The sequence below is a fragment of the Apium graveolens genome, chromosome 3, assembly GCF_009905375.1.
Source record: "Apium graveolens cultivar Ventura chromosome 3, ASM990537v1, whole genome shotgun sequence".
Taxonomy (NCBI): Eukaryota; Viridiplantae; Streptophyta; class Magnoliopsida; order Apiales; family Apiaceae; genus Apium; species Apium graveolens.
In genome coordinates this window covers 277,366,184-277,510,362 of record NC_133649.1, presented here as the reverse complement: position 1 = coordinate 277,510,362, position 144,179 = coordinate 277,366,184, and the positions used below count along the sequence as shown (strand labels likewise).

At 36.2% G+C, this 144,179-nt stretch overlaps 1 non-coding gene across 1 annotated transcript; it reads right to left on the bottom strand.

Annotated features, from left to right (window-relative positions):
• Window positions 1-62,613: 62,613 nt before the first annotated feature.
• Window positions 62,614-62,720, bottom strand: LOC141715721 (small nucleolar RNA R71). The gene has a single exon (XR_012572473.1). It is a non-coding gene; the product is annotated as a small nucleolar RNA R71 (small nucleolar RNA).
• Between the last annotated feature and the right edge of the window lie 81,459 nt (window positions 62,721-144,179).

Here is a 144,179-nt window from a genome sequence, read left to right as displayed (position 1 = left end):
TCTTTATATTTCAATTATAGAATGTCACTGGAATATCTTATTCAAACTTTGTTTCTTTCTCTTCACTCCGTTAACTTTGTGCAACTTTGTTAACTTTATAGTTCTAATTTCCAACTTTGTGCAAAGTAAGTTTTATCTGTTAACTGTATCTTATTATTATCGTATTATTAAATACAAATATATGCTTCTGCTTAAAAACCTTTTTTAGCAACAGGTTCTCAAAACACACAATCTTATGTTGATCTAAATAAACATTTTTGAAGTAATAAATCAAGCAAAAAACAACCTTTACACATACTAAGAAATTCACGTTTACATCATTGTTGATTGGCTGAAACAAATGTTGCATTAGTTAACATGAACTCAAATGGTTCTTTTGATGTAACGAGAGCTAGCCAATATACACACAAGATGAATCAACATACTCAATTTCCACTCCCTGTTGAACAAAATATTGGGACCTAAAAAAACTGAAAAAAATCCAAACTTTATCATCTTGGATAGTAGCACTTACAGGTATGCACCACTCGCACAAAAATTATTATCTACATGAAACAATAATTTTTTTTTGACAAACAAGAGGTTATCAAACTAATCTAAACGCAATGTTTAATCAAGCTCAAGAACCACTTTTTGTTGTTGATCAAAAGTCTATTTTTCAAATAAATTAGAGAAAAAATAGAGTTCCAGTATCTTGAGAAATACAAATACAGGTAATCTACATTCTTTAAGAAAAATCAAAATTTTAATCTAAGAAGAGTCTAATATTACTCTACTGTTTGTTGGTTAGTATAAATAATTGTGAATTTAAGTTAATGATACACATGTTTGTTAGGTTCAGGAAGCAATAAAATACCACCATTCATCTATAACAGTAATTACAATTTACCATTGAGGATATAACCAAATTCAGGTATCATCCACTCGCACTCAACTTTCTAATTACATATATGAAAAAGATACTAACAGAGAATTTATTTATTAAGAAACTGGTGGTAGTCAAACTAAATTGAATACAATCTTTCAATCTACGCATAAACTACTCTTTGATGTTGATCAAAATTCTCCAATGCATAGTAGAAAAAAGTAGAGACTCAAGTGTATTGAGGTATACATGTATGCAACACTCTTGAATCAATCAGCACACTAAGAAAATAGTAATGTCTCTTATGTCTCTACTAATTTCTATTTAATTTAAATTTAGATGAATTTAAATTTAGATGAATTTGAATTTACATATTATTGACAGTGTTTATTAGGTTTAAGTAATCAAATATCATTACTCATCCATTTGGGGGACCATATATTAACAATTCTCTCCCGTAGGTATTAAAACAAGTTAGGGATATTTTTGATAAAGATTTTGGAGAAAACTCTACCATTTAGCAACATCATTGTATATCATTAAGCGGCAAGGTCTACTCCAAGGGAACGATATTCCATAGGTACAACTGGCATTTTATTGGTGTTAGTGATATTGACGTTGAAGCCGTTCCCATGAAAAGACAAGTTATAATATGTTGATTATCTTGGAAAGTGTTTTAATATATTTACTATGATTTATGATATCATTATTATATGATTTTATGTGCTAAAACTCACAAGTGACAATGTCTTATGATGATCATAATACATAGGTTGTATTAAGGGGAAATGTTATCATAAATTCTTGATTCCTTTGAACCACAGTGATTATTGAATTCTCAGTTTATGTGTTGAAATGTATATGATCCTAATCTGGAGTCTTATATAATATTATATATAAAAACATGAAGGCATGTTGGTTATCTGGTTGCCTATGTCATGAGAGCCAAAAAAGTGAAAAAAAACTGAACACGAGATTGTGTATTCATGCATTTTATGAACTCAGTTATCACTATAAATCGACACAATTCAAATAAAAAAAGATAAAGGTAAGACCATTTAAACTGAAACATTTTCTTTTTTATTGGCATGTTTTTAGGTAAATATCATCAAATTTGGTTGAGTATTCATAGGTCGGATTGTATGTAATAACCAGGGAAAATTCTATACATATTTTGTGATATATATAATAAATATTCTCTATTTAATTAAACTTAAAATGTGTTGCCATGATTTATTATATAGTAGGTTTTAATATTAGTCCTGCACGGACCAGGGCATTTTTCCAATAATTCTTATGTATTCAAAATGCATTTATATGAATCGATCTGCAATCTGGACGCGTGTCAGATTACGTTTCTTCCGTGTTACGTGTTAAAACTTGTTTTATGTATGTTTATACGTATTATCTTTGTTTTTGGGGTTTATATTAAATTTAGAAAGTAAAATGGTTTCCCAAAAGTTATCGTACCGGGACATAAAATCCCACAAAATCTGTACTTGTATTTTTATAAAATCAATGACTCCTCGAATAGTCCGTGTTTTCGTATTTTTGAAACGTACATAATTTTCGAGGAATTTTGACATAAATATTGTATTTATCTTTAAGTTATCTTTTTACAGCTTTTCCCCGTAAATTATTATTTTCAGGGCTTGTGATTTAAATTATACGAGAAAGAGGTACCGCTTTGTGATTTATCGGGACCGTTTGTGTAAATATAAATACGCCTCATATTTATCTGATTTCAGTCAGTACATATCTTGATCAAATAGTAATATATTAGTTTTCTTTATATTTTTAGTTTATTTTTATTTTTGGAATTCCGAATTCGAAGATTCAAGCTTCCTGATCAATCTAACTATTCGTCGATTGTGTTCTTGATACCGTTGCGAAGCTTGCATCTAGACGATCAATTCCATATCCAAATCTTCGAATAAGGTTGATTATTTAATAATTTTGATTTTTCATTTTTTCTTTTAATTCGGTTCTTGATTTCAAGCAATTGTCTCAATGATTTGATGTTAGATTATGATTATAAAGTTCTCGATGATCATTTTCATATGTAGCTTGTTTGATTTGGTTCAGTTTTTAAATTTTGTAAAAATTTTAATTCAATTTTTCAGTTTAATTTTGAGTTTTTGATTGTTCTTGATGCCATGAAAAGATTGTAGATGATGTTAGCTTTATTTTAGTACCAAGAACACTGATTTTGGTTAAGAAATGAAGCAAAACGACCTATGGCCGAAAATTTCTTGAGTTTGCCGGCGTCGATGATGGTTTTTGGCCTGAGATTGTGATTGGGGGATGATTTTTTGTAGTTATGATCATTTTTGGTTCACTGGAATGATGTAGAACTAGTTTAGGATCAAAAACCAGGACAAACGATACTCTTATGGACTGGAATTGGATTGGCCAGAAACTAGGTTCTCGTCACTCCTTTATGTTCTTGGTGACCCGGATTTTGACCCGGTTGCAACCAGGTTTGATCTTCCTAAATCCTAATTCAAATTCTGGAGTTCTTTTCTGTTTAAAATTTAAATCAAAAATCTATTTTTAATTTCAAAAATCATTTTTATTTCTTAAATTAATTTCGTTAATTATTTTAATAATTAACTGAAATATTTTAAATTCCAAAAATTATTTTCTTTTATTATTTTTGAAAATTCAAATATTGATTTAATTACTTATAATTTATTTTGATTAATTACTTGTTGAGAATTGGCTAAGTCGAGAATCAGGATCTATCTAATAATCAGGATATGATCAACTGTTGTGATATGATTATCCGTTGAAAGCTTCATTTTCATCCGTTGATAATCTTTAGTCATCCGTTGATATATACAAATGATTATCAGTTGAAGCTACAACATAAATCCGCTGATCAGGTTATCGTTGAGAATGACTTGGATGATAAGTCAGGACTGCGAGATAAATCAGAAGGTGTTGATTTATAGGATCGTAGTTGATTTAGATATGTATGAAAAGTGTTAGAATTATTATGTAACATATCTTGTAATTGATAAAGGATTGATTGTAGCTGTGTAGTATATAAACACATAATAGGTTATCACAATGTATGTGGTAAGAGTTGAACTCGAGTATTCGCATCACCTAGGAGCTCTTAAAAATATTGTTCTTGAGAGAGTTTTGTAATACTTTATTAAAGATCAATATAAACTGTTATTTGATTCATCTATTCTTACTTTAATTTCATAATACATCGATTTGTTTAGTAATTGTATCCAACCCCCCTTAAACAATTACTTTACTGGGCAACAAGTGGTATCAGAGCGGTCAAATTAACTGTTAATTTACAAAGGTCAAGATGTCTGGAAGTAATTATGAAAGCATAAAAATTCTCATCCTGAAGAAATCTGATTACTCCACATGGAGAGTAAAGATGTTGATGTTCCTTGAAGCTATTGATGATGCATATGTTGATATCATCAAAACAGGACCTCCATACCCCATGGAAATTGTGGCTATGACTGCAGATGCTCCTGAACACTATGTTAAGAAGGAAAGATCAAAGTGGTCAAATCCTGGAAAAGCTGTAATGCTTAAGAATGCTAAAGTCATGAATATTATGCACAATAGTTTGGACAATGTGATGTCAAACAGAGTGATTGCCTGCAATACTGCAAAGGAGGTATAGGATGCCTTGGAGATACTGTGCCAAGGTACAATGGCAATAAAGAAGAACAGAAGAGCTGTTCTTGTGCAAGAATATGAGCAATTTGATGCCAAGGCTGATAAGTCAATTATTGATATATATGATAGATTTCTGACACTATTGAATGATCCATCATTGGTTGGAAAAGAATATGATAGAGAAGACTCAAACACCAAGTTTCTGAGAGCTCTTCCAGAAGATTGGGATACTCAGGCCTCAATAATCAGGAATCAATATGATCTTGCTTCTCTGACTTTGGATGGAGTGTATGGAATGCTGAAAACTCATGACTTGGAGAGCTAGAAAAGGAAAAACGGAAAGGGTCAAAAATGAAAATTGTAGCTCTTAATGCTGAGACTCATAAGGGTAAGAAAAAGATGAGTGAGAGGTCTAGGAGAAGGAACATTGTGGAAGAGTCAAATACTGATGATGTATCAGATCCTGACACAGATACTAGCGAGGATTCTGAGATTGCTCTGGATGATCCTCAAGTGGTTGAAATGGCTGAAATGCTTGTGAAAAGTTTCAGAAGGATGAGGTTTGCAAAACCACAGAGAAAAGGTAGTTTCAACAGAAGGTTCTCTGGTGATGGCAAAGACAGGTTCAGAAAGAGTGATGGTCAATACACCAAGGGAAGGAAGTTTGACAAGACCAAGGTGACATGTTACAACTGTAATGAAAGGGGACATCTGGCTACTGAGTGCCCCAAGACAACTGGAAAGGCTTTGATCACAACAAGCTCCACACTACGCCATAAGTGGGCTACTGTAATGCAAGTGTTACAGGCAGCGTTACATTAGGTAAAAAAAATTGTCCTATTGTAACACCTCTCCGTTAGTGTTACAAAAGATATAAAACTAGTGTTGCACAGTGTAACACCGACACCTGGTGTTACATTAGTTGCTATCTTAATTTTTAAAAATATTTAAATGAAAATATTATCATAAGTTAATGTTAAAATTATATTCTGATTTATTGGTGGATGAAAAATATAATATATGATATCCTAAAAATTAATACAAATAAATTGTACATAAATACATAAGTTACTTAACTTGTTTTTTTATTTAATAAATAATATTTTAATAATTAAAATTAAAACTAAAACTAAAAAAAATTAAAAATGATACACAGTTTACTAGGTAAATTATTAGGCGACATCTTTCCCCCCAAATGAATTATTGGACAAAACTTACATTTTTGAAAAATACACTCCGCCTCACTTTCTTTCACGGCGTTTTCTCTCTCAAACCTCGCCCCTCTCGAATCTCACCGACCACCGACCACCGAACTCTGCTCCTCTGCAACCTCACCCTACTGTATCAACAATCTCATCATATGTTTAAGCCTATATTAATTAATGGGTTGAGGCTTGTTTTTAAAATTAGGGCTTTGATTTTGAGTTCAGAATAGGGGTTTGTTCAATTTTGAGTTCAGTTGGGATTTTTATTTACTTGAAATTCAACTAATCGGTTTCTATTTTTGTTTGCAGGGCTTCCTTAGATCTTTGATTTCAGTTATTTTAGCTCTCTTTCTTTATTTCAATTAATTAGATTATTTAGTTATTTGTTTTCATTTTGTACAGTCTAACAAATTGTCCTTTTTGCAGCTTGTGGCCATGTTTCCTATTTCTGGTGTGTTCATAGGTGCATGAATGTTGTTAAGGAGTTTCATTGTGTAGGCATCCATATCAATTTTGCAACTGGAGAAATCGGTTGAAAATTGTAAGTTTTGTTTTTAATATTAATAGCTAACTGTGCTAAGTATGCTATGCTAAATATATGAAGCTCAAGTATGGTGTATATACTTTATCAAATTTAGTCGTGCATAGTGTTTTTGCTTCAACATTCAGCATGTGTACTAATCAGCCTGTAATACTACATTTATATATCATGTTTAACTGTTTGTAAATGTCCTGAATTACTAACATTTTTGTAACTAAAATACAGAGGATTGAGATGCGTCTGTTTTACATTCCATGTTCCTTTATATATTATATATAGGAAGTTGAAAATAACTATTTGATGATGTCTTTAAGGTCAATTTATGCACTTTGACGTAGGATAGGAACATTGACCTAGGATAGGACCTCTGTGCCGGAATGCTTACGACTTTTGATATTAGATGTTTGACTTTTATTATTTGGCAGGTAAAGAAGACTTTACGGAGCAGAATCAGCAGTTCTACAAGGCACTTTGGGCCTTCAGCTCAACTACGCAGCAGCAAGCTCAGCCTGCTACAGTTCAGTGAACAGTTTCCATGGATCAGTCTCGTTATGCATTCAGTCACCAGTCAGCTGATCTCCCAAGTGATCCTAGTGATCAACGAGTGCAAAAGTCAGGTCCTCTGTTGCATCTGTCTCCACGCCAATGTTTTTTGCATGTGGTTAGGTGATTAGATGACCTCTTGTCATGAGAACACCATTATTTTTTATTCATTTCGTCATTATTTTCGGTACAGTTAACAATTTACCCATGGGATACCCCATTCTACAGCAACATGTAGTTCCTGCTACAGGTCAGCCTTATCTTGACTCTATGGGAATGTCTACCTCTCATGTGGTTAATGGGGTACCCGCACCTGGAAACTTCCATCCGATGCGGATGAATTCTGGTAACGAGTGAGTGCCTTTTTTCCATCATTTTCTTTGGTTCTCTAGTTTTCTCTTCAGTTTTACTAATGGAATATTGATGCATTTATACTTGAATATCATATCAACCTCATATGACTAATAATATTTTAGGTAGTTTATATGAAACCACATATATCAATTAACCTGGTGTAATATATAATTCTTGGATATTGAAGTGTGTAAGATATTTATGTCAGTCTTAAAACATAAATGAAATAATGATTAACTCTAGTCATAAGAGTTCGGTTTCTTAGCAAAAACATCCTGAAACTTACCTTTATGTAATCTACACCTTCTCTATAGACATTAGAAACAGACAAACATGAAGTTCTAAAGACGCATAAGCGGGATTCCTAAGTAGATAGAGTACTATCCTGATACTACTATTTGTTGTAGCTTTATCCCTAGGCTCCTTATAAAGAAATTCGTGAAGTTATTGTTACTAGGAAAAATATTAGTTAGTGTTTTTGTGTTACTGTAATCTTGAAAAGTTATTAATTATTGCTTTCGTTTTATGACTATCTTTGAATATATTCAATTTGCTGAATTCAGAAGTTAATAATACTAAAGATGTCACCTTTAACTTCACAAATGAATGAATATGCCTTTCATACGCAACCTCCACATATTTTTATGTTTAACATAGTTAATGAGACACCAAAAGTAAAATTACGATACAAAAGTTTGAAAAAGAATTTTCTTGTGAACTCTCCAAGCTCCTGGTCTGGTCAATGCTTTTTGTCATTCTGAATATTCATTGATATACCTTGGTTAAGTAGATTTTTAGGTTTTCTTGATATTATATTACTTCAGTCTTGGTAAGTGTGTTTATGGTCCTATGGTTGGAGTCTTGTAGGAGTTAGATCCCACTATGGAGCATGAAGACACAACGGGTATGGATGTGCTGGACCCTGGTTGGCATTGCTTACCTTGGTGTTTAGGTTACCAAGTTGCAGGTGAACTGTCCTTGCGTGTGCAGTAACTTAATGTTCATTGTGAAACCAAGACCAAGGTCTGATCCTTACTTAATTTTTCTTGCCTCTTTATTCAAGTGTGTTGTGTACATTTTCCTTGCTCCATTCAGTAAATATTCTACAATTCTGAATATTACTAGTATTTATTCAATTTCTTGCATCTATTTGAATGTTTCCTGTTTTTTATATGTTCCGATCATAATCTTAATTGACCTCACAATTTTTTTTTAAATTTTCTTCCCACTTGTATATCATATTACGTTGGCTTCATCTGTCAACATCTTTACAGGATAATGTCTTTTTCACTGTGGTTGCTTCTATTCAATATCGTGCTTTGGCAAAGAAAGCATCTGATGCCTACTATAAGCTTTCAAACACCACATCACCGATCCAAGCTTATGTGTTTGACGGTATGATGTTTATGTTACCATAAATATCAATTTTTGCTCAAGGGAAACTGATTTTTTTAATGTGTGAAGTTAGTCGAATTCATACATTATTTATATAAGAACTCAAAGCCCTGGAAATATTTAACACTGGAATTTATGTATAGTACAAAAATCTTGTATTGAGCCACGTGCTACTGTGTTATTAGTTGATATTTTTTATTGTTAATTTATTATCGCTGAAACTACGGAATATAGTTGTTTGCTCTAAAATTCTAAGGTGAACATTGTAGTAATAAATATTGCTGAGAGATAAGAACATAAGATGAACTCCTGAACTTGAACTAGATTCTTAGCAGAGCGTTATGTATTAAAATCATCAACAAAAGAACTCTTTTACCTTTTTATGTATTATTAGTTTTCAAATCTATGAGAGCAGTAACAGCAATTTACTAAATCAAATAAGGTTGATTCTCACGTAGTCAAACGTAAGCCCGTCAGTGGAGGCTATGGTGTTTTAAATTTAAAAGTGACTGATTCCTCATGTCATATCCTAAATTAACTTCCAACTATGCCATTTTAATACCAAGTCAACTTCTATTGATTCTTATGAAATTTGGTGTGACTTGTATACAGGAGAAAGGAATGGTGAATGAGGGAGAACAAGTATCTCTCTGCCTGATTATTTTATATCCAGATCAGGAAAGTGTGGAAGGACAAAAAGTGATTCTCTCCCTGCTTATTTTGTATAATTTCATATCCAATAATAGTCGAAGAGTAGTTTTTCCTAGATGTTATGTTATAGTACTTTGGTTGGCGTTGAGGATGGTTTGGAGAATTTACTGTTATGTAGTTTGGTTTGCAGAGGCTGAGACTCTTATGTATGCAACTTTGATGTTTTTGTTGATTATGGATTGTTCTCAAAACAGACCTTATACTTCAAACATTTTATAATAACTGTTACATTTACTTGTTTAGGTGTAATATTTGTCTACATATAATGTTATATTATATATGTTACTAGTGTTATAATACATAAAAAGACTGTTACAATACATATATTCCAGTGTTGCCTAACTAAAAACTGGTGTTATAATAGATAAAATCTACTGTTACAATAGGCAATGTGGGACCCATAGGTGGGGTCCACATGGCACCAGTGGTCCTACTTATGTAATCTTGATCAAGCTATTATATCACTCATTTTGCATTACATTTGGGCATGTTAGTGTTACACTAGGTATCTATTGTAACATTTTTCTCTCTGTTACAATAGATCAGTGAAGTGTTATATTAGGGTGTCTATTGTAATGCTCGTATATGTAATGCCCCTTGGTGTTACAATAGACCTATTGTAACGCTTTTGGGGCCTATTGTAACACCATTTAGGCATTACAATAGCCCACTTATGGCGTAGTGTCCAATAGAGAATGGATGGATTCATCGGGAACTGACAATGAAGATGAATGATATGCACTCATGGCAACTCATGGAAAGGATGCCTCAGGAAATGATAAGGTACCTTCAGTTATATTTCCTGTTGATACTGATAATTTATCTGAACTGAAAACTTTCTTATACTCTTTGCATGTTACTTTCAAAAGTAAGATTATTGAATGTGATAGTTTGATTGCTGATAATAAGAGGCTTAGAGAAAGAAATGATTTTTTAGAAGCTGAGTTAGTTTGCATGCATGAAAATGAAAAAGCATGTAAGAAGGCACAATATAATGAAACTCAAATAAACATCAAGTATGCAAGACTAGAGAAAGTTCTAGAAAAAGATAGAGATTTGTTTAAAACATGGATGACTTAGGAAAGAAAGTTCATAATTTCATCAGTGATAAAAAATGGAAATAATGTCTAGGTTATAATAAATTTACTGATAGAAATATCAATAAAACCATTAATAACACTACTCCAGTTAATTTTGTTGGAACTGATGAAAGAGGAGTGGAGTCTGTCTATGAAGTTGGTTCTACCTCTAAGAATACTGTTGAAGAGAAAGCTGAACCTAGAGTCCCTGCTAAAAGGAAAGAAGATCCTAAAGTGCAAGAAAAGAAAAGTAAAAATATAGGACTTCTCTCTAAGAGTACGTTAGACAAGAAAATTTGTAAGATTACTGTTAAGACCCCCAAACCTAGGTCTAAAAGAGGTAGAAATGGAAAACAAGGAATAAACAAGGCAAACAACTATAAGTACATTCCTGATGCTCATAGGAAAGCTTGTTTTAACTGTGGTAATACTAATCATATTGCTATTAATTGCAGAAATCCTACAAAAAAGTGTCTAAGATTCCCGAGTCTGATATAAGTGGTCGATTAGTACTATACATAACACAAAATCCTTGTTCTCATTGTGGTAGCAGTTGGCATTCTATTTATACTTGTAAATATTATCATAGTTTGTATCACAATAGTTATGATCCTTTAAAAAAATTCAATAAAATTGGTGTTTTAAATAGAACTGTTAAATTGAATTTGCATACATCTTATAGAGTCAAAAATGTCAAGACAAATCTTGATGGAGTAATTCCTTATGGATCAAATCCTGACAAAAAGTCTGCTAATGTAAAATTACATAAGATGTCTAAAAGGACCCAACAAGTGTGGGTTCTTAAAAATTATGATTGATTTCCATATTTCTGATTACAGGATAATAAGAAGAATGTGCTTGTCTTGGATAGTGGTTGTTCAACACATATGACTGGAACTAAATCCCTGTTGTCAGAATATGAGGAGAAGGTTGGCCCAATAGGTTTCCTATGGAGATGGAAATGTAGAAAAAATACTGGGTTATGGAGATATAATCATTGGAAATGTCATCATCTCAAACGTAGCTCTGGTAGATGGGATGAAGCACAACTTATTGAGCATTAGTCAAATTACTGACAGAGGTTTCTATGTCGTGTTCTATGGTATGCACTGTGAAGTAGTTCATAAGATCACAAATTGTTTTCAAAGCTTACAGACATAGAAACAGTTACGAATCCAAACTTCATGCAAATACTGATGGTCCTGAAACTTATTTGGTAACTTAGGACATCAGTAGATGAAAGTTGGAATTGGCACAAGAAGCTTTCTCATCTCAACTTCAATAATCTCAATGATTCGGTGAGAGAAGAACATAAACATGAAAATGTTGTACTTGTGGACAAAAATCTTAAATCAGGAAAGAAGGCAAATCCTGATGATAATGCACAAGTTGAGGGGGAGAAATGTAAAACTATTAGGAACTGACAGCACAGTTACAGGGGGAGCTTCAGCATGGAACTAATTCTGTAATACACATTACTAATGATTTGTCAGTTTCTGACAGACTGGTCAGTGGAGAAGAGATTCTTGATTTTGATAATAATTTCATCAATGCAAATGCTGAGGGGGAGAAATCATGATTAAATTCTTGATTTTGATTACAAGTTTTATCTCAGCAAGTGATGGACAAGACATTATTTTTTCTTAAAAAGAACGGTAACATTATTTTTTCATGATTTTAATTGTTACAAATTTATTTTATTCTCTTTGCGTAATCATGTTAAACTTGTCATCATTATTTATTTTATAAAGGGAATAGGAGCATGTAAAGAGACCTTGCTTTATTTGCCTAAATACGTGTAATATTATGCATGCAGTATTCATTATTACACGGTTATTCAAAGGTGTCTCTTTAAATTCCCAGTAGGATTTAACTATAAAATCACTCTTCATATCTCTTATAAACATCAAACACTACTCAAAGGTTTCGCTCTCACAACACCAAAGCTCTAAATCTCCAAATCTTCACTCATTATCTCAATGGCTCACTTCTTTACTCGAAAATATGGAGTATATTTGCCGATTCTTAATCTTGAAGAAGGAAGACTTTATTTTGACCCTTTCGGATTGAGAGCCCTAATTAATGGTCAATTTTTTCACATGCTGAAGTTCCACAGACCATTTTTTATCATCTCTACTGGGATGATCAGCTTGAGTTGCATCTTTTTAAATTGGATGTTCATTACGAAGAGATGCGACGGGCTGATGAGGCAGAGGAACGTCGACTCGAACTCTTGGCGCTTCAAGAGAATATTATTTTCTTGTATCATCCATCTCTCACATATACCGTAGACGAGAGATGAAAAATAAGGAGGAAAGCAAGAAGACGAAGGAAGAATATTTCTAGTTCTTAGGAATTAGGATTAAATTCATGTGTAGTCTTTCTTGTATTTAAATCTTTTTATTAATGAAAATTCTTCGTTGTTTACTATCCAGTTTCACCATCATGACTGTTCATATTCTCTTGATGTTTGCATGTGTGAATATTGTTGAATTTATATTTGTCTGCTTAATATTCATAATTCACATGTGTATAACTAACTATTCTCAAGCTACTTCAGTATTAATGAACAGATCAAGAACACAGGTTTATGACAGGATTTAGATGATATTACACAGTGTTTGATGGTGGTGTTGGTTACACTAGTTTTATACAACTGATTTTTACTTATCTTTTACCTGGTGAAAGTTTTGAAAAAGATGAACTTTTAATGATTTTTCAAATTAATTTTAAATCTCTAACTGATTTAGCAAAAGGGAAAGATACTTTCAGGAGAGGAACAGTTTTACCACGAGAATTATGGGTGTTTTTGTCTAACAAAATGCCTAACAAATATAATTTTCCAAATCCTGACACCGTGGAACAGGGTACATCCAACCCAATTCCTGACCAAAGTGTCTATTTTTCTTCCCTTAAATCGAAACACTCTATCACCTCTGGTTCTTCTCAAAAGGAATCAGTTACAAGATCAAAGAAAATAGCTAAGATTGATGTGTCTCAGAGACAATCGGGTCTAAAGGTTGTTTCACATTCACCTAAATTTTTGGAGCAACACGGTGGAGCAAGGAAGAAAAGTGTTTCATCAAGAACAAAAATCAAGGAGAATGCATGTAGAAAGAAAAGGAAAATTAGAGCTGATGTTAAGCTGGTTGATGAATCGTCAGACACTGAGTGTGACAGTGATGATCCAATTGTATTCAAGAAGCATGCTAGACCAGTGGAGGTTACTGGGAATGCAGAAGAAGACCAAAGTTTGATTGCAACTGCTAAGCCTAAGAAAAGAAGACGGATGAAGGTAGCAGAAAAGGTTCAAAAGAAATCAGATGGTCTTACAGTGTTGGCTGATATTGATCTGGATCAGGAATCTACACATCCTGAAAAATCATTGTCAAATCCTAATAAGTCTCAAGCAATTTTTGACAAGATAGTGACAATTCTTGATCAGACAGTTACTAAATCTCACACACCCAAGATAGTTGAAATTGCTAAAGAAGTTGGTATGTAGAAGTCTATCAAGATAAAAGCACAGACTTCAACAGTTTATCAAAGCAAGAAGATCAAACTTCAATCACCACAAAAGGGGTACAATATACAAGAACCATCTTCTCAAAGTGAAGATGCACATGTTAATGCCCCAGCTACACAAGAACCACCTACTCAAAGTGTAGGTGCAAGCATAACATCACATTTGACTATTCCTCACATTGCTCAAGAAAGTCATATTTTTGTGGCCGATGACATTCTGAAGACAGTACACGTCAGGGAAGCTCATCAAAAGCACATTGATGGATTGGATGTTGTTATCAATGATCCTATATTTGAGGGAAGCACAAAAGAACTTTCATTTTAAAGGATTGAAGAAGCTTCTACACCTCAAGTCACATTAGAACCAATATTTCAAAGTACTATTGCAGACTTAGTATCAAATCCTAAAATGGGGTCAATTTCTAATAAGCAGCACATTCTTGACAAAAGGAAAATTCATGATGAAGTTGTTCCTGATTCTACAAATCCAGATTTACTGATCACTTCTCAAAAAAAATTGAAGCCATCTTGGTACAACCACTCACGACTATACCAATGGTTTATAGTGATGATTTGTTGGCTCACTTGCCCTTTCTTTCTGAAACTACTGAGAAATCTGTGCATAATATCAAATCAATCACCAAAGATTCAATAGTAGTTTCAACTCCTGACCTTGTCATTTCTACACTCTCAGCGAATATTTTTCATCCGTCGACATTCACAACTGCTATTTCGACGGATATCTCTCAAGCGTTGAAAATCTCTACACAACCTGAAATTTCTAAACTTGTTACTAATGTAGATGACTTAGTAGTTGTTAAATCACTCTTAGGATTGAGGGAAGGGAGTGAATTGAGTGAGAGGTTGAGTTGCTCTTAGACAAAAGAAGAGGAAAAAAGTGAACATATGCATGCGATTTCTTCCAGCATGGCAAAAGTGAGTGAGAGGAGTCCCACCTTAGATGGTGAATGTGAGAGTGTGAGGGTGGGTAGCCAAGGGGAGCCCTTGATGGAAAAACAGAGAGAAAAGCAGGTATAAAAGAATGGGAAGATCCCATTGCTAGTGAGTTAATGGATGTCAATGATGCAGATAAGAGAAACTATTTTAGCAAGAATATCAAGTTGTTCTAGATTCTGTCTCTTTTGATGCTGAGGCATTTACTCACCACGTTCCAGCATATCAGACTCTAGCTGAACAGGGCAATGAGGATGCTGAGAAGATTCTAAATTTGGTGCACACTACAGCTTCTATGCTAAGGGCTAAGTATGCAATCAATTCTCTTCCACCTATAGTTGGTGATGATTTTGATTATCCTTCTGATGCTTTTGGTGATTCAATTGGGGATGACTCTCTTGGAGATGATGCTGTAGAGGTAGGCAGGAACATAAGGGGAGATGTAAAAACTCCAGCATGGATGTTCACAAAAGGCTGCAACTATCATCATCTCAAATCCACCTTGTTCAAGCTCATCCATGACACTCAGTATTCCATTCAAGCCACCAACAATGCCAGCACCAAAAGTCTTCTACAGGCCCATCTTGAGTCTCTTCAGTTGCATAAAATTTAGGCTCTCCAACATAATCAAATTGTGGATGAACTCAAGCATTCTATTGGGCAAGTCAAGGAGCATCTCAATAAGAGACTGGATGCCAAACTTCCTCAGTCAACCATGACAGACATACACCAGAAGCTCAGGAAGGAATCTGACTTGAATAGAAAGGTTGAGGATTTGAGTTCAAGAATGTCAAAAGTGGAGAACTCAATTGCTGAAATCCTTACCAATCAACAAACTCGGACTCTTCTACTATAGCAACTGGTGGCAGCTCAAACTTCAACTCCTGCTCTACTTGATGATAACAAATAGGGGGAGAAGGATGTGCATGTCAAAGTCAGTAAGGTAATTATTCCAGCCATTACCTTCTCCAAACCACCAGTGTGAGATAGTATTGATTTAATCAACATAGCAGCGGATGAATTCAAGATGAAAGAGCAAATGAAGAAACTTGATGAAAAAATTGAGAAGGAATTTGGTCCAATTGCCAATCAAGACAAATCTGTAAAGCACTCCACTCAATTGAGACCAATTCCAATAGATGAAATGAAGTTGGGAAACATGGAAAGAGATCAAACCTCATCTAGAAGACATCAACAGGCCATTGTGACTTTGAAGCCTAAGATACATTCATCAAAACATTCAAGCAAAAATCCAATGGACCTAGTCTATTCAACTCGTAAACCTGATGAAAAGAAGTTGTTTGGTCACTCTATTGCAAAACACAAATATCCAAGAGACTCGGTTTTGAAGAAATGGATAGCAAAGATCTACATGCATGGAAAATTGATTTGTGTGATGGTTGGACATCCTCAATTTGGAGAAGCTAAAAGAGAGGAGAGATTTAGGCTCAAATCTCATAAAAGGCAGGTTTACTTAGAAGCAAAGAAACAAGCTGGAAATCTAGCTATCAAGTAAGAAACTGAGAAGTTGATAAGTGGATTTTAAATCTACTGGAACGCTTCATATCAGCTTAAGTTGGTGTTTTGGAATCAAGTATTTGGTGTTTTTGATGTATTTTGTGTTGAGTTATTGCAGGGCACTAGTCAGAGGTGGAAATGAGATTTTGAATGATTATATGGTGATAAGAGATCAGGGAAGGAGCCGTGGAAGTTTGTACGAAGGACGAAGCACAAAAAGAAGAAAGCTACAAAATTTTTACAGAAAGCAGGAGCGCTCGCGCCCAAAGGAGCGCGCTCGCGCCCAAAGGAGCGCGCCCGCTCCCCATTTGTCAGACACAGAGCGCGCCCGCGCCCATATCAAGCGCTCCCGCGCCAGCCAGATTCTGCAGACTCCTGATTTGATTATAATTTGTTTATTGCGAGAGTCCAGATCAACCAGGGCTATATATATAAAGATAAGAAAACGTTTTCAAGAAGAAGGAAGCCAGGGAGAACATAGAGAAGACCTAAAGCACACAAGATGGCTAAGGAGAAGAAGATTTAATTTTCACTTTTGTATTCTTCGATTTAGATGATACTTTTGGATGCTTGTTTTTGATTTGTTCTAAACCCTAGTACTTTTATATTATCTCGTAGTATTCTGAACTTATTTATTATCATGTTTTCATTGGAACCTATGGTGATGATATGTTCGATCATGAACTAATCGTTGTCATGGGGTTCTAGCTGGTTTATTTATGGATTTCAATGGTTGACTGTTCTAATCGTTAGTGTGTGGTGATTTATGATTTCCTAGTATGGTTGTACTTATTCTTCTTAGGTGCGTAGCTAACATCTAAGTCATTTGTTAATCTTTATTGAAGCGAAAGTGGATATAGAGGTTTAGAACTTGCCATGCTAGTATAGGTTTATGTATGTTGTTATGCATGATTCATAGTGTAATTTTAACCATCTTACGATGCCCTATGTAATCTCAATAGATAACTTGCTCATTAAACCGTTATATTTTTAAATCTTTTATACATATAGGGTTTAAGTATAATTGGTGTCTGCTCAACTTCTATCTTAATTGTGGATGTTTAGTAGTAGGGTATACGTATATCGAAAGATAGCGTATACTAATTTCGTGTTATCTGATTAGTTGTCATCACCATCACATGCTAAGATTAAAGGCATAAACTCTGAATGAAGTATTTAATGAAGTTAGTTACCCATGTTTTATCTCATATAAGTAAATTAGTTTTATTCTATTAGTTAATGCATGCTAGTATAATCACTTTAATTAGTTAGTCAACTCAAAATTGATACTTGTCTTAGCAGTGAATAATAACCATACATTGTTGCATAAGTGCATATTCTGTTTAAACCAGTCTCTGTGGGAATGAACTTAACTTAATCTTATACTACTTGTGATCGCGTACGCTTGCGTGGTTTTATGCGAACAAGTTTTTGGCGCCGCTGCCGGGAATCGGTGTTAAGTTTAGTTTATGTGTTTGTCATCAGTGGTCGTTAAAGTTCACTGACTCGGATTATTCTCTTACAAAGTTTACTTTGTTCGTGTATTTCAGGTACTCTAGAGAGTGTGTATGCGAACACGTTCTCAATCTCATAAGGAAACACTAGACGAAGTTGAAGAACAGGAAAAATAAGTTTTTGAAGAAGTTGAAAATGTTGAAGAAGAAGTTTTTGTTGCAATGGGAGAACCAGCAGCAGAAACGAAAATGTTGAAGGATTATTCTCAACCGAAAATCAATGACATTCAGTCTAACATTGTCAGACCAGCTATTGTAGCTAATACCTTTGAAATCAAGCCTGGCACGATTCAAATGGTACAGAATTCAGTCCAGTTTGGGAATTCTCCAATGGAAGATCCCAATATGCACATTAGGGATTTCATCGAGATCTGCGACACCTTCAAGTTCAATGGTGTTTCGGAAGATGCTTGTGAAACTGAGACTTTTCCCATTTTCTCTGAGGGATAAAGCTAAGAGCTAGTTGCACTCTCTACCACCAGGTTTTATTGCAAAGACAGCTGCAATCAGGAATGCTCTTATTCAATTTGCGCAGCAATCATGTGAAGCCTGAGAGCGCTAAAAGGAGATGCTTAGGAAGTGTCCTCATCATGGAATGCATGACTGGATGGTGATAAATTTCTTTTATAATGGTTTGGGAACACAGTCAAGACCTCTGCTCGATGCAGCAACAGGTGGAGTTTTATGGGCTAAGAGCTATGAGGAAGCTTATGAGCTAATTGAGATGATGGCCGCTAATGAATATCAGAATCCAACTCAGAGACTACCACAAAGCTAGGTAGCAGGAATTCTGGAGGTGGATACAGCTACGGCTATAGCTGCTTAGCTAAAAGCGTTGACTATGAAGGTCAATTCTCTGACCAACTATGGTGTTCATTAGATAACTAGTGTTTGTGAGCGTTGTGCAGGTGCACATGCAACGGAGTAATGTGCTATATCTAGTGAATCAGCTCAGTTTGTGAGCAACTTTCAGAGGTCGCAGCAACCAGTTCTTGCCTCTTATCATCCTAACAATCGCAACCATCCTAACTTCAGCTGGAGCAATAATCAGGGTGGTATGCAACAGCCTTACCAGCAGTTTGGAAACAAGCCTTTCAATCCTCCTGGTTTTCAGCAACAGTTTGCACCAAGGCAACAATTTCAGCCACAGGGAATGCAACAACAATCTCGTGGAGGTGCAGGTCCATCTTCGAATAAAAAATCTGAATTGGAGGAGTTGAGGCTGGTGTGCAAAAGCCAAGCGGTTTCAATCAAAACTCTGGAGAATCAAATAGGGCAAATTGCCAATACTTTATTGAACCGACCACAAGGAGCTCTTCCTAGTGATACAGAAGCTAATCCACGAAAGAGGGAAGTCAAGGAACAGTTGAAGGCAATCACCTTGAGGTCTGGAAAGGTTGCTAGCCCTAAAAATCATCAAAATGAAGAATCTGAAAAATTTATCCAGAAAGCAAGCACGCCCACACCCATATCAAGCGCGCCTGCGCCCTTACCAGCTTTAGAAAATTCAATTATTGAGGAAATAGCTGATCAGAAGGGGGTCGAAGCGGAAACGAAGAAGGCTTCTACTGAAAACACTACTCCTGAGCAAAATACAGGAGATAAACAAGTCTATCCACCTCTTTCATATCCTAAAAGACTTCAGAATCAGAAGTTCGATAAATAATTTGCCAAGTTTCTGGAGGTTTTCAAGAAATTGCATATTAACATACCTTTTACGGAAGCTCTAGAACAAATGCCGAGCTATGCTAAGTTCATGAAGGGTATTCTTTCTTGGAAGCTTAAACTTGAGGAGTTGGAAACCGTTGCTCTAATGGAAGAGTGCAGTGTTGTGCTGCAACAGAAACTACCTCCCAAACTTAAAGATCCAGGAAGCTTCATGATACCATGCACTATTGGAAACTTATCTTTTGACAAGTGCTTGTGTGACTTGGGAGCTAGCATCAATTTGATGCCATTGTTTGTCTTCAAGAAACTTGGTCTGCCTGATCCAAAACTTGTAAACATGTCCTTACAACTAGCTTATCGGTCCATCACTTATCCGCGAGGTGTAGTGGAGGATGTATTGGTTAAGATGGACAAACTCATCTTTCCTGCTGATTTTGTCATTCTGGACTTTGAGGAAGATAAGAAGATTCCCATTATATTAGGGAGACCATTCTTAGCTACTGGCAGAACTCTGATCGATGTGCTGAAGGGTGAGCTTACTATGAGGGTTCAGGATCAGGACATTACCTTTAATGTCTTCGATGTAATGAAATTCCCTACTGATGAAGAGGAGGGTTGTGGCACCCTCCAAACCCGGGTCAGAAGTTTGAGGTCCACAACACATACACAATATATAAACCTGTATAAAAATATTATTTGCAATGACCCTGCTTTACACAACCACAGATCGCAACAGGTTAAAGTATGAAAACAAGCCACAATCTTAACCTTTACTACAACGTACCAAATCCCAACTAAGTTAACTTACAACTGATAATAAAATCATTCTTACAATTTGACTATCTCTCTACCGCATGAAACTTCTGCTAGCTCGATCCAACTCAGCTGGAACCTTGGCCCGTACTTTGGACTAAGGAACTTTACTATCATCCATATTCTTTTCAACTGTAAAATATATAAAAGAATCGCAAGGGTGAGCTAACTAGCTCAGCAAGTCTTAATAGGGATAACTGAGGTTAAGCAATAATCAAATGAAATGATTCAGAGGAATCAAATTTCTTCTTAACTAATCATTAGAATTGGATATATATTTTAGATTTTTAAAAACCAAGGTTAGGCTGCTGATCAGTCACGCACTAACCCCGAGCAAAGCCACATCACTACTCTAATTACTGGATCCAAGGCACACATTGGCCTATAATTGACCACGAATCTAGTCTGACCATGAATCTGGTCTACATTTAGAAAACTATCCAATCCTAAAACAATTCAGTGTAATAAACAATGTAATTCAATAAGCAAGATCATAATCAACATTGATAAAGCACTTGTACAAAAGCGTAATGCAGTTCGTGAGTATCACAAGGTTATATCAAGGTATGTATAAGAAACAATTTCCAGTTTGTAAAAGCATCAGGTATTAGATCAGTAATGATTTTTCAAGGTATAGTTCTTTGATGTTATAAGGAATGGTTGGGGTATAAAAGTTTGTGTGTTTTCAAACAATTTTCTTCCAGTGTTTGGTGTTTGGTAGTTAAACATTTGGGGAGCAGTATCATATTTGGGTGGTTTGGTATCTGAAAGTCAATAAAGGATGGTTTACAAAGAATAAGGCTTACGGCTCAAGATCAAGAAAATCAGGGTTCAATGGTAAATAGTTTAAAGCACATGCAATATGAAACAGGAGTTATTTTGAATATTAACAACATGGTATGAAGCCGTTTGAAAATATTTGCAATATATCTTGAAAAAAATTTCGGAAGTACTTGCCTTACAGGGCTTTACAACTATTATTGATCAACTCTGAGCCGACTCTGCCGCTCAGGCTCTAACGTCCAATCACTAGATCCCATTGGATTCGACTTTGATACTCAAGTTTTTCTGTTGAAACTCTATTGAGCTCGTCGACTGACTACCAGGTCATCTCTACTCCATCGTCCACTTACAGGTTCCCGATCATAACCTACAGGGTCGAAATACCCTACGTTAGATGTCTAGGTATGCTTGACATATCCTCGATACTAATTCTTACCCAACGATATTCAAACCCGACTCGTAATTATATGGATTATTATAATATAACAACACACCCAACAGTCAGGGGTCACATTATCGAGAAATCGGTTTGGTGTTCGTTTTCCAAAAATACATATACTTGTAATTTTACAAAATCGGGGTTATGGATTTTAGCAAATTATTTTATCACATCGTGCAACCAAGTTTCATATAGAACACATATATATCTGTATAACCATTCGACGTCCCGATAATCGTTGGATACGCTCCCGTATTTTGGTAGGTAAATTTCCCTGAAATCGGGCAGCGTCTCCTCTGTTTATCGGACTACCCGTCGATACATTAATCGACGTCAAACCAACCACAATCAAGTTCACAACAATCTCCACTTCAACCCAACAATCAATTTAATTACAAATTCATTCACTAAATTACGTACTCGACTTTTATATAAAATCAAATTCTTGTTTCAAGGATAATTTCATGAATTAATTTATTCATTTTAAAATATTAGGACTCAGGATAAACATCACAGTCCACCGTCCACTCGTAATTAGTCATCGTGGACGGCGGCAAAATTCCGTGGATACCAATCAATTCCCCGGGTTTCCAACGCGTAACTTCGCCGATTAACTTTAATAATTTCCCACACAAAAATTCTTTATATCACGAAATTGCTCAGACAAATTCTCTGCAGAAAGTATAGAAGAAACCAAATCAATACGCGAATAACAGGGAGTAAAATATACAGCCGAATAAAAACACCACAACACCGCACCCCAACTGCACGTGCACACGCGCAAAATACACAACAACACACACTTAATCACACACATATATACTGAATATATATATATGTATATATACAAAACGGGAGTAACAGGATGCCAAGCCGGAGGTAATTAACCGGAATTCAAAGGAACAAGGCGGCAACGCGATGCCGACGGACAGCCGGACTGAAGAAGCGGCGGAATTGCCGGAAAGCGGAGCACCGGAAAAGGAAAAATCGCCGGAAAGTGAAAAACAGAGGGGAGGGGATGTGAGAGATTAACCGGTGAGAGAGAGAGAAGTGAGGTCGAGCGAGAGAGATGAGACGAGAGGAAAGTGAGGAAGAGGATTGTTCGTGTTGTCCGGTTTCTTTTTTTTTTATTTCTCAGCTGTACAAAGCAATGCAGTACACATGATAGTACAATTGGTAGTACAATTCCTGTGATTCAAATGCGTATTATTGGATAATTACGAAGATTCTGAGACCCGGTTTATCCCGAAATTCGAAACTAACGGACAAAGGTGCATGCGAAACAATTTTAGAAAATTATGAAAATAATCTTAAAACGTCATAAATATCCCGAAGTTTATAAAAACGTAATTTTCAAAATTTTAGAACAATTTTTGAAGTACACTTTATACCCGCTTTTTAACAATTAAACGAAACAACGCACGGATGAAATTAATCCTGAAAATTTTCAAAATAATTTTAAAATTCTCAGAATATTATAAACTTAGAAGAATATAAATTTTGTGATTTTTGAGAAACTCTGGAATTAATTACGGATTGTACGAGTAAAAGAAATCAAAAAATCATTTAAAAATAAATAATCAATAAATATTGATTTCTCAATTTTATAAAATCCTAAAAATAATTATAATAATTATAAAATCATAAAAACCATTTTAGAGACACTTCAAGTATTTATGCAAATAAATTTGCATTAAATTCACTTTAAAAGTGAAACAATTCAATACAATTCCTTAATTAATCACGCGGACAATCAAGTACATTATAAATCACACATCAATAATCAAACAACACATAGCGGTCAAAACCAATTCACATATTTTATTTTATTTATTTAATAATTTTCTATAATTACATAATTAAATAATTTAAGAATACACGAGTCGTTATATCCTTCCCCCTTAAAAAGATTTTGTCCTCAGAATCTAGTCTAACTAGACGAGTGTGGATATTTGTCAAGTATATATGATCCTAATTTCCAAGTAGACTTTTCTACTCGGGGGTTTCAAACGTACTTACTATTGATATATTCTCTTTTCCAAGAACTCGCTTTTAACGATCAAGAACTTGGATCGATCATTATATGCAGAACAATTTGGACAAGAGCCTATTGGCTCTTAATCAATCACTTAATTCAAATCAGATACTTATCGCTTTAACCATAACAGGCCAAACATATTACATGTACACATTGTTGTGACGGTAACATTAACTCATGAACAACTTTATCTCTATTTATCGATACCTCGAATGGTTTACTAATTTAGGGCTTAACTTCTCCCTTCTACTCAGGCTTATCCAATCTCTTTCAATACGAAACTTTACCAACACTACTGGTCCTATTCATACTCTCTCTCGATATACTTTCACCCTCTTTCTTTGTCTACTCTGAGCTGCTTCAATCAATATCACTACGCTTTTGGTCTGCTGAATTATCTTAGAATTTGACACTTTCTTTCTCCCATTTTATCTCAATAAAAATGGGGACCTACACTTGCGTTCACATGAAGCTTGTTAAAATGGCATTCTAAAGCTGACATCGCTGATAAATGATCATTCCAGTTTTTCCATAAAACTCAACCTCTCAACATATCTTACATTTTCTGAATTACTTCCTCGCTCTGACCCTTTGTTTAAGGATGATAGGCGGTGTTTGTCTTCAACTTGGTTTCTAAACATTCAAGCATTTCTTATTCTTTTTTATCAGTTATGTAACACCCCCAAATCCGGGGTCGGGGATCCGGGTTGTCACGAGTTCCATTTCCCTTAATAATACCCAATCTTAATAATTAATCAACTACTCTGTACTGTGACCCCACAATAAACACACACACCACACGTTATAGTCTCAGAGATGAACATCCAAAAATAATCACAAGTCATTTTATTCCACAATTATCTGTCAATACACCTTAAAAGGTTTTCTGAATAAATTTACATTTTCTTTGCCATTATTACAATTCATAAGTATACATAAATCTGGTACATCAAAAGTTGAAGCCTAGTCTATTGGTAGTTCCCACCTTAGCTACAGCGACTTCAATGCCTATAGGAAGCTGCAGAACGTTTCCTATCCGCTCGCGAATTGGGAGCTTGGTCCTGTTCATCTTGTCTATCTGATGTTGTGTGATGAAAGAAGAAAGCAAGGGTGAGCAGCAAGCCCACCAAAATAATATGTATAATAATTTACAATATATGAGCCTTCTCATAGTACTCATGAAAGTCTTGGTCAAAAGAAATGAACCAAGTTTGATATCTTAATGCGATGAAGTCGCAAAATATTCAGTATATATACATATATACTTTTCAAAATCTTGGAAGTCCTCTTCCATGCATAATATACACAGAGTTCCAGTGTATAACTGTATAAAAATATCATTGCAAGGTGATCTCATATATCTAACCTTGTCTCAACATTTTTCTGAAAATCTTTGTCATGCATAAGATAAGCATTTACTAGATATAAGTTTAAAAGATGAAGTTACAAGATACTCCAATATACTTATATCTTTTCCAAATACTACTTGAACTACCACCGTTCAAGTTATAATTAGTTTCAAAAGTTCATCACGTAGATGAGACTACAAGACTAGATTTGAATAGATTAAATCTTTAAAATATCATCAAAATAAAATGAAGTTACGAGATACTTCATTTGATGCAAATATCATTTTGAAAACTTGACCCTGCCAACACTCAACAATCGCCCAACCGTAGCCTTTCTATCGAAGTGCTCTGGGTAGTGTTGCAGAAATATCCAATTGGATGATGAACTCATTACGGGAGTTTGCCGCGCCAGGAAGACCACTTATGATGATCAGTCGTAGTAGTGCAACCCCACCATTTTCTACATGTAGAGGAGAACCTGTCGGATTTACTTGTCAACCGAACACTGAACTCCTAAGGAATGGACTGCCTTAGCGGAACTTCCAGGCCATTTGGGCCAATATAATAAGGCTGGGCTGGCGCCACTCGACCACTTACGCCACTCCTAGTTCAGATGAAATCCATGACTCTGAAACGTAAAGCTCGTTCCCCCTTTCCCCAAGTAGAAACTTGTTGATACGGCTCCACCAAGAAGTCGTATCTAGTTGGAAAGGAGAACTCACCGATATTTCCCAGGCGATGCCTGTTAATGGATTAACTTGTTCCAAGAATTTTACTTCTCGAGTGTTGGGTAAGTAATCGATTCATTTAACAAAACAACAACCTTGTTGCGAATATAAAACACACCACAGAGCCGGATCCCTCAGGTTTTGAGCGAGTATTTAAATCCCCTTCGAAAGGAGGATCTTAAATATAAAAATGAGTTTTGGGATCCGCTCTAACTTTTAAAAATCATTTTGAAGACTCGCAAAACATTTTTAAGAATGTTTGGAGTGATGCTGATTTAACAAAATAAATCAGTCCCAATATATTAGAAAATATCTGAATATTATTATTTAAATAATATTTCCATAAAGAATAATCTTTATAAAAATAATTGAAGTAGAAGTTTTGAAACTTATACTTGAAATGAATATTAAATATCCAAAGATATACCTATACGAAAGTACTATCTTTATTTGAATAATCAAAAGTGAGTTTGATTATCGACACCTTATTCTTTAATAAAATAAAGAATATATCTCAGCAAATAATCGGAGTCATAGATCCTCAAATGAATATTCAAATAATATTCAATGAATAAAATAAGCTGAGTCATAAGCCCTCGAATGAATATTCGAAATAATATTCAATAAATAAATAAGCTGAGTCATAAGCCCTCGAATGAATATTCGAAATAATATTCATTAAATAATAAGCTGAGTCATAATACCTCGAATGAATATTATAAATAATATTCATTAAATAAAATAAAGGAGTCATACATCCTCAAATGAATATCCAAGTAATATTCAATAAATAATATAAAGGAGTCGTAAGTCCTCGAATGAATATTCAAGATAATATTCATTAATAAAATAAAGTTATCAAATAAACCTTATTCGATTAATAGTTTTGAAAACTATAACCATATATATATATATATATATATATATATATATATATATATATATATAAAATCTACTCGGGATCCTCGACTCCCGGGTTTAGAAAATGTTTTCACATTTGGGTCCCTATACTAAGGGTATATGCAAATTACCGCTATTCTCTAGCATAGGTATTATCAACTGAAACAACAGATATATATTGCAAGAATACGAAACAGGCATGCATATATATACCATATCAGCATGCTTCAATATATCGCAAAATTTGCTAATTAACCAACATGCATCTATCACAAGATAATGCATATACATATATACATCACAATAACAGTATAACGGGTAGAAAACTTTCCTGAGCGACTGGGGGTGATAAAAGGCTCGGGACGAGTCTGATAACCTATAAACAACAAGTAAGTTGGAATTAAACCAAAGTCACTTGTAAATCTATACTCTAACTACCTTAGACTCTAACGCTCGCTTTGCACTTACTGATTCTCTTAAGTCACTCGAGTACCCTCGGCTCCACCATTTTTTATAGTTTAACCATTATAAGTTTTAAGGCGATTCCTTCGCGAGTGTCTTACCAACTGCCTAACACTCTTACCATAATTGTTTCATACACTAATTAACCCTTTTTGGTCTTTAACCTATATTTCAAAGTAAGGCGAGGGGAAAAGTTTCGTTCGCGAAACGCCGTTACTTAAAACGGTCGTTTCTCCTAAACCGTATATCGGAATCAAACGAACTACATATCAAAACGAAGCTCGTAACATAAACTATCTAAACATGGCAATGGTCATAATCTAGCAGGGAGTTCTCGGGTCCAAATTTTATGAACAAAAGCAGTCTAAAGTAAATCGGACATTACGACGGCTATGTTTACGCGATTACCAATGTTTAAACTACTCCAATTAACCACCAACCAACTCATAACCATCAATACAACAAAATTTCACCTAAACCATACCACATCAGTCCATAATCTCCAAGGTTTTCAACTCAAACAACCACAATCAAGACCTATGAACTATAATCAAGCTTCAATTACCAAAACACTTCCAAATCAAACCAAACTACTAATAATCACAATCCATGCTTCTCATTTCACAAAACCAACCATTAAACTTAGTAACAAATAAAGTAAAGGCTAGGGTTTGAAGTTTATACCTTCCTTGGGAGGTGTTAAGTTGCTAGGAAGCCTTAGGGAGCCTCCTACAAGCTTGATCTTTCCAAAGAAATCAAGAACACAAAGTTAGGCTTTGAAGTTTCTAAAAGTCCGATTTAAAGAACTGTAAAAATGAGGGTCTTACCATGATTATTTGGACGAGACTTGTGAACAAGAGTTGTAGACTATCTCAATACCTTTCCAATGAGCTATAGAACACAATATTTGAGTGAGAAATGAAGGAGATACAGCAGTTTTAGTATGCTGGTTCTGTTTTGGCCGAGAGCAATGGAAATGGGGGAGGAAATGCTTTTGCTTTCTTGTGTTGGTGGAATAATGTGGTGGATAATGATGGGTTGTCTTGATATTTTGCTAGGTTAATAATAAACAAAGGAGTTAGTAGAAGATGATCTCACCATTTGCCATGTGTTGGTGATTTGTGGTGAGATGAGATCATCCCTAGTTAACTATATAATTAACTAGCCATTCCTTCCTAACTATCACTTGGTTTCTTGTTTGATCAACCATCCACTTGTCTTGCCACTTGCAAAGGTATTTACAAGAGTCGTTATTCATTTCTTTATACGGTTATCACTCAATCTCGTTGATCGTTTGGTTAAATACCTTAATGGTTTTATTGATAAAATCTTCTTGGTATTTTTAATACCTAAATTAATTCTCCTTTATAATCCTTGAATTTAAAATCCTTCATCTTAATATTAATTCCTTAAATCCCTTAATGTCTGGTGGAAATCTCGGGGAAAAATAAAAGTGCTCGTTTTCAAAATCCGACAGCTTTTACATACACTTATTTTCTTTATGGAATACTAATACGATCTTAGAATTTCCATAACAGTACTCCTATATATCGTGGTCTGATAATTTTTCTTAATCAGCATTGTCAGCAAAAGTTACTATTCATCCGGGTTTCAAAAATCTCCAAAAATTGGGGTTATTATAAGTTAAGGCTGAAAAGTAATCTCATATATTCACGTATTATCACCTTTAAGTATTTGGACTTCAGATTCCATTTTTTTTTCTCAATTTGTCTATTAACTCCTCGGGGGTCTTAATTACATCCAATCTTTTCTGTCGGCATAAGGCATATGTTACCATACAGCTTTGCTTAGGTAGTTGTAAATGGATTAATTTAGAATCTTTTGTTAACCTTGGTCAAAATTTCATTCTTGAAGACTCAACGTATAGTTGCTTTCCTTCTGATCTTTGAAGAAAAGTCTTTGAGCATTCCATGCAGGCTTTCTGATTCTTTAAGTAGCTGAGGATGTTATCAATAAATACAGTTTGCTTATTTGGGTACTCCTTATACACCATGTTCCTTAATTCTTTATAGTCAACTGATACACTTGTTATTTCACATAATATCCCCAGGGCTTGTAATGCTCATAACTCATTTTAAACCGTAATCTCTAATATGTTCTCAAGTCAGATCTTAAGTTAATTCCCAAGACATAACACACTTCTTGAATTAGGTCTTGTAAGTAATCAATTCTTTATAGGGGTCACTTATTCTTAGTCGTTGTTTTATTAAACTCCCGCTAATCAGTACACATTCTTATAATTTTATCCCTTTTCTCCAACAACATCACTGGCATATTTTACGATTCGCTTTTTGTAAAACCACTCCTTGGTCTATCTTGTCCACTAGACCTCCGATACTTCGCCTTAATTCTTTGACATGTCCAATACTTCTTAATTCCATTTCAAAATTTCCTTCTTATACCTGGTTATCACTATTTTTCTTTGAAATTCCCGTATATCTTGGCATTTCTTCAGTAAATCAAATACTTTATATTGTGAATTCTCTGTAGGATCTCATTTCTTAGTTCGTTTACTTGTAGGATCCAAGTGCTGGAAGAAAACCTAAGAATATCATGATTATTCTCCTGAGCGCATAGATTTCCTCTTACTAACTGCTAACATCGTGATTCATTATCTTCTCTTGACATCTCCTTATCTTTCCCTCAACAACTTCGACTGAAAGGTCATACAATCCATCCTTGCTCTTTTTGGATTATGAACTCTGACTTCCAATTCCAACTTCTAAAATTCTATAGATAATTTTTCTAGTGCAGTTTCTATGTTCGTTCTCTCCATTTTACTTCTCGCTTGCCATTACATTTGCTTTTCCTCGTAAATACGTACTTCAAACTCTTATAGTTCGTATAGATCTTACACCTTTCTCCATACCTATCATGTTTCTCAATATTTCAAAGCGAATATTATTATTGCTAGCCCCAAATTATGAGTAGGATACTTCTGCTCATAAGGTTTCAGTTGTCTGGGTGCATATATAATAACTTTATTGTGCTGCATCAACACACATCCTACTCCCTTATGAGAAGCATCACTATAAACTACCAAACCTCCTTGGTACTTTCGAAATGATAACGCAGGTGCTGTAACCATTCTCTCCTTTAACTCCGCAAAACTTCCTTTACCTTTCTCCATTTCATATAAACTTCTTGCTTTTCCTGGTTAGCTTCGTCGAAGGTATTGCAACTTCCAAGAAATTTTACACAAATTTTCAATAATAACCGGTCCATGGTAAAACTCCTTACTTTTATTGGTACTTTTTGGCCTTTCTTTATTCATAGTAACTTTGATTTCTACTGGATCTCCTTTGGTCTCCTCTTCACTAATTACTTATGTTTTCTACCATTAAAACTTGCACCTTGTAAACTTTACATACAATTTCTTTCTTCTCCGACTCCCCAGTTGTCATTAAATGCTTCACATGGTCCTCCGTTGACTTTAAGTAACGCAATTACAACTCATCCAGATATTCCTTAAAGATTCTGTCCATCAAGTTCAAATATTACTGGTATATTGGTTAATCTAAATGACAATACGAGAACGGTACTTAGTTATGAAAATTATCTTTGATATGTCCATAGGTTTAATCTTCAAATGGGTAACACCCCAAATCTTAAATCAATTTTAGTAAATACTTTACTTCTTCTGTTTGACCAAACAAGTCAGTAATTCGAGGTAATAGATACTTGCTCTTGATAGTAAAGTTGTTGATCTTTCACAAATCGACACACAATCTCATACTTCCATCTTTCTTGTTAACAATTAATATCGGTGCATCTCATGGGATACACTGGGTCTAATCGCTTCTTCTTCTAGCATCCCTTGCTCTGCTTCGCTAACTTCCTCATTTTAACTGGTGCCATTTTGTGTAAGGCCTTGGTCACTGGCTTCGTCTCAGGTGTTAAATCCATCGCGAGCTTCATTTCTCTATCTGGAGGAAATATTGATAACTCATCTAGAAACATATCTTAAAACTCCTTAATTGCTATAAAATCTTTAAATTTTGTTTGCTCCTGGCTTTTATTTATCTCATAATCACCATAATGCTCACATCTTGATCACTGTAATCATCGTTAACAAATTCTTTACCTTCCTTCTTCCTTCATACCTCATCATATTCTCATTCGACGTCTTCAAGACTATCTCTTCATCACGACGGTTCATCTGGGCATCATACTTAAATAGTTAATCCATTCCTTAGAATAATATCAAATTCTCTTATCTTCCATGATATCAATCCTTCACAACTTATTGCCAGAAATCTCAATTCCACCATTGGTACTTACTTATTCAACAATTTTACGTTCTTGACTTGTTAGTCCTTTGATCCTAATCTTATCAATTCAACAGGGTAATTCATCTTATCAACAAAATCTTGAGAGATAAACAATTAAGTCTCTCTCACATCTTTTAATACTTTAACGCATAAGGTATTCACCATAATCATCCGTGTCATCACGTCCGTATTCTGAATAATGCATTTCACAGGAAAATCGCATATTCTCGTCCTTGAAAATGTATTCCTTATTGGAGTAGATTCCCTTGACTCTTAGTGGATCCTTCAATGGGGCGAGTGATTTACAATTCTCATCATATGCCCTTGTTTGTTTTTCATACGTGAGAGGTAGATGTGACTTTGCCCGCTTGGTCCATAATACATTGATTTCTGTTTGAAAAAAAACTCTTGCAAAGAATGACAGTATAATGAAACAACTAGAAGGATTCGCAATTCAACAAAAATTAGAGTTGAAAAGAAAGAAGAAACAAGTATTTGAATATGAATGAGACAACCACACTGGTACTTAAGATGGCCAGTCTTTCATACCATATGGCATACAGCATATGATTAGGTGGCGTCCCACCCGACTCTTTGTTATTCCGACAAAGCGTCTCACCATAATACTGTTTGTCCCAATCAGAAAGCAAACTTGAGGGGAACAATTAAATTTGAAAGGAATACAACATCCTCCTTTTTGGATATCATCATAAGGAGTTTATTAAGAAAAGAAGTTCATATATTTTTAGGAATTAAAAAGGAATATACACTGTACTACCGAAGACAAGAATGACACCATTGGTCACCACCCATATTTCACTTGTATTCATCTTTTGAGCTTAATCGATCATATTCCCATTGCTCCATATAACAACTTTAGAAAGTACAGTTAAAATGCCTTCGCAAATTAAACATTATGGTTGATTCTTACTTGTTACGTCTTGCGTCTTTAACATCGCACTTACACGTATAATACTTTAACAATTCGATCATAATGGCAGTTCCCACCAGATAACTTCGAGTTTCCTCTTTTTAATTAGAATAACCAAGAATCATTCAACATAATGATCCTTTTGTTAATAATATTCTTCTTTTGGAAAGATCTGGAAATCTTCCCAATCTTCTTTGGTCATGCCCCGGCTTCTGTTACATCAATGAATTCTTCGAACTATGACCCCGGCTTCTGTTAAATCAATGAATTCTTCGAACTCTGATAGTCCTAGTAATTGGATGAATAGTTACTCCGTACGCCGATTCTGTTGTTAACCTTGTCAAACTATTAAGAATAATCAACTTCTTCATAATCGTGGGTTACTTGGTTCTCTGAATTAACAATACTAAGTTTGAAACCAACATCCTTCCAAGTAATCCAGGGTCTTTTAACAAACAAGAAAACTCAAGTAGTAACTTGACAACCAAGGTTTAAAACTTATTTTATTGAAACAACCTTTGAAAATTTGTTAATAAAATCTCTTTCGAGAGTTTGTTTAAGAAAATTTTGAAAAGCGCACACTTGGTTGTCCTTACTATATGAGTTGGTTGTTATCCTTCTTACCTATAACAAGGTACCAATTTAAAGAAACAATCACATAAAAGTTCGTTCACTTCAATCTACCTCTTCTCCTTTATCGTGTCAATTTGCCTTCCTTAATCAACGAAAACTTCAGTTGTCGTTGCATGTTATCTTATTCGTAGCTTCACATCAAAGCTTCTATACTGGTAATACTCCCGACATTATCGTTGCAGTAGCTAAGTAGAACTGTTGATGTCACATCACCTTGTTACTGTAAATATATCACATTGTCATAACACCACTAATTATCTTCAAGAAAGCTCCAGAACCATAATCTTCTTTAACTCTCTTTTCAATACTTATCTAATCCATTCCACAAGCTAGTTATGGGTGGCCTAATCACTAAGGGCTTCTTTAAATCTGGTAACAACTATCCTCCGAAACACTTGAATCTTCTTTCTAAACTTCTTCTCACCTTTATTTGTATCTCAATACTCACCATTTACTGCGACTCCCGCATCCATCCTCATAGGTACAATTGCTTCTTAGGACAAGTTTTAAACTGAGGGTATAGAACAGGGTGTAGGGTAAACTAAAGAGATACACTCACAGCCGAATGTCCAGTAAAACAAAATTAAACAGATGGAGGTTCTTGAATAGGTAGTCTCATATCAAAAGGTAGTAGAATAGCGTAGAATAGCTTGAAGAGGTGCAACTGTCATAACGGAAGGTAGTACCATTAATACTGATGGAAGAACTATTGGATTTTTAACGCAGCGGGGCATGGCAAAACTCTTTTACACATACAAAATCCAAATAAAAGCATATAAATCGTGAATAAAAATTCGAGGGATCGAATCTAACCTTTAAAAATAATTCGGAGACAACGATCAGAGATCCTTAGCAGTTGTTCCTCAAGTGTGAAGCACTCCACCGGTATCCACCAAGAAAACGATGTTAAGGAGGAGGAAGGAGGTGGAGAGAATTGGGTTTTCCAAACTTTTTGGGTTTTCGGGTTCGATGTTGGTTAGAATAAAATTAGGGTCTATAATAGTGTATTTATAGGTAAAATTTTCAGCTGAAATTTTCCCATAAATATTATTATTATTATCCCATTTATTATTCTCATTAATAATTAAAACACCTTTTAATCATTAATCCTTTTTCTAAACACTTTAGAAATAATTCTCTCTCTTGATTTAATTTCCAAAAATTAAATCCTTTAATTAATAATATTAAGAACTTTTCTTAATTATTTTATAATCAATTAAATCTCATTTAATCAATTATTAAATTTGCCAATTAATTATTTATTTCACAAATAAATAATTATTTAGCCATTATTAATTAATTCCTCCACCATTAAATTATTCTCTTTTTATGGTGTGACCCTGTAGGTTCAATATTAAGCCGGTAGTAGAAATAAATAATAATAAAACTATTTTATCATTATTTATATAAATTCTCTAATTTATTAAATGTGATTAATTAATTAATCACATTTATTCTACATCGTGAGGGATACTTCTCAGCATATCGCGACTATCCGGATAATATGAATTCACTGCTTAGAATTCCAAGAACCTGTCAGTGAATAGTTACCGTACAATAAACTCCTTCTACCCTATAATGTCCCGATTAAATACAAGGCATGGATCTCGTGTCAAGCCTATCTAATTCAATCACTTTGCTTACCATTTACTATGCGTAGTTCTATGCAAATTAGAAACTCCTTTCTAATTTCATTTACTCTGGCCAGAGATTCCTGAACTAGCATAAGTGGATCAGCCTTGAACATTCGCTTCCTTCACTGGAAGGGGTAGATCCTTTATTGATCATACACTATCTTCGTGTACAAATTCTTATACCCAGAAGAGCCCTAATAATTGTCCCTGGAGACTAAGAACTAAACCAAAGCATAGTTCAGTGTACACAAGATGACTATGATGACCTCAAGTCTAAGGATACTTGTACAACTATCACTATGTGAACAACTGCTGACACGTGAGTGAACTCCATCAGTTGTTCAGCTGTGCGAGTCATGTTCAGCGAACTTATTCTATAATAAGCACCTATATACTAGCTATAGTGTCACCACACAAATGTCTATGAGAACAGACATCCTTCATAATGAAGCAAGCATAGTATGTACCGATCTTTGCGGATTATTAATTACCAGTTAGTAATCCTATGACCAGGAACTATTTAAGTTTAGAGTTATCATCTTTTTAGGTCTCACTATTATGATTTCATCATAATCCATAAAAAGCTTTACTCTAAACTATGATATATCTTATTTAAACACTTAAATAGATAAAGCTCGTAATAAAAACAAAACAAGTCTTTTATTAATATCAATGAAATCAAAACAGATTACATAAAAGTTATTCCTAAATCCTCATACATGATTGGACTTAGGACATATTCCTTTCAATCTCCCACTTGTACTAAAGCCAATCACTCTGGTATCTAATACCCATCCTGTCATTATGATGATCAAAGTGACTTTCATAAAGTAGCTTTGTGAGTGGGTCTGCTATGTTGTTATGTGTGTCAACTCTAATTCAATACAATACAAGAAATGTTACCGCGCTCCCACTAACCCTTTTGTAGACGCATGGTTCATCTACGTTTTTGATAAAATCAAACTATTTGATTGTCTCATCAAAACGAATGTTCCATCTTTCGAGAAGCCTGCTTTAAACCACATATGGTTCGCAGTAGCTTACACACTAGGTTTTCATTTCTCTTGGAAAGAAAACCATCTGGCTATATGCCAGATCTCATAGTCGTAGTAAGCAGCAATCGCAAGCAAAATCCGAACCGATTTTAACAGGGCTACAGGTAAAAGGTTTTATCAAAGTCAATCCATTGCCTTTGTTTGAATCCTTTTGCCAAAAGCCTGGCCTTAAAGGTCTCCACCTGGCCATCTGCTATAATCTATCTTTTGTATACCGTATACATAGATTCCATTCTGGATTTCATGGCACTATGTCATTTCTCTGAGTCAACACTACTCATAGCCTCATTATAGGTCACAGGGTCGTCATCATTAATGATCGACAACTCATTGTCATTCTCAATGACAAGGCCATAATACCTCTCAGGTTGGCGAGACACTCTCCCTGATCTATGAATGGGCTGTTCCACAAAAGGTTGTTCAGTAAGAACAGGTGTTTCCACTTGATCCGTAGTAGTTTGTGCTTCTTGAACTTCATCAAGTTCAATTTTTCTCCCACTGTTTCCTTCAAGGATAAACTCCTTTTCCAAGAAGGTAGCATGTCTGGAGACAAACACCCGATGATCGGTGTAAAAGTAATACCCTAAAGTCTCTTTAGGATATCCCACAAAACTACATTTTACGGATCGATATTCCAGCTTATCTGGGTCAACTTTCTTGACATAAGCTGGACATCCCCAAATCTTAACGTGTTTAAGACTCGGTTTCCTTTCTTTCCATATTCATACGGAGTTTGAGGAACAGATTTGGAAAGCACCTTATTCAGTAAATATGCTGAGGTTTCCAATGCATAACCCCATAGGAATACTGGAAGATTTGCATAGCTCATCATGGACCGAACTATGTCTAACAAAGTTCGATTTCTCCTTTCAGATACTAATCTGGAGGAGTCCACTGGGAGACTATACCATTTACTTTGAGATAATCTAGAAACACTCCATTAAAGTATTCACCACCTCGATCTGATCGAAGAGTTATAATACTATGTTTGGTTGTTTCTCCACTTTATACTTATACTCTTTGAACTTTTCAAAGGCTTCAGACTTGTGTTTCATCAACCACATATCCGAATCTAGATCTATCATCTATGAAAGTAATGAAGTATGAAAATCCACCCATGGCTTGCGTAGACATTGGTCCACATACAACTGTGTGTACCATTCCTAGCAAATCTGCAGCCCTCTCTCCATGTCCACTAAATGGAGACTGCAGTGCCACTATAAAGTGAGATTTTTATCATCCCTTTTCTTTTATTAGTTTGTTCAATCTGAAATAAATTATGTCACGTACATACAGACCATTATTTAAAGTACCACGTCCATAAAGAATATTATCTCTAAGAATAGAACATTCATTATTCTCAATAATAAATGAAAAATCCACCCAAGTCTAACATGGGAATAATATTCCTCACAATCGAGGGAACAAAATAACAATTATTTCAAACAATAGTCTTACCCGTAGGCCTATCAAATGAAACGATTCTACATCTACAGCAGCAACTCTTGCTCCATTTCCATCAGTAGAATCACCTTCTCTTCCTCAAGAGTCCTACTTCTCCTTGGTCCCTACAACAAATTGCAGATATGAGAACCACAGGCGGTATCTAATACCCAAGTAGAAATGACATATTCACTTCTATCATGAACATACCTGAATCAGAAGCGGTAGTCTCACTACCCTTCTTCTTCTTCAATTCTGCAAGGTAAACCTTGCAGTTCCTCTTCCAGTGCCCCACCTTGTTACAGTGAAAGCAAACAACTTTGCTCTTGGGGTCTTCAGCTTTTGGTGGAACCGGCATTTTCTCACCTACTTTCTTCTTCTTGGAAGAGTTCCTCTTCCTTTTCTTAGGATTGGAACCTTCACCAATTAGAAGAACAGAACTCTTCTTAGGGGGAAAATTCGATTTCGCAGTCTTCAACATGTTGTGGAGTTCAGGCAGGCTGACATCCAACTTATTCATATGAAAGTTCACAACAAACTGCGAGAACGAACTCGGAAGTGATTGCAAGACCAAGTCTTGGCTCAGCTCCCCATCCATGGCAAAACCAAGTTGTCCAAGACATTCAATCAAATTGATCATCTTAAGTACATGGTCATTCATAGATGATCCCTCAGACATCCTACAACCGAACAGCTCCTTCGATATCTCATATCGAGCTGTCATCCCTGCCATATCATACAACTCTTGTAGATGCATGAGGATAGTGTGAGCATCCATATGCTCATGTTGCTTCTGTAGCTCAATGTTCATAGAAGCTAGCATGATGCAATGAGCAACATTTGCATCATCTATCCACTTACGATACACAACATGTTCATCATTATGTGCATCACTAGCAGGTTCAGTAGGCTTAGGTGAGTCAATCACGTATTCCAGCTTCTCAATCCTGAGAACAATTCTCAAGTTTCGAAGCCGGTCAGCATAATTAGGACCAGTCAATTTGTGAGCATCTAGTATGCTCTTGAGTGATAGTGCATAAGACATAACGTACAAAGTAAATCTGTAAATGATAAACACATAACAACACTTAGCAATTATTCGATTTCATTTCAAAACACTATATGAATCGGGTCTTTATTCATAAGTGGCTCCCACTAGTTTTCCTAATTTATTCAACCCCCTACGTGAAAAATTAAGCATTCATAATGCTAGTGGGAATAGGGATCCTACATTCCATTACACGACCCCGGCTGTAGCACGAACCGCCATGTAATGTTCAATAGGCAGACAACTCTTGTCAATTACATCTCATGTTATTCCCTAATCAAACTTTAGCCTCTTGAATAATTGAGTCTCGGCTGTAGCACGACAAACTCAATATTCTAAGTCAAGTCTAACCCAACATTCCGTACAGTTGAATCAGTCCCCAAAGGCCCACGGCTGTAGCACGTAACGACCTTTAGATTCTTATTCAATGTACACATCTCTATGTAATAGACAAGTATTTCTTATTTCGAAATCAAAGCCCTCGGCTGTAGCACGAACCGACAATGATTCAAAAATAAGAACTACTTTCTACCATGTTGGAAGGCTATGACCGACACAAGCCCGTTGTATCATTGGCCAATTACTACTTGATATTATTTAATTTTAGAGGGATTATATTATGTTACAATCATAATCATATTATAAAGAGATTCTTCCTTTTAAATTAAATATTTCAAATTAATAATCAATAATCAGACGATTCCCAGATCGGGTGGAGCATTGTCAAGAGGCGTCACTTAATAACCCTTTCTTACAGATAGAAATCTGTTATTGACAGAATCATCCTTTCTCTCATATCGAAAATTCATATTCAATTACGTGTTTCACAAATACAAGAATCTCATGATTGTATTCATAATATTGTTCTTAAGGTTATGAAACAATTTCACTATACTAGGTTGTCTAACAAACGCCTTATGTTTATTTAAGTTCACCTAAATCTATCATCGCATGATAAACTAAGCATATATCACATATATCAAAATGAATAAACATCAAGGTAGGCATGTTATATCATCTAGCACATTATTTTAAGTATTATACATCTCTATGTATCACATGAAGCATTTAAAATCAATTCAAACGATCAAAAACAGCTTTAAAACACTTCATGGAATATAAACAGTTCAAAACTTTTATATAAACTAAAATTGATCACTCCATTAGATCCGTCTCGGAAAAACAAATCCAACGGTATATTGCACGCCCAAAACGGAGTTACGAAACTCCCAGAAAATCAATTTTAAAATCAACAGAGGGCTGTAACGCATTACAGGAACGCGTTACAAGCCCTGTAACGCATTCCGGTGATGCGTTACACCCCTTTTAAGCCATTAAAGGGTGTAACTCATTCCGTGAATGCGCCACAGGTGTGTAACGCATTCCCAGAATGCGTTAGACCCCTATATTTTTTTTTTGTTTTTCAGTCGTCGTTGCTTTCTTTCTCGATCAGCGTGCCTGACTGTTCTCTGTACCTCTGTCCGTGCATCACAGTTTCAACAGCGGATAACTAAACATGCAGATGACAGATATATACATACATACAATTCATATATATATATATAATTATTTAATTACGAATTTTAATTGAAACAACTTCAAAAATTCATAATAAAAAATCTATACATCATAAAATTATGAAAAAAAATACCCAGACGATCTACAACACTTGTAGAATCCAGATCAACATTCAAAATTATTATGAGAAACGATTTCTCATCAGACAAAATTAATCCATGATATAACTTGTAAAAATTATAATTAATTCATACAAGCACATAAAATTCTGAAATTTTTACCACAGATCTATATGCATACAACCTATGCTCTGATACCAATGTTGGATTTTTAACGCAGCGGGGCATGGCAAAACTCTTTTACACATACAAAATCCAAATAAAAGCATATAAATCGTGAATAAAAATTCGAGGGATCGAATCTAACATTTAAAAATAATTCGGAGACAAGGATCAGAGATCCTTAGCAGTTGCTCCTCAAGTGTGAAGCACTCCACCGGTATCCACCAAGAAAACGATGTTAAGGAGGAGGAAGGAGGTGGAGAGAATTGGGTTTTCCAAACTTTTTGGGTGTTCGGGTTCGATGTTGGTTAGAATAAAATTAGGGTCTATAATAGTGTATTTATAGGCAAAATTTTCAGCTGAAATTTTCCCATAAATATTATTATTATTATCCCATTTATTATTCTCATTAATAATTAAAACACCTTTTAATCATTAATCCTTTTTCTAAATACTTTAGAAATAATTCTCTCTCTTGATTTAATTTCCAAAAATTAAATCCTTTAATTAATAATATTAAGAACTTTTCTTAATTATTTTATAATCAATTAAATCTCATTTAATCAATTATTAAATTTGCCAATTAATTATTTATTTCATAAATAAATAATTATTTAGCCATTATTAATTAATTCCTCCACCATTAAATTATTCTCTTTTTATGGTGTGACCCTATAGGTTCAATATTAAGCCGGTAGTAGAAATAAATAATAATAAAACTATTTTATCATTATTTATATAAATTCTCTAATTTATTAAATATGATTAATTAATTAATCACATTTATTCTACATCGTGAGGGATACTTCTCAGCATATCGCGACTATCCGGATAATATGAATTCACTGCTTAGAATACCAAGAACCTGTCAGTGAATAGTTACCGTACAATAAACTCCTTCTATCCTACAATGTCCCGATTAAATACAAGGCATGGATCTCATGTCAAGCCTATCTAATTCAATCACTTTGCTTACCATTTACTATGCGTAGTTCTATGCAAATTAGAAACTCCTTTCTAATTTCATTTACTCTGGCCAGAGATTCCTGAACTAGCATAAGTGGATCAGCCTTGAACATTCGCTTCCTTCACTGGAAGGGGTAGATCCTTTATTGATCATACACTATCTTCGTGTACAAATTCCTATACCCAGAAGAGCCCTAATAATTGTCCCTGGAGACTAAGAACTAAACCAAAGCATAGTTCAGTGTACACAAGATGACTATGATGACCTCAAGTCTAAGGATACTTATACAACTATCACTATGAGAACAACTGCTGACACGTGAGTAAACTCCATCAGTTGTTCAGCTGTGCGAGTAATGTTCAGTGAACTTATTCTATAATAAGCACCTACATACTAGCTATAGTGTCACCACACAAATGTCTATGAGAACAGACATCCTTCATAATGAAACAAGCATAGTATGTACCGATCTTTGCGGATTATTAATTACCAGTTAGTAATCCTATGACCAGGAACTATTTAAGTTTAGAGTTATCATCTTTTTAGGTCTCACTATTATGATCTCATCATAATCCATAAAAAGCTTTACTCTAAACTATGGTATATCTTATTTAAACACTTAAATAGATAAAGCCCGTAATAAAAACAAAACAAGTCTTTTATTAATATCAATGAAATCAAAACAGATTACATAAAAGTTATTCCTAAATCCTCATACATGATTGGACTTAGGACATATTCCTTTCAAGAACAAGGTGTAAATCAAATCTGATAGAAGATGATGATCCTCGAACGGAAGGCTCCAAACGATCAAAGGATACCGGGAAATCAGGATCTGCCATTTCCGTTGTCTGGAAATCACATCACAAGCTAGGAATCCCGAATCGCAACACAAACCGTACCGGAGACCTACTATACAGTCGCACTCAACCTCACAACGTCCTATCTTTATATTCCCTATTCCTAATCCTAACCCTCTACCCAATCCCAACAATCTAGGCTTGTTTCAGTGACTTATAACCTGTAGCTCTGATACCAACCTGTGGCGCCCTCCAAACCCGGGTCAGAAGTTTGGGGTCCACAACACATACACAATATTTAAACCTGTATAAAAATATTATTTACAATGACCCTGCTTTACACAACCACGGATCGCAACAGGTTAAAGTATGAAAACAAGCCACAATCTTAACCTTTACTACAACGTACCAAATCCCAACTAAGTTAACTTACAACTGATAATAAAATCATTCTTATAATCTGACTATCTCTCTACCGCATGAAGCTTCTGCTAGCTCGATCCAACTCAGCTAACCTTAGCCCGCACTTTGGACTGAGGAACCTTACTATCATCCATATTATTTTCAACTGTAAAATATATAAAAGAATCGCAAGGGTAAGCTAACTAGCTCAGCAAGTCTTAATAGGTATAACTGAGGTTAAGCAATAATCAAATGAAATGATTCAGAGGAATCAAGTTTCTTTTTAACTAATCATTAGAATTGGATATTCATATTAGATTTTTAAAAACCAAGGTTAGGCTGCTGATCAGTCACGTACTAACCCCGAGCAAAGCACACAACACTGCTCTAATTACTGGATCCAAGGCACACATTGGCCTATAATTGACCACGAATCTGGTCTGACCATGAATCTGGTCTACATTGAGAAAACAAATCAATCCTAAAACAATTCAGTGTAATAAACAATGTAATTCAATAAGCAAGATCATAATCAACATTGATAAAGCACGTTAGATGTCTAGGTATGCTTGACATATCCTCGATACTAATTCTTACCCAATGATATACAAACCCGACTCGTAATTATATGGATTATTATAATATAACAACACACCCAACAGTCAGGGGTCACATTCTCGAGAAATCGGTTTGGTGTTCATTTTCCGAAAATACGTATACTTGTAATTTTACAAAATCAGGGTTATGGATTTTAGCAAATTATTTTATCACATCATGCAACCAAGTTTCATATAGAACACATATATATCTGTATAACCATTCGACGTCCCGATAATCATTGGATACGCTCCCGTATTTTTGTAGGTAAATTTCCCGGAAATCGGGCAGCGTCTCCTTTGTTTATCGGACTACCCGTCGATACATTAATTGGCGTCAAACCAACCACAATCAAGTTCACAACAATCTCCACTTCAACCCAACAATCAATTTAATTACAAATTCATTCACTAAATTACGTACTCGACTTTAATATAAAATCAAATTCTTGTTTCAAGGATAATTTCATGAATTAATTTATTCATTTTAAAATATTAGGACTCAGGATAAACATCACAGTCCACCGTCCACTCGTAATTAGTCATCGCGGACTGGCGACAAAATTCCGCGGGTACCCGATCAATTTTCAGGTTTCCAATGCGTAACTTCGCCGATTAACTTTAATAATTTCCCACACAAAAATTCTTTATATCACTGAAATTGCTCAGACAAATTCTCTGCAGAAAGTATAGAAGAAACCAAATCAATACGCGAATAACAGGGAGTAAAATATACAGCCGAATAACAACACCGCACCCCAACTGCACGCGCACACGCGCAAAACACACAGTAACACACACTTAATCACACACATATATACCGAATATATATGTATATATACAAAACGGAAATAACAGGATGCCAAGCCGGAGGTAATTAACCTGAAAACGAACCGGAATTCAAAGGAACAAGGCGACAACGCGACGCCGACGGACAGCCGGACTGAAGAAGCGGCGGAATCACCGGAAGCGGAGCACCAGAAAAGGAAAAAATCGCCTGGAAAGCGAAAAACAGAGGGGAGAGGATGTGAGAGATTAACCGGTGAGAGAGAGAGAAGTGAGTTCGAGCGAGAGAGATGAGACGAGAGGAGAGTGAGGAAGAGGATTGTTCCTGTTGTCCTGTTTCTTTTTATTTTATTTTATTTTATTTTATTTCTCAGCCGTACAAAGCAATGCAGTACACATGATAGTATAATTGGTAGTACAATTCCTGTGATTCAAATGCGTATTATTGGATAGTTACGAAGATTCTGAGACCCGGTTTATCCCGAAATTCGAAACTAACGGACAAAGGTGCATGCGAAACAATTTTAGAAAATTATGAAAATAATCTTAAAACGTCATAAATATCATGAAGTTTATAAAAACGTAATTTTCAAAATTTTAGAACAATTTTCGAAGTGCACTTTATACCCGCTTTTTAACAATTAAACAAAACAACGCACGGGTGAAATTAATCCCGAAAATTTTCAAAATAATTTTAAAATTCTCAGAATATTATAAACTTAGAAGAATATAATTTTGTGATTTTTGAGAAACTCTGGAATTAATTACAGATTTTACGAGTAAAAGAAATCAGAAAATCATTTAAAAATAAATAATCAATAAAATATTGATTTCTCAATTTTATAAAATCCTATAAAATAATTATAATAATTATAAAATCATAAAAACCATTTTAGAGACACTTCAAGTATTTATGCAAATAAATTTGCATTAAATTCACTTTAAAAGTGAAACAATTCAATACAATTCCTTAATTAATCACGCGGACAACCCAGTACATTATAAATCACACATCAATAATCAAACAACACATAGCGGTCAAAACCAATTCACATATTTTATTTTATTTATTTAATAATTTTCCATAGTTACATAATTAAATAATTTAAGAATACACGAGTCATTATAAGTGCTTTAAAGTAGAGTTGGTCGACTCTGTAGTGAATTCGGAGCTTGATCAATTGTTAAGGACTGACGCCTTAGAGAGAGCCTTAACAGGGGAATCTGATAGTGAAGATGAAGAAGGGGAAGAGTAACTGTAGTATTTGAATGCATCTCCGTGGAAAAAGGAGATTATACTTGCCATTCGAGTCTCTTAGATTATCAGAGCTTAAAAATTCTCAGAAGCGTATTAAACCATCTATTGAAGAAGCTCCTACACTTGAGCTCAAACCACTGCCTGATCACTTAAGGTATGCTTTATTTAGGTGATGCATCTTCTTTACCTGTTATTATTGCATCTGACCTTTCATGTAGTGATGAAGACAAGCTCTTGCGAATTATGAGAGAGTTTAAATCAGCAATCAGATGGACTATAGCAGATATCAAGGGAATCAGCCCTTCTTATTGCCAGCATAAAATTCTGCTTGAAGAAGGAAGTAAACCAACCGCTGAACAACAGAGGAGACTCAATCCTATCATGAAGGAGGTAGTGAAGAAAGAAATTCTTAAATGGCTGGATGCAGGGATCATCTATCCTATTTCTGATAGTTCATGGGTGAGCCTAGTGCAGTGTATGCCTAAGAAAGGAGGCATTACAGTTGTTGTTAATGAAAAGAATGAGCTCATTCCTACTCGGACAGTCATAGGATGGAGAGTATGCATGGATTATCGGAAGCTGAATAAAGCCACCAAGAAGAATCATTACCTCTTCCATTCATTGATCAAATGCTTGATAGGTTGGTTGGCCATGAGTACTATTGTCTTCTGGATGGGTATTCGGGCTATAATAAGATTTGCATTGCCCCAGAAGATCAAGAGATGACCACTTTTACTTATCCTTTTGGCACTTTCGCTTTCCGTCGAGTTTCTTCGGACTTTGTGGTGCACCTTCTACTTTTCAGATATGCATGATGGCCATATTCTTAGACATAATTGGTACTAATGTGGAGGTGTTCATGGATGACTTTTCTGTGTACTTCCTATGATAAGTGTTTGCATAATCTTGGCTTGGTGCTGAAAAGATATGTTAAGACCAATCTGGTGCTCAACTGGGAAAAATATCACTTCATGGTGCAACAGGGTATCATTATTGGCACAAGGTATCTAGCAAAGGTCTTGAAGTGGATAAGTCCAAGGTGGGGGTTATTGAAAATCTTCCTCCACCAGTCTCAGTTAAAGAAATCCGCAATTTTCTTGGTCATGCGGGTTTTTATCGGCGATTCATTAAAGACTTCTCCAAAATCTCTAAACCCCTGTGTAATTTGTTGGAGAAGGATGTTCCCTTCAAATTTGATGAAGAATGTTTGGCTTCTTTCGAGAGTTTGAAAATGAGTTTGACTACAACATATATTATTACTGCACCTGATTGGAATGAGCCATTCGAGATGTTGTGTGATGCTAGTGATTTTGCAGATGGAGCTGTTCTTGTCCAGTGATAGAAGAACATTTTTCATGTGGTTTACTATGCTAGTAAAACCCTTAATGGTGCTTAGCTGAATTACACTACTACAGAGAAGGAGCTTTTGGCAATTGTCTATGGTTTCGAGAAATTTCGATCTTATTTGCTTGGGACAAAAGTGACGGTTTATACTGATCATGCTGCTATTCGATATCTGGTCTCGAAGAAAGATTCAAAACCTCGATTGATTCGATGAATTCTCTTGTTATAGGAATTCGAGATGGAAATCAAAGACATGAAAGGTACATAAAATCAGGTAGCGGATCATCTCTCACGTTTGGAAGATCAAGGCAAAGCTTCACAGGATAAGACGTTGATCAATGAATCTTTTCCAGATGAGCAACTTTTTGGGGTGCAAGAAGAAGAACCATGGTTTTCAGATATTGTGAACTATCTTGTGAGTAATGTTATTCCCCGGGGACTCTCTTATGCTCAAAGGAAGAAGTTTCCGCATGAGGTGAAGTGGTATCAATGGGATGAGCCGTTCTTGTTTAGACAGGGGGCAGATCAGATTATCAGGAGGTGAATTCCGTATAGTGAGATGGAGGGTATCTTGCGAGATTGTCATTCTACTGTGTATGGTGGCCATTATGGTGGAGAGAAGACAATTGCTCGTATCCTTCAAGCGGGATTTTTCTGGCCTACTTTGTTTAAAGATGCTCATCAGTTCGTGTTGAGATGTGATCGCTGCCACCGAGTTGGAAATATGTTCAAGAGAGACGAGATGCCTCTCAATGTGCTTCTCGAAGTTGAGATTTTTGATGTTTGGGGAATCGACTTCATGGGGCCATTTGTCTCGTCATGCAATAATTAATATATTCTTTTGGCGGTGGATTATATGTCTAAATGGGTTGAGGTTAAAACTTTGCCAACCAATGATGCTAAGGTGGTGATCAATTTTCTTCATAAGCAGATATTCACACGTTTCAGTACTCCAAGGGTCATAATCAGTGATGAGGGATTGCATTTCTGTAATCGCAAATTTACTGCACTAATGGAAAGATATCATGTGAATCATCGTGTGGCCACAACTTATCATCCTCAAACTAATGGGCAAGCTGAAGTTTCTAATGAAGAGTTCAAGCGAATCTTGGAGAAGGTTGTGAGTCCGTCAAGGAAAGATTGGTCTTTGAAGCTAGATGAAGTTGTTTGGGCCTATAGAAAAGCATTCAAGACTTCTCTAGGCATGTCTCCTTTCCAGTTGATATATGGTAAGGCGTGTCATTTTCCTGCGGAGCTAGAACATAAAGCATATTGGGATTTAAAGAAGCTGAATCTTGACATGGAAGCTGCTGGAGAAAAGTGAATGCTCCAACTTAATGAACTCGATGAATTTCGTCTTCAGGCTTATGAAAACAACAAGTTATACAAGGAGAAGGTCAAGAGATGGGATGATAGGAGGTTAGTGCACAAGACATTTGTGCCTGGTCAGCAAGTTCTATCGTTTAACTCTCGTCTTTGCCTTTTTCCAGAAAAGCTTAAGTCATGGTGGTCAGGTCCGTTCATTGTCAAAATTGTGTTTCCACACGGAGCTGTCCAAATTTTTGATAAGCATCCGGACTAAGCGTTCAAATCAAATGGTCAGAGATTGAAGCATTATTATGGTGATATGGCGAACCGTGAGGTGGCAAACGGCGTTCTTGCGATAACTTGATTTCGAAGTTTCACATCAGGCTAAAGACATAAAATAAGCGTTTCGTGGGAGGCAACCCATGCATTTGTTGTATTTTTGCTGAAGAAAAAAAAATCAAAAAAACTGAAAATTTTTCCAGAAGTGCTGGCACGCCCGCGCTCTATACAGCGCGCCCGCGCGAAGTCCCTGGAAAAGAAAAAAAAGAAAAAAAAGAAAAGCAAATCAGATTACCCAAGCCCAAAATCGAATTCTACCCTAATTCTAACCATATTTCTACACCTAAACAATTTCCCACCCCTCATATCTCTATCCTATATATATATATACATCTACATACATACAAACAAATCTTTATACCCACAAACCCTAGCCTCTCCTACATACAATACTTACACCTAAATCGCTATCACTTTTGATTATGGCACGCAAAAGAGCACGAACCACAGGGAGTAGTAGAACCCATCCCTCATTTATCGAGGATTCTGTTAGGTCACACACACTGTAGAGGAGGATGAATACAGTGTATAATACAATCAAATCGAACTTTAATATATTAAGTAACAGAAAACAAACTTTATTGAAACAATAAACTCTGTTACTAGTATGGAACTGTTACCTCTCAGTGATGAACAAATATCACGAGAGCTGCTAGGGTTATAATGAATAATCTTCTCGAATATATGATAACACTTATAGTGTAAACCCTATGTCTGTGTTTATATACTACACAGTTACAAGATAATCGCTAATTGATATGGAATATAATTCTGCTTCCTAAAATATATCAATCAGATATCTTTTCTTCCAAGTATTCCATTCTTCACGGAATTCCTTCTTCATGCATATCTCTTCTTATGTTTATCTCGATCTTCTTTCCTTTAATCAGCTACTGTCCTTCTCTGATCATCCTTCAGCACTTAATTTCTGATATCTAACTTCTGATGATTATCTCCTGATAATATAAGTACTGATATCCTTAAGTCCTGACTTCCAGTATAAGTACTGATCAACAGTTAAGTACTGATTTATCCTGTTAAGTAAGATCTGAAATCTAAACATAAATTATATTAGCCATGACATTAAATTAGCATAATATACAAGTTTAACAGATATTTGATGATGTCAAAAACATTAAGTACAAATGCATGAGAATTAGACTAGATAACTACAACTTACAGTCCTTAAAGCTTTACCAATATTCAACTTCTGATAACAACTTCAGTCTGTACAAATATCAGAACTTAAGCAGTTGTAGATCTTCGACTTGGCTTCATCATCTGATCTCTCTGATGTCAGGAGTTGTTCTGAGATAGTTCTTCAACAAACATTTCTCAGCATATCTGAGTTCATCAATCATTCTCCTTTTGGCATCTTTAAGCTCTGCAGTATCTTCACCAGTTTGAAAGATTGCAGCTCTGAGATCATTGATCTTTGCTTTTCTCAACTCCTGATCTAGTCTTATGACATAAGCTTTGTCAGACTCCAGATTGAATTCAAGTCCCTTAATACCAAGATATGTTCTGATCTGTGCAGTATTAGGCTTCATATCAACAATATCACCATTGTGATCTCTGTACTTTGGAACATATGTGCTGTCAGACTTAATAGAATAAAGCCTTTTCTGTCTCTGAATCTGTTCTTTTAAGTAGTTTGCAGCAGTCCCTGTTATTCTGTCATCCACTTGAAGTAAGAAAAGTACATGCTCCAATTCTTCAAAATACTTCAATGGAATGAATTTGTCTATATGATAGACCCTACCATCTGTCATGAAATACAACATGATGTATTCTTTCAAGTAGGTATGGTAAACCATCTGTACAGATTCCAGTTTATTCAATCTCTCAGGAGTTGCTCCAATACCTGGTTCACTCAAGGAAGTTGGATCATTGGTAGTGTTGTGTACTCTTCGTTCATCAGCACTTCCCAATCCAGTTTTATCACTTGCTTCCTTTCCAGTAACTACTCTAGCTTCAAAACCACTTGCAGTAGTCTTCAAAGGTTGAGTCTGTTTTGCTTTAGTGAATCCTGGTAGGAGTGTCTTTGATTTATCTTCTGATATCAAGTTAACTTGAGCTATGTCAGAGGTTACTTGCTTCTTCTGAATATCAGAACTTACAATTTCTTGACTCTGAACAACTTGAGCCATGTCAGAAGTTGTTTTAAGAACTTTTCTTGAAGTCAGAGCAAGATCATCCTTTTCATCAGTAATTTCTTCATCCTCAGGAGGTACATAAACCTTGATAGGTTCACCAACCTTTTCTTTACCCTTGGATCTTGGATCTATCTGTGGTTGTGATCTAGCCAATGTTGCTTCAGTATGTGTCCTTTCTTTGATCACAATGCATTTGAGTTTTGGAAGTGGCTTTTTACCAGAAGCTTTAGATTTAGATGTAACTTTCTCTGATTTAAGTCTGGCTTCTTCTTCCTTTAAACTTTCCAAGTCCATTCCTGGATTTTCCTGAAGAAATAACTGTCTTGACATTTCCTCATCAAGATCTAAAAGTTCATCAGAACTTAGCCTTTTACCAGTAGCAGAACTTATTCTCTTCCCAGTATCAGAACTTGTCCTGTGACTAGCTTGTCTTGATGTGAATCCTCTACCTTGACTATGACCTCTACCCATTCCAGAGCTTCCTTGATCATCTTTTTCATTATCCTTTCCTGTCAGTGTCTTGTCAGTCTTGCATTTGGACTTAATCACTTTCTCCCCCTTTTTGGCATCAGCAGGTAGTAGAAGAGAGATAAGCAATTCCACTGAGGATTGGATTTCATTTAGTTGGGATTGCTGAGAAGCTTGATTTTTCAGAATTTCATCAATCTGAGCTTGTTGATGATCTTGAGTCTTCTCAATATAAGCAATCTTGTCAATGGTAGGTTGGAAGAACTTTTTCTTATCAATTTTCCAAACTTGTTCCTGTTTGATAAAGTTCTCCTGAATCTTGTGTAGCTCTGCATGAGTAGTTGAATGAAGACCTTGTAAATGTTTAGTACTCAATGCAGTGACTCTAAGCTGGGTTTTAAAATCATCAGAATTTAACATTTCATCAGCTTTAGTCAAGTGCTCAGCAAGATGCTTGTCAGTTGGAACACATGAAACTGAGTTCCATTCCTTAGTCCACTCCTGACCTGCAGGAGTTTCACTCCAAGGTACTGGTGCTTCTCCGGTAACAAACTTCTCAACCAGTTCAGACTTAGGAAGAGTCTGCTGAGGAGTATGTCCTGAAGGACCTGCTTCATCATCATCTACAGTTGGAGCAGCATCACCAGTATCTCCAACATTTGCAGCATCAGAACTTAAAGAATCAGTATCTTCTGATAAGACAACAGTGTGAGTAGCAATGGTGGCTTCAGCATCCTCTAATTGTTGATCTTGTTCTAAGTTCTGATCAACAGCCATATCCTGATGCTCACCTAAATTCTGATCATCAGCATCTTGATGCAGAGAAGGTGTTGTTGATAACTCTGGAGTTTGAACAGCATCATTAACAGGTGTTGTGGAAGGAATATTTGCTGTTGGAGCTTCTAAGAGAAGTACTGCAGGCACAACCAAGTTTTGAACATCAATATCAGCACTTGTGCCTGGATCAACAGAAGACACAGAAGGTGTGTTGGCCTTTTCAGAAACAGCTTCCTGAGATGGAGTTGATGGAGAAGAAGTAACTGGAGCAAATTCCTTGTCTTGTGAGATCAGAGATTCCTGATCCCCTTCCTTAGCTGCTTCCTCTTCATCATCTGAAACTGGCCTGTTTGCCATCTGTTTCTTGTATCTCTTTGTTGATTTGGATTCCTTGGGAGTTTCAGGAACTGTCATTCTTCTAAGCCGTTTGAGAAGCCTAGATCCCCCAATTCCAGAATCCTTCTGAGAAGTCACTTTCTCAGCCTCACCTATAACAGGTTCTGAAGAAGGAACCTGTTCTTCAGTATCAGATTCATCTCTCAGTACAGTCCTCCTCCTCTTTTGAGGTGTTTGAGGAATAGTTTTTGTCCTCTTTGGCTTGGAGGATGAGGGTTGAACAGTCTATGAAGTAGAGAGATAGGATTTGAGATAAGTCCTGAGGGTAGGTTGAGTAGTATGAGTGGTAGGTGCTGAGGATGATGGTTTTTGGGTGTTTGTGGTTGGTTGGACATCAGAGTAAACAGATCTATAAGTATCAGGATCAGCATTTACTAGGATCTGTTTTACAGACTGAGGAATCTGTAATGATCTAACCACTTTTTTCTTAGTATCAGCATTTACCAGATCATTAAAATATCGTTTTGCAACTCTAAAAGGTGGGGTTGAGGAACTGACTAATTGAGGTTCATCAGTACAAAAAGTATATATAAGTTGACAGAATCTAGCAAAATAGACAATATTTCTATCCTCTGTCATCCTATCCCCAATAAAACCAATTATTCCAGTTGCAAAATCAAAATGAGTTTGATGGATAATAGCATACCCTATGTGCTGACTCAGAATTGGGATAGCATCAAAATTCGAATATTTGTTCCCAAAAGCTTTGGTGATGCAGTCAAAGAAGAAACTCCATTCTCTTATGATATTAGCCCTTTTTAACTGCCCAAGCTTTGCCAAACTCTTTTCATATCCCAAATCAGCCATTAACTCCTGAAGTGCTGATTCCTCTGGAGTTGAAAAAGTACAATTTTCTGGGAGATGTAGAGCTTTGCGTATTGTACCAGGAGTGACTGCATAAGATGAATCACCCACTTCAAAAACAATACTGGGAGTGCCATGTTTACCACCATCATCAAAGTGCCCAGTCCGCCAAAACGTCAGAACTTGTTGACTCGAAAAGACTTCAGGCTGAGTTAATGCATACCCAATCTCACTGTGTGCAAGAAGATCTTGCATAAAATGCAATTCAGATGGAGCTTCAGCATGATCAAGAATTGCAGCATAGTTGTTTGGAACAAACTTAGCTCCATCAATGATTAAATCCTTAGGTGCCATGTGAAAAATTGAGATTCAAAAGTGCCTATTAGGTGTTTGATAAGATGTCTGTATGAAAAACCAACGTGAGAAGAAAGAGAGTAAAAGTAAGTAAAGAGAAAAAATACGAAGGAAATAAAAGATTAAAGAAATCCTCTCTCTGTTGTACTTATACTCTGAACAAAAATGTTACCGTTGGACACCTGTCAGAAATGCAGTAATAACGGATAGTTACTGGGCTCGAGAAAACAGGAATCATTACTTACCCAGTTGCCTGTTTTCAAGGAAAAACCGTTCCACTTACCCAGATATTCCATTAATCAAGGTGAAACAGTTTTAATTCAAAATTGAAACCGTTCCCACTGAGTTAATTATTTTTCACTGCTTCATTAATATTCTGAAAGTAAATCACGTAAAAATGACCAAGATAAATTAGATGAGTAAGTGCTGATAAAAAAAATCAGAACTTAAATTAAAACAGAATTTATATGGTCATCAGAATATCAATCAGGATTTATCAATGCATTACCAAATATCTTAGAGACAAAATCTTGAAGCAAAAACAAATTTCATTAATATATCAAGAGAATACATTTATGAAATGGAAATTACATCAGTACTTATACAAGATTTCCCTAAGCTACTAAACCTAACATCAACAGCTTTAGTCCTAGCTAAGAAGCCTGACAAAGCTGATGATGAAGAAAAATAGGAAGAAGACAAGATTAAATCATTTCTTCTTCTTCCTACTCTCGACAAACAGAATGGCGAGTCTGATGATTCGCTCTTGCTGGCGGAGAGCTGCCAGTCTTTCCTCCCACCAATCGCTCCAAATGGCGATGGTAATCCATATAGAAGAACGGGAGGTGGGTCAGTACCTCCTGTGGGACAGAGTCCCATATCTCCTCAGGAATGGCTGTGACATGCCATTCATGCTGCCAATCGGCACAGTTTAGCTCCATATTGAAGTTTTGGTAGTTCAAAAACATGTTGTATCTGACCATTGTGTTTTTGAAAGAAAAAGTATGAAGATAAGTGTGTGAGAAGAATTTGATGGGAAGGCTGATGTGAAGTGGCTGCTTATATAGGCAAGAGAATGCCAGGAGACGTAAAAGTATTTAATGCTGACAGGTAGAATTAATTCTACCTTATCTCCCTAGACTTTGAAAAAGAATAACATTCATTGGAAAGAGGAAACATGGTTTAAAGCGCACAAGAAACAAGTAACAGTGGACTGTTCAAGTACAAATACCATTAACCCTAACCATAGTGACTATTAATCTTCCACTTCAACATATTCAAATATTAACTAAGACTGTTATCAAATTTTATTCACAGATAAGTCAAGTAAAACATTAGACTGTAATATCAGAACTTAGACTTATATTAGAACTTAACAGTCATCAGAACATAATTTCTTAACTCGAAAAAGGAATGCCTATCTTAGTAAGTCCTCATACAAGTTCTGAGTTATACTCTTCAGAACTTAATCATCAGAATATGCAACCAGAGCTTGTCCTCAGAATTTGTGCAATAATGACACAATGACTGTTTATCTAAAAAAACATAGACCTCCACAGAAATTTTCATCATTCAGATGGAGTGATTAGTGTGTGCATTAAGCTAAATAACAGACAAAGAGTAAAGTTTGATTCACTATAGTACATCTTAGAAATAAGGCATAACTAAAATTTTGCTAAAGAGTTGTCATTGTCCTGAAACCTACTGATGAATGAGTTCATGCTTGAGTCCACCTCAACTGTTTTGTGCTAATTTTATGCATCTTTTGAAATTCTATTTTACAGTGGCTTCTCAGTGTAAGTGAGTCACGACTGCTTATCAGAATTTATGCTATTATCAGAGTATTTCTCCAGTAATCATAGAGTGTGAAAAGTCACCAAGAAAATATTTTGCTTTTCTAATGCATATTTACTTAATACCAGCAATGCACTTGGGTCATCCCTTCCACATTTTTACTCTAGATCTCAAAGGAGTACCTGATTTTATGCTTTGATCTTTTTGCTTTTTCTTTTGATAAGTGAGGTTTATCAGCACTTAGTACATTCAGCAGTTTTACTAGTATCAGAACTTAACAGATGAGTAGCATTATTCTAATTTGTGACTTAGTAATAAGATAAACAAAGTAAACTCAACTAAGCTCAATTATCAGAATTTGCTAGTGTCATAAGATTTCCACTGAAATAATTACTTCTTACATGGAATCATTTGTTTATTGAAGACTACTAGGTCAGTATCTAGCACAATTATCCTCATAGGATTGAATAGTTACTTGAACAGACATATCACTGATCAGAGTTTAGAAACATATATCAGACAACAGTCAGTACTTAAATGCGGATTTCAATTAATCACAGAATAAACAAAGAGATTACATTCTGTAAATACTGATCATAAAGTCTGATGCATCAGAACAAAACTAGACAGATTTAGAAAAAGAACCTGAAACCATGCCAAGTTCATTTATCAATCTTGTAAAAGTGGCTTCACATAGTGGTTTTGTGAAGATATCTGCTAGTTGTTGATCTGTTGGAACAAAGTACAATTCCACTATACCTTCATCCACATGTTCCCTTATGAAGTGGTACCTGATGCTGATGTGCTTTGTCATAGAATGTTGAACTCGATTACCTGTCATAGCAATAGCACTTTGATTATCACAGTAAATAGGGATTTTGAAATATGTTAACCCATAATCCAGTAACTGATTCTTCATCCAAAGAATCTGTGCACAACAGCTTCCTGCAGCAATATACTCTGCTTCTGCAGTTGATGTGGAAATTGACTTTTGTTTCTTGCTGTACCAAGAAACCAATTTGCCTCCAAGAAATTGGCAGCTTCCACTTGTGCTTTTCCTGTCAATTTTGCAACCTGCAAAATCTGCATCTGAGTAACCTATTAGTTTAAAATCTGATTCTCTAGGATACCATAATCCCAGAGCAGCTGTTCCTTTAAGATACTTAAAGATTCTTTTCACAGCTGTTAAGTGAGGTTCTCTTGGATCTGCTTGAAATCTTGCACAAAGACAAGTAGCATACATGATATCAGGTCTACTAGCAGTTAGATAGAGTAGAGAGCCAATCATACCTCTGTAGTCAGTAATATCTACTGATTTACCGGTATCTTTATCCAGTTTTGTTACAGTGGCCATGGGAGTGGATGCACTTGAACAATCTTGCATTCCAAATTTCTTCAGCAAGTTTCTGGTGTACTTGGTTTGACAAATAAAAGTGCCTTCTTCATTCTGCTTGACTTGAAGGCCCAGAAAATAGCTAAGTTCCCCCATCATACTCATCTGATATCTTGACTGCATTAGTTTGGCAAACTTTTTGCAAAGTTTGTCATTTGTAGACCCAAAAATGATATCATCAATATAAATCTGGACCAGAAGTAAGTCCTTTCCATGGTTGAGGTAGAACAGTGTTTTATCTATTATTCCTCTGTTGAATCCACTTTCCAGAAGAAACTGAGCTAAAGTCTCATACCATGCTCTAGGAGCTTGCTTAAGTCCATAAAGTGCTTTATCAAGCCTGTAGACATAATCTGGATGTTTGGAATCTACAAAGCCTGGAGGTTGTTCAACATATACCTCCTCCTCCAATTCTCCATTGAGAAAAGCACTTTTCACATCCATTTGAAAGACAGTAAACTTTTTGTGAGCAGCATAAGCCAAAAATATCCTTATGGCTTCTAACCTAGCAACTGGTGCAAATGTTTCATCATAATCAATTCCCTCCTGTTGAGAATATCCTTTTGCAACCAGCCTTGCCTTATTCCTTGTAATTATGCCATCACTGTCAGTTTTGTTTCTGAATACCCACTTTGTACCAACAACAGATCTATTCTTTGGTCTTGGCACTAGGGTCCAGACTTTGTTTCTTTCAAATTCATTTAACTCTTCCTGCATTGCTTGCACCCAATCAGCATCTTGAAGAGCTTCTTCAACTTTCTTTGGCTCAGTCTGAGAGAGAAAAGAATTGTAGAGACATTCATTTGAAGTACCTGTTCTAGTTCTGACACCTGCATCAGGATTTCTAATTATCAAATCAGGTGTATGTGATTTTGTCCAGTTCCTTACAGATGGTTCTCTAGAACTGGATGCTCCCCCATGATCCATGCTATCTTCATTTTCATTTTCTGATGCTCCCCCTGAAACTGTGCTCTCTGAGTTGGATTCTTCAGTATTTAGATTTTTAGCACTATCAGAACTTGGCTTATCAGAACTTGACGAATCAGAACTTGAAGAGCCAGATGTATGTTCTGATGTTTCTTGAGCTGTGGTAGGATCTTGAGTATGCTCCCCCTGCATAGGTGCATCTTCCTTTGACGTAGTCACCACAGTTTCAATAACATCAGAGTTTAATCCATCAGAGTTTACAGTATCAGGACTTAGACTATTAGGATTTTCAGTATCAGAATTTGAGTCTTCATTTTCAAATCTAAGCTGATCATGGTCAATGAAATCTTCAAGACCAGTAATCTTCTTGTCATCAAAAGAGACATTGATAGATTCCATGACCACTTTTGTTCTCAAATTATAGACTCTGAAGGCTTTTATGGAAAGTGGATATCCAACAAAGATTCCTTCATCAGCTTTTAGATCAAACTTTGATAGCTGTTCAGGATGAGTCTTGAGAACAAAACACTTGCATCTAAATACATGAAAGTATTTCAGATTTGGCTTCTTTTTCTTCACCATCTCATATGGTGTTTTTCCATGCTTGTTAATGAGTGTTGCATTTTGAGTAAAACAAACAGTCTGCACAGCTTCAGCCCAGAAATAGGTTGGAAGCTTTGCTTCTTCAAGCATTGTACGTGCAGCTTCAATGAGAGTTCTATTCTTCCTTTTAATAACTCCATTTTGCTGTGGAGTTCCAGGAGCAGAAAATTCCTGCTTTATTCCATGGTTTTTGCAGAACTCTTCCATTATCAAATTCTTGAACTTAGTGCCATTATCACTCCTTAAAATTTTCACAGAATCTTTGACCATTTTATCCAGCTGTTTGACATGATCAATCAAGATAGATGCAGTTTCACTTTTTGTGTGCAAGAAATACACCCATGTGTATCTGGTGAACTCATCCACTATGACCAACGCATACTTCTTCTTTGCAATAGACATGACATTTACTGGACCAAATAGATCAACATGTAGTAGATGATAAGGCTCAAGAATTGATGATTCAGTCTTGCTCTTGAATGAAGATTTTCTTTGTTTGGCTTTCTGACAGGAATCACAAAGACCATCAGGAGCAAATACTGACTTTGGCAGTCCTCTCACAAGATTTTTCTTGACCAGTTCATTTATATTGTTGAAATTTAAATGAGAGAGTTTCTTATGCCAATTCCATCTTTCTTCAATTGATGCTCTACTCATCAGACAGATTGCAGAACCATCAGTACTTGTTGAAAGCTTAGCTTCATAAATGTTACCACGCCTGTATCCTTTCAGAACAACTTTGCCTTTAGATTTACTCACAATTTCACAGTGTTCTTCAAAGAAATCAACATGATAACCTCTGTCACAGATTTGACTTATACTCAGTAGGTTGTGTTTAAGTCCTGAGACCAGAGCTACTTCTTTAATTATGACATTTCCAAGATTGATATTGCCATATCCCAATGTTTTTCCAATGTTGCCATCTCCATAAGAAACACTTGGGCCAGCTTTCTCCACAAAGTCTGATAGCAGGGCCTTATTTCCAGTCATATGTCCTGAACATCCACTGTCCAGAACTAGAATATTTTTCCTGTTGCCCTGCAATCATAAAGACCACTAATTATTAGTTTTAAGGACCCAGGACTTGCTTGGATCCTTTGGCCTTATTAAGTTTGTTAACATTTGCAGCGGATTTAGCATCAGAGTTTATGTTAACATTTTTCTTATCAGAACTTACACTATCAGACTTTGAATCAGAATTTATACTAGAAGGAACAAAGGAAACTTTCTTCAAAGAAGGTTTTATTTGATAATAATCATAGTACAAACTATGATATTCCTTACAAGTATAAATGGAATGCCATAAACTACCACAATGAAAACAAGGATTTTGTGGTTTGTATCTAACAGACTGACTCTTAACTCCTGATTTTGAAGGTAAAGAGTTAATATTCTTATTCTTCCTGCAAAAAGAAGCCAGATGGTTAGAACTTCTACAGTTATGACATGTTTTCCTAGGAGCATCAGGAACAGGTTTATAATTATTGCTTTTATTCACACCTTCCTTTCCATTCCTATTTTTCCTAGGTGATTTTACCTTGTTTGCATTCTTAACATCTTTCAGCTTATGCTTAAGCTGCTTCTTTGTCATTAAGCCTATGTTCACTTCAGCTGTCTTTTCCTGTTTTAGTTTGTCAGAAGTTAATTCCTTTGTAACTTCTGATTTCTCATTTTCAGACTTTACAGTTACAAACTTAACAGGTTTTAACTTTGGCTTTTGCTTATCAACAGGCTTAATTTCTTCAGTTCCTTTATCATTCTTATCTTCTCCATAACCTAAGCCCTCTTTCCAGTTTCCACTACTTAGCAAATTTTGAGTTGTTTTGCCAGAGTTAGTCCAAGTCCTGATAATCTCTCTTTCCTTTTCTAACTCAGTTTTTAGAGATTCATTCATTTTTAGCACTTCATCCCTAACATAAAAAGCATCATCTCTATCCTTCTGAGTTTGATGGAACATGACTAACTCTTTTTCTAAGAAATCATTTCTTTTCTTAAATGCAAGATTTTCAGAAGTTAATCTTTCACATGTTAAAGTTTGATCTCTATAACTAACAAACATGGTTTTAAGATATCTTCTCAACTCATTAATATCATCAGTATGAAAAGCATAAGTAGTCTGAGGTACCTTTGTTTCAGCAGCTTCAGAACTGCTCTCAGCACTTTCTTTATCAGCATTTGCCATCAATGCATAGTTTTCCTCACTTTCAGAGTCTGAGGTGTCTGTCCAGCTTTTCTGCTTTGTGACAAGAGCCTTGCCTTTGTCACCCTTTACCTTCTTGCAATCAGGAGATATGTGGCCTTTCTCACCACAGTTATAGCATTTAACATTGGTGTAATCTCCTCTGTCAGACTTTCCTCCTCTGCTTTCAGATCTTCTGAAATTCTTCTTATCAGAACTTATGCCTTTCCTGGAAACTTCTTTCCCTTCCTGAACTTCCTGTATGCAATCTTTGTGATTCCTTTCACCATAAGAGCACACAGCTTCATCATCTCCTCATCAGCATCAGTCTCAAGCAAGCTTTCAGAATCTGAGTCATCATCACTTTCAGAACTTGATGACTAAGTTTCAGACTTTATGACAAGAGCTTTACCCTTGTCTTTCCTTGAGGAAGCTGCTTTGGGAATTCTTCTTCAGCCTTAAGAGCAACTGTCCTTGACTTTCCTCCTTTCCTCTTGCTTCTTTGTTCCATCTCAAGCTCATGAGTCTTGAGCATACCATAGATTTCGTCAAGAGTTGTTTCATCAAGATTGTAGTTGTCTCTTATTGTCGTTGCCTTCAAATCCCAGCATTCAGGAAGAGCTAACAGGAACTTAAGGTTTGAATCTTCAAGATCATACTCTTTATTAATCAATGACAAATCATTCAAAAGTTTGACAAATCTATCATATAAATCATTCAATGACTCATTAGTCTTTGAGTCAAAGTGTTCATACTCTTGAGTGAGTATTGTCTTCCTGTTCTTCTTAATTGTCTCAGTTCCCTGACACCTTGTTTCCAGAGCATCCCATATCTCCTTAGCAGTCTTGCAGTTGATTACCCTGTTTGACATTACATTATCAATGGCACTATGCAGTAAGTGTCGTACCTTGGTATCCTTAGCAACTGATGCTATATCTTCAGCAGTATAATCACTCTTCTCCTTTGGTACAGTGATAAGTGGCATTTTATACCACTTAGAGCGTCTTAAAATGGCTTAAATTGGTGTCTTGAAATCAAGTATTTTGTATATTTGATGCGTTTTTCTAGTGTTTATGCATTTCAGGGTATTAGTTGCATTTCGGGGGAGGAATCATCAAGAATAAGCCTTGGCATGTGTTCACCATTGCGAGAGGAAAGAAACGGGCAGATTACGGTGAAGAAACGGAGCAAAATCAGATTTTTTCCAGTAGAGGTCTGAGCGCCCGCTCAGCAATGCTGAGCGGCCGCGCAGCAAGCTGAGCGCCCGCTCAGCTATGCTGAGCGGCCGCGCAGGGTCGGGGAAAAAAATATATTATTTCAGGACTTCTACTTCTGTTTGGTTTCCACTTCTATGTAATCTGAGTTTTATGGGACTATTATATAAGTAGATTTGAGACGTTTTCACGAGTGTGGATTGAAGAAGATCGTGTTTTTACACAAGGAGTGAAGGAGATTAGGAGGAAGACCGATTTAGCACACCGCAACGAAGGGGAAGCATATTTTCTTGTGATTCTTGTTTCGTTGTAACGTTGGATGCTAGTTTTCTTACTTTGAACTTATTTACTCTTGTGACGTACTCTGTTTTAATATAATTAGTTTAGTTATTATTTTCTTGTGTTTGTTTATCATGATTTCATATGAACCCATGATGACGATAAGTGCTATTATGGGCTAATCGTGATCATGGGGTTGCAACGGATTTATTATGGAATTCTTTAGTAATTGTTTAATACTTTAGTGTGTGATGATTGTATGATATCTAGTATTGGTTGTGCGTATTCGTCTTATGTGCGTCGCGAACATATAAGATAGGGTGTTAATCTCTTGTGAAGCGACGGTGGATCTTGAGATTTAGAACTTGCCATGCTAGCATAGGTTCATGTACGTTGTGCATGATTAGTGGGTAACTCTAACAGTTTTATTTGCCCTATGTAATCAAAAGGAATAACTTGTGCTTAAATCGTTGTGTTGTCAATTTCTGTAGACATATAGGAACTCAACATAATTGATGACTATTCAACTTCTATCTTAATTGTGGATGTTTGGTAGAATGGTATTAGTACAATGAAAGTTGGCTTTTATCAGTTTCGTGTTATTCGATTAATATCATCACTGTCACATGCTAAAGGTAATAACAATGGCTATTGAAGGAAGTAGTAATGAAGTTGTGATCTCATGAGTGTTTTATTATTGATAATTTGAAGTGTTAAGTAAGTGATTAATTAAGTAGTTAATTGTAGTTAATATTTAATCAACAATCTTAAGTGTTAGTGTCTTAACATTGAGAAGTAATCATACATTGGTGAGTGAGTTTAATTAGACAATAATTTAGTCTGAGTCTCTGTGGGAACGAACTAGAAAGTATTCTATATTACTTGCGAACGCGTATACTTGCGTGAATATTAGCGCGTGTTTTCGCCCTAACAAGTTTTTGGCGCCGCTGCCGGGGACTCGGCGTATTTGTTTAGTTTATGTACTTACCATCATTGGTCATTAGGACTCAGTGATTAGGACGTAGTAGTTAATTATTGTTTCCGGTTGTGTTTCAGGTACTTTAGCAAGCGTTTATGCAAACTCGTTCTCGTGCTCGCAAGAGGACTTTAGATACAGCTGAGGAGACAGACGGAGTTCTTGATATTCCGGAGAAGTTAGATTTTGAGGATTCGGATTCAGGAACTGAGCGGAAAGAACCAGTAAACATGGAAGATCGTATTGTTCAAGCTGATCCAGCTCTTATGGATTTTTCTCTGCCTAAAATTGATGACATTCAGTCAAGCATCCTTCATCCGGCTATTCAAGCTAACACCTTTGAAATCAAGCCGGGCACTATTCAGATGGTGCAGAATTCTGTTTCTTTTGGAGGAGCGGCAACTGAAGACCCCAACATGCACATAAGGAATTTTGTCGAGATCTGCAGCACTTTTAAGTATAATGGCGTGACTGATGAGGCTATCAAGTTGAGGCTTTTCCCATTCTCACTGAAAGACAAGGCTAAAGACTAGTTACATTCTGAACCAGCTGGGTCCATCACTACGTGGCAAGATCTTGCGCAAAAGTTTCTGGTGAAGTTTTATCCGATGGCAAAGACTGCTGCTATGAGGAGTGCTCTTACTCAGTTTGCGCAGCAACCTACAGAATCTATGTGCGAGGCTTGGGAACGCTACAAGGAAATGTTGAGAAAATGTCCACATCATGGAATGCCGGATTGGATGGTGATCACGGGTTTCTATAATGGTTTGGGGGCCCAATCTCGGCCCATGCTCGATGCAGCAGCTGGAGGCGCCTTATGGGCTAAAAGCTATACTGAGGCGTATAATCTTATAGAGACGATGGCTGCAAATGAGCATCAAAACCCAACTCAGAGGATGATGTCAGGCAAGGTAGCAGGTATTCTGGAAGTTGATGCAGCCACCGCTATTGCAGCCCAGCTCCAAGCACTATCAATGAAGGTTGATTCTCTGGCTACATATGGAGTTAATCAAATAGCTATGGTTTGTGAGCTTTGTGCAGGTTCTCATGCTACGGATCAGTGTTCTCTTGTCAACGAATCTGTTCAGTATGTGAATAATTATCAGCGACAACAGCAGCCTATACCAGCGACCTATCATCCTAACAACAGAAATTATTCAAATTTCAGTTGGGGGAATAATCAGAATGCTATTCAGCCACCATATCAGCAAGGAGTGAGTAAACAGTTTAACCCACCTGGATTCCAGCAACCACAGCAGTATGCTACAAGGCAATCATATCCTCAACAGGGAAGTACAGCTGCACCTACTAGTGCTGATTTTGAGGAACTTAAGCTGTTATGCAAGAGTCAGGCAGTTTCTATCAAGACCTTGGAAAATCAAATCGGTCAATTAGCCAATGCAGTGCTCAATCATCAGCCTGGCACTCTTCCCAGTGACACGGAAGTACCAGGCAGGAAGGAAGCTAAAGAGCAAGTCAAGGCTATTACCTTAAGGTCTGGAAAAGTTGCTGATGCTGAAAAGGCAAAAGAAGGAGAAGCTGAAATTAGTGATGAAGAATCTAAGCAAAAGGAGAAAGCGGCGGAACCAAGGAAGACTACTGTTGAACACACTCTGCCTGAGGCTAATACAGGGGAGAAACAGCTCTATCCTCCACCACCTTTTCCTAAAAGATTGCAGCAACAAAAGCTGGATAGACAGTTCGGGAAGTTTCTGGAGGTGTTCAAGAAACTTCACATTAATATACCTTTCGCTGAGGCTCTGGAGCAAATGCCTAGTTATGCGAAGTTTATGAAGAGTATTCTTTCAAGGAAGGTGAAACTGGATGACCTTGAAACCGTTGCTCTCACGGAAGAATGCAGCGCTGTTCTGCAGCAAAAGTTACCACCAAAACTGAAAGATCCAGGAAGCTTCACCATTCCTTGCACCATTGGCAATCTGACCTTTGACAAGTGCCTTTGTGATTTGGGAGCAAGCATTAATCTGATGCCGTTGTCGATCTTTAAAAAGCTGGATCTGCCTGATCCAAAACCCACATACATGTCTCTACAATTGGATGATCGTTCCATTACTTACCCAAGGGGCATAGTGGAGGATGTGCTCGTCAAGGTGGATAAGCTCTTCTTTCCTGCAGATTTTGTTATTCTGGATTTTGAGGAAGATAAGAAGATTCCCATAATCTTGGGAAGGCCTTTCTTGGCTACTGGTCGTACCTTGATAGATGTGCAAAAAGGTGAACTTACTATGTGGGTACAAGATCAGGATGTGACATTCAACGTATTCAAGGCAATGAAATTCCCTACAGAAGATGAGGAGTGCTTAAAAGTGGATGTGATTGATTCTGCGGTTACTTCGGAACTCGATCGCATGCTAATGTCTGATGCATTGGAAAAGGCCTTAGTGGGGGATTTTGACAGCGATGATGAAGATGGCAACGAGCAATTACAATATCTGAACACTTCTCCCTGGAAGCGAAAGCTGGACATGCCGTTTGAATCTCTTGGTACTTCTGACCTCAAGAATGCTGAAGGAAAGCTCAAACCATCAATAGATGAAGCACCTACCTTGGAGCTCAAGCCATTACCTGAACACTTGAGGTATGCTTTTTTAGGTGATTCATCTACGTTACCTGTTATTATTTCATCTGACCTTTCAGGTAGTGAGGAAGACAAGCTCTTAAGGATATTGAGAGAATTCAAATCGGCTATTGGATGGACCATAGCAGACATCAAGGGGATAAGTCCTTCATATTGTATGCATAAAATTCTGCTAGAGGAAGGTAGTAAGCCAACTGTGGAACTAGCAGCGAAGACTGAATCCCATCATGAAGGAGGTGGTGAAGAAAGAAATTCTGAAATGGCTGGATGCAGGCATCATTTATCCTATTTCTGACAGCTCGTGGGTGAGCCCCGTACAATGTGTACCTAAGAAAGGAGGTATCACTGTGGTCGCAAATGAAAAGAATGAGCTCATCCCCACTCGAACAGTTACAGGATGGAGAGTATGCATGGATTATAGAAAATTGAACAAAGCCACAAGGAAGGATCACTTCCCTCTTCCATTTATTGATCAGATGCTTGACAGGTTGGCGGGTCATGAGTATTTTTGTCTTCTGGATGGTTATTCAGGGTATAATCAGATTTGTATTGCACCAGAGGATCAGGAAAAGACTACCTTCACCTGTCCATTTGGCACGTTTGCTTTTCGCAGAGTTTCGTTTGGGTTATGTGGCGCCCCGGCCACTTTTCAGAGATGTATGATGGCTATATTCTCTGACATGATTGGAAATAATGTCGAAGTGTTCATGGACGACTTCTCCGTCTTTGGACATTCATATGATGAATGTTTGAATAATCTGCGCGACGTACTCAAAAGATGTGTGGAAACTAATTTGGTGCTCAATTGGGAGAAATGTCATTTTATGGTGCGTGAAGGCATTATTCTTGGGCATAAGGTCTCTAACAAGGGTCTGGAGGTGGACAAGGCCAAGGTGGGAGTCATTGAAAATCTTCCCCCGCCTAATTCTGTGAAAGGAATCCGTAGTTTTCTTGGTCATGCGGGTTTTTATCGGCGATTCATCAAGGACTTTTCAAAGATATCTAAGCCGTTGTGCAATTTGCTTGAGAAAGATGTGCTTTTCAAATTTGATGATGAATGTTTGGCAGCATTCGAGACTCTCAAGAAGAGTTTGATCATTGCACCAGTTATTACAGCACCAGATTGGACAGAACCGTTTGAGATGATGTGTGATGCGAGTGATTATGCGGTAGGTGCAGTTCTGGGACAGCGCAAGAAAAATCTCTTCCATGTGGTCTACTATGCGAGTAAGACTTTAAATGGGGCCCAATTGAACTACACCACTACTGAGAAGGAGCTTTTGGCTATAGTCTTTGGTTTCGAGAAATTTCGATCTTATCTACTTGGTACGAAAGTAACAGTATTCACTGATCATGCGGCTATTCGCTATCTGGTTTCCAAGAAGGATTCGAAGCCGAGACTCATTCGTTGGGTGCTTTTACTTCAGGAATTTGAGTTAGAGATCAAGGATAGAAAAGGTACTGAGAATCAAGTAGCTGACCATCTCTCTAGGTTGGAGAATCCCGATTCTACTTCACAAGATAGAACGTTAATCAATGAATCTTTTCCGGATGAGCAGTTGTTCGCAGTTCAGGAGGAAGAACCATGGTTTGCAGATATTGTAAACTATCTCGTCAGCAATGTAATGCCTCCTAATTTGACATCCGCTCAAAAGAAGAAGTTTCTGCATGAGGTGAAGTGGTATATGTGGGATGAACCATATTTGTTTAGACAGGGAGCTGACCAGATCATCAGGAGATGTATCCCGTTCTGTGAGACGGAGGGGATATTACGAGACTGCCATTCCACGGTTTATGGTGGACACTATGGTGGTGAGAAGACAGCAGCTCGTATTCTGCAAGCAGGTTTTTTTTGGCCTACTTTGTTCAAGGATGCTCATCAGTTTGTTTTAAGGTGTGATCGTTGCCAAAGAGTGGGAAATTTGACGAGAAAGGATGAGATGCCATTAAATGTGATGCTTGAAGTTGAGGTCTTTGATGTTTGGGGAATCGATTTCATGGGGCCTTTTATCTCGTCTTGCAATAATCAGTACATCTTGCTGGCAGTCGATTATGTCTCAAAATGGGTCGAAGTTAAAGCTTTACCGACAAATGATGCAAAGGCAGTGCTAAATTTTCTTCATAAGCAAATTTTCACAAGGTTTGGAACACCTCGGGTAATCATAAGTGATGAAGGATCGCATTTCTGCAACCGTAAGTTCACTTCTATGATGCAGCGTTATAATGTGAATCATCGAGTGGCTACTGCCTATCATCCGCAAACAAATGGTCAAGCGGAAGTGTCTAACAGAGAGATAAAGCGCATTCTAGAGAAGGTTGTTTGTCCGTCAAGGAAGGATTGGTCTTTAAAGCTCGATGAAGCTGTTTGGGCTTACAGAACAGCATACAAAACTCCACTTGGTATGTCCCCGTTTCAGTTGGTGTACGGTAAGGGATGTCATCTACCTGCGGAGCTTGAGCATAAGGCCTACTGGGCATTGAAAAAGTTGAACCTGGATTTAGATACAGCTGTAAGAAAAGAATGCTTCAGCTTAATGAACTTGATGAATTTCGACTTCAAGCGTACGAGAACAACAAAATGTATAAGGAAAAGGTGAAGAGGTGGCACGATAGGAAGCTACATCCTAAGTTATTTGTGCCGGGGCAACAAGTTCTCTTATTCAACTCTCGACTCCGACTTTTTCCAGGGAAGTTGAAATCGAGGTGGTCTGGGCCTTTTATTGTCAAAACTGTGTTTCCACATGGAGCGGTGGAAATTTTTGAGAATGATCCGGACCAAGCATTCAAGGTTAACGGTCAGCGTTTGAAGCACTACTATGGGGACATGGCAAACCGAGAAGTGGTTAGTGCCATTTTGTTGACTACTTGAGAAGGGTACGAAACGTCAAGCTAATGACAAAAAAGAAGCGCTGCGTGGGAGGCAACCCATGAATTGTTGTTACAGGAACCCTTAGAAGTTAATAACCTATCCAAAAACACAAAAAAAATCAGAAAACAGTGGCTGAAAAAAAAAATTCCAGTGAACCCCTGAGCGCCCGCTCAGCATTGCTGAGCGACCGCGCAGTAAGCTGAGCGCCCGCTCAGCTTTGCTGAGCGACCGCTCAGGGGTCGAGTACCAGAATTTTTTTTACAGTTCAGAAAAAAAAAACAAACAAACAAACAAAAAACACAAAAACCCATCACAGCCCATAAACCCACGAATTCTTTTCCCATTACCCCATGATTTTATCCCTCAACCCCATTCCTAATCTAATTTAACCTACTCCACACCCTATATATACATACACCTATCCTACATATCCCCCACAAACTTCCTGCACTTAAACTCTCTCCCAAGCACCAAAACTCAGTTCTTACACACTTTTATTCACGAATCAATGGCACCCAAGAGAGCACGCACTATTGACAGCAGCAGCACAGTTCCTACTGCTGATTCATCGAGGGGTACTGCTGCAAGGCCTCGGTTAACTGACAGAGCTGCGGAGGAGGAGTACACTAGGCTTTTGGGGAAGCCGATTCTGAAGGAGAGAGGGTTTTTACCATCGGGGAGGGATGGTGAGTTGCTGCCCATGATTGCAGAGAAGGGGTGGATAGCTTTTTGTGAGTCACCCGAAGCAGTGCCGATGAGTGTGGTTCGCGAGTTCTACGCGAACGTGAAGGCCGAAAAGAATGGGTTTTCTGTGGTCCGAGGGCTGACAGTTGATTATCACCCTGCGGCGATTCGCCGTGTGATTGGACAGCGAGAGAGGAAGCCCGAGGAGGAGAACTGGAATGAAAAGACTGCTGAGGATTTTGACTTGGATTTGATTTGTGCGACTCTCTGTCGACCGGGCACAGTTTGGACCTTCAGGACCGGCACTAATGAGTATCGTCACTTTCCGGCGATCGCCATGAACAGGTATGCCCGTGCATGGAATGCATTTATTTGTGCTAATATTTTGCCTTCTTCGCATGCACATGAGGTCACAGTTGAGAGAGCACAGTTGTTGTGGGGAATTCTGAATGAGGAGTACTATGTGGACCTTGGTGAGTTTATCTACCAAGGAATTCTGAAGTTTTTTAGGGGAGCGAAGCATATGAACATCCCTTATGCATCCACGGTTACGAAGCTATGCCGAGCAGTGGGAGTGAACTGGCCGGCTCATGAGCAGTTGCAGTTGTCGGCAGCTCCAATTAATTCTGGGACGCTGAATGGGATGCAGGAGTGGACCGGTGGTGAGCCTGAGGAGCATGGGCTGGGTTATCGTCTTCCAGGAGGGCGTCCAGCACGAGGTGCTACTATGGCTAGGCCAAGGCGTGATGAGGCTGGTTCTTCGAGAGCTCAGGAGGGTGCTGGGTTGGATGATGCTCAGTATAGGAGGCTTTCACGGCGGATGGATGCCATGTATGAGACGCAGAGCAGGTTTGCTCAGGAGCTCACCCTTGCGTTAGGGACTGCTTTTTCAGGGCCTTGGAGCTGATATCCAGTGGCCAGTTATTGGTGAGGACTCTGCATACCTGCCGCCTGATACTCCACCCACTGAGGGTGATGATGATGATGACTCCGAGTAGGTATACCCTGTGTTCCTTTCTACTACCTTCACTGAGGACAGTGAAGATTTTAAGTTTGGGGGTGGTAGTTGAGGAATATTGTGTATGTCATATAGCTGCATAGTCATGATAGTTTAGTTCATATAGTTGCATAATTTATGTCATATAGCTGCATATTCATGATAGTTTAGTTCATATAGTTGCATAATTTATGCCATATAGTTTTTTTTTGTTATGTATGTCATGTAGCTCATGCATTTACCATGATCCCTTTTGCAATGATTTATCGACTGAATTGTGATATTGATGCGAATGTGGTGATATCATTAAAGTGATATTAAGTCGTGTAGGTTGATATGCATGCTAGAAACACTTGTAATTCCACTAAGTCTTAGAGAATGCGTAAGGGCTAGATTGTTGTTATGATTTGGTTGTTTTCGAGGTCAATCTATTTATTATGCTTAGAATTCGATAATAGGTTCTTAGTGATAAAGGCATGAAAAAGAAAAAATTTGGAGAAAAAAAAATGGAATTTGTTGCTAGTTGTGGCTAGGCGTCAAATGGCTAGTAGCCGGCTCGCATATGGTGCGAGTAGTCTAGGGTTGAGCAAGATGGAGCGAAACGCACTTGCTCAGAAGTTATAAAAAAAAATAAAATATATATATATATATAATTTTGTATGCATAATTGATCAAGAGTGGGCTCTTTGGTATTCGAGTTATTAAGTTCTTAGGGGACTTTGTGCCTAGTGACCTAAGGCTTTTAGAGTCTGGGATCCGCTAACCTAACGCTCGTTACATGGATACCATTGTATAAGTCTTTTGTGGACCTCACTCATTGCACGGTCAAATAAGCATTTGTGTTGTGAATAAAAAGCACGATTCCGTAATAAGCTCCAGAATTCTTGTAGTGTTGTATATCACTTTGGGCCTAGAATTTTTATTCTTTGTATAATCATGTGATTGCCTTGAGGATAGTCGAGTCATAATAATTGGTCTAGTTTCGAAGCATATCTGTTAAGCATTTGCACACACCACGTTTCTGGCTGTATGTCCGTTTGCATGAGTTTATTGATCTTTAGTTGTCTAATTGCATTTGTTGAGATGTTGCAATTTGGTTGGTTAATCGTAGTAAGGGGGATCGCTGCATTTTCATATAGATTGCATTCATGCATGTTTTATATTTGTTTTTGAGTCTGTGACGCTTGAGGACAAGCATCGATTTAAGTTTGGGGGTGTGATAAGTGGCATTTTATACCACTTAGAGCGTCTTAAAATGGCTTAAATTGGTGTCTTGAAATCAAGTATTTTGTATATTTGATACGTTTTTCTAGTGTTTATGCATTTCAGGGTATTAGTTGCATTTCGGGGGAGGAATCATCAAGAATAAGCCTTGGCATGTGTTCACCATTACGAGAGGAAAGAAACGGGCAGATTACGGCTGAAGAAACGGAGCAAAATCAGATTTTTTTCCAGTAGAGGTCTGAGCGCCCGCTCAGCAATGCTGAGCGGCCGCGCAGCAAGCTGAGCGCCCGCTCAGCTATGCTGAGCGGCCGCGCAGGGTCGGGGAAAAAATATATTATTTCAGGACTTCTACTTCTATTTGGTTTCCACTTCTATGTAATCTGAGTTTTATGGGACTATTATATAAGTAGATTTGAGACGTTTTCACAAGTGTGGATTGAAGAAGATCGTGTTTTTACGCAAGGAGCGAAGGAGATAAGGAGGAAGACCGATTTAGCACACCGCAACGAAGGGGAAGCATATTTTCTTGTGATTCTTGTTTCATTGTAACGTTGGATGCTAGTTTTCTTACTTTGAACTTATTTACTCTTGTGACGTACTCTATTTTAATATAATTAGTTTAGTTATTATTTTCTTGTGTTTATTTATCATGATTTCATATGAACCCATGATGACGATAAGTGCTATTATGGGCTAATCGTGATCATGGGGTTACAACGGATTTATTATGGAATTCTTTAGTAATTGTTTAATATTTTAGTGTGTGATGATTGTATGATATCTAGTATTGGTTGTGCGTATTCGTCTTATGTGCGTCGCGAACATATAAGATAGGGTGTTAATCTCTTGTGAAGTGACGGTGGAACTTGAGATTTAGAACTTGCCATGCTAGCATAGGTTCATGTACGTTGTGCATGATTAGTGGGTAACTCTAACAGTTTTATTTGCCCTATGTAATCAAAAGGAATAACTTGTGCTTAAATCGTTGTGTTGTCAATTTCTGTAGACATATAGGAACTCAACATAATTGATGACTATTCAACTTCTATCTTAATTGTGGATGTTTGGTATAATGGTATTAGTACAATGAAAGTTAGTTTTTATCAGTTTCGTGTTATTCGATTAATATCATCACTGTCACATGCTAAAGGTAATAACAATGGCTATTGAAGGAAGTAGTAATGAAGTTGTGATCTCATGAGTGTTTTATTATTGATAATTTGAAGTGTTAAGTAAGTGATTAATTAAGTAGTTAATTGTAGTTAATATTTAATCAACAATCTTAAGTGTTAGTGTCTTAATATTGAGAAGTAATCATACATTGGTGAGTGAGTTTAATTAGACAATAATTTAGTCTGAGTCTCTGTGGGAACGAACTAGAAAGTATTCTATATTACTTGCGAACGTGTATACTTGCGTGAATATTAGCGCGTGTTTTCGCCCTAACAGTACGGTCTTTGCTGCTTCACCTGCAACTGCAATAGCGAGCTTGGTTGGTTTGTGAGGCCCTTCCTTGATTCTATCAAGGTATTCTGGATCTGTTACTTCCAGGAACATGGTCATCCTTACCTTCCATATGGGATATTCAGACTGGTCTCAGTATGGGAACCCTGATAGTCTCATACCGACTTTGAATTTGTGGCTTTGGAGGTTCTTCAGTTTTGGTAGGCTTAGTTGGAGTTTCTGTGTTAGACATGATTGTGTTTGGATCTTTAGCTGTATGTGTGTTAACAGATAAGCTCTGATACCACTTGTTAGGTCACACACACTGTAGAGGGGGTGAATACAGTGTATAATATAATCAAATCGAACTTTAATATATTAAGTAACAGAAAACAAACTTTATTGAAACAATAAACTCTGTTACAGTATGGAACTGTTACCTCTCAGTGATGAACAAATATCACGAGAGCTGCTAGGGTTATAATGAATAATCTTCTCGAATATATGATAACACTTATAGTGTAAACCCTATGTCTGTGTTTATATACTACACAGTTACAAGATAATCGCTAATTGATATGGAATATAATTCTGCTTCCTAAAATATATCAATCAGATATCTTTTCTTCCAAGTATTCCATTCTTCACGGAATTCCTTCTTCATGCATATCTCTTCTTATGTTTATCTCGATCATCTTTCCTTTAATCAGCTACTGTCCTTCTCTGATCATCCTTCAGCACTTAAGTTCTGATATCTAACTTTTGATGATTATCTCCTGATAATATAAGTACTGATATCCTTAAGTCCTAACTTCTAGTATAAGTACTGATCAACAGTTAAGTACTGATTTATCCTGTTAAGTAAGATCTAAAATCTAAACATAAATTATATTAGCCATGACATTATCAAATATATCTAACAGATTCTAGTGTGGGTGGCTCAGAGAATAGATTTACTTCAACGGAGGCCCAGACGGAGTTCACTAGGTTGATGTCTAAGCCGATTGCTAAGGAGAGGGGATTCTTGCCTACGGCTCAAGATGAGAAGCTATTGGAGATGATTTCTGAGAAAGGTTGGGAGAGTTTTTGTAAGGTACCATCTGCGGTTCCACTGACCATTGTGCGAGAGTTTTATGCCAATGCTAAGGCTGAGAAGAATGGATTTTCTGTGGTTCGGGGTTTCACTGTGGATTACCGGTCGGCGGCTATTCGTCGGGTTATAAATCAACTCGCGAGGCCTAGGGCTGTTGATGATTAGGTGTAGAAGACTAGGGAGGATTTGGACTTGGATTACATTTTGGCAGAGTTGTGTGTTCCAGGCATGGTGTGGAAGTACAAAGCAGGCACCACTGAGCCGCTTACTTTTCCTGCTTCTTGTATGAACAAGTATGCTAGGGCTTGGAACCTGTTTGTGTGTGCCAATATCATGCCATCTTCACATTCACACGAGGTTACTATGGATCAGGCTATTCTGCTGTGGGGAATTTTGAATGAAGAATATGTTGATCTCGGCTATGTGATTCATCAAAATATGCTGCGTTTTCTGCGAGGGGGAACCACGGGGGTGATTCCTCATGCCTCCATTGTTACGAAGTTGTGTACTTCGGTTGGTGTTAGGTGGCCCGAGCATGAGCAGCTGCAGATGCCAAATGCTCCCATTGATAGCTCGATGATTTCGGTGATGCAGGAGTGGTATGGCGATAAAGCCGATGTAAAAGGGATTGGGTTATACATATGATCATCTACCGAGTGGCCAACCAGCGGACCAGACGTATGCAAGGGGTTCTTCTCAGGAACAACAGGCAGCTGCTAGGTCCTCTCGTGTAGCCGCTAGATTTTCTCGTGCACAGCAGAAAGGAGATAGGGCTGGACTTAGAGATGCTCAGTATAGGCGGTTGACTCGGCATATGGATGTCATGCATGACATCCACAGCTATTTTGCTCAGGATTTGACACAGGCTTTGAGTACTACTTTTAGAGCCACTGGTGTCGAGGTCGATTGGCCTGTATATGGAGCTGAGCACTGTTTACCTGCCACCTGATTCTCCACCCGAGGAGGGTGATCCCACCGATGACTAGGTATGCCTTGTATCCTTATTATTACCTTCAATGAGGACATTGAATATTTTAAGTTTGGGGGTGCTAATGTAAGGATTAGTTGTTTGTCATGTTCATATAGATTCATATTGCATGTTTAGTTGTAGTTCGTTCATTATTTTTGCATGATTGTTCATATAGGTCATATTTGTTTGTATATTTGTTCATGTTATTATGTGAGTCCATGTAGTTGCATTTACATGCATATAACATGATCCTGTAGGACGAGCTATTTCTGATTGGTAGGTTGGTCTTGATTTAAGTGTAGTGATGTCGAATAGAGGGATGATTAAGTCCTAATGAATTGATTTGCATGCCCAGAAATAAAGTTTTTTCACAAGTCCTTATAGGTTTCTTTTGAACTAGATCATGATCATACTTGTTTGTTTGTTGAAATTTAATCACTTGGTTATATTTAGAACTTTTGCTATTCTCGTAATGACGTAGGAACACTGAATTTTTAAACTAAGGAAAAACATGGATATCATTGCTAGTTATGAATAAAATTAGGCGTCAAATGGCTAATAGCCGGCTCATATTTTTATGAGTAGTCTAGGGTTGAATGAGATGGAGTGAAACGCACTCATTCAGAATCATTGAAAAAGAAGCAAAAAAATGAGAAAAAGAAAAAAAATTGTGTTAGTATATGCAGAATTGACCAAGGGTGAGCTCTTTAATACTCGAGCAATTAAGTTCTAGGGAAATTTGTGCCTAGTGACCTAAGGCTTGTATAGTCTGGGATCCGCTAACCTAATGCTCACTACATGGGTATTATTGTATAAGTCTTTTGGGACCTCATTCATTGCACGGTCAAATAAGCATTTGTGTTTGATGTGTTTCAGCATTATAGCATGATCCTTGTATAACTCTAGTAAAATTGAGGTGTTGTGAGTCATTATGTGTTTAACATCTATTCTATTTATAAATTTTTGATTGTTTTGGCGAAGGATAGGATATGGTTATTGATCTAGTGTTGAGAGTATATCTGATAAGCATCTCACACACGCACGTTTCTGGTTTGTATGTTGGTTTATGGGATTTAGTTGAACTCTATTTAAAGTCATTGCATTCTTAGAGACATTGCTTATTGATTTGGTTATGGTTATTCCGAGGGGATCGTTGCATTGTCATTTAGTTGCATTTTCACGTAGTTGCATTCATGCAGTAGTTTTGTTATTGGTGTCGAGTCTGTTGATGCTTGAGGACAAGCATCGATTTAAGTTTAGGGGTATGATAAGTGAATTTTATATCTACTTGGAATGCTTCATATCGGCTTAAGTTGGTGTTTTAGACTCAAGTATTTGGTTTTTTGATGTGTTTTGTGTTGAGTCGTTGCAGGGCACTAGTCAGAGGTGGAAATGAGCTTTTAAATGATTATATGTTGATAAGAGTGTTGTAAAAGACATGCCTGTACTTTAACAAGACTAAGACAACTTGTCAACCCTAAGTAAGTTGTATTGTTATCTAAATTTGTATTCTATACTTGTAACACTTAAAGTCTGTAAAAATGCAAAGGAGCAGACTGGGGTCTTTTTCCTAAAACAGTATCAAGCCTAAGGATTCTATCTGGAAGAAGATCAAGAAGATCATGCCTCAGAAGAATTTTGAAGAAGCTTGGATTTGAATAAATCTGCTTGGAGAAAAATGTTCTAAGTCAAGATCTCTACAAGTCACAGATTTAATGTTATAGAGAAGTCATTCGAGAACTCCAGAATGACTTATCGAGAAGTCATTCAAACTCCAAAGAGTACCGACGGAGAAGCAACATCTACTCGACGGATGAGCTATATATTCACTCAATGGATGAATGATATCTACTCGACGGATGAGCTATATATCCACTCGATGGATGAATAACATCTACTCGACGGATGAGCAATATCTACTCGACAGATAAGCTATACACCTACTCGACGGATGAGCAATATCTACTCAATGGATAAGCAATATCCACCGGGAGTAGAGAAGTCAGGAAAGCTATGTGAGAACTCAAAAAGATATCAACAAGTCATTCCTTCACTAGAGAACTCAGAGTTATCGATAAGTCTATATCCATTCGAGAATTCAGAGATATCTACAAGTCAAGTGAAGTTATGAAGACTAGAGATCTCGATGAGCTGAAGACCTCTACAAGCCAAACTCATTATGGAGTACTAGAGATCTCGATAAGCCTTTATACTTATCGAGATATCAAGTGTTCAAATGAATCAAACTGGAGATCTCGAAGTACAGTCTCAAACTACAGAATTGCAGATCAGTTTAATATCCAAGATAAACAATCAACAAACAATCCAACAGCTGGATTGACAAGTCTACAAAAAGCAGCTTGAAGAGTGTGCAAGATCAATGGTAAAGATTAACTGATAGAGGAAAATTAAAGTAAACACGGGATGCTAAAGTTATGCTAAGCCAGAAATGAAAGATTTGATTTTCTATAAATAGAAATGAAAAGTGACAGTTTAGAAAAGCTAATAGCATGTTTATTATCCACTGTGTAAACCAGCAGTTAACTGAGCTATTAAGTTAACACTGGTCCTCTAGTTAGAACTAACAATTTAGATCAAAAAAATTCTTGCAACACTCTCGAGAAGAAGCTGAGCTCTTTAACTTCTAAGAGCTTAGAAATTTTGAAGCAAAGCATCTTAATTTTTAAAAAGCTAAAATCAGAAAAAACACATTCAACCAACGTCCCCCCTGTGTGTGATTCATTACCTAACAAGAGATCGGGAAGGATCGGGGAAGTTTGTACGAAGGACGGAGCGCAAAAAGAAAGCTGTGAAATACAGAAATCCAGGCGCGCCCTAGCGCCCCATTTGTCAGACACAGAGCGCGCCCTCGCGTCCATATCCCGCGCCCAGAGTCCCGCGCCACCATATTCTCTGCAGAATCCCTGATTTGATTATAATTGGTTATTGCGAGAAGTCCAGATCACCAGGGCTAGATATATAAAGATAAGAAGACGTTTTTAAGAAGAAGGAATGCCAGGGAGAACATAAGAAGACCTAAAGCACATCAGGTCGACTAAGGAGAAGAAGATTTAGTTTCACTTTTGTATTCTTGATATAGGCTGATACTTTTGGATGCTTATTTTTATTTGTTCTAAACCCTAGTATTTAATATTATCTCGTAGTATTCTGAACTTATTTATTATCAGGTTTTAATGGAACCCAGGGGACGATGTGTTCGATCATGAACTAATCGTTGGCATGGGGTTCTAGCTGATTTATTTATGGATTTCAATAGTTGATTGTTCTAATCGTTAGTGTGTGGTGATTTATGATTTCCTAGTATGATTGTATTTATTCTTCTTAGATGCGTAGCTAACATCGAAGTCGTTAGTTAATCTTTATTGAAGCGAAAGTGGATATAGAGGTTTAGAACTTGTCATGCTAGCATAGGTTTATGTATGTTGTCATGCATGATTCGTAGTGTAATTTTAACCATCTTACGCTGTCCTATGTAATCTCAATAGATAACTTTCTCATTAAACCGTTATGTTTTCAAATCTTATAGACTTATAGGGTTTAAGTATAATTGGTGTCTGCTCAACTTCTATCTTAATTGTGGATGTTTAGTTGTAGGATATACGTATATCGAAAGATAGTGTATACTAATTTCGTGTTATCTGATTAGTTGTCATCACCATCACATGCTAAGATTAAAGGCATAAACTCTTAATGAAGTATTTAATGAAGTTAAAATCCCATGTTTTATCTCATATAAGTAAAACAGTTTTATTCTCTTAGTTAATGCATGCTAGTATAATCATTTTAATTAGTTAGTCAACTCAAAATTGATACTTGTCTTGGCAGTGAATAATAACCATATATTGTTGCATAAGTGCATATTCTGTTTAAACCAGTCTCTGTGGGAACGAACTTAACTTAATCTTATACTACTTGTGATCGCATACGCTTGCGTGGTTTTGTGCGAACAGAAGCCTGCTACCATAACTGGAACTGAGAAGAATGAGGAACCAAAGCAGGAACCAAAGCAAGAACCAAAGAAATCGGGAAAAGGGTATAGGAAGGAGAGAGCCAAAAAGAAGCTGATATTTGAAGAAGAAAATGAAGAACCAAAGCCAACTCAGTCTGCTACAACAAATCAACCAACTATGCCCACAATGGAGCAAGCTGAAATCAAGGTCCATCCTGGTGTGAACTTTCATTGTGAGCCAATCATTCCCAAGGATGAACCAATATACTGGGAAAGCTTACCTATTCCTGAGCTGAACATTCCAATTACAACCACCTCTAAGAGAAGAAAGAATACAGCTAATAAGCAAGTCAAGTCTGTCCCTTTCCAATCCAAACCTTATCCAAACCCAAACCAACAGTCAACAAAGGAGATCAACTCTTTATCTGTGACATAAAAGAATTCTCAGACATCAATCTTTACATGGATGAGCTAGATGAAGTGAGAGCAATTGATGCCCACAACAGACTTCCAGAAAGATTGGTGTTCAGGTACAGGAGAAAAGGAAATTGCATGACCTCTGCATAGGAGTCTCAATGAAGGCTACACTGTCTTAGTTAAAGTATTCTTTACAAACAAGAAAAAATTTGGATTCACCATAGTGGCAAAAACAGAGATACTTAACAAAATTCAACAGATTCAAAGAAGCAGGAGACACCCAAGTGCACTACCAATAATGTTAACTATTCCTTATACTGGAAGTAGAGTGCACTTGAGGCCATATTGGTTGATGGAGTTCAAGGATGAAAGAAATATCAGAAGAATTTTTAGACTAGAAGACCAGCTAAAAATATCAAGCAATAAGACTCTCAAGGAAATGCAGGAGATGCTGGATCTATCTAATGTAAATGAATCTGAGCTCTATAGACAACTCCAACATCAGATAGAAGAGAACAATGAGAAGCTAGGAAAGAAGACTAGACACTCAAGGAAAAAGAATTAATTTGGTCAGTCTAAAGGAGCACCTTGAACAAAGCTTGTGAGATTTCTGTGAACTTTCTTCTGTCAATTTTCAATAAAATTGTAGCACTTATCCTTTTTATCTACTATTGAATGATCATTTTGTATAAGGTGTTTTGTTATCATCAAGTCCTTTTAAATCTGTGCCTACAATTCTAGTTGACATAAATTGGGGGAGATTGTTAGGAATATGTTGTAGGCTTGATGATATTTCACCAAAACACCTTAGTAGATTAATTAAGTGTGTTGTAACTTTCAACGGATAATCTTACTTTGTCATCCGTTAAAAGAGTAGCTTATGTTTAAATAAGTTTTTGTAGCGCACTCCTGTATACTGTAATGTCTTAGAGAATTAGAGATTGTATGATATTCTAAGTCATGTTGACTACTAGAATGATATGCAAAATAGGTTGGCTAATTGTAAATATTAGATGCCTTGTAATTTTGCATAAATGAAATTGTGTCAACTGCTATAGAAATACTTTCAACGAATGATTCTATAAGGCTTCGACGGATGACCCAAGTTACTCTCAACGGATGATCCAATAGAGACTCAACGGATAATCTACAAAGTCTCGATGGATAACAAATTCAAATAGGAGTTGATAGCGACTTGACAGTCACATGGGTTGATTGTATACAAAAGAAATGTGGCAGCCTATTTGCAGGTTTATGAGAACAAATAAGCATTTCTATTTCCATGCTTACTTGAAGAAATAAAAAGATACTAGATAGAGAAATGAAAGAACATGTGATGAAGACTTAAACATTTTATTTTATATATTTGTCTTTTTCATATGTAAATTGGTAATATATAAACTAAGAGTAGCAAGTAGATTAATTAATCAATTGAACTGAGAAATAAAAAAAGCTACATCTGTTAGAAATTTCTCTGTTCTTTGTACCTTTTACTTGTAAGCAGCTGTGTGCATTCTTGCATCACATAGTTCTCAATCAATATATATCTCTGGTGGAAAAGATCAATCTACTAGAAAGTTTTTATATCTTTGTGTTTAATTACTTTGTGTCTTGAATACATTTACATTTCATTTCCGCACACTTGCATATTCAACACTGATATATTTTGGTAAAGAATTTTCTTAATTTCCAAAATAAACCAAGAATTACATTCAACCCCCTTCTGTAATTATATTGTTAGATTGTTTGGAAATAACAAAAATTATCATAATATTCTTCCCCATTAGTAACTAAAAATCTATTTAAATCAATTATTTTTCCTATATATTATATTTAAGGGGGTGTATTGAACTAGGATTCTAAAGGATTTTTTTCATTCATGAAATCCAGGTGTATTCAACTGGGATTTTAAAAAATGTATCAGAATTTTATGGTATTCAACTAGGATTTTAAATTATGCTACAAAATCTGGTGGTATTCAATCGGGATTTTAAATTATGCTTAAAAATATGAAGGTATTCAACTGGGATTATTTAAAATCCATTAAAATCTGATGGTATTCACATATTCACGGATTTTTTTGGACTTCATAAAATGATAGATTTTGTGGCATTGTTCAATGTATTTTACGATTTTTGAAATCCCACCATAATTCATGAGATTTTGAAGGATTGTGTTTAAATCCTAAAGACTCTTCATCAACTCTACGATATTTTATCTAGATCCACGTAAAATCAAAATCTGATATAATCCATTAAAATCCATGGATTATATATAATACATTAAAATCCTAGTTCAATACAACATAGGATAACATGATTTTATATTAGTTATGAAAATACTAATATACACATTCTAATAATTTAAAACTTGACTTTTTGACCAATTACAAAAATAATAATGAAGACAAATTTGTTCGCAAGTAGTTGCTGGAATGGTGGTCGATTCGGTGATAGGAAGGAATGGCCGAGGAAAGATGGTGTACACACACAATATACATATGTGTATATATCAGGAACGATAATGACGATGACGATGTATAATCGGAGAATATCAATATGGGGGTGCGTAATGATGAAGGTGAATTGTATATTAGATCTGAATTTATTGTTATGATTAGATTTTTGTATAAAGAATAAGAGTATATGATTAGTTCTTAACTCTAATTTGAACAGTTATACACATCCCCACACACCAATCTACTAACTCAAATGACATGTTTTTATAAAATATGTATTCATTTTATCTTTCTAAGTTATACTTTTTTAATTATATATAAGAAATTCATATAAGAAGTTCAAGTTAATATCAATTTTTATAAAAAATTATTCTACCGAATATATCACACTAATAAATATTATATTTTAAAATTTATGAATTATTTATTAAAAAAAATGATCAAAATATACGATTTAAATAATATTTACATGTAGGGCTATCAATGGATCGCAAATCCAGCCTTATCCGATCCGAAGGCTAATAGAGCGAATATGGATCACTAAAAAGGAAATCTGATCCGATAATAATCCGATCTGATACATAATGGATATGAATTTAGGCCGATCCGATCCGACAAATTTATTATATATATTTATATATATGATAATAAATTACATATAAAATTTATGATACATTTATCTTAATTTTTTGTTAACGTTTTTGCACTGCATGTGTTAAGTGTCAAGTCACAAGTATGCTATTGTACAGTAAGGTAGTTTGCCCCTATTTGGATCTGAAGAATGAAGACCAGACTCATAAGCTTAATTTTTCTTAATTTTTGTTGATGTTTTATGTTCAAAATTTAGTATGTTAATTTTCGAGTGATTGGATTTTAAATTTTTCGCTTAACTTTTAAATTGATATTAGTAATTTTTTTATTAAATATTAGGTGTATTGTAAGAAATTATGGAATCGGAGCTCTGATCTGTAATCGGGTAAAATTAAATGGATTAAGATACCAGATCGGATCTATTGAGAGCCCTATTTGTACGGGCTATCATGTTGATTCCAAACACCCCGTAATATAGTTGTTTTTTTATATAAAACCGTGAATTAAACATACTAGCATAAATCATGTGCGATGCACGGGTTCCTATTAATATTTTAAATTTTTATTTATCCAGTTATAGTATATTTTTAAAATATTTATATAAATATATAATGATTATAAATTTATAATAAAAATAATAGAATAACATGTGGTCGTAATTTATTAGAATAAATAGACTATTTCTAGTAGTTTAACAATTTAGTAGTTTAGCAGATATATAACACTATTATTTATATCTTTTAATAATAGGATAAGTTGTATTCGTAGTTTAGTAGGATAAGTATACTATATTTAGTAGTAGTTTAATAATTTAGTAGTTTATTAGATATATACCACTATTTATCTATTTTTGTAATAATCAAAATTAGGGAATTATCGTTGAACCAAACCGTTGAACCAAATTATCTCTATTCCGGGTATTATAGTATAGTACTAGCATAGATGCCCGCTTCGCGTGGCGTTGATTTTTTAATAAATTAAGAGGACAATCAAGTAATTACACAGAACTGCTTTTTCAAAATTAGGAGTTTGGATGCGTAATGTTATTTTTTTTATGAGGATGGCCAGGAAATGGAAGAAGGTTAAATGAATGGGATTACATTATTGTGAAAACCGTTTAAAAATGATTGAGTACGACGATTTTGTATTTATTGTTTTTTTTTGCCGGAGTACTCCCTCTTCTTTGTTATTTTTGGTCCGTAATGGAACTTGAGAATGAAATAAGGTGAAGATTTTAACATAACGTTGACGGTTACTTAGCAATAGAAACTTTATGTTTAAGAGTGATAGAGTAGTAGTGGTAAACATAAAATGGTTTGTGTAGCATATGGTGAATGTCATAACACAACTTATGTGGGAATCAATTACCAACATAAAACTGCATTTCGTTATACATGAAAACTATAAAATTCATCACATAATAGTTTAACCTTCTCACTTTGAAGGTTGGAGGGAAAAGTAGAAGCATGGGGACATATAGTTTCACATTGTACAGGACGCAAAATTCAAGCAAAATAGATTGTGGAAATCATTAGAATATGATTCTTTGTCCTCTACTGGTTTCATGGATTGGGTTTCTATTTTGTCGGTGGAGACCGAAAGCTAAGATCTGACATCATGTCCAGGTGGTAGCTGCTGCTTGATCCCTGTAAAAGGCAGTCAAGTGAAGAACGATATTCAGAATAAGATTTTGTTTAATATTGACATAGGAAGGTTAGGGTGTAATACCATACTATTGTTGTCTGCTGCTGCATAGAGGTTATGGCCTCTGTTAGATATTGGTTTGGATCGATGAAGGTTGTGCAAATGTTTGTTACCAAGCATGTTTTGGCCTTGTGCAGTACATTGAATTCCTTGATGATAAATTTGTTGGTGTATTTCCTGTTAACCAATGCTTTTAACTCTGAAGGGAACGACTTATCTTCTCCCATCTGAAAGTAGACTAAGAAGTTACCGATCTTTGGAATGAGGCATGAAATGATAGGTTCAAGTATTAGTTGTTACCTGTAATAACCCCAATTTTTGGAAATTTTTGAAACCCTTATGAATAGTGTTTTTGCTGAATGAGAAAACTTTTCGTGCCACACTATGTAGGGGTTCTGATATGGATATTCTGAGATTTTATTAGTACTTTATATGGGATATAAGTGTATGTAAAGATCGTCAGAATCCAAATCCGAACACTTTAGTTTTTCCCGGAAATCCACAAGATACGGAGAGATTTGAGTATAAGGTAACGGGATAAAAAGGATTTAAATTAAAGGATTATAATAGAGGATCATAAAAAGGAATATAATGTATTGAGAAAGGTTAAGGGAACCTAAGTAATAAGATCCCGGGTATGATCCTTCAAACGAGAAACGAGAACGAAAGTTAAGCGAACCGTATAACAGATCAGCGGTCATTAGGCAAACAATTAGAAGCTAATCAAAGGGATTAGTGGGGGATGATGTCATCCAACCAATAGAAAGAGGACAAAGGAGGGGTGATGACATCACAAAGTGATGCAAGCATGACATAAGAGGGAAGGAAATGTGGTGGAATATTAGCCACACAAAATCAAGGGTAAATGGGTAATTGACCTAAAACAAAACAAAAACAACCAACCAAAAATCAAATCAAAGCAAAACCACAAAAATCTCTCTTTCTTCTTCATCTTGCTCTCGGCCTTTTCAAGAAAAACAAGGAGGAGTTTTCAAAAAACTCAAGCTACACACCTTCAAAAATTATAAGGTTTGTTTCTTTAGCTTCCATAATTCATAACTTAGTTATGCTATAAGTTTGGATCCAAGAATCCAAGGTTTACCTAGTTAATCAATTCCTAAAAGTTTAGGGTGAATAGTAACTTTCAAGAACAAATTTTTGATTCTTGATTTTATTTGTAAGGACAAGGTAGCTTAAGCATAGATCAAGGCTTCCATGGGCTTTCCAAGGATCTTTCATTGATTAAAAGCTTCAAGAAGGTATAAAACTTCAAACCCTAGCTTTACTTTTGAGTATTAGGAATGGTTTTGATTGTTATAATTCATGAGGAGCATGATCCTTGTATACTTAGAGTGTGGTTGGATTTGTAATGAGTTTGAAGTTGTAAATCTTGATTAGTGGTTAATGAACTTAAGTATAGCTTTTAGTTCATGTTTGAGGGTAGTATAAAGTTCATAATATTGAGTTTTGGGGCTGTTAGGATGTGATATGGATGGACTTTGATTGTATGAAGGGATTGGGGTTGTTTGGTGATGGAATTGAATGGTATAAAATTGGGAAATCGCGTAAACATAGCCGTCGTAATGCCCGATTTACCGTAGACTGTTTTTGTTCTTAAGATCAGAACCCTTGAACTCACTGCTAGGTTTTGACCATTGCCATGATTAGATAGTTCATGTTACGAGCTTCGTTTTGATATGTAGTTCGTTCGATTCCGATGCACGGTTTAGGAGAAACGACCGTTTCAAGTAACGGCGTTTCGCGAACGAAACTTTTTCCCTCGCCTTACTTCGAAACATAGGTTAAAGACCAAAAAGGGTTAATTAATGTATGAAACATTTATGGTAAGTGTGTTAGGCAGTTGGTAAGACACTCGCGAAGGAATCGCTTTAAAACTCGTAAAGGTTAAATTATTAAAAATGGTGGAGCCGAGGGTACCCGAGTGGCTTAAGCGAATCAGTGAGCGCAAAACAAGCGTTAGAGTCTAAGTTAGTTAAAGTATAGATTTACAAGTGACTTTGGTTTAATTCCAACTTACTTGTTGTTTATAGGTTACCAGACTCATCCCGAGCCATTCGTAACCCCAGTCGCTCAGGCAAGTATTCTATCCGTTATACTGTTGTTGTGATGTATACACTTGTATATGCATTATCTTGCGATAGATGCATGTTGGTTATTTAGCAAATTCTTGCGATATATTGTAGCATGTGATATGGTATATATGCATGCCTGTTTCATATTCTTGAAATATATATCTGTTGGTTCAGTTGATAATACCTATGCTAGAGGATAGCGGTATCTTGCATATACCCTTAGTATAGGGACCCAAAGGTGAAAATATTTTCTAAAACCGGGAGTCGAGGATCCCGAGTAGATTTTGTATATATATGGATATGGATATATATATATATATTTATATATATATGGTTATAGTTTTCCAAACTATTAATCGAATAAGGTTTATTCGATAACTTTAAACTTTATTATTTATTGAATATTATTTGAATATTCATTTGAGGGCTTATGACTCTTTTATATTATTTATTGAATATTATTTGAATATTCATTCGAGGGCTTATGACTCTTTTATATTATTAGTGAATATTATTGAATATTCATTTGAGGATCTATGACTCCGATTATTTGCTGAAATATATTCTTTATTTTATTAAAGAATAAGGTGTTAATAATCAAACTTATTTTCGATTATTCAAATAAAGATAATACTTTCATATAAGTATATCTTTGGTTATTTAATGTTTATTTCAAGTATAAGTTTTAATACTTCTACTTCAATTATTTTTATAAAGATTATTCTTTATGGGAATATTATTTAATTAATAATATTCAGATATTTTCTAATATTCTGGGGACTGATTTACTTCATTAAATCAGCCTTACTCCAAACACTCTTTAAAGTGTTTTCGAGTCTTCAAAATGATTTTTAAAAGTCAGAGCGGATCCCAAAACTCATTTTTATATTTAAGATCTTCCTTTTTAAAGGGGATTTAAATACTCGCTCAAAACCTGGGGAATCCGGCTCTGTGGTGTATTTTATATTCGCAACGAGGTTGCAGATTTGGTAAATGAATTGATTACTTGCCCAACGTTCGGGAAGTAAGCCCATCTCATTGAGTCGGCATAAGCGACAGGCCGGGGTACGGTCTATTATTGTGTAAGTGGCTGGGTGGCAGTCCATCAACGCGTGAGGGGCCGGGGTACGGTCTAGCGCGAGGTCCTAATGCGGCCAGGGTGATGACCGGTGAGGAATTCATCCATCTACAGTAGAAAAGGTTACTTATTGGTATCTTTGCCTGATCAGCAAGATATCGGGTTTATGCCAAAATTCTTTTCCTTTCCAAAATTCATTGGATGTTTCAAACTCTGTTCATATTTTACATAACAGAGGTTCCAGGAAATGTTTAAGAGATATATATATGTGGATATATATATATCGGGACTAAATAAAGTATCTCGTAACTTTATTTCATTCAATAATATTTCAAAGATTGAATCTATTCAAATCTTGTCTTGTAGTCTCATCTATGTGATGAACTTTTGAAACTGATTATAACTTGAACGGTGGTAGTTCAAGTAGTATTGGGAAAGATATAAGTATATTGGGGTATTTGGTAACCTCATCTTTTAAACTTATATCTAATTAATAATTGTCTTATGAATGACAAAGATTTTCAGAAAAACGTTGAGACAAGGTTAGATATATGAGATCACCTTGCAACGATATTTTTTTTTATACAGTTATACACTGGGACTTTGTGTATATTGTGCATGGAAGAGGACTTCCAATATTTTGAAAAGTATATATGTATATATATATATACTGAATATTTTGCGACTTCATCACATTAAGTTATCAACTTGGTTCATTTCTTTTGACCAAGACTTTCATGAGTACTATGAGAAGGCTCATATATTGTTAATCATTATACATATTATTTTGGTGGGCTTGCTGCTCACCCTTGCTTTCTTCTTTCATCACACAACATCAGATAGACAAGATGAACCGGACCAAGCTCCCGATTCGCAAGAGGTTAGGAGACGTTCCGCAGTTTTCTAGAAGCACTGATGCCGCCATAGCTGAGGTAGGAACTACCAATAGGCTAGGCTTTCAACTTTTGATGTATCAGATTATGTATATTTATGAATTGTAATAATGGCAAAGAAATGTAAATTTATTCAGAAACCTGTTTAAGGTGTATTGGCATATAATTGTGGAATAAAACGACTTGTGATTATTTTTGGATATTCATCTCTGAGACTATAACTTGTGGTGTGTGTGTTTATTGTGGGGTCACAGTACAGAGTAGTTGATTATTTATTAAGATTGGGTGTTGTTAAGAGAAATGGAACTCGTGACAACCCGGATCCCCGACCCCGGATTTGGGGGTGTTACAGAAATGGTATCAGAGCTAAGCGTTATAAACCTCAGAGATGATGGGACGTTAAGATAATAAGTTCACTAAGATAATAAGAACTATTGCCAAGTTCATAGTCGGACTACCTATCGTAGTACTGACAGTTAAAACCCTTATGGGAACCCTTATAAATGTAGCGATAGAAGCGTAGTTCGTTATCGTATATGGTAGCGGGACTCTGAACCCTGAAGTTGAGGAACATCAGCGCGATGATGTTTTATTACTAATTGGAGATCGGATTGTGGATCCGATAGAGTGTCCTAATGCAGGACCGGATGATGTTGATATTGAGAATTTAGCGGTTGAGGATGTTGTCCTAGAAGGGATAGTTGTTGAGGAGGATCCCATGGAGGATCCTGACAAGAATGAATAAAGGACCACTGAGGAATTGATGACCATGGTTAGGGCAACTACCAGAGGTAGGATTGGCCGGTCACTACCGGAGGTTCGTTCAAGTTTGTAAAGATAGTAACCCCTTTAACGCGGCTTACTCGTAAGACTGAGAAGTTCGAATGGACAGAGAAATGCGAGAACAGCTTTTAAGAACTGAAGCAGAGGTTGGTGATGGCCCCTATGCTGGCATTGCCGGATGGAAAAGGAGATTTTGTGAAGTGTAGTGACGCTTCGCACAAGGGCTTAGGGTGCGTGCTTATGCAGCACGGTAAGGTAATCGCGTACATGTCAAGACAATTAAGGTAATATGAAATTCGATATCCCCGCCCATGAGCTTAGGCTCGCGGCAATAGTTTTACCCTAAAGATTGGAGGCACTACTTGTATGGAGAGAAGTACAAGAATTACCTAAGCCATAAGTGCTCTAGTACATTCTTACGTAGAAAGAGCTCAACATACGCCAGAGGAGGCGGTTAGAGCTAATCAAGAATTATGATTGGGAGATTCTTTATCATTCGGGGAAAGCCAATATGGTGGCTGATGCCCTTGGTAAAAAGGAGAGACTCAAGATGATAATGTCTTTTGGAGAGTTTATAAGAGATTTTGAGAAAATGGAAATAGTAGTGAAGGTAACCGGAGCCGGTACCGAAAAGCTGTTTGAGATAGCAATACAGCCCAAATTATTGGAAAAGAACATATTGTGCCAGTAAAAGTGATGAATGAAGGCAGAGAGCCAACAAATAAATATGAGATTAATACCGAGAAAGATGATAAGGGAATAATGAGGTATTCCTACAGAATTTGGGTTCCAAATGTTCAAGAGCTTAAGGATGAGATCTTAGATGACAGCTAGTTTGAGGAATAAGATTTAGAGCAAACCCTGAACGTGATAGTCAGGGAGGTCGCCATCAAGATAGAAAGAACCCATAACATAATGAAGTGAAAATGAGGATTTAAAATATGAAGGATGACCCCGATTATGGGGAGGAGGAGGAAATGTTCAGACTTAAGAAACAGAAGTCGAGTAAGGAAAGGAGACCCGAGACGGTACTCCTATATGATAATTTATGGCCCTTTCTAGACAGAACTTAGACTATTATTCCCACCCACCACCCTGAGGAAACAATGCGGTGAGAAATTCTTTCAGGACCTTTAAATCGCTAAGCTCTCAGAGTTCCAAGGAACAAGCTGACCCAGTCGAGGCAAGAGCCTGGCTAAAGGAAATGCAGGAATCATTTGAGATTTTAAATAATTGACGAATCACAAAAGAGTGTTTTTGTCACTTACCCTCCTAAGAGAGAGACCACCCGCTGGTAAAAGGCCAAGGAAGGCACGGAGCCAGAGGTTAGAATAAACTGATTTAAGTTCAGTCAATTGTTTTCGGGAAAGTAATTCCCAAAGATAAGGAGATAGTGTAAAAGCTTTAGAGCCAGAACAAAGGCAGACGAGTATGATGAATTATGAATCTAAGCTGTAAAAGTTGTTAAGATTCGTTCTGAAGATGCGAATCCAGAATGACGGGATATTTGAAATCAATGCTTATGTTGTGTTGGTTCATGAAATAATGATAAGAGAAAGGAAAATAAAAAGAAACTGAAGTGGAAAGGAATATAAAGGCAATAGAGTTTGAGGAATGATAAAGGAATTGGGTATGAGGAAACCCTAAAGACTCGTAGCAATAGAAATAGAAAAGTATGTAATCGTCAGGATGAGGGTGATTCACCATGAGTTAAAATTGCTGGGTGAAGGCATAAGAGATACATATATATTATCCCCTGTAAGTTGGGAAGATTCGAGGAAACCTTGAGATAATTCGAAGGATAAATAATGAGACGCGGATAGACTGAGGAGACAAGAAAGTAAGAAATTAAGAAAATTGGGTGAAGGAAGTGACCTTCAAGAAGGTAAAGTGTAAGACCGGTGGCATGATACCCAGAAAGGGAGACGCCAGATATGAAAGATATCCCAACATTGAGATGACTGTTGAGATAAACAACAAAAGTAAATAAGGAATTATTAAGAAGAAGTTTACGTTGAACATGACCAATATCTTCCAGAACATCCATGTTATCATTACCAAATCAAGAAAGAAAAGTGGATGACCATTGTTATCTTTTGGAGGCCATATGGATTGACCTCAATTTGAATAAGGATGCTATTATGAAGTTAGGTATAGACTATCGAGGTGGGAATGATTGAATAAGACACTCTTATCAGGGATATATGACTTGATTTATCCATGGAAGGATGCAGGTACCTTTTAAAGGTGGAATTAAGGATAGAACATCGGTAACTTAAAATGAATCCTAGGGGAATGCATAAAGGTTGGAATTTCACCCTTAATAGGGACAGTATGAGTTTTGACAGTATGATTTGGAAAGGGTTAATGTAGCAACAACCTTTAAGAATCAGTGGAGAAATTTTTCAGAAGTATATAGACAATGGTTCTAGTAATAGTAAATGGTATTTTAATATGCCCTGTATCTAGGGAATACAGGAGGAACGATTGAAGGATAACCTTAGAGGTTTTACAAGGAGAAAGGTAATATTTAAAATTTTCAAGAATAGAAATGTTGATAAAGGAAATATGACGTAATTATAATGTTGCCAAGTGGGGCACGTGTTAAACCACGAGAAAGTATGGATCGAACCAGTAATGATCGAAATTATTCAGGGCAATTAGGACTTAAGATAAAAGATGTTCTAATTATGATTGAGAGTCAGTCATGACAGTGATTAACCTCTAAAGACTGAGGCAATAACTTATGGAAAAATGGTGATTTTTTTTTTACTCATCAGATTTTAAGGAAAGCATTTTCACATAAGCTGTGATTGAAATAAGGTAGAAAATTTATTTGGAGATGGTTAAAGTGACATTGACTGTAAGGAAATTTTACTATCAGGAAAGGCCAAAGAGGTGGCCGACACTTTAAAGGTAAGAGGATAATTATAGGCGCTTGTGCCAAAAGAATACAGTGATGATGGTTAAAACTGTGAAGGTTGTATTATGGTTTAGAAGATTGACATTCCTTCTGATGACTGTGCAATACCCAACCGTAATAGTAGTTGGTAAAGGTTTAATTCGTGTAATCGCCATGAACGGGCTATCTATCTTAGAAGGTACTATCTTGAGAATGAGCCTGGACCATGTTTCAAAAGGACTAAACGAACCTTTGAGATCAGGAGTGTTCTTCATGAATCAGAAATGGTGATTATGTTACCTCCTTAGAAGAATTAGATACGAGATGTATGGACTCCGTATGGTTAGCTATTAAGACTTCATGGAAAATGAATGACTACAGTAGGTCAGTGGTGGACCATAGTAAGGCAGCAATGATTCTGCGAGTATTGCGCTGATTACAACCGTGAGAGTTGTATTGGAATGGGTGTTGAGATTGAGTACCACTAATCGGGTCATGGTAGTGTATAAGTTATCATTGATAGACTAATTAAGTAGAGTATCTACCTATTGTATATTTATTCTTTCTTACCAATAGAGAGTCGTATTATTATACGAGGAAGGTTGCGGTGCAAGCATAGAACTCTAGTAACGATGATATCTAGAATGAGATCCCAGGTTCGATTTTCGGAATCGATGGAGTTTCAAAGGTGATTGTGTATAAGCTCGAGGAAGAGCATGGGTCCATAGAATGATGGACGGGATAGCGAAAATATTTAGGCACGTAAAATGCGATGCTATAATACTTGATGTTGATATAAATACATATATATTTTGTTCTTCTATGACAAACCTCTATAGTTCAGAGGTAGGTTCCAAGCCAGATATTTTGTGGCAGTATATTTTTTTTCATATATACAATTCTCTTCAGTTCGTTCTTTTCTCTTCTTTTCATTTCATGTAATTTGAGAAGAACAACCCTTCCAGAAGGGGAGGTATTGCCGAATGACTGTCTATCTGTGTGATAGAAGCCTGGTAGGATACCAACTATTGTTTAATTGCTTGTCAAGTACTAAAGGCTGGCCACCTTCTGTACTAACTATGCGATATAACAAGTGTTCATGATCATAATGATCTCTCAACAAATTCCTTTACTTCTATATGATTGATCAAGCTTCCAAAAGATAGAAGCAGCTGAAAAAGGAGTAGTAAAGTTGTGGTAGTATTCGGAATGGAAACACATTCGTGATACTAAGGTTGACGTGGTTATTAAAGGGTTATAGAACACTAACGAGCAAAAGTATAACCAGTATAATATTAGGAACGGAAGGTAGTAGCGATTACGAACTCAAAAAGAATGGGTATTGAGAAGCAGAAGCTCTAATGCTAAAAGCTATAATGAGAGTCTGTGCAATAGACTTGAAAGAAATTGGAATGATCACTTAATTCGGATTGAGTTATCTTACGACAATAGATCATATGTCATTATCGAGATGTCGCCTTATGAGATCCTTGAGGGAAGACAATGTCGATCTCCCTTATGTTAGGATGAAGTTGTAGAGCGCAAGATGCTCGGACCAGCAGTGGTCTAAAGGACCAAGGATATAATAGATCTAATCAGAGGACGGCTGGTAGTAGCCCAAGATAGGAACACGAAGTATGTTGATTTGACACGAAAGGACAAGGAATAGGAAGTGGGGGACCTAGTGTTGTTATAGGTATTCCCTTGGAAAGGAAGGATGAGGTTCGGAAAGAAAGGGAAGCTAAGTCCACGAATTGTTGGACCCTTGGATATATTAAGACATATTGGGAAGATAGCATATGAGCTAGCCCAACCCCCGAATATGTAGCAAGTTCATAATGTGTTCCACGTATCAATGTTAAGAAAATGTAATTCGGATGCCAGATAAATAAGGGCATATGAGCGCATAGACATGCAACCCGACGTAACCTATATGGAGCAACCAGGAAGGGTTATAGATTGAAAAAGGAACAAGTGCTTAGGAGAAGGGTTATCAAACTAGTCAGAGTTTGATGGTAGAACCACAATGTGGGAAAATTTACTTGAGAGTTAGAAAGTGCAATACTAAGAAAGTATCCCTATTCATTTCTATCTGATTCCGGGACGGAATCCTTTTAAGGAGGGGAGACTGTAATAACCCCAATTTTTGGAAATTTTTGAAACCCTTATGAATAGTGTTTTTGCTGAATGAGAAAACTTTTCGTGCCACACTATGTAGGGGTTCTGATATGGATATTCTGAGATTTTATTAGTACTTTATATGGGATATAAGTGTATGTAAAGATCGTCAGAATCCAAATCCGAACACTTTAGTTTTTCCCGGAAATCCACAAGATACGGAGAGATTTGAGTATAAGGTAACAGGATAAAAAGGATTTAAATTAAAGGATTATAATAGAGGATCATAAAAAGGAATATAATGTATTGAGAAAGGTTAAGGGAACCTAAGTAATAAGATCCCGGGTATGATCCTTCAAACGAGAAACGAGAACGAAAGTTAAGCGAACCGTATAACAGATCAGCGGTCATTAGGCAAACAATTAGAAGCTAATCAAAGGGATTAGTGGGGGATGATGTCATCCAACCAATAGAAAGAGGACAAAGGAGGGGTGATGACATCACAAAGTGATGCAAGCATGACATAAGAGGGAAGGAAATGTGGTGGAATATTAGCCACACAAAATCAAGGGTAAATGGGTAATTGACCTAAAACAAAACAAAAACAACCAACCAAAAATCAAATCAAAGCAAAACCACAAAAATCTCTCTTTCTTCTTCATCTTGCTCTCGGCCTTTTCAAGAAAAACAAGGAGGAGTTTTCAAAAAACTCAAGCTACACACCTTCAAAAATTATAAGGTTTGTTTCTTTAGCTTCCATAATTCATAACTTAGTTATGCTATAAGTTTGGATCCAAGAATCCAAGGTTTACCTAGTTAATCAATTCCTAAAAGTTTAGGGTGAATAGTAACTTTCAAGAACAAATTTTTGATTCTTGATTTTATTTGTAAGGACAAGGTAGCTTAAGCATAGATCAAGGCTTCCATGGGCTTTCCAAGGATCTTTCATTGATTAAAAGCTTCAAGAAGGTATAAAACTTCAAACCCTAGCTTTACTTTTGAGTATTAGGAATGGTTTTGATTGTTATAATTCATGAGGAGCATGATCCTTGTATACTTAGAGTGTGGTTGGATTTGTAATGAGTTTGAAGTTGTAAATCTTGATTAGTGGTTAATGAACTTAAGTATAGCTTTTAGTTCATGTTTGAGGGTAGTATAAAGTTCATAATATTGAGTTTTGGGGCTGTTAGGATGTGATATGGATGGACTTTGATTGTATGAAGGGATTGGGGTTGTTTGGTGATGGAATTGAATGGTATAAAATTGGGAAATCGCGTAAACATAGCCGTCGTAATGCCCGATTTACCGTAGACTGTTTTTGTTCTTAAGATCAGAACCCTTGAACTCACTGCTAGGTTTTGACCATTGCCATGATTAGATAGTTCATGTTACGAGCTTCGTTTTGATATGTAGTTCGTTCGATTCCGATGCACGGTTTAGGAGAAACGACCGTTTCAAGTAACGGCGTTTCGCGAACGAAACTTTTTCCCTCGCCTTACTTCGAAACATAGGTTAAAGACCAAAAAGGGTTAATTAATGTATGAAACATTTATGGTAAGTGTGTTAGGCAGTTGGTAAGACACTCGCGAAGGAATCGCTTTAAAACTCGTAAAGGTTAAATTATTAAAAATGGTGGAGCCGAGGGTACCCGAGTGGCTTAAGCGAATCAGTGAGCGCAAAACAAGCGTTAGAGTCTAAGTTAGTTAAAGTATAGATTTACAAGTGACTTTGGTTTAATTCCAACTTACTTGTTGTTTATAGGTTACCAGACTCATCCCGAGCCATTCGTAACCCCAGTCGCTCAGGCAAGTATTCTATCCGTTATACTGTTGTTGTGATGTATACACTTGTATATGCATTATCTTGCGATAGATGCATGTTGGTTATTTAGCAAATTCTTGCGATATATTGTAGCATGTGATATGGTATATATGCATGCCTGTTTCATATTCTTGAAATATATATCTGTTGGTTCAGTTGATAATACCTATGCTAGAGGATAGCGGTATCTTGCATATACCCTTAGTATAGGGACCCAAAGGTGAAAATATTTTCTAAAACCGGGAGTCGAGGATCCCGAGTAGATTTTGTATATATATGGATATGGATATATATATATATATTTATATATATATGGTTATAGTTTTCCAAACTATTAATCGAATAAGGTTTATTCGATAACTTTAAACTTTATTATTTATTGAATATTATTTGAATATTCATTTGAGGGCTTATGACTCTTTTATATTATTTATTGAATATTATTTGAATATTCATTCGAGGGCTTATGACTCTTTTATATTATTAGTGAATATTATTGAATATTCATTTGAGGATCTATGACTCCGATTATTTGCTGAAATATATTCTTTATTTTATTAAAGAATAAGGTGTTAATAATCAAACTTATTTTCGATTATTCAAATAAAGATAATACTTTCATATAAGTATATCTTTGGTTATTTAATGTTTATTTCAAGTATAAGTTTTAATACTTCTACTTCAATTATTTTTATAAAGATTATTCTTTATGGGAATATTATTTAATTAATAATATTCAGATATTTTCTAATATTCTGGGGACTGATTTACTTCATTAAATCAGCCTTACTCCAAACACTCTTTAAAGTGTTTTCGAGTCTTCAAAATGATTTTTAAAAGTCAGAGCGGATCCCAAAACTCATTTTTATATTTAAGATCTTCCTTTTTAAAGGGGATTTAAATACTCGCTCAAAACCTGGGGAATCCGGCTCTGTGGTGTATTTTATATTCGCAACGAGGTTGCAGATTTGGTAAATGAATTGATTACTTGCCCAACGTTCGGGAAGTAAGCCCATCTCATTGAGTCGGCATAAGCGACAGGCCGGGGTACGGTCTATTATTGTGTAAGTGGCTGGGTGGCAGTCCATCAACGCGTGAGGGGCCGGGGTACGGTCTAGCGCGAGGTCCTAATGCGGCCAGGGTGATGACCGGTGAGGAATTCATCCATCTACAGTAGAAAAGGTTACTTATTGGTATCTTTGCCTGATCAGCAAGATATCGGGTTTATGCCAAAATTCTTTTCCTTTCCAAAATTCATTGGATGTTTCAAACTCTGTTCATACTTTACATAACAGAGGTTCCAGGAAATGTTTAAGAGATATATATATGTGGATATATATATATCGGGACTAAATAAAGTATCTCGTAACTTTATTTCATTCAATAATATTTCAAAGATTGAATCTATTCAAATCTTGTCTTGTAGTCTCATCTATGTGATGAACTTTTGAAACTGATTATAACTTGAACGGTGGTAGTTCAAGTAGTATTGGGAAAGATATAAGTATATTGGGGTATTTGGTAACCTCATCTTTTAAACTTATATCTAATTAATAATTGTCTTATGAATGACAAAGATTTTCAGAAAAACGTTGAGACAAGGTTAGATATATGAGATCACCTTGCAACGATATTTTTTTTTTATACAGTTATACACTGGGACTTTGTGTATATTGTGCATGGAAGAGGACTTCCAATATTTTGAAAAGTATATATGTATATATATATATACTGAATATTTTGCGACTTCATCACATTAAGTTATCAACTTGGTTCATTTCTTTTGACCAAGACTTTCATGAGTACTATGAGAAGGCTCATATATTGTTAATCATTATACATATTATTTTGGTGGGCTTGCTGCTCACCCTTGCTTTCTTCTTTCATCACACAACATCAGATAGACAAGATGAACCGGACCAAGCTCCCGATTCGCAAGAGGTTAGGAGACGTTCCGCAGTTTTCTAGAAGCACTGATGCCGCCATAGCTGAGGTAGGAACTACCAATAGGCTAGGCTTTCAACTTTTGATGTATCAGATTATGTATATTTATGAATTGTAATAATGGCAAAGAAATGTAAATTTATTCAGAAACCTGTTTAAGGTGTATTGGCATATAATTGTGGAATAAAACGACTTGTGATTATTTTTGGATATTCATCTCTGAGACTATAACTTGTGGTGTGTGTGTTTATTGTGGGGTCACAGTACAGAGTAGTTGATTATTTATTAAGATTGGGTGTTGTTAAGAGAAATGGAACTCGTGACAACCCGGATCCCCGACCCCGGATTTGGGGGTGTTACAGAAATGGTATCAGAGCTAAGCGTTATAAACCTCAGAGATGATGGGACGTTAAGATAATAAGTTCACTAAGATAATAAGAACTATTGCCAAGTTCATAGTCGGACTACCTATCGTAGTACTGACAGTTAAAACCCTTATGGGAACCCTTATAAATGTAGCGATAGAAGCGTAGTTCGTTATCGTATATGGTAGCGGGACTCTGAACCCTGAAGTTGAGGAACATCAGCGCGATGATGTTTTATTACTAATTGGAGATCGGATTGTGGATCCGATAGAGTGTCCTAATGCAGGACCGGATGATGTTGATATTGAGAATTTAGCGGTTGAGGATGTTGTCCTAGAAGGGATAGTTGTTGAGGAGGATCCCATGGAGGATCCTGACAAGAATGAATAAAGGACCACTGAGGAATTGATGACCATGGTTAGGGCAACTACCAGAGGTAGGATTGGCCGGTCACTACCGGAGGTTCGTTCAAGTTTGTAAAGATAGTAACCCCTTTAACGCGGCTTACTCGTAAGACTGAGAAGTTCGAATGGACAGAGAAATGCGAGAACAGCTTTTAAGAACTGAAGCAGAGGTTGGTGATGGCCCCTATGCTGGCATTGCCGGATGGAAAAGGAGATTTTGTGAAGTGTAGTGACGCTTCGCACAAGGGCTTAGGGTGCGTGCTTATGCAGCACGGTAAGGTAATCGCGTACATGTCAAGACAATTAAGGTAATATGAAATTCGATATCCCCGCCCATGAGCTTAGGCTCGCGGCAATAGTTTTACCCTAAAGATTGGAGGCACTACTTGTATGGAGAGAAGTACAAGAATTACCTAAGCCATAAGTGCTCTAGTACATTCTTACGTAGAAAGAGCTCAACATACGCCAGAGGAGGCGGTTAGAGCTAATCAAGAATTATGATTGGGAGATTCTTTATCATTCGGGGAAAGCCAATATGGTGGCTGATGCCCTTGGTAAAAAGGAGAGACTCAAGATGATAATGTCTTTTGGAGAGTTTATAAGAGATTTTGAGAAAATGGAAATAGTAGTGAAGGTAACCGGAGCCGGTACCGAAAAGCTGTTTGAGATAGCAATACAGCCCAAATTATTGGAAAAGAACATATTGTGCCAGTAAAAGTGATGAATGAAGGCAGAGAGCCAACAAATAAATATGAGATTAATACCGAGAAAGATGATAAGGGAATAATGAGGTATTCCTACAGAATTTGGGTTCCAAATGTTCAAGAGCTTAAGGATGAGATCTTAGATGACAGCTAGTTTGAGGAATAAGATTTAGAGCAAACCCTGAACGTGATAGTCAGGGAGGTCGCCATCAAGATAGAAAGAACCCATAACATAATGAAGTGAAAATGAGGATTTAAAATATGAAGGATGACCCCGATTATGGGGAGGAGGAGGAAATGTTCAGACTTAAGAAACAGAAGTCGAGTAAGGAAAGGAGACCCGAGACGGTACTCCTATATGATAATTTATGGCCCTTTCTAGACAGAACTTAGACTATTATTCCCACCCACCACCCTGAGGAAACAATGCGGTGAGAAATTCTTTCAGGACCTTTAAATCGCTAAGCTCTCAGAGTTCCAAGGAACAAGCTGACCCAGTCGAGGCAAGAGCCTGGCTAAAGGAAATGCAGGAATCATTTGAGATTTTAAATAATTGACGAATCACAAAAGAGTGTTTTTGTCACTTACCCTCCTAAGAGAGAGACCACCCGCTGGTAAAAGGCCAAGGAAGGCACGGAGCCAGAGGTTAGAATAAACTGATTTAAGTTCAGTCAATTGTTTTCGGGAAAGTAATTCCCAAAGATAAGGAGATAGTGTAAAAGCTTTAGAGCCAGAACAAAGGCAGACGAGTATGATGAATTATGAATCTAAGCTGTAAAAGTTGTTAAGATTCGTTCTGAAGATGCGAATCCAGAATGACGGGATATTTGAAATCAATGCTTATGTTGTGTTGGTTCATGAAATAATGATAAGAGAAAGGAAAATAAAAAGAAACTGAAGTGGAAAGGAATATAAAGGCAATAGAGTTTGAGGAATGATAAAGGAATTGGGTATGAGGAAACCCTAAAGACTCGTAGCAATAGAAATAGAAAAGTATGTAATCGTCAGGATGAGGGTGATTCACCATGAGTTAAAATTGCTGGGTGAAGGCATAAGAGATACATATATATTATCCCCTGTAAGTTGGGAAGATTCGAGGAAACCTTGAGATAATTCGAAGGATAAATAATGAGACGCGGATAGACTGAGGAGACAAGAAAGTAAGAAATTAAGAAAATTGGGTGAAGGAAGTGACCTTCAAGAAGGTAAAGTGTAAGACCGGTGGCATGATACCCAGAAAGGGAGACGCCAGATATGAAAGATATCCCAACATTGAGATGACTGTTGAGATAAACAACAAAAGTAAATAAGGAATTATTAAGAAGAAGTTTACGTTGAACATGACCAATATCTTCCAGAACATCCATGTTATCATTACCAAATCAAGAAAGAAAAGTGGATGACCATTGTTATCTTTTGGAGGCCATATGGATTGACCTCAATTTGAATAAGGATGCTATTATGAAGTTAGGTATAGACTATCGAGGTGGGAATGATTGAATAAGACACTCTTATCAGGGATATATGACTTGATTTATCCATGGAAGGATGCAGGTACCTTTTAAAGGTGGAATTAAGGATAGAACATCGGTAACTTAAAATGAATCCTAGGGGAATGCATAAAGGTTGGAATTTCACCCTTAATAGGGACAGTATGAGTTTTGACAGTATGATTTGGAAAGGGTTAATGTAGCAACAACCTTTAAGAATCAGTGGAGAAATTTTTCAGAAGTATATAGACAATGGTTCTAGTAATAGTAAATGGTATTTTAATATGCCCTGTATCTAGGGAATACAGGAGGAACGATTGAAGGATAACCTTAGAGGTTTTACAAGGAGAAAGGTAATATTTAAAATTTTCAAGAATAGAAATGTTGATAAAGGAAATATGACGTAATTATAATGTTGCCAAGTGGGGCACGTGTTAAACCACGAGAAAGTATGGATCGAACCAGTAATGATCGAAATTATTCAGGGCAATTAGGACTTAAGATAAAAGATGTTCTAATTATGATTGAGAGTCAGTCATGACAGTGATTAACCTCTAAAGACTGAGGCAATAACTTATGGAAAAATGGTGATTTTTTTTTTACTCATCAGATTTTAAGGAAAGCATTTTCACATAAGCTGTGATTGAAATAAGGTAGAAAATTTATTTGGAGATGGTTAAAGTGACATTGACTGTAAGGAAATTTTACTATCAGGAAAGGCCAAAGAGGTGGCCGACACTTTAAAGGTAAGAGGATAATTATAGGCGCTTGTGCCAAAAGAATACAGTGATGATGGTTAAAACTGTGAAGGTTGTATTATGGTTTAGAAGATTGACATTCCTTCTGATGACTGTGCAATACCCAACCGTAATAGTAGTTGGTAAAGGTTTAATTCGTGTAATCGCCATGAACGGGCTATCTATCTTAGAAGGTACTATCTTGAGAATGAGCCTGGACCATGTTTCAAAAGGACTAAACGAACCTTTGAGATCAGGAGTGTTCTTCATGAATCAGAAATGGTGATTATGTTACCTCCTTAGAAGAATTAGATACGAGATGTATGGACTCCGTATGGTTAGCTATTAAGACTTCATGGAAAATGAATGACTACAGTAGGTCAGTGGTGGACCATAGTAAGGCAGCAATGATTCTGCGAGTATTGCGCTGATTACAACCGTGAGAGTTGTATTGGAATGGGTGTTGAGATTGAGTACCACTAATCGGGTCATGGTAGTGTATAAGTTATCATTGATAGACTAATTAAGTAGAGTATCTACCTATTGTATATTTATTCTTTCTTACCAATAGAGAGTCGTATTATTATACGAGGAAGGTTGCGGTGCAAGCATAGAACTCTAGTAACGATGATATCTAGAATGAGATCCCAGGTTCGATTTTCGGAATCGAGGGAGTTTCAAAGGTGATTGTGTATAAGCTCGAGGAAGAGCATGGGTCCATAGAATGATGGACGGGATAGCGAAAATATTTAGGCACGTAAAATGCGATGCTATAATACTTGATGTTGATATAAATACATATATGTTTTGTTCTTCTATGACAAACCTCTATAGTTCAGAGGTAGGTTCCAAGCCAGATATTTTGTGGCAGTATATTTTTTTTCATATATACAATTCTCTTCAGTTCGTTCTTTTCTCTTCTTTTCATTTCATGTAATTTGAGAAGAACAACCCTTCCAGAAGGGGAGGTATTGCCGAATGACTGTCTATCTGTGTGATAGAAGCCTGGTAGGATACCAACTATTGTTTAATTGCTTGTCAAGTACTAAAGGCTGGCCACCTTCTGTACTAACTATGCGATATAACAAGTGTTCATGATCATAATGATCTCTCAACAAATTCCTTTACTTCTATATGATTGATCAAGCTTCCAAAAGATAGAAGCAGCTGAAAAAGGAGTAGTAAAGTTGTGGTAGTATTCGGAATGGAAACACATTCGTGATACTAAGGTTGACGTGGTTATTAAAGGGTTATAGAACACTAACGAGCAAAAGTATAACCAGTATAATATTAGGAACGGAAGGTAGTAGCGATTACGAACTCGAAAAGAATGGGTATTGAGAAGCAGAAGCTCTAATGCTAAAAGCTATAATGAGAGTCTGTGCAATAGACTTGAAAGAAATTGGAATGATCACTTAATTCGGATTGAGTTATCTTACGACAATAGATCATATGTCATTATCGAGATGTCGCCTTATGAGATCCTTGAGGGAAGACAATGTCGATCTCCCTTATGTTAGGATGAAGTTGTAGAGCGCAAGATGCTCGGACCAGCAGTGGTCTAAAGGACCAAGGATATAATAGATCTAATCAGAGGACGGCTGGTAGTAGCCCAAGATAGGAACACGAAGTATGTTGATTTGACACGAAAGGACAAGGAATAGGAAGTGGGGGACCTAGTGTTGTTATAGGTATTCCCTTGGAAAGGAAGGATGAGGTTCGGAAAGAAAGGGAAGCTAAGTCCACGAATTGTTGGACCCTTGGATATATTAAGACATATTGGGAAGATAGCATATGAGCTAGCCCAACCCCCGAATATGTAGCAAGTTCATAATGTGTTCCACGTATCAATGTTAAGAAAATGTAATTCGGATGCCAGATAAATAAGGGCATATGAGCGCATAGACATGCAACCCGACGTAACCTATATGGAGCAACCAGGAAGGGTTATAGATTGAAAAAGGAACAAGTGCTTAGGAGAAGGGTTATCAAACTAGTCAGAGTTTGATGGTAGAACCACAATGTGGGAAAATTTACTTGAGAGTTAGAAAGTGCAATACTAAGAAAGTATCCCTATTCATTTCTATCTGATTCCGGGACGGAATCCTTTTAAGGAGGGGAGACTGTAATAACCCCAATTTTTGGAAATTTTTGAAACCCTTATGAATAGTGTTTTTGCTGAATGAGAAAACTTTTCGTGCCACACTATGTAGGGGTTCTGATATGGATATTCTGAGATTTTATTAGTACTTTATATGGGATATAAGTGTATGTAAAGATCGTCAGAATCCAAATCCGAACACTTTAGTTTTTCCCGGAAATCCACAAGATACGGAGAGATTTGAGTATAAGGTAACAGGATAAAAAGGATTTAAATTAAAGGATTATAATAGAGGATCATAAAAAGGAATATAATGTATTGAGAAAGGTTAAGGGAACCTAAGTAATAAGATCCCGGGTATGATCCTTCAAACGAGAAACGAGAACGAAAGTTAAGCGAACCGTATAACAGATCAGCGGTCATTAGGCAAACAATTAGAAGCTAATCAAAGGGATTAGTGGGGGATGATGTCATCCAACCAATAGAAAGAGGACAAAGGAGGGGTGATGACATCACAAAGTGATGCAAGCATGACATAAGAGGGAAGGAAATGTGGTGGAATATTAGCCACACAAAATCAAGGGTAAATGGGTAATTGACCTAAAACAAAACAAAAACAACCAACCAAAAATCAAATCAAAGCAAAACCACAAAAATCTCTCTTTCTTCTTCATCTTGCTCTCGGCCTTTTCAAGAAAAACAAGGAGGAGTTTTCAAAAAACTCAAGCTACACACCTTCAAAAATTATAAGGTTTGTTTCTTTAGCTTCCATAATTCATAACTTAGTTATGCTATAAGTTTGGATCCAAGAATCCAAGGTTTACCTAGTTAATCAATTCCTAAAAGTTTAGGGTGAATAGTAACTTTCAAGAACAAATTTTTGATTCTTGATTTTATTTGTAAGGACAAGGTAGCTTAAGCATAGATCAAGGCTTCCATGGGCTTTCCAAGGATCTTTCATTGATTAAAAGCTTCAAGAAGGTATAAAACTTCAAACCCTAGCTTTACTTTTGAGTATTAGGAATGGTTTTGATTGTTATAATTCATGAGGAGCATGATCCTTGTATACTTAGAGTGTGGTTGGATTTGTAATGAGTTTGAAGTTGTAAATCTTGATTAGTGGTTAATGAACTTAAGTATAGCTTTTAGTTCATGTTTGAGGGTAGTATAAAGTTCATAATATTGAGTTTTGGGGCTGTTAGGATGTGATATGGATGGACTTTGATTGTATGAAGGGATTGGGGTTGTTTGGTGATGGAATTGAATGGTATAAAATTGGGAAATCGCGTAAACATAGCCGTCGTAATGCCCGATTTACCGTAGACTGTTTTTGTTCTTAAGATCAGAACCCTTGAACTCACTGCTAGGTTTTGACCATTGCCATGATTAGATAGTTCATGTTACGAGCTTCGTTTTGATATGTAGTTCGTTCGATTCCGATGCACGGTTTAGGAGAAACGACCGTTTCAAGTAACGGCGTTTCGCGAACGAAACTTTTTCCCTCGCCTTACTTCGAAACATAGGTTAAAGACCAAAAAGGGTTAATTAATGTATGAAACATTTATGGTAAGTGTGTTAGGCAGTTGGTAAGACACTCGCGAAGGAATCGCTTTAAAACTCGTAAAGGTTAAATTATTAAAAATGGTGGAGCCGAGGGTACCCGAGTGGCTTAAGCGAATCAGTGAGCGCAAAACAAGCGTTAGAGTCTAAGTTAGTTAAAGTATAGATTTACAAGTGACTTTGGTTTAATTCCAACTTACTTGTTGTTTATAGGTTACCAGACTCATCCCGAGCCATTCGTAACCCCAGTCGCTCAGGCAAGTATTCTATCCGTTATACTGTTGTTGTGATGTATACACTTGTATATGCATTATCTTGCGATAGATGCATGTTGGTTATTTAGCAAATTCTTGCGATATATTGTAGCATGTGATATGGTATATATGCATGCCTGTTTCATATTCTTGAAATATATATCTGTTGGTTCAGTTGATAATACCTATGCTAGAGGATAGCGGTATCTTGCATATACCCTTAGTATAGGGACCCAAAGGTGAAAATATTTTCTAAAACCGGGAGTCGAGGATCCCGAGTAGATTTTGTATATATATGGATATGGATATATATATATATATTTATATATATATGGTTATAGTTTTCCAAACTATTAATCGAATAAGGTTTATTCGATAACTTTAAACTTTATTATTTATTGAATATTATTTGAATATTCATTTGAGGGCTTATGACTCTTTTATATTATTTATTGAATATTATTTGAATATTCATTCGAGGGCTTATGACTCTTTTATATTATTAGTGAATATTATTGAATATTCATTTGAGGATCTATGACTCCGATTATTTGCTGAAATATATTCTTTATTTTATTAAAGAATAAGGTGTTAATAATCAAACTTATTTTCGATTATTCAAATAAAGATAATACTTTCATATAAGTATATCTTTGGTTATTTAATGTTTATTTCAAGTATAAGTTTTAATACTTCTACTTCAATTATTTTTATAAAGATTATTCTTTATGGGAATATTATTTAATTAATAATATTCAGATATTTTCTAATATTCTGGGGACTGATTTACTTCATTAAATCAGCCTTACTCCAAACACTCTTTAAAGTGTTTTCGAGTCTTCAAAATGATTTTTAAAAGTCAGAGCGGATCCCAAAACTCATTTTTATATTTAAGATCTTCCTTTTTAAAGGGGATTTAAATACTCGCTCAAAACCTGGGGAATCCGGCTCTGTGGTGTATTTTATATTCGCAACGAGGTTGCAGATTTGGTAAATGAATTGATTACTTGCCCAACGTTCGGGAAGTAAGCCCATCTCATTGAGTCGGCATAAGCGACAGGCCGGGGTACGGTCTATTATTGTGTAAGTGGCTGGGTGGCAGTCCATCAACGCGTGAGGGGCCGGGGTACGGTCTAGCGCGAGGTCCTAATGCGGCCAGGGTGATGACCGGTGAGGAATTCATCCATCTACAGTAGAAAAGGTTACTTATTGGTATCTTTGCCTGATCAGCAAGATATCGGGTTTATGCCAAAATTCTTTTCCTTTCCAAAATTCATTGGATGTTTCAAACTCTGTTCATACTTTACATAACAGAGGTTCCAGGAAATGTTTAAGAGATATATATGTGGATATATATATATCGGGACTAAATAAAGTATCTCGTAACTTTATTTCATTCAATAATATTTCAAAGATTGAATCTATTCAAATCTTGTCTTGTAGTCTCATCTATGTGATGAACTTTTGAAACTGATTATAACTTGAACGGTGGTAGTTCAAGTAGTATTGGGAAAGATATAAGTATATTGGGGTATTTGGTAACCTCATCTTTTAAACTTATATCTAATTAATAATTGTCTTATGAATGACAAAGATTTTCAGAAAAACGTTGAGACAAGGTTAGATATATGAGATCACCTTGCAACGATATTTTTTTTTTATACAGTTATACACTGGGACTTTGTGTATATTGTGCATGGAAGAGGACTTCCAATATTTTGAAAAGTATATATGTATATATATATATACTGAATATTTTGCGACTTCATCACATTAAGTTATCAACTTGGTTCATTTCTTTTGACCAAGACTTTCATGAGTACTATGAGAAGGCTCATATATTGTTAATCATTATACATATTATTTTGGTGGGCTTGCTGCTCACCCTTGCTTTCTTCTTTCATCACACAACATCAGATAGACAAGATGAACCGGACCAACGCTCCGATTCGCAAGAGGTTAGGAGACGTTTCCGCAGTTTTCTAGAAGCACTGATGCCGCCATAGCTGAGGTAGGAACTACCAATAGGCTAGGCTTTCAACTTTTGATGTATCAGATTATGTATATTTATGAATTGTAATAATGGCAAAGAAATGTAAATTTATTCAGAAACCTGTTTAAGGTGTATTGGCATATAATTGTGGAATAAAACGACTTGTGATTATTTTTGGATATTCAATCTCTGAGACTATAACTTGTGGTGTGTGTGTTTATTGTGGGGTCACAGTACAGAGTAGTTGATTATTTATTAAGATTGGGTGTTGTTAAGAGAAATGGAACTCGTGACAACCCGGATCCCCGACCCCGGATTTGGGGGTGTTACAGAAATGGTATCAGAGCTAAGCGTTATAAACCTCAGAGATGATGGGACGTTAAGATAATAAGTTCACTAAGATAATAAGAACTATTGCCAAGTTCATAGTCGGACTACCTATCGTAGTACTGACAGTTAAAACCCTTATGGGAACCCTTATAAATGTAGCGATAGAAGCGTAGTTCGTTATCGTATATGGTAGCGGGACTCTGAACCCTGAAGTTGAGGAACATCAGCGCGATGATGTTTTATTACTAATTGGAGATCGGATTGTGGATCCGATAGAGTGTCCTAATGCAGGACCGGATGATGTTGATATTGAGAATTTAGCGGTTGAGGATGTTGTCCTAGAAGGGATAGTTGTTGAGGAGGATCCCATGGAGGATCCTGACAAGAATGAATAAAGGACCACTGAGGAATTGATGACCATGGTTAGGGCAACTACCAGAGGTAGGATTGGCCGGTCACTACCGGAGGTTCGTTCAAGTTTGTAAAGATAGTAACCCCTTTAACGCGGCTTACTCGTAAGACTGAGAAGTTCGAATGGACAGAGAAATGCGAGAACAGCTTTTAAGAACTGAAGCAGAGGTTGGTGATGGCCCCTATGCTGGCATTGCCGGATGGAAAAGGAGATTTTGTGAAGTGTAGTGACGCTTCGCACAGGGCTTAGGGTGCGTGCTTATGCAGCACGGTAAGGTAATCGCGTACATGTCAAGACAATTAAGGTAATATGAAATTCGATATCCCCGCCCATGAGCTTAGGCTCGCGGCAATAGTTTACCCTAAAGATTGGAGGCACTACTTGTATGGAGAGAAGTACAAGAATTACCTAAGCCATAAGTGCTCTAGTACATTCTTACGTAGAAAAGAGCTCAACATACGCCAGAGGAGGCGGTTAGAGCTAATCAAGAATTATGATTGGGAGATTCTTTATCCATTCGGGGAAAGCCAATATGGTGGCTGATGCCCTTGGTAAAAAGGAGAGACTCAAGATGATAATGTCTTTTGGAGAGTTTATAAGAGATTTTGAGAAAATGGAAATAGTAGTGAAGGTAACCGGAGCCGGTACCGAAAAGCTCGTTTGAGATAGCAATACAGCCCAAATTATTGGAAAAGAACATATTGTGCCAGTAAAAGTGATGAATGAAGGCAGAGAGCCAACAAATAAATATGAGATTATACCGAGAAAGATGATAAGGGAATAATGAGGTATTCCTACAGAATTTGGGTTCCAAATGTTCAAGAGCTTAAGGATGAGATCTTAGATGACAGCTAGTTTGAGGAATAAGATTTAGAGCAAACCCTGAACGTGATAGTCAGGGAGGTCGCCATCAAGATAGAAAGAACCCATAACATAATGAAGTGAAAATGAGGATTTAAAATATGAAGGATGACCCCGATTATGGGGAGGAGGAGGAAATGTTCAGACTTAAGAAACAGAAGTCGAGTAAGGAAAGGAGACCCGAGACGGTACTCCTATATGATAATTTATGGCCCTTTCTAGACAGAACTTAGACTATTATTCCCACCCACCACCCTGAGGAAACAATGCGGTGAGAAATTCTTTCAGGACCTTTAAATCGCTAAGCTCTCAGAGTTCCAAGGAACAAGCTGACCCAGTCGAGGCAAGAGCCTGGCTAAAGGAAATGCAGGAATCATTTGAGATTTTAAATAATTGACGAATCACAAAAGAGTGTTTTTGTCACTTACCCTCCTAAGAGAGAGACCACCCGCTGGTAAAAGGCCAAGGAAGGCACGGAGCCAGAGGTTAGAATAAACTGATTTAGTTCAGTCAATTGTTTTCGGGAAAGTAATTCCCAAAGATAAGGAGATAGTGTAAAAGCTTTAGAGCCAGAAACAAAGGCAGCGAGTATGATGAATTATGAATCTAAGCTGTAAAAGTTGTTAAGATTCGTTCTGAAAGATGCGAATCCAGAATGAACGGGATATTTGAAATCAAGGCTTATGTTGTGTTGGTTCATGAAATAATGATAAGAGAAAGGAAATAAAAAGAAACTGAAGTGGAAAGGAATATAAAGGCAATAGAGTTGAGGAATGATAAAGGAATTGGGTATGAGGAAACCCTAAAGACTCGTAGCAATAGAAATAGAAAAGTATGTAATCGTCAGGATGAGGGTGATTCACCATGAGTTTAAAATTGCTGGGTGAAGGCATAAGAGATACATATATATTATCCCCTGTAAGTTGGGAAGATTCGAGGAAACCTTGAGATAATTCGAAGGATAAATAATGAGACGCGGATAGACTGAGGAGACAAGAAAGTAAGAAATTAAGAAAATTGGGTGAAGGAAGTGACCTTCAAGAAGGTAAAGTGTAAGGACCGGTGGCATGATACCCAGAAAGGGAGACGCCAGATATGAAAGATATCCCAACATTGAGATGACTGTTGAGATAAACAACAAAAGTAAATAAGGAATTATTAAGAAGAAGTTTACGTTGAACATGACCAATATCTTCCAGAACATCCATGTTATCATTACCAAATCAAGAAAGAAAAGTGGATGACCATTGTTATCTTTTGGAGGCCATATGGATTGACCTCAATTTGAATAAGGATGCTATTATGAAGTTAGGTATAGACTATCGAGGTGGGAATGATTGAATAAGACACTCTTATCAGGGATATATGACTTGATTTATCCATGGAAGGATGCAGGTACCTTTAAAGGTGGAATTAAGGATAGAACATCGGTAACTTAAAATGAATCCTAGGGGAATGCATAAAGGTTGGAATTTCACCCTTAATAGGGACAGTATGAGTTTTGACAGTATGATTTGGAAAGGGTTAATGTAGCAACAACCTTTAAGAATCAGTGGAGAAATTTTTCAGAAGTATATAGACAATGGTTCTAGTAATAGTAAATGGTATTTTAATATGCCCTGTATCTAGGGAATACAGGAGGAACGATTGAAGGATAACCTTAGAGGTTTTACAAGGAGAAAGGTAATATTTAAAATTTCAAGAATAGAAATGTTGATAAAGGAAATATGACGTAATTATAATGTTGCCAAGTGGGGCACGTGTTAACCACGAGAAAGTATGGATCGAACCAGTAATGATCGAAATTATTCAGGGCAATTAGGACTTAAGATAAAAGATGTTCTAATTATGATTGAGAGTCAGTCATGACAGTGATTAACCTCTAAAGACTGAGGCAATAACTTATGGAAAAATGGTGATTTTTTTTTTACTCATCAGATTTTAAGGAAAGCATTTTCACATAAGCTGTGATTGAAATAAGGTAGAAAATTTATTTGGAGATGGTTAAAGTGACATTGACTGTAAGGAAATTTTACTATCAGGAAAGGCCAAGAGGTGGCCGACACTTTAAAGGTAAGAGGATAATTATAGGCGCTTGTGCCAAAAGAATACAGTGATGATGGTTAAAACTGTGAAGGTTGTATTATGGTTTAGAAGATTGACATTCCTTCTGATGACTGTGCAATACCCAACCGTAATAGTAGTTGGTAAAGGTTTAATTCGTGTAATCGCCATGAACGGCTATCTATCTTAGAAGGTACTATCTTGAGAATGAGCCTGGACCATGTTTCAAAAGGACTAAACGAACCTTTGAGATCAGGAGTGTTCTTCATGAATCAGAAATGGTGATTATGTTACCTCCTTAGAAGAATTAGATACGAGATGTATGGACTCCGTATGGTTAGCTATTAAGACTTCATGGAAAATGAATGACTACAGTAGGTCAGTGGTGGACCATAGTAAGGCAGCAATGATTCTGCGAGTATTGCGCTGATTACAACCGTGAGAGTTGTATTGGAATGGGTGTTGAGATTGAGTACCACTAATCGGGTCATGGTAGTGTATAAGTTATCATTGATAGACTAATTAAGTAGAGTATCTACCTATTGTATATTTATTCTTTCTTACCAATAGAGAGTCGATTATTATACGAGGAAGGTGCGGTGCAAGCATAGAACTCTAGTAACGATGATATCTAGAATGAGATCCCAGGTTCGATTTTCGGAATCGAGGGAGTTTCAAAGGTGATTGTGTATAAGCTCGAGGAAGAGCATGGGTCCATAGAATGATGGACGGGATAGCGAAAATATTAGGCACGTAAAATGCGATGCTATAATACTTGATGTTGATATAAATACATATATGTTTTGTTCTTCTATGACAAACCTCTATAGTTCAGAGGTAGGTTCCAAGCCAGATATTTTGTGGCAGTATATTTTTTTTCATATATACAATTCTCTTCAGTTCGTTCTTTTCTCTTCTTTTCATTTCATGTAATTGAGAAGAACAACCCTTCCAGAAGGGGAGGTATTGCCGAATGACTGTCTATCTGTGTGATAGAAGCCTGGTAGGATACCAACTATTGTTTAATTGCTTGTCAAGTACTAAAGGCTGGCCACCTTCTGTACTAACTATGCGATATAACAAGTGTTCATGATCATAATGATCTCTCAACAAATCCTTTACTTCTATATGATTGATCAAGCTTCCAAAGATAGAAGCAGCTGAAAAAGGAGTAGTAAAGTTGTGGTAGTATTCGGATGGAAACACATTCGTGATACTAAGGTTGACGTGGTATAAAGGGTTATAGAACACTAACGAGCAAAAGTATAACCAGTATAATATTAGGAACGGAAGGTAGTAGCGATTACGAACTCGAAAAGAATGGGTATTGAGAAGCAGAAGCTCTAATGCTAAAGCTATAATGAGAGTCTGTGCAATAGACTTGAAAGAAATTGGAATGATCACTTAATTCGGATTGAGTTATCTTACGACAATAGATCATATGTCATTATCGAGATGTCGCCTTATGAGATCCTTGAGGGAAGACAATGTCGATCTCCCTTATGTTAGGATGAAGTTGTAGAGCGCAAGATGCTCGGACCAGCAGTGGTCTAAAGGACCAAGGATATACTAGATCTAATCAGAGGACGGCTGGTAGTAGCCCAAGATAGGAACACGAAGTATGTTGATTTGACACGAAAGGACAAGGAATAGGAAGTGGGGGACCTAGTGTTGTTATAGGTATTCCCTTGGAAAGGAAGGATGAGGTTCGGAAAGAAGGGAAGCTAAGTCCACGAATTGGTGGACCCTTGGATATATTAGACATATTGGGAAGATAGCATATGAGCTAGCCCAACCCCGAATATGTAGCAAGTTCATAATGTGTTCCACGTATCAATGTTAAGAAAATGTAATTCGGATGCCAGATAAATAAGGGCATATGAGCGCATAGACATGCAACCCGACGTAACCTATATGGAGCAACCAGGAAGGGTTATAGATTGAAAAAGGAACAAGTGCTTAGGAGAAGGGTTATCAAACTAGTCAGAGTTTGATGGTAGAACCACAATGTGGGAAAATTTACTTGAGAGGTTAGAAAGTGCAATACTAAGAAAGTATCCCTATTCATTTCTATCTGATTCCGGACGGAATCCTTTTAAGGAGGGGAGACTGTAATAACCCCAATTTTTGGAAATTTTTGAAACCCTTATGAATAGTGTTTTTGCTGAATGAGAAAACTTTTCGTGCCACACTATGTAGGGGTTCTGATATGGATATTCTGAGATTTTATTAGTACTTATATGGGATATAAGTGTATGTAAAGATCGTCAGAATCCAAATCCGAACACTTTAGTTTTTCCCGGAAATCCACAAGATACGGAGAGATTTGAGTATAAGGTAACAGGATAAAAAGGATTTAAATTAAAGGATTATAATAGAGGATCATAAAAAGGAATATAATGTATTGAGAAAGGTTAAGGGAACCTAAGTAATAAGATCCCGGGTATGATCCTTCAAACGAGAAACGAGAACGAAAGTTAAGCGAACCGTATAAACAGATCAGCGGTCATTAGGCAAACAATTAGAAGCTAATCAAAGGGATTAGTGGGGGATGATGTCATCCAACCAATAGAAAGAGGACAAAGGAGGGGTGATGACATCACAAAGTGATGCAAGCATGACATAAGAGGGAAGGAAATGTGGTGGAATATTAGCCACACAAAATCAAGGGTAAATGGGTAATTGACCTAAAACAAAAACAAAAACAACCAACCAAAAATCAAATCAAAGCAAAACCACAAAAATCTCTCTTTCTTCTTCATCTTGCTCTCGGCCTTTTCAAGAAAAACAAGGAGGAGTTTTCAAAAAACTCAAGCTACACACCTTCAAAAATTATAAGGTTTGTTTCTTTAGCTTCCATAATTCATAACTTAGTTATGCTATAAGTTTGGATCCAAGAATCCAAGGTTTACCTAGTTAATCAATTCCTAAAAGTTTAGGGTGAATAGTAACTTTCAAGAACAAATTTTTGATTCTTGATTTTATTTGTAAGGACAAGGTAGCTTAAGCATAGATCAAGGCTTCCATGGGCTTTCAAGGATCTTTCATTGATTAAAAGCTTCAAGAAGGTATAAAACTTCAAACCCTAGCTTTACTTTTGGTATTAGGAATGGTTTTGATTGTTATAATTCATGAGGAGCATGATCCTTGTATACTTAGAGTGTGGTTGGATGTGTAATGAGTTTGAAGTTGTAAATCTTGATTAGTGGTTAATGAACTTAAGTATAGCTTTTAGTTCATGTTTGAGGGTAGTATAAAGTTCATAATATTGAGTTTTGGGGCTGTTAGGATGTGATATGGATGGACTTTGATTGTATGAAGGGATTGGGGTTGTTTGGTGATGGAATTGAATGGTATAAAATTGGGAAATCGCGTAAACATAGCCGTCGTAATGCCCGATTTACCGTAGACTGTTTTTTGTTCTTAAGATCAGAACCCTTGAAACTCACATGCTAGGTTTTGACCATTGCCATGATTAGATAGTTCATGTTACGAGCTTCGTTTTGATATGTAGTTCGTTCGATTCCGATGCCACGGTTTAGGAGAAACGACCCGTTTCAAGTAACGGCGTTTCGCGAACGAAACTTTTTTCCCTCGCCTTACTTCGAAACATAGGTTAAAGACCAAAAAGGGTTAATTAATGTATGAAACATTTATGGTAAGTGTGTTAGGCAGTTGGTAGACACTCGCGAAGGAATCGCTTTAAAACTCGTAAAGGTTAAATTATTAAAAATGGTGGAGCCGAGGGTACCCGAGTGGCTTAAGCGAATCAGTGAGCGCAAAACAAGCGTTAGAGTCTAAGTTAGTTAAAGTATAGATTTACAAGTGACTTTGGTTTAATTCCAACTTACTTGTTGTTTATAGGTTACCAGACTCATCCCGAGCCATTCGTAACCCCAGTCGCTCAGGCAAGTATTCTATCCGTTATACTGTTGTTGTGATGTATACACTTGTATATGCATTATCTTGCGATAGATGCATGTTGGTTATTTAGCAAATTCTTGCGATATATTGTAGCATGTGATATGGTATATATGCATGCCTGTTTCATATTCTTGAAATATATATCTGTTGGTTCAGTTGATAATACCTATGCTAGAGGATAGCGGTATCTTGCATATACCCTTAGTATAGGGACCCAAAGGTGAAAATATTTTCTAAAACCGGGAGTCGAGGATCCCGAGTAGATTTTGTATATATATGGATATGGATATATATATATATATTTATATATATATGGTTATAGTTTTCCAAACTATTAATCGAATAAGGTTTATTCGATAACTTTAAACTTTATTATTTATTGAATATTATTTGAATATTCATTTGAGGGCTTATGACTCTTTTATATTATTTATTGAATATTATTTGAATATTCATTCGAGGGCTTATGACTCTTTTATATTATTAGTGAATATTATTGAATATTCATTTGAGGATCTATGACTCCGATTATTGCTGAAATATATTCTTTATTTTATTAAAGAATAAGGTGTTAATAATCAAACTTATTTTCGATTATTCAAATAAAGATAATACTTTCATATAAGTATATCTTTGGTTATTTAATGTTTATTTCAAGTATAAGTTTTAATACTTCTACTTCAATTATTTTTATAAAGATTATTCTTTATGGGAATATTATTTAATTAATAATATTCAGATATTTTCTAATATTCTGGGGACTGATTTACTTCATTAAATCAGCCTTACTCCAAACACTCTTTAAAGTGTTTTCGAGTCTTCAAAATGATTTTTAAAAGTCAGAGCGGATCCCAAAACTCATTTTTATATTTAAGATCTTCCTTTTTAAAGGGGATTTAAATACTCGCTCAAAACCTGGGGAATCCGGCTCTGTGGTGTATTTTATATTCGCAACGAGGTTGCAGATTTGGTAAATGAATTGATTACTTGCCCAACGTTCGGGAAGTAAGCCCATCTCATTGAGTCGGCATAAGCGACAGGCCGGGGTACGGTCTATTATTGTGTAAGTGGCTGGGTGGCAGTCCATCAACGCGTGAGGGGCCGGGGTACGGTCTAGCGCGAGGTCCTAATGCGGCCAGGGTGATGACCGGTGAGGAATTCATCCATCTACAGTAGAAAAGGTTACTTATTGGTATCTTTGCCTGATCAGCAAGATATCGGGTTTATGCCAAAATTCTTTTCCTTTCCAAAATTCATTGGATGTTTCAAACTCTGTTCATACTTTACATAACAGAGGTTCCAGGAAATGTTTAAGAGATATATATATGTGGATATATATATATCGGGACTAAATAAAGTATCTCGTAACTTTATTTCATTCAATAATATTTCAAAGATTGAATCTATTCAAATCTTGTCTTGTAGTCTCATCTATGTGATGAACTTTTGAAACTGATTATAACTTGAACGGTGGTAGTTCAAGTAGTATTGGGAAAGATATAAGTATATTGGGGTATTTGGTAACCTCATCTTTTAAACTTATATCTAATTAATAATTGTCTTATGAATGACAAAGATTTTCAGAAAAACGTTGAGACAAGGTTAGATATATGAGATCACCTTGCAACGATATTTTTTTTTTATACAGTTATACACTGGGACTTTGTGTATATTGTGCATGGAAGAGGACTTCCAATATTTTGAAAAGTATATATGTATATATATATATACTGAATATTTTGCGACTTCATCACATTAAGTTATCAACTTGGTTCATTTCTTTTGACCAAGACTTTCATGAGTACTATGAGAAGGCTCATATATTGTTAATCATTATACATATTATTTTGGTGGGCTTGCTGCTCACCCTTGCTTTCTTCTTTCATCACACAACATCAGATAGACAAGATGAACCGGACCAAGCTCCCGATTCGCAAGAGGTTAGGAGACGTTCCGCAGTTTTCTAGAAGCACTGATGCCGCCATAGCTGAGGTAGGAACTACCAATAGGCTAGGCTTTCAACTTTTGATGTATCAGATTATGTATATTTATGAATTGTAATAATGGCAAAGAAATGTAAATTTATTCAGAAACCTGTTTAAGGTGTATTGGCATATAATTGTGGAATAAAACGACTTGTGATTATTTTTGGATATTCATCTCTGAGACTATAACTTGTGGTGTGTGTGTTTATTGTGGGGTCACAGTACAGAGTAGTTGATTATTTATTAAGATTGGGTGTTGTTAAGAGAAATGGAACTCGTGACAACCCGGATCCCCGACCCCGGATTTGGGGGTGTTACAGAAATGGTATCAGAGCTAAGCGTTATAAACCTCAGAGATGATGGGACGTTAAGATAATAAGTTCACTAAGATAATAAGAACTATTGCCAAGTTCATAGTCGGACTACCTATCGTAGTACTGACAGTTAAAACCCTTATGGGAACCCTTATAAATGTAGCGATAGAAGCGTAGTTCGTTATCGTATATGGTAGCGGGACTCTGAACCCTGAAGTTGAGGAACATCAGCGCGATGATGTTTTATTACTAATTGGAGATCGGATTGTGGATCCGATAGAGTGTCCTAATGCAGGACCGGATGATGTTGATATTGAGAATTTAGCGGTTGAGGATGTTGTCCTAGAAGGGATAGTTGTTGAGGAGGATCCCATGGAGGATCCTGACAAGAATGAATAAAGGACCACTGAGGAATTGATGACCATGGTTAGGGCAACTACCAGAGGTAGGATTGGCCGGTCACTACCGGAGGTTCGTTCAAGTTTGTAAAGATAGTAACCCCTTTAACGCGGCTTACTCGTAAGACTGAGAAGTTCGAATGGACAGAGAAATGCGAGAACAGCTTTTAAGAACTGAAGCAGAGGTTGGTGATGGCCCCTATGCTGGCATTGCCGGATGGAAAAGGAGATTTTGTGAAGTGTAGTGACGCTTCGCACAAGGGCTTAGGGTGCGTGCTTATGCAGCACGGTAAGGTAATCGCGTACATGTCAAGACAATTAAGGTAATATGAAATTCGATATCCCCGCCCATGAGCTTAGGCTCGCGGCAATAGTTTTACCCTAAAGATTGGAGGCACTACTTGTATGGAGAGAAGTACAAGAATTACCTAAGCCATAAGTGCTCTAGTACATTCTTACGTAGAAAGAGCTCAACATACGCCAGAGGAGGCGGTTAGAGCTAATCAAGAATTATGATTGGGAGATTCTTTATCATTCGGGGAAAGCCAATATGGTGGCTGATGCCCTTGGTAAAAAGGAGAGACTCAAGATGATAATGTCTTTTGGAGAGTTTATAAGAGATTTTGAGAAAATGGAAATAGTAGTGAAGGTAACCGGAGCCGGTACCGAAAAGCTGTTTGAGATAGCAATACAGCCCAAATTATTGGAAAAGAACATATTGTGCCAGTAAAAGTGATGAATGAAGGCAGAGAGCCAACAAATAAATATGAGATTAATACCGAGAAAGATGATAAGGGAATAATGAGGTATTCCTACAGAATTTGGGTTCCAAATGTTCAAGAGCTTAAGGATGAGATCTTAGATGACAGCTAGTTTGAGGAATAAGATTTAGAGCAAACCCTGAACGTGATAGTCAGGGAGGTCGCCATCAAGATAGAAAGAACCCATAACATAATGAAGTGAAAATGAGGATTTAAAATATGAAGGATGACCCCGATTATGGGGAGGAGGAGGAAATGTTCAGACTTAAGAAACAGAAGTCGAGTAAGGAAAGGAGACCCGAGACGGTACTCCTATATGATAATTTATGGCCCTTTCTAGACAGAACTTAGACTATTATTCCCACCCACCACCCTGAGGAAACAATGCGGTGAGAAATTCTTTCAGGACCTTTAAATCGCTAAGCTCTCAGAGTTCCAAGGAACAAGCTGACCCAGTCGAGGCAAGAGCCTGGCTAAAGGAAATGCAGGAATCATTTGAGATTTTAAATAATTGACGAATCACAAAAGAGTGTTTTTGTCACTTACCCTCCTAAGAGAGAGACCACCCGCTGGTAAAAGGCCAAGGAAGGCACGGAGCCAGAGGTTAGAATAAACTGATTTAAGTTCAGTCAATTGTTTTCGGGAAAGTAATTCCCAAAGATAAGGAGATAGTGTAAAAGCTTTAGAGCCAGAACAAAGGCAGACGAGTATGATGAATTATGAATCTAAGCTGTAAAAGTTGTTAAGATTCGTTCTGAAGATGCGAATCCAGAATGACGGGATATTTGAAATCAATGCTTATGTTGTGTTGGTTCATGAAATAATGATAAGAGAAAGGAAAATAAAAAGAAACTGAAGTGGAAAGGAATATAAAGGCAATAGAGTTTGAGGAATGATAAAGGAATTGGGTATGAGGAAACCCTAAAGACTCGTAGCAATAGAAATAGAAAAGTATGTAATCGTCAGGATGAGGGTGATTCACCATGAGTTAAAATTGCTGGGTGAAGGCATAAGAGATACATATATATTATCCCCTGTAAGTTGGGAAGATTCGAGGAAACCTTGAGATAATTCGAAGGATAAATAATGAGACGCGGATAGACTGAGGAGACAAGAAAGTAAGAAATTAAGAAAATTGGGTGAAGGAAGTGACCTTCAAGAAGGTAAAGTGTAAGACCGGTGGCATGATACCCAGAAAGGGAGACGCCAGATATGAAAGATATCCCAACATTGAGATGACTGTTGAGATAAACAACAAAAGTAAATAAGGAATTATTAAGAAGAAGTTTACGTTGAACATGACCAATATCTTCCAGAACATCCATGTTATCATTACCAAATCAAGAAAGAAAAGTGGATGACCATTGTTATCTTTTGGAGGCCATATGGATTGACCTCAATTTGAATAAGGATGCTATTATGAAGTTAGGTATAGACTATCGAGGTGGGAATGATTGAATAAGACACTCTTATCAGGGATATATGACTTGATTTATCCATGGAAGGATGCAGGTACCTTTTAAAGGTGGAATTAAGGATAGAACATCGGTAACTTAAAATGAATCCTAGGGGAATGCATAAAGGTTGGAATTTCACCCTTAATAGGGACAGTATGAGTTTTGACAGTATGATTTGGAAAGGGTTAATGTAGCAACAACCTTTAAGAATCAGTGGAGAAATTTTTCAGAAGTATATAGACAATGGTTCTAGTAATAGTAAATGGTATTTTAATATGCCCTGTATCTAGGGAATACAGGAGGAACGATTGAAGGATAACCTTAGAGGTTTTACAAGGAGAAAGGTAATATTTAAAATTTTCAAGAATAGAAATGTTGATAAAGGAAATATGACGTAATTATAATGTTGCCAAGTGGGGCACGTGTTAAACCACGAGAAAGTATGGATCGAACCAGTAATGATCGAAATTATTCAGGGCAATTAGGACTTAAGATAAAAGATGTTCTAATTATGATTGAGAGTCAGTCATGACAGTGATTAACCTCTAAAGACTGAGGCAATAACTTATGGAAAAATGGTGATTTTTTTTTTACTCATCAGATTTTAAGGAAAGCATTTTCACATAAGCTGTGATTGAAATAAGGTAGAAAATTTATTTGGAGATGGTTAAAGTGACATTGACTGTAAGGAAATTTTACTATCAGGAAAGGCCAAAGAGGTGGCCGACACTTTAAAGGTAAGAGGATAATTATAGGCGCTTGTGCCAAAAGAATACAGTGATGATGGTTAAAACTGTGAAGGTTGTATTATGGTTTAGAAGATTGACATTCCTTCTGATGACTGTGCAATACCCAACCGTAATAGTAGTTGGTAAAGGTTTAATTCGTGTAATCGCCATGAACGGGCTATCTATCTTAGAAGGTACTATCTTGAGAATGAGCCTGGACCATGTTTCAAAAGGACTAAACGAACCTTTGAGATCAGGAGTGTTCTTCATGAATCAGAAATGGTGATTATGTTACCTCCTTAGAAGAATTAGATACGAGATGTATGGACTCCGTATGGTTAGCTATTAAGACTTCATGGAAAATGAATGACTACAGTAGGTCAGTGGTGGACCATAGTAAGGCAGCAATGATTCTGCGAGTATTGCGCTGATTACAACCGTGAGAGTTGTATTGGAATGGGTGTTGAGATTGAGTACCACTAATCGGGTCATGGTAGTGTATAAGTTATCATTGATAGACTAATTAAGTAGAGTATCTACCTATTGTATATTTATTCTTTCTTACCAATAGAGAGTCGTATTATTATACGAGGAAGGTTGCGGTGCAAGCATAGAACTCTAGTAACGATGATATCTAGAATGAGATCCCAGGTTCGATTTTCGGAATCGAGGGAGTTTCAAAGGTGATTGTGTATAAGCTCGAGGAAGAGCATGGGTCCATAGAATGATGGACGGGATAGCGAAAATATTTAGGCACGTAAAATGCGATGCTATAATACTTGATGTTGATATAAATACATATATGTTTTGTTCTTCTATGACAAACCTCTATAGTTCAGAGGTAGGTTCCAAGCCAGATATTTTGTGGCAGTATATTTTTTTTCATATATACAATTCTCTTCAGTTCGTTCTTTTCTCTTCTTTTCATTTCATGTAATTTGAGAAGAACAACCCTTCCAGAAGGGGAGGTATTGCCGAATGACTGTCTATCTGTGTGATAGAAGCCTGGTAGGATACCAACTATTGTTTAATTGCTTGTCAAGTACTAAAGGCTGGCCACCTTCTGTACTAACTATGCGATATAACAAGTGTTCATGATCATAATGATCTCTCAACAAATTCCTTTACTTCTATATGATTGATCAAGCTTCCAAAAGATAGAAGCAGCTGAAAAAGGAGTAGTAAAGTTGTGGTAGTATTCGGAATGGAAACACATTCGTGATACTAAGGTTGACGTGGTTATTAAAGGGTTATAGAACACTAACGAGCAAAAGTATAACCAGTATAATATTAGGAACGGAAGGTAGTAGCGATTACGAACTCGAAAAGAATGGGTATTGAGAAGCAGAAGCTCTAATGCTAAAAGCTATAATGAGAGTCTGTGCAATAGACTTGAAAGAAATTGGAATGATCACTTAATTCGGATTGAGTTATCTTACGACAATAGATCATATGTCATTATCGAGATGTCGCCTTATGAGATCCTTGAGGGAAGACAATGTCGATCTCCCTTATGTTAGGATGAAGTTGTAGAGCGCAAGATGCTCGGACCAGCAGTGGTCTAAAGGACCAAGGATATAATAGATCTAATCAGAGGACGGCTGGTAGTAGCCCAAGATAGGAACACGAAGTATGTTGATTTGACACGAAAGGACAAGGAATAGGAAGTGGGGGACCTAGTGTTGTTATAGGTATTCCCTTGGAAAGGAAGGATGAGGTTCGGAAAGAAAGGGAAGCTAAGTCCACGAATTGTTGGACCCTTGGATATATTAAGACATATTGGGAAGATAGCATATGAGCTAGCCCAACCCCCGAATATGTAGCAAGTTCATAATGTGTTCCACATATCAATGTTAAGAAAATGTAATTCGGATGCCAGATAAATAAGGGCATATGAGCGCATAGACATGCAACCCGACGTAACCTATATGGAGCAACCAGGAAGGGTTATAGATTGAAAAAGGAACAAGTGCTTAGGAGAAGGGTTATCAAACTAGTCAGAGTTTGATGGTAGAACCACAATGTGGGAAAATTTACTTGAGAGTTAGAAAGTGCAATACTAAGAAAGTATCCCTATTCATTTCTATCTGATTCCGGGACGGAATCCTTTTAAGGAGGGGAGACTGTAATAACCCCAATTTTTGGAAATTTTTGAAACCCTTATGAATAGTGTTTTTGCTGAATGAGAAAACTTTTCGTGCCACACTATGTAGGGGTTCTGATATGGATATTCTGAGATTTTATTAGTACTTTATATGGGATATAAGTGTATGTAAAGATCGTCAGAATCCAAATCCGAACACTTTAGTTTTTCCCGGAAATCCACAAGATACGGAGAGATTTGAGTATAAGGTAACGGGATAAAAAGGATTTAAATTAAAGGATTATAATAGAGGATCATAAAAAGGAATATAATGTATTGAGAAAGGTTAAGGGAACCTAAGTAATAAGATCCCGGGTATGATCCTTCAAACGAGAAACGAGAACGAAAGTTAAGCGAACCGTATAACAGATCAGCGGTCATTAGGTAAACAATTAGAAGCTAATCAAAGGGATTAGTGGGGGATGATGTCATCCAACCAATAGAAAGAGGACAAAGGAGGGGTGATGACATCACAAAGTGATGCAAGCATGACATAAGAGAGAAGGAAATGTGGTGGAATATTAGCCACACAAAATCAAGGGTAAATGGGTAATTGACCTAAAACAAAACAAAAACAACCAACCAAAAATCAAATCAAAGCAAAACCACAAAAATCTCTCTTTCTTCTTCATCTTGCTCTCGGCCTTTTCAAGAAAAACAAGGAGGAGTTTTCAAAAAACTCAAGCTACACACCTTCAAAAATTATAAGGTTTGTTTCTTTAGCTTCCATAATTCATAACTTAGTTATGCTATAAGTTTGGATCCAAGAATCCAAGGTTTACCTAGTTAATCAATTCCTAAAAGTTTAGGGTGAATAGTAACTTTCAAGAACAAATTTTTGATTCTTGATTTTATTTGTAAGGACAAGGTAGCTTAAGCATAGATCAAGGCTTCCATGGGCTTTCCAAGGATCTTTCATTGATTAAAAGCTTCAAGAAGGTATAAAACTTCAAACCCTAGCTTTACTTTTGAGTATTAGGAATGGTTTTGATTGTTATAATTCATGAGGAGCATGATCCTTGTATACTTAGAGTGTGGTTGGATTTGTAATGAGTTTGAAGTTGTAAATCTTGATTAGTGGTTAATGAACTTAAGTATAGCTTTTAGTTCATGTTTGAGGGTAGTATAAAGTTCATAATATTGAGTTTTGGGGCTGTTAGGATGTGATATGGATGGACTTTGATTGTATGAAGGGATTGGGGTTGTTTGGTGATGGAATTGAATGGTATAAAATTGGGAAATCGCGTAAACATAGCCGTCGTAATGCCCGATTTACCGTAGACTGTTTTTGTTCTTAAGATCAGAACCCTTGAACTCACTGCTAGGTTTTGACCATTGCCATGATTAGATAGTTCATGTTACGAGCTTCGTTTTGATATGTAGTTCGTTCGATTCCGATGCACGGTTTAGGAGAAACGACCGTTTCAAGTAACGGCGTTTCGCGAACGAAACTTTTTCCCTCGCCTTACTTCGAAACATAGGTTAAAGACCAAAAAGGGTTAATTAATGTATGAAAAATTTATGGTAAGTGTGTTAGGCAGTTGGTAAGACACTCGCGAAGGAATCGCTTTAAAACTCGTAAAGGTTAAATTATTAAAAATGGTGGAGCCGAGGGTACCCGAGTGGCTTAAGCGAATCAGTGAGCGCAAAACAAGCGTTAGAGTCTAAGTTAGTTAAAGTATAGATTTACAAGTGACTTTGGTTTAATTCCAACTTACTTGTTGTTTATAGGTTACCAGACTCATCCCGAGCCATTCGTAACCCCAGTCGCTCAGGCAAGTATTCTATCCGTTATACTGTTGTTGTGATGTATACACTTGTATATGCATTATCTTGCGATAGATGCATGTTGGTTATTTAGCAAATTCTTGCGATATATTGTAGCATGTGATATGGTATATATGCATGCCTGTTTCATATTCTTGAAATATATATCTGTTGGTTCAGTTGATAATACCTATGCTAGAGGATAGCGGTATCTTGCATATACCCTTAGTATAGGGACCCAAAGGTGAAAATATTTTCTAAAACCGGGAGTCGAGGATCCCGAGTAGATTTTGTATATATATGGATATGGATATATATATATATATTTATATATATATGGTTATAGTTTTCCAAACTATTAATCGAATAAGGTTTATTCGATAACTTTAAACTTTATTATTTATTGAATATTATTTGAATATTCATTTGAGGGCTTATGACTCTTTATATTATTTATTGAATATTATTTGAATATTCATTCGAGGGCTTATGACTCTTTTATATTATTAGTGAATATTATTGAATATTCATTTGAGGATCTATGACTCCGATTATTTGCTGAAATATATTCTTTATTTTATTAAAGAATAAGGTGTTAATAATCAAACTTATTTTCGATTATTCAAATAAAGATAATACTTTCATATAAGTATATCTTTGGTTATTTAATGTTTATTTCAAGTATAAGTTTTAATACTTCTACTTCAATTATTTTTATAAAGATTATTCTTTATGGGAATATTATTTAATTAATAATATTCAGATATTTTCTAATATTCTGGGGACTGATTTACTTCATTAAATCAGCCTTACTCCAAACACTCTTTAAAGTGTTTTCGAGTCTTCAAAATGATTTTTAAAAGTCAGAGCGGATCCCAAAACTCATTTTTATATTTAAGATCTTCCTTTTTAAAGGGGATTTAAATACTCGCTCAAAACCTGGGGAATCCGGCTCTGTGGTGTATTTTATATTCGCAACGAGGTTGCAGATTTGGTAAATGAATTGATTACTTGCCCAACGTTCGGGAAGTAAGCCCATCTCATTGAGTCGGCATAAGCGACAGGCCGGGGTACGGTCTATTATTGTGTAAGTGGCTGGGTGGCAGTCCATCAACGCGTGAGGGGCCGGGGTACGGTCTAGCGCGAGGTCCTAATGCGGCCAGGGTGATGACCGGTGAGGAATTCATCCATCTACAGTAGAAAAGGTTACTTATTGGTATCTTTGCCTGATCAGCAAGATATCGGGTTTATGCCAAAATTCTTTTCCTTTCCAAAATTCATTGGATGTTTCAAACTCTGTTCATACTTTACATAACAGAGGTTCCAGGAAATGTTTAAGAGATATATATATGTGGATATATATATATCGGGACTAAATAAAGTATCTCGTAACTTTATTTCATTCAATAATATTTCAAAGATTGAATCTATTCAAATCTTGTCTTGTAGTCTCATCTATGTGATGAACTTTTGAAACTGATTATAACTTGAACGGTGGTAGTTCAAGTAGTATTGGGAAAGATATAAGTATATTGGGGTATTTGGTAACCTCATCTTTTAAACTTATATCTAATTAATAATTGTCTTATGAATGACAAAGATTTTCAGAAAAACGTTGAGACAAGGTTAGATATATGAGATCACCTTGCAACGATATTTTTTTTTATACAGTTATACACTGGGACTTTGTGTATATTGTGCATGGAAGAGGACTTCCAATATTTTGAAAAGTATATATGTATATATATATATACTGAATATTTTGCGACTTCATCGCATTAAGTTATCAACTTGGTTCATTTCTTTTGACCAAGACTTTCATGAGTACTATGAGAAGGCTCATATATTGTTAATCATTATACATATTATTTTGGTGGGCTTGCTGCTCACCCTTGCTTTCTTCTTTCATCACACAACATCAGATAGACAAGATGAACCGGACCAAGCTCCCGATTCGTAAGAGGTTAGGAGACGTTCCGCAGTTTTCTAGAAGCACTGATGCCGCCATAGCTGAGGTAGGAACTACCAATAGGCTAGGCTTTCAACTTTTGATGTATCAGATTATGTATATTTATGAATTGTAATAATGGCAAAGAAATGTAAATTTATTCAGAAACCTGTTTAAGGTGTATTGGCATATAATTGTGGAATAAAACGACTTGTGATTATTTTTGGATATTCATCTCTGAGACTATAACTTGTGGTGTGTGTGTTTATTGTGGGGTCACAGTACAGAGTAGTTGATTATTTATTAAGATTGGGTGTTGTTAAGAGAAATGGAACTCGTGACAACCCGGATCCCCGACCCCGGATTTGGGGGTGTTACATTACCTGTTTGAGGAGGTGGACAACTCTTTTTCCAAGGACAGCTCTTACCTGCTGATCGTTGAGTATAATATCAATGCAGCCCGTGTTATCTGATGCCTTTACAGTTACCTTGAATCTATGTATATTGAAGAGGCCGAAGAAGGTATTAATTTGCTGTCAAATGTAGACACTAATTTCTGTGGGGGAGAAGTTTTTAATCTGTCACTTACCTCTTGTCGGGGCAAGGCAGGATACGATTGCAATTTATACAGCACCATCTATCTTGCTCAAATTCTATTTCTCCAAAGCATTGTGTGCAAATCATCTTGTACAATGGATCGGTCTCTTCCACCGCAGTGATAATCAGGTGTGCACAAATTTGTCTCTGTAAGTACATAAACTGTAATATTGAACGAAGAAAGAACTGGTTCTTGTTTAGGTTTACAGTACCATGATGTATTCCTTCCCCGGGCTTATAATCCTCGCTACATTAAACATTTCCACTGCTGCATGGTTGTTCATTGCTTACATTTCTTGTTGGAAAGCAGGTTGTGTCAATCTAATGATATTTGGACAATGTTCAAATTATTAGATAAATGACATTCGTGTAAGGATTGTGTGAATATAAGTTCTTTACTTACTTCTGTCTTAGCTGCATCATACTGTAATGATTGTAGTTGATATAGCATTGAGTCCCCCCTACACTTGAAAGATCAACTTGATCTTGGAAGGGAAACATTTGTTTACACATGCACATTGATTATAGAGAACCGTCAAAAAACTTAAAGAGGTTATGGATTGATCAATAAACGGAAGAAATTACTACTTTCATACCATTCCACAATCCTACTCGGCTACTTGTAATAATCAGTATAGTAGGTTTTTCATGAACTTCTTTCATCTGTTCATCAAACATTTCAGCAAATATATCCCAGAAAGTGACATTGGTTGAGGACCTACACATTATTTCCGGGATATTTGACGATTAAGGATGAAAATAACCTAAAAATACGGAAATGAAACGTAGAAGGAAAATGTAACATTCCATCGGTGAGTATTAGCTTAACTTGCTTATAAGCATCATTGAATTTCTTAACCAAATGTGTGAGTGGCTGATAAAATTTCACAATTCCAATTACATATGTGGATACAATTATTTGAAATTGTTAGTTTCAGTTGAAGGTTTACATGTTAAAAATATTTATTTATTGATTTCACCTGCCAAGTGAGTTGTTTGTTTTGTAAGCTCCATCAGCTCGCTATGATCATAGAAATCAAAAGCATTACTTTCAATAGTACATGTACTTTCCTCAATCTCTTTAATTTGAGTGTCTTTTGAGAAAACCAACTGCACATCATTTGCGAGGCATAAGAACTTGTCATCGGATTTGTATGCCTGAACGACAAACTTCCTAATGATATAGCACTTGCCCACAATGAACTTATCTCTTAGCGCGTCACCTGCTTTTCCAGGGATGAAAGCGTGCATCCTGCTATTCTGGGGGGTTTGCAGAAAGTGGACATTATATTCTATAGCTGAATGTATAATAGTAAAGTTCATAACATAGTTTACCTTGTCATCTAAGAGAATGATGTTGAAACTTTTGAAAATCTCGCCCTTTCTTGTAGCTCCTCTCCAGAACCTTGTAACTCTTACTCTGATTTTCCAATCAAACATCCCAACTTTGAGGCTACTTAGGTCATCAAATTTTGCTTTGGACATGTTGCTCTTCACAGGCTAGTTACAATGCTAAATTTTTTGGTAGTTGAAAGTTCTTTGCTGTGAATAAGTTGCATTATAGTCAGAGAAGCATAATGTGTTATATTTATCACCTACCACCATCTGCACTTATGTTTGATTTGATAACATCATTTACTTACCCACAAATGTAAACGGTGAAGGAAAATTTTAATTATTTTTCTTTATATTTGATTGTGGTGTGCTTATAAATTACCTGTTTTTTTCAAATGGCAAAAATGAAAAATTGTTCTGTCACACTTTCAGTTTTATAGCTTTCAGCCGTAGGTGGACAATTTTGCAAATTTTGTATCCTTGTAAGGTGTTTGTAAAGAATGGTAATTTCTTTGTAATTAATTGTTGTTTGGCGCCAACAATATGGGCAACTACTTCATTCATATCTTATCATAATTAAATGCAGTCAATTACAGCTGATGTTGTTAACAAAATAGATAATGATATAGTCTTAATAGTTACAACTGCAAATATTGGCTTTACGTAGACAAAATTCCCCATGTATTGAATCTCCTGGTTCTCTTCACTTAGCCTTCTTTTTCTGGAGAGAGTTTATTCATGGTCAGACAACAAAATTAGCGATATAATAACATATTGTCAAATATCAAAATCGGGTTACATACTTTGTCTAATTTAGGCTCCTTCTTAATCTGACCTTCTTCATCAAATGGCACTGGTGTGTGAAGTTTCCTTGCTCGAACCTTCTTGCTTGTAGATTTTGCTGTGTTCAGGGCTTGCATTAATGTATCTTCGTTCAGTGATACCTACATGCAAGAAGGTAGTCATACATTAGACATTTTTTAAAGCTATATTGTACTTTTAATGCTAATCTCTTACATTCATAGCTGACATTTCATTCGTCTCAAGAGTTTGGTTAAAAGACGGAGTGAAGGTCCCACCAGATTCATTTTCGTTACCAATTCCGGTAGCCTCGTACACTTCTGAACCTTTCATGACATTTTCCTCTGTAATGATGACCGTGATATTGCATTTCTGCTTCTCAAACATTCTCAAATACGGCGGGAATTGTTGTTCTCCCAGTTTATACACGTGTAAATGACTGGTTTTAGTAAAATTTATGTATTAGTTTACAAAATTTTTGCAGCACAATATTGGAGGCTTTGTCTGGAGAATACAGATGTTCAACAGTTTTCTGTAAAATTTGAGCAACGGCTACGTGAGGTAAAACTATTGTCAACGATCCACTGTCATCCGAGCATTTTGTTTCCAACCGAAAACTGTATTACAAAGAAACTGATTATGCATGCAAAAAGTGGTCAATGTTCATAGTACTGTAAATTAATTACTTGTCATATTACCTTCTTATGGGATGTGGTATGATCCTCTTACAATTTTGACATTTGAATTTTTAAACTATGAATGTAACTTCAAGAAGACATCTTGTGCATTTTGTTAGGTACCAATTAGCATCCTCATTAACCTTGCCAATCACAACTTCACACACAACTTCCCTCTGAAGAGGAATATCATAAGTTAGTTCCTATCCAGTGTGAATGATAATACCACCAAAATAATTATAGTACCTGAACATGTGTTTCAGTTAACAGAGTAATATCTCTCACAGTTAGTGTCTGTTTGGTGTCTTCTTCATCAACATCAGACATTTCAGTCATTTCATCGCATCTGAAGTCATTGCAAAGCATCATAAATAGGAAGGTAAATTATATTTTCAAAATTTGCTTAAGTAAAAATTTAACCTGTTTATGAGGTCATCAACACTATAATGATCGGGATTGATAAAAATCCTTGTTACAGGGTAGTTTGTAAGGTGTGCTCTGCCTATATCCGTAACGCATATTATTAGTCGGCATTTTTACTTAATTACGTAATACAAATCGTTATGAGAGTGCCATTACCCATACCTTCATATGAACTCACTCTAGCACAGATGATAATAATAATAGGTTCTTCCTCCTCAAGTTGTTGCAAAACTTTGTCAATTATAATTCCAAATTCATCAAACAAAGTGACAGACACGCAAAACCTACATAACGAAAAGCTGCTTAAGTGGGTAGCCAAGTATGTAATTACAAAAAACACTAACACATTGTCGGATTAGAAGACAAACCTTCCATCTACCAAATCAAATTTCAGCCTTTATTTTTCCTGACTATTTTTAGTCGAAGTTATGAGGGGTCTTCGGTTCTTCAAGTAACCAACCATGTCTAAAATTGAAAATATTTTAGTAGTAATAGGCATTGTTATCAATTAGAAAAAGAGTATAGCATCCATACCTACTAAGAACCTATTTTCTGTTGCAAGTTTCTCAATTTCAGTCATGTGGAAAAGATCAAAAGCATATTTCTCAATTACTAATCCCGGCTCAGTTGCTCTGCTTAATTTTTGTCCTTGGTGAAGAATATGTGTTTTTTGTTTCTGACAGGGCGATATGTTTCGTCACCTAAAAAGTCCTTCACTTTAAAGTTGTCAGCTATGTAAATGCCTCCTTCAACCAAAGGGCAAGTCAACTCCGCACAATATTTTGTATTTGCAAAAGCGTGAATTCAATTGTTCTACATATTGTGAATCAACATCATATTAAAAGGTGTTGTGAAAGTGAGACATGTACTCCCCAGTTGTAATTATGATGTGCTACTTACCATATCATCGATGAGCAGCATATTAAAACCCCAAAATTATTGTGTTTCTCTGTTCATTCCTTTCCACAACGCCTGCACTCTTACTCTACATTTCCAGTCATAACTTGAGCTATCCACATCACTTAAATTGTCGTAGTTGTGTAGATCCATTTGTAGGCAACTTATTGCTTCAGTAGTAGGTACCTGCAGATGCGTTCAATAATGTGTTCAGAGGTCACTGAAGTAAGGCAAATGAATGCAGAGTGTAAGTGCCAGATTTAAATATTCATACCTGATATGCTGCGAACTGGAGGCGGAGCTTCACTAAGTCTTCACCTAACTTCTTAATGGTATGTATATTTCAGGCTTTTAATGGTAAGTAAAGAAGTATGTAACCGAAAGCTAATCATGCTCTAGTTAGTGCCTAAGTTCGTACAGTAACACGACATGTTACTTGGTTGATGACTGGTTGAAGATGTGGCACGTAATGGCATCATACATGCTCCAACTTCAACTTAACTGATACAGGGATAGGTTTATACTTAAATTCAATAATATGGTATGACCTCATGGAACTAAAAAATGCTAAACACCTAGCTTCCAAATTATTCTAATATATTTTCAAAATAACCTATATCTCATATAAGTATAATATATTCAAAGTGTTGATAATTTTCTAATTCAATTATAGTAATACGTCAATTTATTTGTTTCATAACTTCGGTTGTTGTTTTTATAGTAGTGGACGTATTATTTGATCGAAGTTATATTCTATAAATAATTCTTTCTCACATTATCAAAAAAAATTCAAATTTAATTTACGCTGTACATATTTTGTTTATTTATTTTAAACCAATGGTCAAAATAATTTTTAATATTTGTACGTTACTTCATTCAGTTCATTACGTGATTGATATTTTTTTGAAATCCAAACGCCATAAATTACATAAGTAAATCGTGTGTTAATGATGTTTAGGAAATTGTAATTTACATTTTTTTTATTTTTAACTTTTTGAAGAACACAATACCAATCTTAAAATTTGAAAGCTAAGAAATGATTGTACTATTTGTAATTACAAATTTTTTTAATTGCGTAATAAAATTATTGAGAAATAATATTTATATTTAAATCTGTTTCATTAAACTTATTAATTCCAGACCTGGGATATCTTAATTTAATGAAGGAATTTAAAAGTACAATTTCGTATTAATCTTTAGTTTCGTATGCACGTAGCCACATATTATTATATGTAGCATATAAAATAATTTCCAAATAAGGCATGTTGTAGTTGTACTCCTTACGAAATGTAGTCAAATTATGGTTCATGCACGCTAAATAAATACATTGAACAACGATTTTTTCAATAGGATGTTTCGAAAATTATTTCGTGTGAGATAATATCGTTACCAACTATATAAAATTTGTGACTTTGAATTGGACCAAGTAAATATTTCATATTGTAAGTTATGGGGCTGTGGAATCTTGGTTCCAACGGATTGCGGGTACCATTAGTTGAAAATGTAATAACAGCTTACATAAAGGGAGGTGCAAAAATTTATTTCTTTTGAATATACATAGTTGATAAAAAAGTATCGGTTGGACAACATAATTAAATTTCCTAAGTTAAACCTAAATTATGAAAATAATAGGAATTATGCTTTTCTTTTAAATTACATCTTCGACATGTACACAATGATTTACCAAGTGCGTAGCCAAAGTATTGCGGCTTTGGGCTTAACTACGAAAAAAACTAAAAAACCCAATGTACATACGTTACATTAACTAAACTATATGATTACGGTGAGTTAATAATTTTAATTTCGTAAAATAAATTATGTTTTTTTTAAATTATGACATTAACTAAATATGTTTTCATTTAGAATTATGTACATACTTAAATTAATAAAATAATATATTAGGTCGTATTTTTATCGTACGCGTATATAAAGTTTTCAATATTTGTACATTTGTATTTGAATAAGGGTACAACATTATGTGAAATAAAAATTACTACTCCCTCCGTCCCTTTCAATTGTTTACATTTTTTAGAGAGTGTCTAACACGCATTTTAAGGTGCATATAAAGTATAGTTCTGTAATTTTTTTTACAATTTTGTTTCTCTGAATAAAAATTAAAACAATCAACTTTTATTCAAAAAAAGAAAATTGTAAAAATAAGTTACATAACTATACTTTTTATGCACCTTAAAATGTGTGCCAGACACTTACTCAGAAATGTAAACAATTGAAAGGGACTGAGGGAATATTATTTAAAAAAATATTTTATTGACATTAATGGCGCATTTATTGTACTTTTAAAATAAGGTATTTTATGTTTTTAAAAAAAAATCAAAATCATTAAGTAATATTTGTAATCAATCAAATACATTGACAAATTAATAAAGTTTATTATTTTTAATTAAAAATGTCCAAATTAAAATAACAACTACTATTAAGTATTTCATTATTTATTATATGAATTTGTAAGTTTTGTTTATTTCTATATTTTTCAAAAACGTGTGTGTCAAATTTGGCAAAAAAAAACATGCGTGTCCTCTCATCATTCATTGAATAGTTATGGCTGTTACATACAGTGTATTGGTGAACGAACAGACGGACCATTGCATGTGTTAGAACTGGACTATTCATCTCCCCCGATACCTCTATTAAAGCAAACTGCATCAGACTGATAACGGTTCATTCATCATCTCCACTCACTCAAATTTCTTCTTCTCTTCCGCCACATCCATCAATAGAGCAATCAGAGCAATGGCATCCGCTTCCAACAACAGGTGAATATCTTGACTTGTGCGTGTATATATATATGTAAATAAACATGTTTCTCTGAACTGTTAGTCCATTTTTATGATTATTTAGCGTTTGCAACATGTTTTATGATTTGGTTTCCATGTCTTCTTCTTACTTCTTTGCCTGTGTTGTACACCCTTTGTCATCCTCTTCCCTTATGCATGCATATACATATATAAATTGTCTAATTCCTCTGAACTTTTAGTCCATTTGTATGGTTATTTAGTGTCTCATTCATGTTTTATAATTTGGTTGTTATATCTTCTTCTTACTTACATGCCTCTCTTCTACACCGTTTCTCCTCATTTCACTTCCTTTTGGTATATTAACATGTCCACGCCAATATTTCTTGTCTTAACTTTAGGCTTTCACTTTTGTACTTTAATGTTTCATAGTTTGTATAACAGATAGATTTAGTTGCCGTTGTTATTACAATTTTGATTCATGTCTTGTAAGTGCTAAATCGAATGGTAAAAGTCCGTGGTTTTACATTGTTCGGTTCATTTCTAATACATGTGTCATATGCTCCATTTCCCTATTCTTTGAAATGACTTTTCGCCTTCTAATCAGTTTCATTTCCTGGTGTGACATTATTGTTGCACTTAATTTTGTTTTTTTTCTTTTACTCCTATGATATTGCCTAACCTAATGTCTCCTCCAGTAGGTAGCAAGTTCGGATGAGTGTGAAAGTGCAAGATGTGAGAACCGCAGATTCCTGAGATCGGAGAATATGGAAAATAGCATGACCAATCTCAATGTCAACCTGGCTATCATGTCGAGGATGGTTGAGGCGCTGGAGGAGAGCCACATGCAGTTCAGTGGGCACATGACAGTGCAACAGGAAGAGTTCAACAAAAGCTTCAAGGCGCAGCAGCAGCTTCTCCTTGAGAAGATTAGGTTACTGAGGATTGAGCATGGTGAGATTCGCAGGAAGATGAATGAGGGGTTCTGAATGGCTGGCAGTTGGGCTGGTTTAAAGTTTGTTTATGTTTAATTATGTTTTAATTATGTTTTAATATATTCATGAACAATGGGGTTTTATTTGGATGTTAACAATGTTTGGCGTAATGTAAGGAAGTTTCATGGTTATTATGCTGCTTACATTTATGTGTTTTGAATGTGAATGTTGTTTTTTATTTTCAATTTGTCTGCTAAGTAATTCAATCGTCTATTACCTCCATAAAAGTAATGCTTACTTAACTATCATTACAGTAAACGGAACTTTTAAAAACTGTAAATGGAAACATAGTTTGTACAACCGTGTGTATGTAACTATCAGTACGGGAAACTCCAACAGACTGACGTAAGAAGTAATTGTACTTGGTAGGTTAAGATACTCAAGGTTTTGTTCTCTGCATGATCTATTTATTTATTAAAACTTACTACTTGTGCTAAAGATACATGATGTCATAAGGCAATTAATATTCTGCAGCATCGAGCCACTCAAAGGAATGATGGCTGATGTACTGCCAAAGGTGTTTGACGTCTGCAGTACTCTTTTGTGTAATATCTGGGATATACCGTGTAATTATTTTTGTTAATTAAATAATTATTATGAGTGTTCAGTATCTATTCTGTGAATTAACTGTTAAGTGTTATTTGTATTTGAATATTCAAAAATAGTATTAATTGAGTATTTCAATTTTTATATGTCCAAAATAAAATATAGATAATTGTCATATCTTCCTAACTATTTTTATGTTGATTTATGAATTTATATGAATCATATGAAATTTATAAAATCTTTTTCCGAGTATTTAAAATCTATTTTATAAAAACGGGAACCAACCCACGTCAACCGTTGTTACGTTTTTGGAACCCGAAACTCTTCCGAGAACTCCTTCCTAACCTAATTGTAATATTCCGAGCATTTTCCATGTTTCGACTTTTTCGATCCGGCGTACGGTTTGTCCTGCGCGGGTCCCGGCGCAATATTTTCGATACAGTATTCATTTCGGTAAATCAATAAAAACCCGTATTTTCGATAAACGGGAGCTTTTTATTAAACTATCACAATTATCACTTCGTAATACGTGTAACCAGGCGCTGAGACCAAGACCGCAGTACAAATTATACTGATTTGGATAATTATCCCGAAAACCGATACCGTTTGGATCAGTTTTTACAAATAAACATACCGTTTTATATCCGGAATGATCCAACGGGATACTAATTTTCCGTAAATATAAATAGCCTTTTACCGTATTTTATTTCGTATCAAAATCATTTGCAGACAGATAAATATATAATTTTACAGAGAAAAATCCTATATTCATAAACTGTTTCAAGAATCAAACCAACTTTTGAAGGTATTATTGATCTTTGTTTGAAAAGCTCGAGTACTGGATTTGACAGTCTTGAGAAGCTTATCAGAATCTGTAATCCATACACCTGCAGAATCAAAGGTTTAATTTCTAAAAATTTATTTATTTTCGAATTATTTTTATGAAAAATATGAATTTTTGTTCGGATGATTGTTTGTATGATTTGATGATTGCATGTTGTAGAGCTTGTTTTCCTGATGATTTTGGTATATTATACGTCTGATTTGGAGTTCAATAACATGTTCAAATTTGAGTTTGATTTTCGAATTTTAAAATTAGGGTTTATAACCCGTATGAATGTTTTCAATTGAAATTTGGGGGTTTTTGATTCAGGGGTTATTAGCTGTTGATTTATAGTGGGTTTTGTTCCTTATGAAATTTGCAATCGATTGATATATAGCTCGTTAACAGAGGATGCTTGAATCGAAGGGGGTTGTGTTTTAAAGATTTACGATGTTCGCCGGAAACCGGCGATGTTCTTGGCCAATTTCCGGCCAGAACAGGGATGATTAGAATGTTTTGATTGCTTGAACAAGTTCCTGGTGTTGTGTAGTGTTGATCTGGAGGTGTTGGTGGGGTGAGGACGCCGGGATCGTCTTCTCCGGCCACCCCCGATTTTCCGGCGACTGGAACTGCAAAATTGCAGTTTAGTCCCTGTAGTTTTGAAGATGGTGAAGTTTAGTCCCTGTAGTTTGCAAAGTTTTCAAAAATAGGATTCCTGTTTATAAAATGTTTCAAAATCATATTTCCTATTTATTTTTATTATAAAAATTCATTTTTAATTTCTGAAAATTCTAAAAAAATTAGTATTTTAATTCCGAAAATTATTTTTAATTCAAAAATAAATCTGAATTAATTAGTTAATTAATTTCAGTTAATTTTTAATTGATTAATTGGTCAATTAATTCGAAAATTAATTGATTAATTGATTTAATTAATTATTAATTGATTTTAATTAATTATTTAATTAGATTTAATTATTTAAAAATGATTTAAAAATTCCAAAAAATAGTTTTGAGCTTAAAAATATTATTCTAAATTATTTCCAAGGCTCGATAATTATTATAAAATTGTTTCGGAGCCAGAATTGGCCAGCCGTACCCTGTTTATTAACCCGAAATTGATCCAACGACCCGTTTTAATTCCGAAAAATGTTTTAAAAATCATTTTAAATACCGGAAAGCCTATTTATAACCCAAGACTTCTTTATAAATGATTTGTCATTGATTATGTGATGTATTATGTGTTATATGTGACTTGTTGATTGACTATCGATCTATACATTCGGTGTTTACTTGATTATTGCATAACTTTCAATCTGTTAATCGGATTTGGGTAAAACGAAGGGTAGATAGAAGTATGTGTTGAATAGAATCCTATGAGTTGATGATTGATAGATGCTTATAATATGTGAGCAGAAGAGGCAAGACGTAGGAAAGGGAAACAGGTAGTTGAGGAGTAAGACGATTGTGATTGGAAGCGAGTACAGGATAGTAAGCTAATATCAGGCAAGTGTTCTGAACTTTCTCGAGATATTGTAGTACTTGATAGTCTTGTTGACATTGCAAGTGCTTTGAAGCACAGAAACCTAAACCCTGATTTCAGTTATTGTTCTTGAGCCATGAACCATATTCTTTCTAAGCCATTGATTATTGTATACCCAAACACGAACCACAAATCTACGATACTATTCCACAAATTCATACAAACTAAATACCAAACACTGAATTAAATTATTATTTACTCAACCCATGGTATCTTATGCTTTGAAAGACCAAATTCTTGAAACCCTGAAACATTGATTCCTTTGTTATCCAGTTCTTTCATTACCCAACATCCAAGCCTTGAAAGTACCTTGTTGATCCACACAAGGGTTGAAACCCTTTCATTGTTAAACACTCACTGTTGTTAATGATTCTGATTATTGTTTATTATTGTTTAATTTTGTTATTAAGTTAGAATTGGATTGTTTTTATAAAATTGTGGACCAGATTCGTGGTTAGACCATATAATGGTCAAGTTAGGACCAATGTGTGCCTTGGATCCAGTAGTTAGAGCAATGCTGTGTGCTTTGCTCGGGGTTAGTGCGTGACTGATCAGCAGCCTAACCTTGGTTTTAAAATAAAAATATAGTATCCAATTCTAAATTATAATCCATTGTTCACTTGATATCATAACCATATTCACTTGATGATCATTATTCTCAGTTTTGTCATTGTGACTTGCTGAGCTAGTTAGCTCATTTGTGCGATATTGTTTATACTCTTTCCAGTTAAAAAGGAACCAGTTGGTAGCAAGGATCCCCGGTCCAGTGCGAGAGCTAGGAATTAAGGCTGTTGAAGCTGAGCTAGTAGGCTTCTTTTGGAATAATGTAAATTTATAAATGTTTGTAATATGTTTAATACTCAGTTTGAGTTTGAATGGTTGGGATTTAATCGGTATGTAATATATTAGTGTGTTTGGCTTGTGTGCATACTTTAACCTGTTGCGATCCGTGGTAGTTGGTAAGTAGGGTCACTGCATATTATTATTATTATCTTTATTATTGTTATAAGCAGGTTGTAAACAGTGTGTGTGTGGACCCCAAACTTCTGACCCGGGTTTGGAGGGCGCCACAGGTTTGGTATCAGAGCTACAGGTTATAAGTCACTAACACAAGCCTAGGTTGACGGGAATGGGTGGAGGGTTAGGACTAGAAGTAAGGAATAGAATGATAGAACATTGAGAGGTTGAGTGTTACGGTATAACCAGTAGTAGTATAATTCGCATCGTGGTTCGATATTCTTATATTGCGATATAATTTCAGATAGCAGCGATGGCCGACTCTTTTATTCCTGTATCAGCTGATCACTCAGAGCCTTCAGTTGGAGCACCAACATCGGATCCCCGTCCTTTTATTCCACCAACATTGGTTATTCTACCTCCACCGGTGTTGCAGCCCGTACCACTACAGGCTATTCCACCTCCAGGCATGAGGCCACTTGTTAGAGGACCCCCACCTGCTGATTCAGGATTTACTAGTCATTCAGTTACAGGAGTACCTTTTTAGTTCTCTTCCTATCCTGTCCCATATCATGAGTTTGAGGCTTGCCTTATGGAGCAGCGATACCTTCAGGGTCAGATTCAGGAGTTACTACATATCATGCGTACCAGAGAGGTTGGGAGTGGTGAGAGGCGACTCAGAGAGAGGCTACAGGCGTTTCGTAGAGCAGCTGCTGTGAGGATTGCTGAGGCTACACATGAGGACATCACCCCTGATTTCCTTGTGGAGGGGGCTAAGTGGGTTCTAGAGGAGCTTGAGGAGATTGGAGGTCCAGACTTGCCATGAGTCAGAGATTCTGAGCAGTGTTGTTATGGTTATGTAGTATGTACAGTAGCGTGTAGTGTGTATCAGTAGACTTTTGAGTTGTATTTATAGACTAGCGATGTTGACTAGTGAGTAGGTTGTTGTATCCTTTTTGCTTTTACTTTCGAAGCGTTTTTACGCTTGTACCACCTAAAACTTTTGATATATATATATCGGTACCTTTTCTTTTCCAGCACTGTCATTTACTTTATCACACTTGTTTTACTTTACCTTATTTATTGCACCAATTATACCCTGTGATACCATGTACCCTGTTTTCCATAACTGTTTATATTCTGTAAAGAAGCATGCAATTTACTTAGTTACAACTGTTTTCAAAAAGAGATATTTTTGTTTTACAAAACTTTTTCTTTATGCAAAGATTTGATTCAAAAGCTAAATAAATTGTTTGATTCCTTACAGAAAATGCCTCCCAGAAGAAATACTCGCACCCACACATAGAATGAAGAAACCAACAACAACCACAATAACAACCAAGATGAGACAAACCAGAATGTGAACCCAGGACCCATAGACCCAGCAATAGCCCAGATTCTCCAAATCTTGGCCCAACAAATAGTTCACCTGGCACAACAACAACAAAGACAGACCAATTCCCAGGTAACTTTCAAAAGTTTTCAGGCAGTAAACCCACCAGAATTCAAGGGTTCCTTAGAGCCAATTGAAGAAAATGTGTGGTTAAAGGAAATAGAGAAGGCATTTGCCTTGGTAAAAGTGAAAGAGGAGCAGAAGGTTGAGTTTGCAAGTTACTATTTGAAGAATGAGGCCACCTATTGGTGGGAGATGGTGAAGACATTGGAAGGTACAGATGTTATTACTTGGGAAATGTTTAAGGAATTGTTTTTAGAAAAATATTTTCCTCAGTTTGTTCAAGACTAGATGGAGCTGAAATTTTTAGAGTTAAAGCAAGGAACTATGTCGGTGTCAGATTATGAGAGTAAATTTGAGGAATTGTCAAGGTATGTGCCGTCATATGTTGATACTGATAGGAAGAAAGCTAAGAGATTCCAGCAAGGCTTGAAGCCATGGATCAGAGAAAAGGTAGCTATCTTTGAATTGGAAACCTATGCAGGAGTTGTACAAAAGGCTATGATTGCGGATACAAAAAGTGAGATGTCACAGAAGGAGAAAGAGAGCAAGAAAAGGAAGGTTGAGGGAAGTGAGGGTCAGTCACAACCAGGGAAGTTTCCAAATTTTAAGAAGGGCAAGTTTCAGCCAGGGAGAAATTTTAATTTCAGGAGACAAAATGCAGGAGACGGAGGCCAGGGCAACCGTCCAGCTAATGTGAATCAGCCGAATCAGTTGAGATTAACTTTTCCAGATTGTCAAGTTTGTGGAAAGAAGCATGGGGGAGTTTGTAACAAGTTGAACGTGGTATGTTTCAAATGTAATCAGAAAGGGCACTATTCGAGGGAGTGCCGAAATCAGCCAGCAAGAGAGCCAGCAAATAAGGATCAACCTATCCGAAATCCAGCGGTGAAGGTTCCAACCATTGGATTTACGTGCTTCAAATGTGGAAAGCCAGGACATATGGCCAGGGATTGCAAGACACCAGCCCCAGTCAGTAATGCATTGAGGATTATGGGATCTACCCCAACAGTAAATGAGACTCCAAGGGCTAGAGTTTTCGACATGTCAGTGAAGGATACTATCCAGGATACAGATGTCGTGGCAGGTACGCTCAATGTGAATTCTTTATGTGCCAAAGTGTTAATAGATTCTGGAGCAACTCGATCGTTCGTTTCACAAGATTTTGTTAGCAAGTTAAATTGTCCAGTAGAGTATTTAAATGAAATAATGACTGTAGAATTAGCAAACCAAGAACGTGTAACTATGAATCAAGTTTGTGGGAATTGTGAGGTTGAGATTTCTGGTAGTAAGTTTTGTGTAGATTTGATACCATTTAACTTAGGAGAATTTGACGTTATATTAGGGATGGATTGGTTATCTAAGCACGATGCCCAGATAGATTGTCGAAATAAGAAGATGGTAAAGACGCCTGACGAAAAGATAGTAACGTTCAAGGGCCAGAAACAAGTAAAGAAGTTCTTAACAATAATTCAAGCTAAGAAGTTATTACGGCAAGGATGCAAGCACTTTATAGCCTACGTGATTGACAAGAGTCAGGAGCCAGCAAAACTTAAAGATATTCCAGTAGTAAATGAATTTCCAGACGTGTTTCCCGACGAATTGCCAGGACTTCCTCCAAATAGAGAAATTGAATTTGCGATCGACTTAGCACCTGAAACAGAACCAGTATCCAAGGCCCCGTATAGAATGGTGCACGTCGAAATGAAAGAATTAGCGAAGCAATTGCAAGAGCTGTTAGAGAAAGGAGTAATCAGACCCAGTGTGTCCCCGTGGGGTGCACCGGTATTATTTGTCCAGAAGAAAGATGAAAGCATGAGACTATATATCGACTATAGGGAGCTCAACAAGCTTATAATCAAGAATAAGTATACGTTACCTAGAATTGATGATTTGTTTGACCAATTGAAGGGAGCCAAGTATTTCTCCAAGATCGATTTAAGATCAGGATATCATCAACTGAAGATCAAGCCAGAAGATATACCAAAGACAGCTTTTCGAACAAGGTATGGACATTATGAATTTCTAGTAATGTCTTTTGGATTGACCAACGCCCCGGCAGCATTTATGGACCTGATGAACAGAATTTTCAAGGAATACTTGGACAAGTTCATTATTGTATTTATAGACGATATTTTGATCTATTCAAAGACAGAAGAGGATCATGCGGAACATTTAAGGACAGCTTTGGAGATTTTAAGGAAAAAGAAGTTGTATGCTAAATTCTCGAAGTGTGAGTTTTGGTTACAGGAGGTTCAGTTCTTAGGACACATAGTTAGTAATGAAGGGATCAAAGTGGACCCGGCAAAGATCGAGGCAATTACGAATTGGGAGAGACCGAGAACACCCACTGAGGTAAGAAGTTTCTTAGGATTGGCGGGATATTATCGTCGAGTCGTTCAAAATTTCTCGAGGATTGCCACACCATTAGCAAAGCTTACATGAAAGAGTGAGAAGTTTATATGGAATGACAAATGTGAGGAAAGTTTTCAGGAATTGAAGCGACGATTAATCACGGCACCTGTTTTGTCACTTCCAGATGACCAAGGGAATTTCGTAATTTATAGTGATGCTTCTTACAAAGGATTAGGATGTGTTCTTATGCAGCACGACAAGGTGATTGCATATGCGTCAAGGCAATTGAAACCACACGAACAAAAGTATCCTACTCATGATTTGGAACTAGCAGCCATAGTGTTTGCTTTGAAGATTTGGAGACATTATCTGTATGGAGAGAAATGTGAAATTTATACGGATCATAAAAGCTTGAAGTATATATTTACCCAGAAGGAACTTAATATGAGGCAAAGGAGATGGTTAGAGTTGATCAAGGATTATGATTGCTCGATTAATTATCATCCCGGTAAAGCGAATGTTGTAGCAGACGCGTTAAGTCGGAAGGAAAGGTTAAATGTGTTGTCCGTACCTGAAGAGATATATAAGGAATTTCAGAAATTGGAATTGGAGATTAGAGTTTGCAAGCCTGAGGAAGTAAAAGTGTACAGTATGATTTTCTAACCGGAATTATTAGAGAAAATAAAGAAATGTCAGGAAGATGTAATGGATCAAGATATAAATCATTTGGTAGGGGAAGAGTTATGCACACAGAAAGATGACCAAGGTATTCTGAGGTTTTCATCTAGAATTTGGATTCCACCGGTGACAAAGTTAAAGAATGAAATTCTACAGGAGGCACATAATTCAAGGTATTCCATCCATCCAGGAAGTACCAAGATGTATAGAGATTTAAAGAAAAATTATTGGTGGCCAGACATGAAGAGGGAAATTGCGGAATGGGTTAGCAAATGTTATACCTGTCAGAGGGTTAAAGCAGAGCATCAGAGACCAAGCGGATTGCTACAGCCATTGGAGATTCCGGAATGGAAGTGGGAACACATTGCCATGGATTTTATAGTTGGATTACCAAGGACAAGGGCTAATCATGATGCCATTTGGGTTATAGTGGATAGACTTACCAAGTCAGCTCATTTTCTGCCTATAAATGAAAGATTTTCGCTCAACAAGTTAGTCCATATGTACCTAAAGGAAATTGTAGTTCGTCATGGAGTTCCAGTGTCTATTGTATCTGATCGAGATCCAAGATTTAATTCAAGATTTTGGAAGAGTTTTCAAGAATGTTTAGGAACAAAATTGAATATGAGTACGGCCTATCACCCGCAGATGGACGGCCAAAGTGAAAGAACGATCCAGACAATCGAGGACATGTTACGTGTTTATGCTATTGATTTCAAAGGAAGTTGGGACGAGCATTTACCCCTGGTAGAGTTTGCTTATAACAACAGCTATCACGCCAGCATTGGGATGCCACCCTATGAAGCCCTTTATGGACGCAAATGTAGATCTCCAGTATATTGGGACGAAGTAGGAGAACACAAAATACTCGGACCTGAATTGGTGCAGCAGACAAAGGAAGTTGTTGAAATTATCCAGAAGAGATTAATAGCCGCACAAGATCGTCAGAGGAAGTATGCAGACCAGTCAAGGAAGAACATGGAATTTGAAGAAGGGAGTTTGGTATTATTGAAAGTATCACCATGGAAAGGACTAACGAGGTTTGGGAAGAAAGGGAAGCTAAGCCCAAGATATGTCGGGCCTTTTGAGATTTTAAAGCGCGTTGGCAAAGTAGCTTATTTTTGTTAATTATTATGAGTGTTCAATATCTATTCTGTGAATTAACTGTTAAGTGTTATTTGTATTTGAATATGCAAAAATAGTATTAATTGAGTATTTCAATTTTTATATGTCCAAAATAAAATATAGATAATTGTCATATCTTCCTAACTATTTTTATGTTGATTTATGAATTTATATGAATCATATGAAATTTATAAAATCTTTTTCCGAGTATTTAAAATCTATTTTATAAAAACGAGAACCAACCGACGTCAACCGTTATTATGTTTTTGGAACCCGAAACTCTTCCGAGAACTCCTTCCTAACCTAATTGTAATATTCCGAGCATTTTCCATGTTTCGACTTTTTCGATCCGGAGTACGGTTTGTCCTGCGCGGGTCCCGGCGCAATATTTTCGATACAGTATTCATTTCGATAAATCAATAAAAACCCGTATTTTTGATAAACGGGAGCTTTTTATTAAACTATCACAATTATCACTTCGTAATACCTGTAACCAGGCGCTGAGACCAAGACCGCAGTACAAATTGTACTGATTTGGATAATTATCCCGAAAACCGATGCCGTTTAGATCAGTTTTTACAAATAAACGTATCGTTTTATATCCGGAATGATCCAACGGGATACTAATTTTCCGTAAATATAAATAGCCTTTAACCGTATTTTATTTCGTATCAAAATCATTTGCAGACAGATAAATATATAATTTTACAGAGAAAAATCCTATATTCATAAACTGTTTCAAGAATCAAACCAACTTTTGAAGGTGTTATTGATCTTTGTTTGAAAAGCTCGAGTACTGGATTTGAAGGTCTTGAGAAGCTCTATCAGAATCTGTAATCCATACACCTGCAGAATCAAAGGTTTAATTTCTAAAAATTTATTTA